General features: G+C 41.5%; 2 protein-coding genes and 1 long non-coding RNA gene across 15 annotated transcripts; 1 reads left to right on the forward strand and 2 right to left on the reverse strand.

Moving 5' to 3' along the window:
- Positions 1–38303: 38303 nt before the first annotated feature.
- SLC40A1 (solute carrier family 40 member 1) lies at positions 38304–58091 on the reverse strand. Of its 2 annotated transcripts, XM_038421322.2 has the most exons (8): positions 57552–58091; positions 55785–55852; positions 49785–49944; positions 48774–48889; positions 48211–48337; positions 44847–45092; positions 42063–42722; positions 38304–40780 (listed from the first exon to the last, which is right to left on the reverse strand). In XM_038421322.2, exons 1-8 carry the CDS (start codon positions 57592–57594, stop codon positions 40461–40463), a joined length of 1740 nt encoding a protein of 579 aa, XP_038277250.1. In that variant the 5' UTR covers positions 57595–58091; the 3' UTR covers positions 38304–40460. The 2 variants fall into 2 exon arrangements, with proteins under 2 accessions (XP_038277250.1, XP_043361399.1); XM_043505464.1 differs by lacking the exons at positions 48774–48889; positions 57552–58091.
- A 93-nt stretch (positions 58092–58184) lies between these two features.
- LOC119863854 lies at positions 58185–111670 on the forward strand. Of its 12 annotated transcripts, XR_006278046.1 has the most exons (7): positions 58185–58582; positions 87589–87749; positions 91408–91467; positions 97094–97198; positions 98556–98630; positions 108360–108627; positions 109063–111670. It is a non-coding gene; the product is annotated as an uncharacterized LOC119863854 (long non-coding RNA). The 12 variants fall into 12 exon arrangements; XR_006278053.1 differs by lacking the exon at positions 91408–91467 and having other exon boundaries at positions 108411–108627; XR_006278045.1 differs by lacking the exon at positions 91408–91467 and having other exon boundaries at positions 58186–58582.
- LOC119863519 (40S ribosomal protein S10-like) lies at positions 94712–95360 on the reverse strand. Its single transcript, XM_038422069.2, is given in 2 exon segments — positions 94712–95073; positions 95076–95360. Coding segments are annotated over 2 exon segments (570 nt in total). The 5' UTR covers positions 95346–95360; the 3' UTR covers positions 94712–94773.
- Positions 111671–124961: the final 13291 nt, after the last annotated feature.

A 124961-nucleotide genomic window follows, 5' to 3' on the forward strand; every position in this document is an offset into this window, starting at 1 on the left:
TTTATGGCTGACTTAGAACAACGCGTCCTCATCTCTCGTCCCCTAATGCCCCTACTCTACTTGCGCAACATTGATGACATCTTCATCATCTGAACCCATGGAAAAGAAGCCCTTGAGGAATTCCACCATGATTTCAACAATTTCCAGCCCACCATCAACCTCAGCCTGGACCAGTCCACACAAGAAATCCACTTCCTGGACACTACAGTGCTATAAGCGATGGTCACATAAACACCACCCTATACCAGAAACCTACTGACCACTATACTTACCTACATGCCTCAAGCTTTCATCCAGACCACACCACACAATCCATTGTCTACAGCCAAGCTCTACGATACAACCGCATTTGCTCCAACCCCTCAGACAGAGACCAACACCTACAAGATCTCTGTCAAATGTTCTTACAACTGCAATACCCAGCTGCTGAAGTGAAGAAACCGATTGACTGAGTCAGAAGAGTACCCAGAAGTCACCTACTACATGACAGGCCCAACAAAGAAAGTAACAGAACGCCACTAGCCGTCACCTTCAGCTATCAACTAAAATCTCTCCAGTGCATCATCAAGGATCTACAACCTATCCTGAGGGACGATCCCTCACTCTCACAGATCTTGGGTGACAGGCCAGTCCTTGCTTACAGACAGCCCCGCAACTTGAAGCAAATACTCACCAGCAACCACACAAAAAAAACACTAACCCAGGAACCTATCCTTACAACAAAGCCCGTTGCCAACTCTGTCCACATTTATTCAAGCAACACCATCATAGGACCTAATCACATCAACCACGCTATTGGAGGCTCGTTCACCTGCGCATCTACCAATGTGATATATGCCAGCAATGCCTCTGCCATGTACATTGGCCAAACCAGACAGTTTACGCAAAAGAATAAATGGACACAAATCAGACATCAAGAATTATAACATTCAAAAACCAGTCAGAGAACATTTCAACCTCCCTGGACACTCAATTACAGACCTAAAAGTTGCAATTATTCAACAAAAAAACTTCAAAAACAGACTCCAATGAGAAACTGCAGAACTGGAATTAATTTGCAAACTGGACACCATTAAATTAGGCTTGAATAAAGACTGGGAGTGGATGAGTCATGACACAAACTAAAACTATTTCCTCATGCTAATTTTCCCCCTACTGTTACTCACACTTCTTGTCAACTGTTTGAAATGGGCCATCCTGATTATCACTACAAAAGTTTTTTTTTTTCTCCTGCTGATAATAGCCCACCTTAATCGGTTAATCTCGTTAGAGTTGGTATGGTAACCCCAATTTTTTTCATGTTCTCTCTGTGTGTGTTTATCATTCCTACTGTATTTTCGACTGCATGCATCTGATGAAGTGAGCTTTAGTCCACAAAAGCTTATGCTCAAATAAATTTGTTAGTCTCTAAGGTGCCACAAGTATTCCTCAGTCTTTCAACATTTTATCAGTGAGGAATACAGGCTGAGTAGCTGTTCAAGGGTAGGGTTGCCAGGTGTCCAATTGAAAAGGACACCTGACAGTGTCTAGTCAAACACTGGACACCAAAAGTCCAATTGCCACCTACAAGAGCTGGGGGGGAATGTGGGGGCAAGTGCCCCTCACCCTCCCCGCCCCCCCAGATTCACCTGCTGGGCAGGGAGAGGGGACAATGTATACCTTCAAATCAGCAGCACTGCTATAGGTACCCACATGGCCCCACAGTATGCCAACATTTTTATGGCTGACTTAGAACAATGCTTTCTCAGCTCTTGTCCCCTAATGCCCGTACTCTGCTTGCGCTACATTGATGACATCTTCATCTGGACCCATGGAAAAGAAGCCCTTGAGGAATTCCACCATGATTTCAACAATTTCCATCCCACCATCAACCTCAGCCTGGACCAGTCCACACAAGAAATCCACTTCCTGGACACGACGGTGCTAATAAGCGATGGTCACATAAACACCACCCTATACCGGAAACCTACTGACCGCTATTCCTACCTACATGCCTCCAGCTTTCATCCAGACCACACCACACGATCCATTGTCTACAGCCAAGCTCTAAGATACAATCGCATTTGCTCCAACCCCTCAGACAGAGACAAACGCCTACAAGATCTCTATTAAGCATTCTTATAATTACAATACCCACCTGCTGAAATGAAGAAACAGATTGAAAGAGCCAGAAGAGTACCCAGAAGTCACCTTCTACAGGACAGGCCCAACAAAGAAAATAACAGAACGCCTTCAGCCCCCAACTAAAACCTCTCCAATGCATCGTCAAGGATCTACAACCCATCCTGAAGGACGACCATCACTTTCACAGATCTTGGGAGATAGGCCAGTCCTTGCTTACAGACAGCCACCCAACCTGAAGCAAATACTCACCAGCAACCACACAACAGAACCACTAACCCAGGAACCTATTCTTGCAACAAAGCCCGTTTCCAACTGTGTCAACAAATCTATTCAGGGGACACCATCATAGGGATATTAGGAATGCATCCGATGAAGTGAGCTGTAGCTCACGAAAGCTTATGCTCAAATTCGTTAGTTTCTAAGGTGCCACAAGTACTCATTTTCTTATGGTCTTGTGAGTTTGTCAGTGGGATTGGAGTTTTAGTCCAGTGATGGCAGATATATCAGAATATCAGGGTTGGACAGGACCTCAGGAGGTCATTTAGTCCAACCCCCTGCTCAAAGCAGGACCAATCCCCAACTAAATTTTATGATTTATGATTTTTTTCAAACTTCAGTACAGTGTGTGTAGACCTGCATTACTATTTGCACACACACAAATTGCTTCACTTACTGAAATGTAGTCATTTCTGGGATGGAACACAGTGGTTGTTTAGCTGTCTTCAGCAATACTGCATATCAGAAGGAAAAAAAGATGTAGAGTATTGTACCTAGTTGAAATTGTAGAGGGGATTTAGGTAGGCAGATTGTAATTATGTACATTGGAATTTAGCCAAGACACTAGAGTTACTCACCTCTAGTTCTTGCAAAAGGCATTTAAGTCACATTTCTGCATAGCTCAGAGCTTTAACCAATGTATTAACAGAGAAAGAGAAAGTAGCTTCCCACAAAAGCAGGATATCTTTGAACCATCTGATTAACATTTCTCAGTGTACAGCACTGATTAATTTTGCGTTACTGTTAAGATTTCAGTGTGAAATCTTGGCCCTATTAAATTCAATGACAAAACTCCCATTTACTTCAATAGTGTTAACAACATCTCACATTCATACTTTAATCACAAAGAAGTTAATTTTCTATTTGTTGTATGGATGTGTACCAAAGTCTAAAAACAAACCTGAAAACAGTTTTCTGTCTGGTATAACTGGCTTGGCAAAATTTGCTACTGTATATATTGGTTGCCTTAAGATTGTTTTTCTTAATATTTTGGATCCATTCACTAAACTTATTCTTTTTGTTACATGACAATATTCACTGCACAGCATGTAGTCCAAGGAGAGGCCCTCGCAGTTCTGGGAATGTGTGCATTATCAGTCTCTCTTCCACTGCAACAATAATGGAAATGTTTTTAAAGCCCTTTTTATGCTCAGGAGAAAATCATCTTTTTAATATAATAAATAAGGATTCCCCTTACTGTGTTGCAATGTAAAATATATTGGGTCTAATACAGCAACTCCTAATTGCCCTGATACCAAAGGGCTAAATAGTTAAAAATAAGTCTTAGTTAATACAATGGAAAATATTAATAGAAAATACTTCTTGTTTGAATGATACATAACTTCTCTCATGTCACAGTGGTTAATAGTGGGGTAACCTTTTGACCTTTTCTCAAATTCTTAAACGAAACCCATCCAAGAATTAAGGATTGTTTTATAAAAAGTATTGCCAGTGGAGCTGTGACCTCCATTTTCTGTTGACCTTTATACATATAGTGTGTTGCCAGGAATTAGACTTATCTAGCAGGAACAGACATTGTAGCCATAAAATTTGTCTAATTTTTAGGGGAGGGGAGAATAGTTCCTGGGCAGAAGAGAGATGGTCCAGGAAAAAAAAGTAAATAAGTTCTATTTTTATGACTTTCTCATATTTCCTTTAGCTTTTACTTTATTTCGAAAGAGCAGTAAATCTTTAATTACTTTAGGTCAAATATATATCATAAAATGGACTATCAATTTCTAACATTTTATGCAGCATCTTAAATTGCAATGCAAACAAATGTCTGAAGATTTTATTTTATATTCCTGATTGCATACATGAGACTGCAGATTTGGATTGTGATTTTAAAAAGCTCCTCTGAAGACCACAAGAGTTTTCATTTTTCCCCCAATCTGAACAATAAATTGCACAATTGGAAACTTGGCTTTCCTGCCACTTGACTAGCTTCTTAATAAATACAAAGGATTGAGTAATTTAGCTAAGAGATTTTTACATTTTCAAATTGGCATGCTTGTAAAGCTGGTCATTTGAAAATTTTTGAAATAGATATTTTGTTTAGGTTATAACAGTGACATAGTTTTTGTAAAGTGCCCTTTTCATGTTACCTGAGCAGCTAGAATTTCAGAGGGCCCATAATCCCTCCTTGTGCTTAGCTTTCACCTTGAGCAGAGGAAGTACAAAGTTCTGAGCTCTCTATGGGTTTTTTCTAGTCCTCATTAGTGCTTTTTGGTTTTTGTTTTCTTAATATGAAAACGAAGCTATAGGTGATTTTGTGAACTTTTTAATAACTCTTTTGACAGACATGACAATTTGGTTTACTGCTAATTGATGGAAAATGAAACCTGCCTAAACTTTTATTCACAACTATGTATTTAACCAGTATTTCCTGTTCCTTGCTTTTAATAGCTTTTCCTGTTCCTCCTGACAGATTTACTAATTACAGTTTGTCCCCAAAATATTTATGACCATGTTTTGTCTTTACATTTGTGCACAAGTCATTAGAATCTGCTGCTAGAAACCCCAAAAGGACTAACAGAACTGTGATGATGTCAGCAAAGTGACAGCCAAGTGCTTCCTGTTTATTCTCTGTTAATGGCTTTCTTAGCAAATCTGAGCAGTATCTATTGCTCTCTGAAAATTAAAGCTGTGTTCTGTCTGCCTGCTATATCGCTGCCAGCAATAGATTTTTGGAATTGGAACTCAGCTGGCAGTTTGGTTAACAGTGCATGAAACAGTCAAAATACAGCTTTCTCCTCCCCTGTTTGTGTTGGCTATGTGAAAGAGTTGACCACAACAAGTAATTAATATAGTAAGAAAACTTGGTTTTGGTAGTCAGCTTTTCAGATGTGAGCAAGAGGACATGCACAGTAAGAAGCAGCTGAAGGAAGCAACAAGGATCCATTTTTAAAAAAAATTTCTGACTGTAGTTGTAATATTAATGCTTTGTTGTAGAGAACAGTTCTGGATTAGCAGGGGGAGGGACTAGATATCCTTACTGATTTTTTCCATACTAACTTGGAAATCTCTTCCATTACCTTGGTGCAGGCTGGCTGCCCAGGCCCCAGACTCAGGTTAATGCATTTATTAAGAGCACCAGTGGGACTAGAAGGGCATTTCTTAATCCCCAAACTGCTAAATGGCTGCAGACCTCCAGTTCCATTGAGGACATTTCCTATGGAGGGTAGAACATCCTCCCCAGCTCCACCCCAGGAGGATTGAGGGAGGAGCCATCAGGTGAAGAGGGAGTGCAGGCCACCTGCCCCAACAAAAAACTGAAGGTAAGTGGGACTTGTGGAGGAGGGGGAAACAATCCTGATTCAGCCTGAATCTTCTCCAAGATTTGCGTGCGTATCACTCAGCCTGCCAAGGACCCAATACAGGATGCAGCATATGACAAACCTCAGGAATGAGGGTCAAAAATAATTATTTGCAGGAAATTTAAAATGCTGTAGGAGTAAATTCTTTAGTAAATTCTTAAAGAACACTTTCTACAACCTCAGTTTCATGTTTCTTTATTTGTCATGTAAATCATTTTGCCACTAAAAATGAGAGAATACAAAATTTTCGTGTAAAGCCAGTAGCTTTGGGAGTAGGATGAGGAATGTTTGAGTGAAAAGTTTACGTTGAGAGGTATGTTTGTGTGAATTTCAGAGGCGCTTCCCTTTGAAATTCAAAGGCAGGAGAAAAAGAAAAGGAGTAGACTAACACGACTGCTACTCTGAAAGGCAGGAAAGTTTCTCCTGGTTTTTTATTTTTTTTTCGATTTTGAATTTTTCACAGTCCTAGTTTTAAAACTAAATGCCATCAGTAGCTTAATTTTATTTGGGAATTAAAGAACCCGGTTAAGGAATGGGTTGGTCTTCTCCTGCAGTATATGTTGTACCAGGCTTTGAGCCAAAGTAATTGCTGTGATCAAAATTGCCAAGATAAAAAAATGTCCCAATTTTTGCTGGTTTCTTTTCTCTCTCTTTCCATTTAAAATAGTAGAGATTGAAAAGCTTCTCTGTTTCCCACAACTCACTTCAAAATCATAGAATGCAGTGGGGTATAGGCTTGTAAAATCTACAAGCAAACGCAAGAAAAGCACACAATGTTGGTACCAAAAAGCTTTTTAAGAAATGGAATTGCCCATTTTAAAAGAGCCCTTTCCCATTCAGCATTGTGGAAAAAGAAGGATGGGGTTGGGGTAACTATCCTGTGCACTGTGAATGGAAATTTTGTACAGCACTCCCTCCCTGATTTGCTACAGTATGTTGTTTCTGGACTGTAGAGCCTGTTGGCAGCCTTGGATCTTATGCTTGCTGGGCTACATGTCTATGCCAGTGGTTGTTAATCTTTCTTTTCCTGTGTGGAATCTACTAGGTAGCTTGAAAAGTGAAGGGGAAAGAAGTCCACATGGCTTGCAGAAAATAATCAAATGGTTCAGGTGCAGCTAGTAGGCCACACTGGTTAAATCACCGGTCTTCAAAATGACATAAAACAGACTCCCAGTGAATCAGTTTGGTGTAAGTTCAGGACTGATTGGGCTCTGAATAATGCATTCATACTAAAACGATTTATTACTGAATTGGGAAGGGCTGGAGGAAGTCTTTTCTGCTATTTGTATATCTCAGGTCCGTTTAGAATTTTGTTGTAAAGTATCAAGTGCCCTAAACAAAACTTTGCTATAGCAACAGCAAAACATACATGAATCCAAAGTAAAATAAATCCATTGTAACTAGTTTATTGTGCAAAAACAGATCTCATTCACAAGAACCACTTGCTTCTGAGACCAGATCAGAAAGTGGAGGCAAGGTCCTCAGAGGAACAGTTTTAAAATCTGTGGCCCTCTTGTGTGCAATAAGTTTGAGGCCCTAAAGCAAAAAGTGCTTTTGAGACCAACTATAGCTGCAATTTTTTCAAAACTGTAGGAATGTCACTGAACCAGGAAGAGAAGGGAAATATATTTTGAACATAGGGTAGAGCTGAACTGTTGATTTAATAAAGAATTACTCTGCATATGCTTACTAATAGCTTACTCCTCCAGGGTGCATGCAAAATGTCTCAGTGGATGGCTGTTTCAGAGATAGAGGAAATGGTTAAGGGGCATTTGCAAAAAAAACGAAAGAGAAAACAGCAGAACCAGAAAACTTTAAAATGAAAAGCAAGAAAAACAATTTTCTGATCCCTGGAATGTAGCAGAGAATGAGCCTGATTCTCCATTGCCCTGCACCTTTTGCACTCTTTTACATCAATGCACAGTGAGTGTAAAATGGTGCCAAATCAGAATGGTAATGATATGTACCTACTCTGCATTCACCATGCACTGGTGTAAATGGCTAAGAAGCCACAGAGCAATGGAAAAATATTATTTATATTATCATAATACCTAGCAGCCCTAGTCATGGACCAGGACAGCAGTGAGTGAGGTGCTATCCAAATAAGATAAAAAGGTGATCCCTGCCCCAAAGAGCGCACAATCTAAGTCTAGCCCACAGTTCCTACCTGTATATACTATATACAGGTAGGGATCACTTCTTCCACAATGGATGGTGTACAGCAACATTATACAATTTATGACAAACTGGATAATGTTACGCACTTTCTAAGAGAATTTAGTCAGGCAGAATATAAAGGGATAGGTGAATTAGGAATGAATTCTGAAGAAGGCAATTTAGAAAACAAGATATCAACAGCCTGGAAATCTAATCAGATAGGAGTGTAGGCAGATATGACGAGAGAAATGACCGCACCTTAAGTGGGGGTGTGGGACATATTGTCTGGCTTGCCAGGGGAAGGGGTATAGTGCTTTACGGATGGGAAGTGAGAGAGAGGAACAGAAGCTGCTGCAAATGTCGAGTTAGTCAGTATGGCGATGCTGACTCATCTCTCAGGGACCAGAAGAGCTGGGGAGTTGATAAGGGGAAAGCCTAGCAGGAGAAGCCCCTTTTCCCCAGACCAGGCAGATCAGCATCCACCCTCCTTGGAAGTGGCACAATACCAGACCTGGTCAGGACCTGCAGTGGTCATCATGCTAGCCGCTTCTTAGTAGGGGGACTGGGAAGGAATTTTTCGCTCACCACCAGATTGGCCAAGGTTAGGGTGACCAGACAGGAAGTGTGAAAAATTGGGACGGGGTGGGGGGTAATAGGCACCTATATAAAACACAGCCCCAAATATTGGGAGACTCTCTATAAAATTGGGACATCTGGTCACCCTAGCCAAGGTGGAGTATGGGGCGGGGGCAGGAGGGGGTTGCCTTCCCCATAGGAGGCTTTGTTATGGTGAGTAGGGAAGGCAGTTAGGTGATGTCACAACTCATTAGGGAAGTGTGGGGCAGATGTCCAGTGCAAGTACTCCATAGGGAAGGGACACAGTGACCAGATAAATGGCTTGGTAAAAGACTTCAAGGAGGTGTTTCTTAGAGAAGCGGAATGTGGGGCAGGCGGGCAGTTTGGACTTGTATGACTGGCACAGCAGGGAGCCAACCCCCCTCTTTCTTATAGCCCTCCTTAACCCTCATTTGAGGGGGGGATGGTAAGGTCCCAGGAATGGGTTGGCTGGGCACCAGAATGGAAAAGAGAAGGTGGGGGTGGCAGAAGCCCCTGGGTAGATATTGAAATGATCATGAAGTTACCAGCACTGTACACTTTTATTTGCTGGGTAGTCCCAGACATGTAATAATAAAGCTGTGGCCTCATTAAATCATATCCAGTGTTTCCTGTCCTTTCACTGTAGCCAGAAAACAGCACTTAACAGGAAGAGATCTATAATTCTTAAGTAAATTTTCTGGAAACAAATACCAGGCCTAAAACTCTTTAACTGATAATCCTAGAAATGACATATGTAATAACCCTAAGGAAATGAAAAAGTTTTTGAGAGAAGTAAAATGACTCTGGAGTCAAATATAGGCAATATCTGAGAAGTATTATTTAAATTTTCCTCACATAATTGTTCTATGGCCAGAACTTAGAAGTAATATGATATGTCTGTATTGATGAATACTCATGGTAAACAACACCCCCCCAGCCCAAATCATGATCGGAATGGTAAGGTTTTGTTGTTTTTTTTATAAGTGTTTGTGCATTTCCTATTTACATAGGCTTGTTGTTAGGGAAATAAAATGGCTTCAGCTACCCCCTACCTTGGGGAATTTTGGCGGGAAGGGAACAACAGGGTAACTGGTATACACAGATGAATTTTCTTAACACTTCATTAAAAGAATCATTTTAATTGACATTTTCTTTTAACTTGGTAAAATTTGTAAGCTGAAAAGCCATCTAGAAGACCTACAGAATTTAGCTGGGGTGAAACCAACGGAATTCTATAGAAATTATTCTAAAAACCTTTAGAAATTAATCTTTTCATAAAGTTGGGGGGTTGTTTGTTTTTGAAAAATAATATAGAATTTTATAGCAAGACATAATTTTCTATTAAATTCTATAGGATGTCATAAAGCTGTGTAAAAAAGTAGCATTTTTGTTAAATTCAGAAGGATTTAAATAATTATTTTAAAAAATAGAAGTAGAAAGATGCATTTAATTTTTCCTCAATCTATTTCAAAACTGAATTTGACTACAAACATGTTAATTAGTAATATCATCCTGAACAGAAAGTAGTTACTCTGTAAATCAACCCAGTCTGCCACTGTTTTTGTAAGAGCTTGGTTAAACCTGAATTGCCTAGCTGTTCATATGAACTATCAAAGGAATTAGAAATCCAATGCATGTTATAAATATACACCATAAAATTTAACACAGCATTAAAGCAAGTATCTAAAAAAGAAAAAGTAGGATATTGCAAAACAGTGAGGAAACTCTCAAAAATAAGCTAGGAATTTTAAAAAGGCATGGATGTGTTATCAGGAGAACATTGCATGAAAAAGAAATATGTATTCCCATTGATATATTACACAGAAACATAAGACTTAGGGCCATATTATTCCCTCTATTTTTTGGCTCAGATTAATTTGAAAGGGATGGCAAACGTACTCTATTGGCCAAAATTCTGTCAGATGGAAAGATTGGGTTGAGCCAACAAAGTATTTTCATCTTACCACATCAGAGCTCTTCCTCATGAAATTTGTGTGTTTATGGCTCCACAGTTTTAGGTGGGGGTGCTTGGACAGGGAGTGGGAATGAGAAACATCCACTTCTCTGGAGTTCTTGGAGGCCTGCTATTACCTCATCCTGCTGCAGCAGAAGTTCCAATGAATATATTGTCTTCTACATCCATAGGGGGCTGATGGGGTAGAAATTGGGGCTTTTAAACAGACCTAGTAAATGGAATGCAGTTTGGCTCTACTAGTATTTATGGCTTCAAAAGTAAACAAATTACAAACCAGAAGCAGGTAACAAAACAAGAAGGTCGACAGTGTTTACATAGAAAAAAATATTTTTGATTTGCAGTTATAGGCTGTGAAGGCATGATCGTTTTTATCCATGTTATTTACCACCTCTATTTCAAAAGGTATTTAATGGAAACTCTAGTACATGAGTCTTTTAAACCTAGACTGCACAACATACTCTCAAATAAATTGTAGATAATAAACCTCCACTGGCAGGGGTATAGACAAGATGACTTAACAAAGTTTGTCTGTTTCTGGGGCTAAATTAAGCAGGTTTCCTGGCTCCCTGAAGTCACAAAGCAACAAATTGCCTAAGCAACAGCTTAAGAGGGATATAAAACCTGTCAAATATTTCTAGGCTGGTAATATTTGTCAGTTTGATCTATGTCAAACCATCTGGTCCATTTTTCAGAGTAGCAGTCTGTATTCTGAGTAGTAGCAGTCTGTGTTAGTCGGTATTCACAAAAAAGAAAAGGAGTACTTGTGGCACCTTAGAGACTAACAAATTTATTTGAGCATAAGCTTTCGTGAGCTACAGCTCACTTCATCTGGTCCATGTAATCTTTTACTACAATAGAATTTGAGTGCCCAGGAAGGAAAAAAAGAATTTAGTGCAGTACAACTTACACAGCTAGGAATAATGGAATTAAAATAAGAAAGGGAAAATTTAGCTTGACTATTAGGAAAAACTTTCTTGAGAGCAAGATGTATTAGGCTGTGGAAAATTGAATGCCCCCTCCCTTAGAACTTTTAAAATTAGACTGGACAAAACATGAGATGTACTGTGGGGAACAAGGCCATCACAGGGAGGGAGATGGATAAAATGATGTAAATAGATCATTTTCATCTCTAACTTCTATGAATCTAGTGATATGTACAATGAAGGTGTGAGTATATTTTATTAACAATGGTATTGTATATGCACTTTAGAGGTACATGACAAGTCCAAAACAATAACATATGTAATAGGTTTGTGGGCACAATGTGGAGGTAGTAGAGTACTTGGGGAGAAAATACAGCATCTATTATTGATGATGGTATTGGGATCCTGGGGGATTATGTATAATGACACGAAATCATATTATTTAAAAAGGAATAGAAACACCCACAGGCCATAGACTAGTTCAGTAGCAAATTTTTAAAAGAAAAAAATACTTTCATATTTGACACATTTGTTAAATAACTAAAGCCATTAACCCAATTTTAAAAATCAAATGGTATATTCTGTAGTACAAAGCAAGTACTTCTTACCATATCCTTCCCTGATGGTTCATTTAGTGGTATTACACTGGTCAGTCTGGGAAGGTCTAATATCACTGAATAAGCAGATTTTGCTGAACTTCCAGTTTGTCAAGCTGTGTCAACAGTACATACTGCCACACTGAGTAGGATCACTCATTTAAAATAGAAAACATGTTCTGGGTGGGCTATTCAAGATTTTAAGTCAGCCATTTTAAAAAATCTTACTACAGTAGAATTACTGGGAGATTCTTATATTTACCTTAACTTTCATACACACATTCTCATTACAGCCAAAACATTTAAAGTAAATTAGCCATTATTTGTGAGTTACTTCTACTGAGATTGCAGTTCATACAGTGAATTGAGATCCTTAAAAAACTTCTTAAATATGATGGTCACCACTTCATAGCAAAGAATTTATTTCCCTTAACTATTTTCTTGGCTATAATTTGAACAATTCAGATTTATAGCTACATGAAAGAAATGGAATCAGTAAATGGAATGCAGATTTGAATGTGCAAAAATCTAAGGAAACCAACCTACAGTAACTAGTAAACGGGATTAGATGTTAGTTTACACATAGTTTGTTATCAATGCTGTATTTCTGGAACTCGGCTCCACCAGCTGGTCACTGCTAAGGGGCCGTATTTTCAAAAGATCTTAGCTCAGCTCCCATTTAGGAAACAAAATAAATGTCCTGAGTGCTAAACACTTAGCATGCAAGATAAATAATGATATGTGGAGAATGTCTGATTTTTGTTGATTGTACTTTCTAAAACGCTACGTGTATACTCATTTATATTTAATAATTTAAAAATTGGTCTGTCTTAGGGACAGATAAATCCCATGAATGAAGATTCACAGCAGGATCCACAATTACTGACAGCTACTTAATTTGCTGACTTCACTGGCACCATAACATTAATGAATGCACAAAGCCTGGAAGCAGAAGACCTAATTAAAATAATTACTTTACATTTTTTGGTTCCTTGAACATTATTTTTGTTTCATGTTATATTTTGCCATGTAAACTATTTTGTAAAAACTGCACCTGAAAAACCTAATGAACTTCTGCTCTTATCCTATGAGCATGTGCTCAAAACCAAAATCATATGCCTGACGTGCCATTTTTTTCTCCTTAAATGTTATCTCCGAATCAACATGCCCGATCATTCAACTAGTCACAAGTCCCAGTGTTTTTCCCCTCTAAGTTGCTAATAGAGCATACACAGAGGAAAGAGCTGACAGACCAAATATACTGCAGCTTGAATCAGTTATGTAATGGGATCTGGCATGCTTAGCAATCTTCATAGTCTTCCCAGTGAACACACATTCTTACTAACCACAAAAATAGAACAGGCATTGAGTAACAAACTGCCTTTGTTGTAGTAATGTGATCATTTCTAATTTTAAAAAATGTTTAACTTTTCTATTATCCTTTTGTGCTATCTTTTTATGAAAAAAAAATCCTGTAAACGAGTGAATCATCCAGTAGATAAAATGTGGGGGAGAATAGCTTTTGCTACAGTCTTTGCAATGTTGACTGGAATATACTCCCCAAAAGACTTTTGCTGCTGCAGAAAGATCCCAGAGTGGGAAAACCAAATAGAGAAAAAATTACATAAAGCAGCTCCTGCAACTGAAACACCATGTCCTGCCACCAACTTGATCACATTTAGCAGTAGCATTTCTTGGCTATCTCAAAGTGTGCTTTCAGTCTAGATGGCTTTTACTTTAGAGAAAGGAAAACAAGGAAAGGATAAAAAAATATAAATCTCCTGGACCAAAAAAGCAAGGAATGTGTGGCGCATTCTGTAAGATCCTCTGTCTTGAATTTCCTTAATTCCCTGTCCCACTCTCATTGACAAATATTAGCTAAAACAATATTAGATTTGTCAATTTAGACAGAAGGACTTGATGGGAAAGATGTGACCAGATTCCTTTAAAGTGGATCCATGGGAATTTGAAATGTGTTTTGGATTCCATTTAAAAAAGAGCATTCAGTGATTAGCGACACAGACAACTGTTTTCTGGGTATTGGAGAGCAGAGAGAGGGTTGGTATCTTAACAGTAGTGCAGGAATCTCCAGCACTAGCATACACAGGAATAGGATTTCCTTCCCACCCCCAACTTGGCTGATTTAGCAGAAAGACTTCCTTCCATTTAAAAATGTATTTCATACAAGTGGGAAGGAAAGCACAACTCCTGCAACCCAATAAATCACATAGCCATCTTGACAGAAAAGACATATGTGTTTTCGGAGACAGAAGGTCAAATCCAGGGCTATAATATGCAAGTTTAGCTTCTCATGATCCCTTGTTCTCAATTAGATTCTCTTATGCTCCTTTAGGATGGAGGCTACTTTTACTTACATCTCTTCCTGGTTCCTCAGGGTATAAATTATACCAATTTAGAATCCTTCATATATTGGTACAGTGGGTGTACACAGCTGCATGGGACTCTGAGGTGCAAGGCAGTCTGATTTGCAGAGAGTATATTAATGCAAGGGAGTGTAACTGACATATTCACCCTACATTTGGCTCTTCAACTTCAGGGGAATCTAAACAAATAAAAAATGTAAAGTTTAGAGGGAATCTAAGTTAGTGTGATTGAGGAGACTTGAAGAAAGTATAATTTACACCAGTTTGACTCCCTCTAGACTTTCTTGAATTTCCCTGACTCAACTTTGAAATTGGCCCAGAGTCTGTCAAAAAACCTTTGCTGAAGCAATCAACCAATGATATGTAAAGCTGAAGGAATATAAACGTTTACACTTGGATGTGACATAAATATTAGAACCAATATCCATTAATCTTTAATGACTCTATGTAACAAGTAGCTATAGACAAATAAAATAGATTGTTAATCTGTTACATCCTTCCTTGGAGTCCTTTTGAATCAATGGAGACCAATGGATGGAGACCTTTTGAATCAGTAATTTACTATTCTTAAAAGTTAACACTCAGTCCTGAAGATAATTCCATTGATTTTCAATATAGCTGGGCTATTTTCCTTATTGTTACCAGAGCTACTTGGAGCATCCCCTGACTCCAATGTTCTTATTACTAGGCACATGCAAAGTGTGAGAAAAGATAGCTTTTGTCTTAAATGGTATTTAGTTACTTTTGCTATTGCACCTGTTTGGGAGTTTCCTCTTCTCCCCCTCTCTAAACCCAAATGTTTAGACAATCTGAAGATCTTGTAATGAAGGGCTGGAGAGTAACTGAGTAACCTGAAATAACTTGCAATAAGTACATCAGTATTGAAATGGGTAGCTATAAGTTTTCTTAGACAACTATAAGGGTAATAAGTATAATTCTTCTTGGAGTGATTGCACATGTGCATTCCACTCTTGGTGTGCATGAGTCCTATGCACAGTCTCTGGAATTTTTTTCTCTCTGTTAGCTATCAGGGTGGCTTGTGCACCCTCTGTTGCCGCATGCTGTTGGCATTGGTATAAAGGGCCCAGCTGACCCCGAGTCCCTTCAGTTCCTTCTCACCACCCATGATGGTTGCACATATCCATTCCACGATCTGCCCTCCTATCCTTCTGCACCAGAGTTTCCGGAAAGAAAGAACTAACACCAACTGACACGGCAGCAGAGGGCGCTTGAGCTGCCCTGACAATACCACATCAAGAGTGGAACTGACGTGTGCAACACACCTTGAAGAACTTGAATAACCTTTTTTTTTCAGTGGGTAGTTATACATTATTTGGTGAACGTTACCCTTTCTTTCTTTTAAGGAAACGGAAACAATACACATGATTTATGCACGTAACCAACACAGTGTGAATTTTTAAAGGAAAATATTCACAATCTGAAATTCCACATGACTGCCAGAACCAGAATTTTTCATTGAAGGAATCAGAGCCTTTAATGCTTTGTTATTCAATCAGTACAGCAGTAGTAAAATAAGATTGCTTAATATTTTATTAATTATCATTTAATTATTCCTTTATGTTGAGATAAAAGGAATTGCTCAATTTTTGTAACTTAAATATTTTATTCTAAATTTGACAATATACTAGAAATATTAAACACACATATAAATTCATATTGGTGTTATTAATATTCCAATATGTGTCTTTTTAAACTCAGCTATTTAAATCAAGAATTACACATGAAGTATGTTCTGTAGAAGAAATGAATTTAAACATACTTTTACAGCTGGCAATATAGTACAAGTGCAAAGGATAGCAAGCCTGTGTTTTCACTGTTGTTTATAAGAAATAATAAAGGCATGGCTACTGATGATTAAAGTATAAATGTAAAGAAGATAAGTGTAATTTAGAAATAAATGACAAAGGAAAATGTCACTCAGCTGTTTAAAACTGAACTAGTAAGGAATATACTATAGGGAAAAACCCGGCACAGGCTGAATGTGGATAGTTCTTTTCCATATAAAATCTCTGAATCCATGAAAGATTTAATTGATAGCTGTGTTGCATCTAAAGATTGTAAAATACTTTTGTTTTTTATTGTCAAAAGTTTAAAATAATTGATGTTTGTAAAGCGTATTGAGATCCTCAAATGGAAGGCACTCTGGAAATGTATTATTATATATTACCAAACATGTATCACACTGACCTACATTATTTTTTAAACTATATTTCAGCCTTTTTATACTCCTTGAATCCTAAGTTGTATTTAAAAGCACATGTGACTTTCATATGAAGTAGACAATAGTCTTGTCTGAAGCACAAGCTGTTTTGATGCTTTAAAGATGGAACTGTCTTGTCTGTAGAGGGAGTGAAGTCACAAATTTCTGAATCCCCATCACCCATATAGCTGCATAGAAATCTACTCCTATATCTATTAAACAAAGGTTTACAGCCTTTCAAACTGTAATTGTAGGTATTATTTCCTGCATTTGTGCATGTTGGTGTACAATTATAATTATTGCCTTCAGTGACAAACCACATTGTATAGCTATTATTCCAGTAGCAAATCCCTAAAGTCAGAAATGATCTTTTGAAATACAATAACCAGAGCTAATCCTTTAAAGAAATTTTCCCTCTAACGTCTCCATCTTAGCATGCGTATGGTACAGTATTATAATGTACTAAAAAAAACTGGTGTAACTAACACAAGCTCTGCTTATATGAGGGCAGGATCAAGCCAAGAACAGTATTAGTCAACAAAACCATATTAATTTAAAAGGGTGAGACAGAGTCATGGGAGGCCAAAAATCAGGTGATCAGTTTTCTGATCAAATGGTATGAATTGCCACTGAATAAACATTCAAAAGAATAACAGATTATACATTTTACCAGCTGAAAAGAAGTAAAAAAGCTGCTTGATGACTCAACCCTTTTCATTTGTAGAAGCCAAAGTATTTTAAAAAATGTAAGGAATTTGCACTTCCACTGTACTGAATAACCATAATAAATAGTAAAAATGATCCACCAATAAGAGGGGACAAGATCTGTGCAAAGCTCTCCAGGTGATAGGTAAAAAAAGATGCACTTAATCACAGCTTTGCAGATAAACAGGCTAACCCATTCCTTCCATATATATAAAATATTGCTTAAATCAGCCTTCGTAACAGATGATTGAAGGGTACCTAATGTAATACCAATTTTTAAAAAGGCTCCAGAGGCAAGCCTGGCAATTGCAGGCTAATAAGTCTAACTTCGTTACCAGGAGAATTGGTTGTAATGATAGTAAAGAACAGAATTATCTGACACACCGAAGAACACGATTTGTTGAGAAAAAAATCAACACAGTTTTTGTAAAAGGAAATCATGTCTCACCAATCTATTAGAATTCTTTGAGGGAGATAACAAGCATGTGGACAAGGATGATCCAATGGATTTAGTGTAGTTGGACTTTCAGAAAGCCTTTTTCAAGGCCCCTCACCAAAGGCTCTTAAGCAAACTAAGGTGTCATGGGACAATAGGGAAGGTCCTCTCATGAACCAGTAATTGGTTAAAAGATAAGAAATAAAGGGTAAAAATAAATGGTCAGTTTTCCCAATGGAGAGAGGTAAATAGCAGGGTCCCCCAAGGATCTGTACTGGGGCTTGTTCTGTTCAATATATTCATAAATGATCTGGTGAACAGTCAGGTGGCAAAATTTGAAGATGATACAAAATTATTCAAAATAGTTAAGTTCAAATCTGATTGCAATGAGTTACAAAGGGATCTCACTAAACTGGCTGACTGGTCAACAAAATGGCAGATGAAATTCAATGTTGATAAGTGCGAACTAATGCACATTGGGAAAAAAATCCCAACTATACATGCAATATGATGGGGTCTAAATTAGCTGTTACCACTCAAGAAAGAGACCTTGGTGTCATTGTGGTTAGTTCTCTGAAAACATCTCCTCAATATGCAGCAGCAGTCAAAAAAGTTAACAGTGTTAGGAACCATTAGAAAAGGGATAGATATCATAATGCCACTATATAAATACATGGTACACCTATACTTTGAATACTGCATGCAGTTCTGGTCACCCCATCTCAAAAAAAGATGTATTAGAATTGGGAAAAGTACAGAGAAGGACACCAAAATGATTAGGATTATGCAATACCTTCCATACAAAGAGATATTATAAAAACTGGGACTGTTGATTTTAGAAAAAAGATGGCTAAGTGGGATACGATAGAGATCTATAAAATCATGAAATATTTGGAGAAAGTGAATAGTGAAGTGTTATTTACCCCTTCATATAGCACGAGAACTAGGGGTCAGCCAATGAAAGCAAAAGGGAGAAGATTTAAAACAAACAAAAGGAAGTACTTCTTCACACCGTGTACATTCAACCAGTGGAACTTATTGCCATGGGTGTTGTAAAGACCACAAGTATAACTGGGTTCAAAAAAGAATTAGCCATTCATGGATCTATCCTCCATGAAACTTATCTATTAGCCAATTTGGTCAGGGACGCAACCCCATGCTCTGAGTGTCCTTTAACCTCTAAATGCCAGACACTGGGACTGGACGACACGGATGGATCACTCGAAATTGCTCTGCTCTGTACATTCCCTCTGAAGCATCCAGTACTGGCCACTGTTAGAAGACAGAATACTGGGCTAGATGGACCATTGGTTTACTCCAGTCTGACCATTCTTATGTTCTTCTTTCAATGCTCTAATGGTTCTATCACATTCTACTTGCGTTTTTCATTCTGTGCTCATCACCAAGGTGTCTGATCCCCTTTGGATGTCTTACATTTCCCTGTCTTCAAAAAAGGCCAGATTTCTCAGCTACTGCAACCCCTGCAACCTCAAAGACATGAGCTTTTTGGTCAAATAGAAAGAAAGGATTTCCCCCTCCTTCAGGGAAAAAATGATGCAGGACAAAGAGGAGGGAAGCATCAGTTGATTTAGAACCTGGCGAAAGGGCTCAGGTAAGCCATTGACTGTCTGCACTATTTGCCAAAAGTTACTTATCTCTCTCTGAGTTTTAACCTACCAAAGTTAAATCCAGGCCATAGAAAAGACAAGGGAAGTGAATGACGTGTTTTCAAGTCAAAAATAAAGATCATGTGAAGAATGTGCCCACTGTTCATAAGTAACCTATGGAAGCCAGCCTCTGACGTTCAACTTCTCAGTTGCATTTCTGCTTTTTCAAGCATAGAAGAAACAAGGAATAACTTCAAGGAAATGAAACTACATGTTTGCAAGTATCTGTGTGATTATAGTTATTATATCTGATCCAAGAAACATGAGTTTTTATTTAAAAACTGAAATTCTCAAAGAGACACTTCAGGTAATTACAAGCTAGAATGTGAATAGCTTCTACATGAGATGTGGGTAGAAGGTTTAAAAAAACTCCACACCACCATCTTTGTGCTCTTGAGCAAGGCCTAGTTATAACTTCAACTTCCCAAATGAAAGGATTATGAACCTGATCCACTCCCCCCCCCGAAGTCAATGAAAAAACTCACATTGACTTCAGCTGGTTTTGTATCAGACTTTGTGGCGCCCAATTCAGTAAAGTACTTAAGGAGAAGCATAACTTTAAGTACTTAAGTTCTCCCATTGACTCTGACTTTGGATTCGAAAAGAAGACTATTCATGTTCTTACACACAAGTTTTAGTGCTTCATTGGATTAGGGTTTCAGTTTGGCTAGTACTGACAGTAGTGGTAGTCAGTTTAAAGAAGGGTCTGTGAGGGCAGGCCTTGACTGTGTCTCCCACTACGCTGTCTGGCTGATCTTGGACAGTATGGAGGAGAGTCCATGCTGCACCTTTTAAAAGAATGCAGCAAGAAATGTTTTAGCTAGCATCCCCAATGGTATTTTGCCTTGATCACTGAATCTTTACACCCCCTTTAACATGGGCCCCAGTTTATATTCCACAGTCTTGTCCCAGTGTATATGTTGTTGGAAAATTTCAAATTAATCTTGGTGGAATGTCTAGAATCTTCACAATTTTCTTTTGTGCTTCATATATTAATACATTTCCTTAATAAAATAATAGAGTATTTTTCTACAAGAGAAATGTTGATTACAACAAACTCGTTTCACATATGTAAGTAGAAGAGACAAGAGGAGTGGCTAATGAATACAGAAAATATTGTGTTTTATTGTGATATATCTTTGCCTGGTTTAACATAATAATCGGCCACTTCAGCCAGCTTGACATGCATATAGAAGAAATGCTATGCACTGTAGCCATGCTGCAAACCAGATTAATATGTTCACTCAGTTGATGACTATCAATGTTCTGTTATACTAAGAGCTCACTGCTATTCCTATTGAAGCCAGTGGAAGTTTTGCCATTGACTATCGTTGGAGCAATATTCAACTCTAAAATGTTCTTTTGAGGTGGATTGGATGACTTGTCAGATTAATAAATTGATACAGAGCAATTTACCTCTAGGTCATTGTTTGAGTCTCTTCTAATTTAATGATTCCTTGGTTTTATAGACTTCTGTTGTCAGCTACACTGCACATTGTGGCTGTATAGTTAGAACTCAAGACCTTCTGTCCACCCTTTAAGGCCTTAAAACATGTGCAAAGCAAGAGTATTATTAGAGCTTATATTCATTGTGTATCAGTGACTCAAGAATGGCATGATCACACAGAGAGCTCAGCAGATCTGAAATTCCATCCCTATAGGACACTAGCTGGTCTATTATGACATGTCAGTATTAAACAAAAGTCATTATCATCTGATGGCAGTTGTGGCCTGTGTGCAGTGGTGCTGGGACAATTTGTATAGTGAGGGTGCAGAGAGCCATTGAACCAAACTGTAAACCCAATATATGATGGGTTTACAAAAACCACTTCAAGCCAGGGGGTGCAACAGCACCCCCGGGATTCCTGGTTCCAGCGCCTATATCTATGTAAGATGGGTTGATGATTTCAGATAGGTGGGATGGTATGGGGAAGCTTACATTACTATTAACCTTGCAGTGCCTGCTCCTAAGTGTCATTGACAGTCTATGGGACAGAGGGTCCTAAGGCCCAGATCTTCAAATGTAGGGACCCAACTCTCAGTAAAGTTTATGGGAGTTAAGCATTTTTGGGGATCTGGCCATAGCTCACTTGAATTTTCAAAAATCCCTTGCTCTATACACATTTACAAATTTCTCACCTTTTAAAAATTAATGGAGGCAACTAAACAGTTCTTTCAGATTCTATTTAAATAATCAAGGAGTTGGGGGGAAAAAATAATAATCTAATGTAATAATCAAAGGGTGAAATAACTCAGTGTGTTTGAGCATAATTAAGCATGTGAAGCTGTGAATTATTTCACTGATTCATACATGTTAAAACCTTTTACTTAGACTGATATTTATTAATAATAAGGGCTGGTGATGGTGCTTGTTAGCAATAGGTTTGAAGATGTGGCAACATGTCCCACAACTAGGATATGTGAAACATCACCCCTCAACACTTTTGTGGATAGTTACATTATATGAGTGGCTTCATAATAAACTATTTGGGGTTGATCAATAGTCCAGGGAAACTAAATAAGCAACCTGGAGAACTGAAAAGCTGTTTATATCTGCTGTATATTTGAGAAATTGTGTACATTAGCATCCACTTGTAAAAATAGTTTAAAAAGTCTAGACTTTGGTTTAGTATTGTTTGAGCTGAAAGTGGTAAATCCTCAGATATTACATAAGGTTATGTGATTGTTTTATGTAGCAACTTTGTGAAATTTGCAATAAAAACTAAGGGTTGTGGCTGAATATGATTTTAAAAACTAATATGTAGTCATGAACCTGCACTAACAATGGACTAAATACATCCCTTGACCTGAGAACAGAACTCCCATTGGCAGCAGTAAGGATCAAGAGCATAGGGCCTTAAAAATGGAATGTTAAAAATGCAGTATTTCTACAATGAATTGTATTTGTGATTATGAAAACTCTTACTCATAAAGTAACAGTTTATTTGCTGGTTTTTTTTCATTAATAAGACAGCGCTAAATCTGTTTCTGAATTATCTGAGATGTTTGCAACTAATTTTAAAAGTTTGAAATGGAAATTGACATCAAGTTAATGGAGAATAACTAAATCCCTGGGTATGATCAGAACCTTGCAGGTTTGGGCCCAGAACAGATAACGCTAGTCTCATAAGTGTTGCACGATCCAGTCTTTATACTATGTTTATGTCACTCTCCTTTTATTAACAGCCATTTTCATAGCTTGAGAAAGAAAACATTAGGTGAAGGAAAAATTGTTTTATCTTTTGAACTTATGGAAAGGTGGAGATCACATGCAGATTGCTCTCAATGAATGTTTCAACTTAAACAATGTTATTCAGGTTAAGTGATTTCAGGGCCTGATTTCGCAAGATATTTTATGTTTTGCCAGATACAAAGAGCAGACTGCACACACTGGCTGATGAATATTTTATTTTATATTAAGGGGAATGAAGAATGAAAGTAAACTCTCCACGAGAAAGCACAGTGTGTGTCCATAATAGACTCTATGTGAACTTGGGGAGGGGGAAAAGAGGGCAGAGACAGCAAACTCCTAGAAATTTCTAGTGAAGTACTCAGTAACAAAATCACAACATTTACACAGGCATCCAGAGGTGGATGCATTTCAGTAGAGAATATGTGATCCCAATCTATATAAAGGGACAAATCCTCGGTGCTCAATGATGCTGGGCTGATTTATACCAGCTGAAGATCTGACCCCAAGTCAGCTAAAAGGTAATAAGAGTAAGAGCAAGATATTGTTATACTCTTTTAATTGTCTCTCATTTCCTTGACAATACTCTGGATTGTCACTGATTTCTGTTTAAAGAATTGCACAACATACTGAAGCACTCAACTCTTATTAGAGACCTCAGTTTCATGTATTGTTTGGTACTTTGACTAATTTCAATATTTTTAGTATTTGAAATAGACTGCTTGGCAAAATTCCATTTGTGGTGGGATGATAACCTCATGGTACCTATCAAGAGTGTGTGGAAGAGAGAGAAACATGGAGCTAAACTTTGCCTTACACTGTTGCTCAGGAGTCTCGATATCTGTAATGCTTTCATTCAGGCCTTACTTACTGAAAATGTAAAATCTCAGGGAGCCTAGAGAAAAGCTTTACTTTTAAGATACAGGTTAATATTTTTCAAACCAGTGGCTGCAGCCGGATTTTTGCCTGTAACATGAAGCTGGTCTTAGTACAGCTTTTTTCAAAATCCCTTCTCTTTTTAAACACTTTTTTTCTGCATGCTGGCTAGCAGAATCAGCCCCCTATTGCCAGAAGCAATGGAGGGGAAAGTTAGGATGTGAGATGTCTCACCCTCCAGTCCTGTTGCCTAATGGAGGGACCAATAGCCTATGAGTTGCTGAGTCAGCTTAGGAGCACCAAAAAATTCAGAGGCCCTTGCTGGTTAGATTACTTGTGCCAAAGAATGACCCTGCTGATTTAAGTAGTTAAATTGTATGAAATTCTTTGGATGTGACTTCTCTGCTCACCTCAAACTTACCACCTCTATCTGACACAACACCGATATCATCATCTCACTGTTGTACACTGCACAGATTCAGGAATGGTGACTCACCAATAGGTTATTTATTTAGCAGGCAATGTTATTAGAACAGTATTGTATAATCTAATACTCCTACTGTTATTTATTAATGAATGACACACTAATTGATGAATTTACCATATGCTCAGAGGTAAGGATAAGTTTGGATTACTTGCTAACTAGAAAACTGCTGAGTCATGTACTTAGGCTCATAATGAAAACCGTGTTTGACCTGGCAAAGTGCAAAAAAGCTATTCACTTTAATTACTAATAGCTGGAAACTGAATGCTATTTAAAGACTGCTGATTAAAAATGATTTCCTTCTCCTGCCTTTACCCCTCTCCTCCCCCCAAACTTTACTACTTTCAAGATGGAAAGTGGACAATATGGAGAGCTGGCAGGGTTAGATTTATTCCCTTTTATGTGATCTTGTTGTTTTTTAATTGTAAAAGTAAGAAAATACTCAGAATATTTTCAGTACTTGATTTAAAGGCAAATCCTGCTTGCCTTTTCATATGTGCAGACCCAATGACTGCAGTACATGGCTCCATGTCTGTGGTAACTTTGGCCCAAACTCATCCCTGGTGTAATGTCATTGTTCTCTATGCACATTGTGATATTTCTAAGTCCTGAAAAATATGGGTATTATTTGGGTGAGATGGATGGGAAAGCAGTCTCCTTAGGTCTTGACAATAGGTCTGCCTGATGCCATGCAGAAGGGGGAAAGATTTTAAAAAGTTGAGCTAACACATTCAAAACTAGAATTAAACAGTTTTCAATTTGGAAACATTCCCAACTATTCTGAGATCCAAAAGGCTGGAGAAGAGAGACCAGAACTGTTACCTGGGATTCTTGGGTTACTCTTGGCACCTGATTAGCTCCTCCTGTATTCTTCTTCCACCCTCCACACCTTTGTGTTCTACTGAGGCTGTAGATGGAAGTTCTGCATTTATCAGTAGAGCAGATGAAAGCTTGGCAAAGTCCATAAAAAGTAGATAGGGCACTCCTGTTCAGGTACAACATGTTCCATTCTGTACACTCTCTCTGCTACATGCTCATCTTGTTTTCTAAGCTAATTCTGCAGTCCCTCTGCCAGCAAAGCTCTCATTGACTTTCCATTGCACAGAAGGGCTGAAATGTACATTAAAAACGTGCTCTCTGGGGATATACACCATTGCCTTGATCCTGCACATTGCGGCACCATTACTGCTAGTGTTGTGTCCTAAAAAGAGACAGAAAAACACAGGGAGGAAAAACTGGTGGGGTGAGAATGGCTGATGCTGGGCCCTCTACTTGACCAAGGAGGGAATATTACTTTGGACTCAACTACCTCCCTACCCCCTCAGCACTGGTCAAACACTACTGAGGGAATATGGGCATACTGTCTTTAGGGATTAAGAAGCTTAGAGGGGAGTAGTATGATGGAAAGGAGTTCCCTGGGGAAGCCTGTAAAGCTCCAGAGGCCTTTGAAAAGGTCAGTGAACCCTAAAAGGTCTGGGAAAACCTATAAAGCCGGAGAGACCTAGCAGAGGGGACAACAAGCCATCTAGATGATAAGAGATGGTGATCTCTTTCTGGATCCAGAACCAGGGTCCTGAAGTGAGGACCTTACCAACTGTTTGTTGTAATTGCACCTTTCCTGAAATCTTATTAAAGGGGACATGCTATTTGGTCAGTTTATGTTGACTTCTCCTTGGCTGGATCTGTTAAAGTGATATTATTGTGCCCAGTCAGGGAAAAGTAAGGTAGGGCTCACCTGAAATACCACACCTGGCCACAAGTGGGTGGGCAGAGATGACCCACACCTTTACAACTTTCTTAAGCACTTTACATTACTTGGGGGTAGGAAGGGTACCTGCAGTGAGAACCATTTGTAGGTGTCTGGCATCACTGTTGTTTGAATTATACACATAGTTTCACATACAATCAGTATCACTTTTCTTCCAGGTAAAATCTATTTTTGAAAGTTAGATTCATCAAAGCACAAGTTGAAAAGTGTGGCCAGCCTGGCTCCTTCTGCCCCAGAGGATGGGGACTCATTCTGTGGAAGAGCAGAGAGTAATACTAGTAAACTTTTCCACCAGTGAAGGGCAGCTTGAAATTATAATTAGACTCTGATGTGGAATTTGCTTAAGCGATGTGCTGAATCAGCATATTCCCCAGCTTTATTGGCCTCTTACCCAGCCAGTGTTGTCCACTGTTTGGGTAGCACTTGCCTCCTGTAGGCCTTCAAGGTAGAGGAGGTTGCAGCTGCTTTGTACCACTCCAAATCCCCATCTCCATCCTTTTTCCATTGTGGAATTGCACTTACTAGAGTTCTGCACTTGGGTTTACCCCCAGATCTTTGACCCCATTCAGGTGAACACTTTAGCACTTCTTCCCACAACCTGGCTTTTATATACTCCCCAGGTTCAGTATTTAGCTCTTTGTCCCACTCCTTAGTGGATTTTTCCTCTTAGCCCTCTTCTTTCAGGTTATTCCCCAACTTCTCCCATTACTGATTCCTGGATTCCTTGATCTTGCTGTCCAACCCCAGACAGACTCTTGGTTTCTCAGTGCCTCACTGCTGTATTAGATGACCTCAGACCACGAAGCCCAGATCACATGATTCTGGCTTTTAATTCACCCCTAAGGAATGCCACTTGTACACTACCATAGTTCAGCTTGGCACTGCATCATTACACAAGTTTCTATGCATTCCTCATTCTACTGTGAGCCCAGATGTGTCCTCCCATGTCATTTCTTCATACTCGTCCAGTGACAGAGGACACATCAGGTTACAGAGGTGTTCACTATAGATAAGACACAACCTGGAGTTCTGTTTACTTGAATAGATATTCCTTTAAAATTCTTGCCAAGACACAAGCACAGACTTCATAGATTGAGAAGTTAAAGGAAGCTATCCAAACAGTTACCATGCATGTAGCTTTTTAGTTGTCAGCTTATTTATTTAGCTGATTTACAGAGATGAAGTGCAGGATAAGAACCTGAACAGAATATATATGTGCTGTAGCCTGAATATAAACTTTCATTTAGGGAGTATTTACTGTGACTGTAGCTACCAGGCAGTTTGCTTTTCAGCTTCATAATCTTATCATCAGCTTTTTAAAAATGCACATTTTTTTATAAATGACAGGCTTGCCATCTGTGTTCATCTTCCTCATACCATTTTTGTGGTGATAAACAACACCGGCTCTACCTTTTTGGCCGCCCCAAGCAGTGAAGCAAAAAAAAAAAAAAAAAAGCCAAAGAAGAAAAAGTAAACCAAAGTGGTACCGCCGAAGGGCCGCCAAGGGAGGAGTGCCGCCCCAAGAACGGTCGAAGTGCCGCCCCTTCTGATTTGCCACCCCAGGCACCAACTTCCTCAGTTGGTGCCTAGAGCCAGCCCTGATAACCAAGCTTGTTGTAATAATCAGTTAGCTGGATTTTGTAAAATGAGAATTGCCAAGTCACTTCTAGCTACAGCCAATAATACATTATATCACTTCCTGACTTGCATAACCACTTTTTCCTCTTTTAACAATGTCCTTCAAACACTTAAGCAAAGCTGGTTATGTGCAAGTCTATTGTGGAAACCAAAGCCAGTACTATAATACAGTGTAGCCAAATGCATTGTTCACATCTGTTTTATTATTTAAAAGTACATGACATTCAAACTTTTCTTTGTATTCTTGTGCATTCTTGGCAACATTTAAAAAAATTAAATATATACTCAGCCATTATTAGAGCAACCAGGATAACATAGGATTGTCCTTTTTTAAACTGTTTTACCAAGAGGATTAGAAATGTAAAAGCTGTTTAATGAATTTATGTCTCACACGGAAGACAAAAGACCAAAAAGGTCACCAAGAAATCTGTTTCTTTAGTGTATATAGCATCTACATCAATAATTTCTAAAAATAGTTGCTTTTCACACTTTTCAAAGTTCATTGTATTAGAATTTTTATAATGAAAGGGATGCACACAGGGTCAATAATCCCCTCCACAATAAAGCCACATACACACAACTCCAGGAAACTGAAAGTTTCAGCTCATGCAGTTGACATGGGATCATCTTGTTGGGGTGGGTAGGTGGAGGAAATAGTTAACGTTTGCACCCTAAGGATTAGTCCACCAAACCCACTGATGTCATCCATAAAGGGCTAGTGAATTTCCATGGGGGAGCAATGCCTCCCCCCAACTCCCTGGGGCCATGGCAACAATGCTCCTTCTAGACCCTTCTCCCCACAAGCAGCTGCCCCCCATTCCCACATTTTGGAGAACACAATGGGAATCACCATAAAATAAAGCTGACAAAGCATTAAAATGGATAATGAATAAAAATCTCACACATGTTAGGAGATGTTTAGGAAACTTACAAATAAGCAGCAATTTTTGTCAGAGGTTGGAGTGGCTAATCCTTAATGACATCATCCATCCTGACTGCATAGAAGCTACCTCCATGACTTTGGGGCTCTGTTGGCCTGGAGGATTCTGGCTGGGAGAAAGCTGGTATCTATTGCAATATCTTCCCTCAGACCTAGTGGATTTACAATTAGCATAATCTTCTACTGCTTCCCCCCTCTGTGGCTGTGAAACACAACCTCTGTGGTTGAATGGGGAAACATCAACTGGACATTAGACACCATGAGAGAAAGGAATGCAGAATCAGTGTAAAGTACAGAATACATATGTTTTTATTGACCACCCAGATGTTGGCCTTTGTCTCTTTTGCCTACTCCTTCTTGTTCTATTTGTCCTCTCTGGAGTGGCCACTGCCTGACAGATACAGCCTGGACAATTAGGGACCCTTCCATTTGTTTCTACAATTAAACTCCATCTTCTTGTTTGGGCTGGCTGCTCTTTCTTGTAAATCCAAAGGGCAGACATCACTGGCCAAATTCTTCCACTGATTTCACAAAACTTATATCCAGGATGACTATAGCCCCACAAGCTTACATCACATCCAAGGAAAGAAATCCAGCACAAGAACAATATCCCTTTCTTTTCTTTTGGCTGGACCTGAGCCTGGTAACACTGAGTCGAAAGACAGAACTAAAGGTTATCAAATGTTTAATCTGGAGCTATTCTGTAGAAATATAGAGAACTTCAGGGTCCAGTGCTGTGAGGTTGGTGCTATTCACCAGTGTACTCTCACTAATACAAACATTTGAGGTTTTGGAAAAGAAAAAGGAAAAACCTTTACCACCGCATAAATAGACATATGATTCTGTTGTCAGGCTCCTACCCCAAGCCCCTTGGGCATGTGAATTTCAAGTCTGCCTTTGTTCTCCTTTCAAGTGTCAGTACTGTAGCTACAATCAGATATAAGACCGATTCAGCATCACTTTGCCTTTGCCTTAACAAAAGGGGTTTCTTGGAAATACATGGGACTTTCACTTGTACTTACAGTAATATATAAACTGTAAAGCTAAATTCATATTTCATATTTGTCAGCTATGCCTTAATAAAATGGCCAGTTCTTCTTGTGAACAGACACTTTACCTCTAATACTTAAGCATGGTCATGTGTGAGCATTTTTTTCAACAAAGGGCAAGAGGGGGGTAAATGACAACTGTGGCATTCCCCAGGGTACAATCTGAAGAACAGCTATGTCCCCTCATTTCTTACCCGAGGGGCCTTTTACACTGCTTCACTGTGAGAGTAACCACTCCTCCGCCAGCTTACACACAGCCTCTAGCATGTAAATCATTCCCAACTATATGCATGAGTGCTCTAGCCAGCCACTCATGAGTTACATTGCAGGGTAATACTAGCAGACTCCCAGTCCCTGACTTTCCCCCCAGAAATGTCTGTCTTGTACTGCCCAGTACCCTCCTGGACAACAAGATCTTATATGAAGTCTATCATTTCATTAATAGAAAATGATATGCATAAACCTTATCTCAAATGGAGTTTCCCAAACACTTCAATCCAAACACACACTGGTTTAGAAAAAACAATAAAACAAGTTGATTAAGAGAAAGATAGATTTTAAGTGATTACAAGTAATGAGGTATAAAAATCAGAATTGGTTACAAAGAAATAAAAGGTAAAACACAAACTAACACCTAACTTAACAAGCTAAGTTATTTCAAAGCAAAAGTTTGTCTTACCTCATGCTCTGTAATCCTTTCAGCCAGCATCTCTTCCCAGTCCATTATGCCTTTTTTGTCCTTCAAGTGTTGTCAGTGTCGTGAGTAGAGATGAAGGGAAAGATGATTTGGGGCCTCTGTTCCTCATTTTGATCCTTTTCCTATTCTTTGAGAATCCTTTCCAGCTGGGGTTCAGGAGACAGAAAGTCTTGGGAGACGGGAACCTCCAGCTGATTTTTGCCAAGAAGTAAATTTCTCGCTCACTTCCTTTTTCCTATCAAAGAATGGCTGCTTAACCAGAAGATAGTCCATTTGATTTTGTTGATACTTGGCAGAGGCATGAGTTTGCCTTTTGTCTCATGAGTTTGCCTTTTGACTAAGGAACTAGTTTGTGCCTGCTTTTTTTTTAAACTTTGAACATGTGTCAGTAATGTTATACAGTAAAATCTTATAACTTTGCATACAATGTTGCCACACATATTTTACCAGGACAATAATTATCAGCAAATTATGAGTTTTCAAAGGATCCCTCACAAGGCATGCTTGCATACAAAATCCATTATAGTTTTTCAGAAAAGGTGATCTTAAGCATACAGACTGTCACAGCAACTCATCCTGGGTTTTGTGCATGTGGTTAAGGGGATACTTTACGTTCTTTGGGGTAGGAGTTGTCTCTTATTATGTGTATAAATAGCACTTAATATAATATGGTTCTCATTTCAGTTGGGGCTTCCAGGTATTACTGGAAATAATTAATAATAAAAATGCTATAACTAGTCCAGCACAGATTTCCATAAACTCTGTATGTACAAAATAACTGCTGTTTTTGCACCAGGTCATTTATACCTTATAAATTATCATATTTATGCCTTTCATGGAGTGAAGAGAAAAGTTATGGTTTAAAAAAATAGCTTCATGACACAGATGCATTTGTTAGATATTTCAAATGGGCAAGGAAGCTTGTTGCAAAACTTCTAGAGGTTCTATGTACAAAAGAACTACATATCTTTTCCCCTGAAAGGAGCCCTTAGGCATTACGGGGTACATGTCACCTCAGGACAGGATGCAGAGATAAAGTTTCTAGACACCTTAAATGACTGCTTCTTGGAACAGCTGGTACTGGAAACCACCAGAGGCGAGGCTATTCTTGATTTAGTCCTAAGTGGAGCACAGGATCTGGTCCAAGAGGTGAATATAGCTGGACAGCTTGGTAATAGTTACCATAATATAATTAAATTTCATATCCCTGTGGCAGGAAAAACACCACAGCAACCCAACATTGTAGCATTTAATTTCAGAAAGGAGAACTACATAAAAATGAGGAGGTTAGTTAAACAGAAATTAAAGGGTACAGTGCCAAAAGCGAAATCTCTGCAAGCTGTGTGGAAACTTTTTAAGACACCATGATAGAGGCTCAACTTAGATGTATATCCCAAATTAAAAAACATAGTAAGAGAACCAAAAAGGAGCCACTGTGGCTAAACAACAAAGTAAAAGAAGCAGTAAGAGGCAAAAAGGCATCCTTTAAAAAGTGGAAGTTAAATCCTAGTGAGGAAAAAAGTAAGGAGCATAAACACTGGCAAATGAAATGTAAAAATACAATTAGGAAGAACAAAAAATAATTTGAGGAACAGTTAGCCAAAGAATCAAAAGTAATAGCATTTTTAAGTACCTCTGAAGCAGGAAGCCTGCTAAACAACCAGTGGGGCCACTAGATGATCCAGGTGCTAAAGGAGCACTCAAGGACGATAAGGCCATTGCAGAGAAACTAAATGAATTCTTTGCATCGGTCTTCAAGGCTAAGGATGTGAGGGAGAATTCATTCTTTTTAGGTGACAGATCTGAGGAACTGTCCCAGATTGAGGTATCATTAGAGGAGGTACTGACTTCAGTACTGGGAAAACTGGTTGAAACTATAATAAAGAACAATATGGTCAGAGATGTAGATGAACATAATTTGTTGAGGAAGAGTCAACATGATTTTAGTAAAGGGAAATCATGCCTCACCAATCTACTAGAATTCTTTGAGGGGGTCAACAAGCATATGGACCAAGGGATCCAGTGGATATAGTGTACTTAGATTTTCAGAAAGCCTTTGACAAGTCCCTCACCAAAGGCTCTTATGCAAAGTAAGCTTCCACGGGATAAGAGGGAAGATGCTCTCATGGACTGGTAACTGGTTAAAAGATAGGAAACAAAAGGTAGGTATAAATGATCAGTTTTCAGAATGGAGAGAGGTAAATAGTGGTGTCCCCCAGGGGTCTGTTCTGGGACCAGTCCTGTTCAACATATTCATAAATGATCTGGAAAAAGGGGTAAACAGTGAGGTGGCAAAATTTTCAGATGATACAAAATTACTAAAGATAGTTAAGACCCAGGCAGACTGTGAAGAGCTACAAAAGGATCTCTCAAAACTTGGTGACTGGGCAACAAAATGGCAGATGAAAATTAATGTTGATAAATGCAAAGTAATGCACATTGGAAAGCATAATCCCAACTATACATATAAAATGATGGGGTCTAAATTAGCTGTTACCACTCAAGAAAGAGATCTTGGAGTCATTGTAGATAGTTCTCTGAAAACATCCACTCAATGTACAGCGGCAGTCAAAAAAGCGAACAGAATGCTGGGAATAATTAAGAAAGGGATAGATAATAGGACAGAAAATATCATGTTGCCTCTATATAAATTCATGGTACGCCCACATCGTGAATAGTATGTGCTGATGTGGTCACCCCATCTCAAAAAAGATATATTGGAATTGGAAAAGGTTCAGAAAAGGGAAACAAAAATGATTAGGGGTATGGAACGGCTTCTGTATGGGGAGAGATTAATAAGACTGGGACTTTTCAGCTTGGAAAAGAGACAGCTAAAGGGAGATATGATTGAGGTCTATAAAATCATGACTGGTGTAGAGAAAGTAGATAAGGAAGTGTTGTTTACTACTTTTCATAACACAAGAACTAGGGCTTCAAATGAAATTAATAGGCAGCAGGTTTAAAACAAATAAAAGGAAGTATTTCTTCACACAACGCACAGTCAACTTGTGGAACTCCTTGCTGGAGGATGTTGTGAAGGCCAAGACTGTAACAGGGTTCAAAAAAGAACTGGATACATTCATGGAGGATAGGTCTGTCAATGGCTATTCGCCAGGATGGGAAGGAATGGTGTCCGTAGCCTCTATTTGCCAGAAGCTGGGAATGGGTGACAGGGGATGGATTACTTGATGATTACCTGTTCTGTTCATTCCCCCTGGGGCACCTGGCACTGGCCACTGTCAGAAGACAGGGTACTGGGCTAGATGGACTTTTGGTCTGACCCAGTAGGGCCATTCTTATGTTCTTATTTATGTCTAAGTTCGAGTGCTAGGCATATGCTACTCCAAGCTTGATTTTTTTTATGGGTTTCCACTCAGAGATCCTCCTGGTTGTCCTAATAATGAAGATGGGATGTTTCCAACTCCTCACAGAACTAGCATTTGGTTCCATCCTCTCAACCAACTGACGCCCAGATTTGTGGTGCATCCTAAGATTTCCACAGGGCTTCTGCCAAGCTCCATTAATTTAGCTCCCTCCCCAAATCAACCTGAAATCAGGTGCCATGTGGACCATGTTACTAGCTCCTCCAACACTCTAGCAGTGGTGGTTTGCATCTGGTAATGTAGAGTTACTGCTGAATTGACCCCTATTTTTTTTGGTCACTATATATATATATATATATATATATAAAACAAAACATGCATACACAGTGAATTAAAAACAATTTTCTCAGTATGGATTTGTTCAGTATTCTCCCTTTGAATCTTTAGTCAAAGTTATACCATAACAATGATTTCTGTATTCTAGTGTTTTGTTTTTTCCCCACATTACCCCTCAGTGGATAACTGGAGTGCAGGGCATTTTGTACTATAATCAGTAACTTTGACTGGCCTCACTCCAGGAACAGCTGAACAAATATTTCTAACATTGGCAAATTGCCCCCTTCCTGCTTCTGTCTGCCTTTTTCAGTCACTGCTTATGTCTAGCATGGTCAGCTTCAGGAAATGAACTGCCAGTAATAAGAGGGTGAAAATCTAAGTATTATTTTTGTATGTTAAAGGGACACTTATAATCTCTTTAAGACCAAAGATGTACCTTGCCTGAAGCATCTCGAGAGGATACCTTAAAATATTGTGTATGTAGACATATAACATACATAGTCTAAGGTCCTCTGCAATGATATTATGCCACTTAAAAGCAAATCATATTGTGAAATACTTTCTGAAGGTCAGTCAATAGATGTAGGACAATGATGTTTGTGTCTCTGCTAACAAAGGTATGCCCTCATGCTAAGCAATAATGAGGCAGATCCCATTTATTTAGAGAATGTTTACAGGTTTCCCATGAAAAGTATACATAAGGACATTAGTCAGAAGGCATCATTCTGATTCCTTGGGCTCAAGATAAAATCTCTGAAGTGGCTTGACCTATATTAAAGGTCCTATATGTGAGGACCTTTATATCATGCATTATTTTCTAACCTCAGCTCACTTGCACAGTGAGGCAGTGACTATTACCTGGTGTTTTAGAACAAGGGTCTGCTGCATCCCTGCTGTGGGAAATTCGGCCAAGGCACACTGCAATGGGGAGGTGGCTTTGATTAAGGATATCAAGGCAAACCTCAACTCTTATAAAGAGTTTCCTAAATCTTTAATGTCCATGCAGAACAGCCTGTAATAGCAAGTTTCACAGAATGACTATAGACTGCCAGCTAAACTCAGGATCTTAAATGGAAACAAAAGCTACATTTATTGGAGCTATGAAAAGGGCAAGCCATCTATTAGACAGAACCCTGGAAAGTAATTGACTGTTGGTTACCAAGTGTCAAAAGTCAATACCTGAATTGGCCCACAGGCTGTACAGTGGTTGTGGAGGAAAAAATTGGGTTAAACAAACTATGGAAGTATGCTACACTTTGCAGTTTTAGCAATAGACTATAGGCTTTTTATAGATCTATTATATATACCAAATTTTCTTCAGACTCTGTGACATAGTATATGTTGGCTAGATGGTAGCAATATTCTATAATCCATCTTTCCCTCTTAGAAATAATAGACACTGGCTGCACCTATATTACTAGCTGCATATACTGAAACATTTCATTTATGGTTCCATAGACTTCTCATCATTGGCTATTTGTTAATTCTATTGAGTATGTCTTTTTTTCTTTTATGTTGCAGATAGACTGAGCAATGTTTGGTGCCGCATAGTGATCAATAAACCTCGAATAGCAATGTTTGTTACATTTTCACTCATCCCCTTGACTGCTGTGGGATCAGAAAAAGGCCCTTTAAGTATAAACATAGAGAAAGATACTTGCCTTGTAACAGAGTTAGAACCCTATGCTTGCACGTGTGACATCCACTTTATTACATGTATTTGGAATAGGATTGCTCTCTGCACTTTGTTGTGTACTTTTCTTCTGCCAAAATGCAATAAAGGAAAAGTTTAACTACAATGAAATGTTGATTCACACTAGGACAGGTTGAAGTATTTGTATAAAGCATTACAGAACAGCATGCACTTTGTCCTCACAGTTTGCATGTCTTTAAGTAAACATACTTGTTCAGTTTTCTGTCCTCCACACTTTAAACATTAAGTCTACCTAATTTAAGGTAGAAACACGGAGGGTCCAATCATGCTACCATTTGAAGTCACTGTCAAAACTCCCATTGATTTAAAGGGAACAGGAACAGATCCAGAATGATCCACCCATAGCGAAGTCAGGGGACAGATTACAGAGAAGTTGGTTGTGCTAGTTTGACTTTTCTCTACCAGAAACTTAGCTTCAAGTAAGCAAAGGATAAAATAAACCTCACTTGCTTGTAGCTGTGAAGCCCTGTTTCAGGGCTGTGCAGGATCTAGTCTTCCTGGCAGCTACCAGTCAATGATGTTCATCAATCTTTCAGTTTTAAAAGCATTGAAATTCACTAATTGTTTGAACTACCAGAGAGGAAAAAGCAACACTCAAGTTGCCTATTTCCATTACTCTGTTACTTGCTTGGTGTGACTGATAGCTGAAGATGAAGAGAGCAGCAGGGTCTGTGAATGCTCCTTAGTACTTGGAGCACACTCTGCCCCCAGTGTGGTGGAAGGGCTTCACGCTGGTCCAACAATGGCTAAGTGTTGGTCTCAAAGGAGTTCTCTCCAGTCTTCCACATGGTGAATACTGTGACTGGGGATGATAAGGGCTTAGAGGGGGGAGAATGCAGAAGGCACTGATGGGGATGTGGCCAAAATAATACTGAAACAAGTGCTTTTTGGAAATGAGGGAATTACACTGTACATTCTATAGAACAAAAAGCTGCAGTTACAGGATGTTAAGTGAGCTTGTACCCAGCAGCTTTATTTACTCTTAAATTTCTGAATAGTAATAGACATTTTCCTTGAACCACAGGCAAAGAGTAGATGGAGTGGAAGGGAACAAGTTTGCTATGTCCTTTGCTTTTTACCACAGTTCAGTTTTAAAACCCACATTAGAATGATCCCATGTAGAAAACACTCATTTTTAAGTTTTGAAAAGAAAATGTATCAAACAGTTCCCATGCTCAAAATCATCAACTATGGAATTTGGCATTATTATTGAAGAAGAGTTTATTGCTTAGGGGCTGCTTAGCTTTATCAGGATAAGTATATATTTTGATCCCACTTAAGAGGATCTACAGCGATATGGTGTATTGAATTCCAAGGGATTTTAGGGAACTCAGAAACTCTCAAGCTTAGGCCTCATGATCATCACTTAGGTGAAGAAAAAAAAATCTGCATATAAATCATTTTACATTGTATACATTATGTGTACTCTGCACAGGTGAAGCACAGCATATTTAGTATTCCAATATTTTCTAAGAGATGAGATTATCTTCACCACCACCACTGAATTGAAGTAACTAAATGTAATTTGACTTTGTAATATAAATTTACTTCCTAAATAAGAGTCCGTTAGATTGTTCTTTATGGTATAGATGTTGATTTCTTCTAGTCATATCTTAATTGTGCAACAACACTACTTTAGATTTATAGTATTCCAATTCTCATGTGGCATAATTGACTTATAGACCATAACATGACATAACTTAGGAAGACCTGCCATTGGCTATTTTTCTAAAATATATGCTCTAGCTCAAATAGGAATTAATCCAGAAAAGCCCTACGACATGTGTTATATCAGCAGTCAGACTTGAGCACAGTAATCCTTTCCGGCCTTCTATTTTTTAAAATGAATATAACATTTAATAAAAGAGAAAAGGCCTTGCATAAAACATTCATGCTCTGTATTAAATTTGTGTAGTTTTCAGAATAAGTGTTCCAAAGCAACACCACACACTAAATAAAATATCTGAAGTCTGGAGATGTTTTCTGTCTCCATGCAGGGATGAATTTTTTGGCCCCACTGAGGTAGAGAGTTTTGCCATTGACTTCAATGGGACCATGATGTCACTCCACCACACATACCGTGGTACCTTTTGTTACCTGTTTTACCCCATTTGTTTGTACTTCCTGATAGTATCTATCAAGCTTTAAATTGAGGAACAGGCCAAAGTATTCTGATTATAAAACTTAGTCTAAAATGTGGCAGACTCTGATCCATCAAATACACCCACCTATATACAAAATAAAACCAAATAGAACTAAAGCTGCTCATCCAGATTTATTCACAAGCTTTATTAATGAGAAACTACTATATCCTACATAAAAGTGTAACATAGAAATAGTAATATTGGTTTTATTATGCACATTAAGAGGTTCCCCCCTCCCACCTAATTTGGACGTTTTAATTAAAAGAAAAGAAAGATGATAACAGGCTTCTTCCTAAAGTGCTTACTCAGCAAAACTCCCATAAAGTAAGACTACTTCAGAGCCTACGGTGCTTCAAAGCACAAATGGCACACATACACATGTACTTAAACAGTACATGTGTTTCCTGATATGTTTAGGCTAGGTCCAAAGCATTCTAGTCTTATGAAATAAATGGGAGTAAGAAGGGTTATTCTTTAGGATTATCTCTTGGCACCCAGTTGCACCCATTGCTTGTATACTCTAAACTCTCATTCAAATCAGTGGGCATTTAGTGTGTGCGAAATATGAAATATCAGGCTCCCTAATGATACAAAGTAAAGTTAAGTTCTTAACAAAATGTATGGAGTAGCATTTTATGCCACAAGTAGTCCCATTGACTTTAGTGAGCCCACTAGTAGAGCGAGTAATCTTTATTCACATTCAGTATTAGAATGTGGCCTCAACTGAGATTACACATAATCAGAAATAAAGTGACACATTTAGCAATTCAGAGATCTAAGTTTTATTGTTTAGTTCACTGCCCCAAGTGGACATTAGTCTTTAGTATAACTCCATGGTCTTCAATGTCTAACATTATAGGTATCCATTCTATAAAACATGATTGGACAGTTCACACAAACAAAACCTGATTTACGGTCTTTCCTGACTTAAAGTTCTGTTGATGGCAAAACTCAAAATTTCCTTCAGGAGTTATGCCCCAGGACTGAGCCACTAATTTTGTTTAAAAAATTTGTTTATACACATGACATTATTACAGTGCAAAACCAGAGATTCTTCGTTGGAAAGCAGAAACAATTATAAATCTAACGAAAGAGTCCCTGAGTGCCATTTGGTAAACAAGCAATGATTAAGGTTGATCCTTTAGAGGAAAAAAAGGGATTGTTACAAGCACTTACTGAATTTTGAGGGCTACTACTTCATTTAAAGTTTAGATTTGATATGGGATCCTTATGCGTTCACTTCAGATTTTTTCCCCACAAATGTTGGTCAGAAACAAATACTAAATTTTTTTACATTCTATTTAAAATAGAAATACAATACAAGTTATCACAGTTGAGGAAAGTGACCCAGATTCAGCCATGGTGTAAATACCAATAGTTTCAATGGAGCTGTGCCTGCTGGCACCAAGGTTGAAGTTGGCTAACACAAGGCTGTTTGAAAGATAGTACAAAAAAGTCAAAGTGAAAAAAAATGATATTTTTGCAAACATTTTACAAAGACTTCCTAACATTGTTTAAAAAGTTCTACCATAGGAAACTCAATACTAAAGCAACATTACTGCAGTTTCCATAAAAGTGCATAAATGGTTAATGTAAAAAAGCTCTGTCCATACCTGCACATTGAAAAATGACCTTCTCCTTTAAAAAAAAAAAAAAAAAAGTCACTGTCCACAAAATTGCTTTAAAAGGGTCATACGGTCACAGGCTTGTTTTTGTTTTACAGATGTTTAAAAATACATGTTTCTAGTCATTTAAAAAGTGTACGCTGTTTTACAAGAGAATTTAAAAAGATGTATCAATGTTTATAAAATATTTTAAGTTTTCCTTTACATTTAGTTTATCCTGGATTAGTAATAATTTTCTAATACACCAGGCTGATGTTGGGGTTTCTTAAAGCAATGGCATTAGATTAAAATGAAACTGAAGCTGCTCATATTCTGATAATTTTCAGAAAGGTGACCAGAAGATTTAGCCCTTAGCCTATCTTTGTATATCCAAACTCATGACCCTTTGAACTATCTGCTCTGTCAAACCTTCTTTAGCACATTTGGTGTGCTTTAAACAGAAAAGCTTTGCTTTACAATGCTACATTACATGTATAGCTTCGGCTTACTTGGTTATACTGTACTTAATTTTATGAAGTGCTACATACATGTAATACAATATTTTGTACTTATTTATTCATGAACTAGAATAGTATAAGCTAAAACTGCAAAGGTGTTTCTCTGAAGTTCATCAAAAACAGACAAAGGCAAAGATATTTTAGGCAAATGTCAGATTTTAGACAAACATCAGAACTTAAAAAATACATAGTACACACAACTTGTTTAACATTTCACATGTTAACAGCATAACGTTTCAGACATTTTAGAAAAAGAATCCAGTTCTCTTAACTGGAGCAGCATACAGGCAGAAACCACAACATTTATGTAAAGGGGAAAAACCCAACAAAATAAAAACATAAGACAAGTTTTACTCAAGCTAACAAACATGAACTATATTACTCAATGGGCAAATAACTGCTCTGAATTCAAGTGAAGACTACATATGTACATCAGCTAAAGAGTATGTATTTATGCCAGTGAGGCCATAGTCTTCATCATGGTTAAAAGGGAAGAAATTCAAAATTAAAATGATAAAATATTGTTGCATTCCTATAATACATATTTTGGTGATTCAGCTTAAACCCTAAACTTAGAGTAATTTCCTTTTAACCCAAACTTGAAACATGGATGAATTTGGCCAAGTTTCTTAGCTGGTTTGGAGGGCTCCCTTGAAGTGAGTGTGTTACTTGAAGTGAGTATGAAGTGACTGTGTTAGACTGTAGAGAAACACCTCACTTTACCCTTGATGGCTACTTTGAAGCATCTAACTGCATACTTGTCTTATAATTAAACAGGGGGCGGCAATAGTTTGAGACCCCCTAAACAGTGGATGTATTACAAGGTGGTGAATCATTAGAGACAGTTTTGGATTTAAGACCACAGCAAGCAAAGAGCTGATTCCCCAAGGTTTTTTGGGCAAATCGGAAGTACATTATGTGGCCCATTGCAACAAAGGACACAGAAATAAGCACCAGTAAGCCGAAAGCTTCAGGGTTGGGGGCCAGGATGACCATGATGAAATGCAGCAGATCAAGAAGGTAATTCATGGAGTTCTGGACACCGTTTATAATGCCTCTTTCAGACTCCATCACGTTTTCTTGGAGCAACTGTGTGACAGTCAAATCAAAGGACCAGAGGCCTATTGGGAAAAACCAAAGAGGAAAAACCTTAATTATCTAGATGGAAAGGTTAGATTTCCAAAGGAGTCTCATTCTACAGTTATTTCTTTACCAACCCAATCTTCATTATGATGAGCATTGATTTGAAGTCAAACATCTGGGTCAAGCTGTGCTCTCATCTGACTTGAACAGATTTCCCACCAGTGTAACTAAGGGCAGAATTTGGCCCTTTGCTGCTATTTCTTATGGAGAGAGAACTGGTGCAACACTGAACCAAGTATGCCTTTCAAACAATGCTTTGGACAACAATCCTTTCCTTATTAATGAGAGAATGGAAATACTCTAGGATTGTGAAAAAAAAAATCTGGATTATCTGACACTCATACTAAAACTAAGTAAGGTAAATATTGTAATAAACATTAAATTCCTTTAACTAGTTTAAATTCTCCATGTGCAAAAGAGAAAGCGTACATATACAGTAAAATTAACTTTTTTCCAAAGTAAAATTAAAGAAATTTAGAGCACATCATGTAGACTATAACCAAAGTCTACTTATTGTTTAAAGAATTTTTCATTCCAGTTGTCATCTCCATTTAAGGTTTGTGACTGTAATAAATAATAGTTCTGTCCTGTGGAGAGATTAATGTGTTGGGGGGGTGGGGGAGTGCATGTTTTCAACTGTAAACACTGCAGGAAAGTTTGATTTCAAGGAGAAACTCACTGTAGTAGTTCCTATGCCCGATTAATCTATTTAATTAGGATTTAAAATTTTCTTTGCAAGTAACCCTAAATGCATGCAAGCCAAGTGCTTCCTCCTCCCAAAACAAAATTATAGAGAAGTCATAAGAGTAAGAGCAGTACTACAAAATGATAGTTGTACATTGTTTCATTCACGCAATTAAATTGTTATGCTCTTTGATTCTGTTGAGGAGTTAATACTAGGCTATCTAGCAAATCCTCAAAGCTTTAATTAAATGTCAAATATATACCAATTTTAATTAAACATCTGCAAATACTTAACTCCATCTCACGAGAGAGAATATACTACGCATGTTTACACACAGTACTGAGTAAAGAAGGCATTGTGCAATATTATACACAAGAAACTAGGGCTACAGTAACTACATAGGCCAGACTACTGCAAGATCAAATACCACAAGTTTTAGACTTGTTAGGAGTAAGAGTAATGCAGTCAATTATGGGTTCTTTATTAAAATACGAGTTTAACAAAAAGGATCTACAACTCTAATAGAATTAAAAATAATCACAGATTAGAGATTTTAATAGACAGACATTACTTACCAACTCTAGCAGCAATAACTCCTGCAAACAGAAGACTAACAGAGATTAAAGGCACAGAGTCATAACTCATCTCTAGGTCACTGTTAACAGAGCTAGACCTGTTTAACCAGTTGTGCATTCCAGTTGTAAAGGATATTTCAGACGTATCAGCTGGAAGTGCAGTAGGCAATGGTTGTCCTTCCAATAACCTGGTACGGATATCAGCAAATGGGGAAACAGTCAAATCCAAAGGACTTCCAGGCATGAACACAGAAATCACACATAAGACCAAGCAGGTTAACTGGGCTATTCCAGAGATGAAGCCTGTGCGAACTAGGCCACATTTGCGACGGAGCCAGGTAAAGGCTACTGTTCCCATGATTCCTGTTATGGCTGAGGCCCCCATCAGAAGGCTTAGCACAGAACCACTCAAACCCTGAGTGTATGCATAACCTGTAGTAATGCAATCAAAGCCCAGAACTGTCATATAGAGGAATGCAAGACCCAGGCCTGCAAGAAACACAGGTTGGTTGTAGTATGCAACCCATCCATCACGAAGTGTGTTGAAAGGTTCAGCAATCCGGGCACTACAGCCGATTTCCTTCTCCTGCTGGGGCTCAAAGACTATTACATCTTTCTCACCAATTAACTGGACTCCTTCAGTGGGCTTCAATTCGCTATCTGTAAAACAGAAACATAACTATTAAGTGCTTTCCTGCAAAAGAACTATGGAGTATAACTCATTATACTGTATGTATTTAATAAAGGTGCTTTCTTTCTAGGGAGGTTTGTCATTTTAAATATATTCTGGTTAATTAGGTTACAAAAACAGCTTTGTTAAAAATAATTATATTTCACATTCTACCCGTGCCCTTAAATCCAGAAAGGAATAGGGGAACCAAAAATAAAACTAATTTTCATTGATTTAAAAAGCAGCTTGTTGTGTTACATTGGTGAAGATAGAGTTCTTCTCACATTAGGTTTCTTGTGAGATGTGAACACTAAGCAAATTTTGCACAAGCCATTGCTTAATGACAACGCTAGACACTTATATAGAACTTTTAGTATTCAAAGCACTGTATAAACATTAATTAAAAATGTTCTCAACGCCCCATGGGGTAGGTAAGCAAATAGTCCCCATGTTATTGGTGGGTAAACCAACACAGAGAAATAAAGTGACTTGCTGAAGGCCACTTAGGGAGTCTGTGAGAGAGCTGGGATTCTAATACAGTCATTCTTGATTTCCAATCCTAGACACCCCCCAACACACACACCATGCCAGGTTCTAATTTTTTTGCAAACCTAAAGCCAGGAGAGAGTTGGCAAAGATTGAAAAGGCCTTTCAGCTAGAGTGGAAGCCATAGCTGAAATTTAGTGTGTGTTCTGGAGTTTATTTGAACATGAAGCTTTGCACAAATCCCAGCAAACTGGAAGGCCTGTGGGAGGCATATTTACAGCCCTAACAAGTCTAGTTTTAAACAAAGTCAAAATAATAGTGGTAATGAGGCAGGTTTTCTAAACATTGCCAGTTACTTATTTTGTCTTTAGTCTTAAGGAGCTTGAAGAAGCCCCATTCAGACCTCCAAGGAGCTGTACTCACCTTTTAACCTCTTCACATCAACCCATGTTATCACCTCTCCTATGCCAAGAGATTGGTGACAATGCCTCTTTCTGGAGCACATCATCACTAGTATTAACCCTAGGGTTAACTGCAGGGCACTCTCCCCCATAGAGGCTAAATGTGTTCTCAGGAGTCCATGCGCTGCTGGTTGGGGAGAAAAGCACTCAGGGAACGTTACTAACTAGGATCTCCTAAACTGTAATGCATGGTACTAACAGTAGACTGCTAAAATGGCCTCATCCTTCACCATCTTTTTACTCTAACAGACTATTATAAATCATCCTAGAATTTACAAAGAGTGTATTTCATCTTACAATGGCCCCTGCCATACATCCCCCAGGAACTACTCTGGTCCCTCCTTAAGAACCCTAATCAAACCCTAAGTATTCAAAAGGGCAGTCCTCTTTTAGTGGTACCTCATGTTTAGAGTATCTTTTTCCAGCTACCGCAACAAATTCCATATCCTTGGTGGGGATGTTTCAAAGCTGTGTTTCCTAGGTGCATTGAGTGGTATTTCCCTGCTAGACATCTCCCTTTTTCAAAGGGAAAAATATTCTTTAGACTTCATATTCCAACATGTGCCACATTTTGGCTACATTCTATAAGTAGGACTGGCTAGTTTCTGGAAGGATTCTAACTTGTGAGCTTAAGAGACCAATGTTCCTCAGATGTTCTTGTTAACTGCTGGAAATAGCCTACCTTGCTTGTCACCATAAAAGGTTTTCCTCCTTCCCCCCCCCCCCGCTGCTGGTGATGGCTCATCTTAAGTGATCACTCTCCTTACAGCAAATTCAATTTCCACCAAATGCATCCGATGAAGTGAGCTGTAGCTCACGAAAGCTTATGCTCAAATAAATGTGCTAGTCTCTAAGGTGCCACAAGTACTCCTTTTCAATTCAAGGAGAGAGAGTACCAAAAATGTCCATTCTTTGGCTGCTGTTTATGGGTTATTTCAGACATCTGCAACCTCAAATACTGTTACTCAAAACTAAGTTCATTGGTAACACCACCCAACACTAAAACAAGTTGCTCTAACAGTAAAAAGTAAAATTCTGAAAAGTAAAGTATTGTTAAGCAAAAAAACCAAAATGGTCTATAGGAGAATAAAATGGAAAGTGAATAGTTTCCAGTTTTGGTATGATTGATGTAGTGTATATAATCAATTTTTAAGATATCACTGATACCTTTCTGTACATTCAGTTGTTTCAGCTCTGACTCCTCAATTTTTGAAGTAGCTTTGAGAGCCAGAGCAGGGGTTTTCTGGTAGACTTTCCAGAGCAGCAGATATTCCAGACACATAGACAACAGGTTCCAGCCAGAAATGAAGCCACAGCCAATCACTGGTGAGCCAAAGGTCATTATTTGGCCAACTGCCACTGGGGCCAAGATATTGGTCAGCTGATCAATTATTCGTATTGTAGCATTCATAGCTATAATATACAATTTGATAAGGAAAATATTAATGAAAACTTGCAGAAGATTTATTCATTATCTTCTATTATATTACATATACATGAGCCAAATCCCAGTCCCTAAAAAAAAAACAAAAAACAATAGCAAAACTTCTCTTGACTTCACTGGGACCAGGATTTAGCCCTTACGTAGAATACTTCTGTGTCTGATGAAAATTAGTTTAATTGTATTGAGCTAATCAAACTCAGCTCCCATTGTGGTCACAGAGTTTTGTCTGAGTGAGATGTTCATGACTGAGCATACTGGGATTAAAGTAAGAGGGATGAAAAATTATCGAAGGTCTTCAGAATAATACTCAAATGATTCCCCTTTCATCAAAGATCACTATGCACTCCTGGCCCAATTCTGAAGCAACTCTCTTGAAATTAGTGTGAGCACCAAATACAGAATGGATCATGCCCTATGAAAAAAATATTTCTGTAATGGATGACAGACATTTCTTAAACTATCTGTAAAATACTGAAATATTTATTTATTGGCTTCCTCAGTTCACCTCTAATTACAAATGACCATATGATGGGATGTTAGATGGGGTGGGATCTGAGTTACTACAGAGAATTCTTTCCTGGGTATCTGGCTGGTGAATCTTGCCCACATGGTCAGAGTTCAGCTGATTGCCATATTTGGGGTTGGGAAGGAATTTTCCTCCAGGGCAGATTGGAAGAGGCCCTCAGGACTTTTCGCCTTCCTCTGCAGCATGGGGCATGGGTCACTTGCTGGAGGATTCTCTGCCCCTTGAAGTCTTTAAACCATGATTTGAGGACTTTAGTAGCTCAGACGTAGGTGAGAGGTTTATTGCAGAAGCGGGTGGGTGAGATTCTGTGGCCTGCATTGTGCAGGAAGTCAGACTAGATGATCATAATGGTCCCTTTTGACCTTAATATCTATGATAACAGACCTCTGATATGACTAAATTGCCTTACTGGGGCATACAGTGGTCATCAATCATTCTGCAATTTCAGAGAGCAAAGTTCTCTCTCTCCCTTCTGTTCCACTCACACACATTTAGGTGCGGTCCCCTTGGGTTCTGACATTAATATATAGCTCATAGTTCCAGTCTAATAATGGGAAGAGTCCTCCCTCTTCCTTCCCCAACCCCATAAACTTTTGCCTTACTTTTCCCACCAAGTTGCTGTGCATATAGCAGTGACTAATCTTTATTTGCAATGAACTGGTGCCATTAGGAATAACTTTATAACTAAAAGCTCTGGAAGAGGCTTCCATCTTTAACTAAAAAGGGAGGTAGTAGAATCCCCATAACTGGAGGCTTTTAAGAACAGGTTGGACAAACTTGTCAGGGATGGTCTCGATTGAACTTGGTCCTGCCTCAGTGAAGGGAGCTAGACTTGATGACCTCTCGAGGTCCCTTTCAGCCCTACATTTCTGACTGTTCTGTGGCCAACAGAAGTCATTGCATGCTCAGCTCTCCCCCGCTCCCCCCAACAGGCCACACATGTAGGTGCTTAAATACAGATATAGGAGCCTAATTTTAGAGTCCTATTTTAGAAAAATCTTGGCCTAAGCTTTCTGTAAAAAGGGTAAACCAATATACTGGTATTTTCCCGAGTCTGCAGACAGCCTGAAATTGCTTATTCCTTTCAAGGAATTAACTCTGAAATCTAAAGATAAATTAATTTCAGTATTAATAGCCAATTCACTACTGATCAAAGCACACAAGACAGAGTTATGAAGACCTGCATGATCTACTGAGAGAGAACCTTTGAGGTTTAAGGTCAGGCTTGACAAAGCCCTCGCTGGGATGATTTACTTGGGGATTGGTCCTGCTTTGAGCAGAGCGTTGGACTAAATGACCTCTTGAGGTCCCTTCCAACCTTGATATTCTATGATTCTAGGAGGCTGGGAGAATAGCATTACTCCCCCACCATAAGTTAGAAGGGAATCCATATGGGAATCAAGGTAGATGGAGAGAACCATCTGGGATAAGTAAAGAGAGAACACAGTAGCTTTTATCTGCCTGTTCTGCTAAATTACATAGCAGTGTGCCTTCTTTGTGAAAAAGAGCATGAAGAGAAATAGGTTCTTTTGGCCTCTGGTCATGCTGCATATTTCACAATCAAGGTAAATATTTTACAGATATTCTTCACACTATAATCCTCATTTTGTTTTAGATACTGTTATAATAAAAAACCACACCACCACCACATCAGACACAAAAATCTCCTTGGGAGAAGTCTATGAAATGGAACAGGTTTTCAGTGTGAGGTATTTCCCAGGCAATCATACAGAACACAAATGGTCATATGATGCTGCATTAATCTGTCAGAATTGAGGAAGAATAAAAAAAGGCAATATTGTCTCTATTACATTATATGTATTACATGATAGCTCTCCCCCGGGGTGACTTGCACCTCTTGTTTGAAGCAGAGAAGGAATGTGATTTGCTAAATACAAACAAGATAGATTAATGAGAACCATTAACATTAAGGCTCTGCAAGGGAACTTCCATCAACAACTGGTGTGCGTTTGAAGAAAATTAAAACACTACTGCTCTGCAGAAGTTAATTGCTAAGAAACTACTGCAAGGTCAAAATAGGGGACTAAGAGGGAGTTTGTAATTTGATAAAAATTAAAAAAAAAAACAGTCAGAAAAGGTTACAAGTTGTGCACTTTACCTACTAAGAGGGTTAATCTCTCTAATGTTCTCTGAATATGGGATTCCCTTGATGGTAATAAGTGTTGATAAATCTTAATCATATCCTGTTAGCATTTACTATTGAGTATTAAACACAGGTGATTTGATGAAATTCTATATTTTATTTGCAGAAATAAAACTGATCTCCCTTGACAGTGTTAGAGTTGGATTAAAACAAGAACTGGATAGTTTTATGGCTAGGTAACTATGCTGTGATCAGAGTTTTACAACACAGTCATTTCTAATCTCTGTAAATATAGTGAGGAATATGGTAGGAGGAAAGCTGCCCTTTTAAACTGTTGTTCTATGTTCCAGGAGCTGAGAGAGAAGAATGTGCTGACTTCAGGGTAAAACTGCAGTCTGTTAAAAATCAAGCCCGCATGTTATCCACACTTTTAGATAGTGGAAATAATGTATTTCACCTGCCAATTTGCTTCTGTCTTCACCTGCAACCACAACAATCCAGTCTCTCTGAATTGTGATTGTTGTGGCAGTGCTGGCCAAATTTGCAATATTTGCTATTGTGATAACCAGGATATAGCACATGGTCTGGAGGAAAGGAAAGGAAAGAAGAAGTGTTAAACATGAGTAAAATGATGGACCAAGTTAACGACTAAAAATACACAGACTTTCTTGGACAACCAAAATTATAGTTCTGTATTTTAAACCATTTCATACAAATGTTACTTTTCAGACAGTACAATGATAATATGAACATTTAAAAACAATTATTTTATTTATTAACAAAGAGGTATGTTCCCCTGTGCCCTTTTGCAACAAAGCTAAAAACAGTAAATAGGATTTAATGGCCTGATCCTGCATCATTGAAGCCAATGGCAAAGCCTCCATTGATGTCCAGGAAGAGTGAGTGCAGGAAGAGACTCACTGGGGCAGATCCTCAGTTGTAGGAGCTTAATTGATGTCAAATTAACAAGTTACTTTCCCTTACTGTGACATGTAAGAAGTCTTAAATTTGAGTACTTACAAGAAGCCATCCAGAGTATAAGGTCAAAAGTTGGGTCTTAAACAAGAAGACAATCATCAGGATGATACCACACAGGATGACAGATGCATTCTGTACAACCAAGGAAGTCTGAGCCACTATTTCAGGTTAAAAAAAAAATTATAGAATCTGTGGATATTCCCCATCTTAATGTTTGGAATTTTTTTAATATTTTTTTTTCTATACAAGCTATACTCTTCAAGTCCTCCCCCCGCCCCATTTTTTCTTTTTTAAAAATTAAGTTTATTTATAAGGTAAACTGTTTTTATAGTGTGAAGAGATCTCATTTTAACTTTGACTCAACCACCATTTTACAGTCCATACACAGAATCAAATTCATTCTTAGTGTAGTTCCACTGACCTAATAGTATAATACAATGAGAAAAATAGGCATTTTCCTCCGTTCACAGTACTTCCAAACACAGTTTTTAAAAAAAGCAAGTGCTATTGTGTAAATGCTTTAAAATTAATTTTCATTTTACAGAACAGGGTTTTCAATTAATGTAACTACATAAGTGGTGACTGAAGAGTACATATTAACATACAAGAGCAACAGATTACAAAGGCAGTTCTAATATACAGTGTGGAATATTTCTAGACAGAAGGAAGTCAGCAAGGAAGTGTTAAATTATGTTGTCAGATTACTGGATTCTAGGAAACTGATTCTGCAATCCTTATTCAGGCAAAATTCACATGGATTTCACCTTCTCTCTCTAGCTCTTAAAAAATTAAGAGTTTTGCATGAATAAGGAATAGATCAGAGCCTAAAATTGGTGTTCTCTTATCTTTGAGATACATACAGAATTTAGTCCATTATTATTCTGAATAGTTTCATATTTATAGATGGTTAGTAAATTAAGCCTGGTTTTCATATTTAACCAGAGGATCTTTCGAGCATGCCATTATGCGGACAGCTGCTTCAGATGGCTTCCTCTTCCAACTCTGATTTGAGTCACCCCATAATAAGTAATAGCCTCCACTAAGGTTGCGAACCTTTAAGCCTCGAGTTCTTGTCCACCCAATCTCCGATAATGGCTCCCAAAAGGAGAACTGATCCTGCCACAACCAGTCCATAGACGGCAGTCAAGAGTAGGCTGTTTCCATAAAGTTCAACCAGAAAGAGAGACACTGCAAAGTGCCACATCCGATCTCCCTTAAATTAGAAAAAAAAGTTGGTATCATCAATATTTGCATTTTGCTAGATGGTAGCCGATTTCCATGTTTTAATAGCTCCACAAAGAATACCTATGTGAACATTGCATTTAAGAACTTAGTTACTCCCTCCCTGTCCATCCCTCCCGCTCCAAACATAAGCCCTATCTGCCATTCTGTGCATGGTGCACCCTTCAATGTCAGTGGGAGGTTAAGTCCAAATCAATAATATTATTGGCCCCAATTAATGTTGGTTATCCCCAATACATCATAGTACCAAAGGCTTTCTATGGTAGTATTAGGAGCCAAAATTCTGTCCTCAGTTACAACCAAGAAGCCAGAGAAAGTCTAATTTTTATGAAGATTCTTCATCACAGATCCCTCCAACAGCTACAAATGTATTTTTTAAGCTTACCATCATCAGTGCTCTTTTAGAAAATGTAACTTTGTCCATGTGAAACTAAAGTTTCAAAGGATGGAACTAAGCAACTCTGTCATCTATTCTAGCTGTAAAAGTTTAAAATGACACTACCAACTTTAATCAGCACTTCTGTCTGAATACATTTCACCTAAAAAATACCTTCTAAGACAGAGGTGGGCAAACTACTGCATGCGGGCTATGTCCGGCCCACGGGACCCTCCTGCCCGGTCCCTGAGCTGCTGGCCCAGGAGGCTGTCCCCTAGCGCCTCTCCTGCTGTTCCCCCTCCCCCACAGCTTCACCTCACCACGCTGCTGGCGCAATGCTCAGGGTGGCGAGCTCCTGGGGCAGCACAGTTGCAGAGCCTGGCCTGACCAGGTGCTCTGAGCTGCGCTGTGTGTGGCTGGCTCCAGCCACCGGTGTTCCAGGCAGCGTGGTAAGGGGGCAGGGAGCGGGGGGTTAGATAGAGGGCAGAGGAGTTCGGGGGGGCGTGGACAGAGGTCAGGGTGGTTGAATGGGGGTATGGGTCCCACAGGGGCTGTCAGGGGACAGGGAAGGGGGGGTTGAATGGAGGCAGGGGTCCTGGGGGGGCAAATCAGGAAGGAAAGGAGGGGTTGGATGGGGTGACAGGGGGCAGTCAGGGGACAGGGGGTGGTGGTGGTGGTGGAGGATAGGGCAGGGGTCGCAGGAGGCAAGAAGCGGGGGGTGGAAGAGAGATCCGGTGCGGGGGCTGGGCCATGCCTGGCTGTTTGGGGTGGCACAGCCTCCCCTAACCGGCCCTCATTACAATTTCCAGAGCCTGATGTGGCCCTCAGGCCAAAAAGTTTGCCTGCCCCTGTTGTAAGACAACTGAAAGAGAGCAGAGAATAAGCTAAATTTCCTAGGTAGTCAGTTTTACCATTTCTGATGTATTGTTTCCACTGTGGAGAGTCAGATTCCTTTGGCATTTGTATGGAGCTTCTACTTAGGAAAAGGTGACTGGAAAACCACAAATTAATAGGGAGACAGAGGGCAGATGTTGAATATGAAACCAGATTTTAATTCAGTTTTTGAAATTGACTAGATTTCAAATTAAGCATCCTTAAGTTTCCAACAGAAGAGTGGTATTTAGAAATAATTTATCCTTCCTGTATTGTAGTACCACCAAGGTGATGCAAAACTTATGATAGCAATTGCAATAGTTTAAAAACCACCAAGTGTTAAAGATATTCAAGGATCTAGTGTAAAGGCAGCCATACTTAATTTTATTTTAAAAAGTTTCCATTATTATGATTTACTAACAATGCTGTGCAACACATGTCCACAGCTGGTCATTGAATATTTTATGTTTCCTTTATTTATTTAGGCCACATAATTTAGGTCATTAGCCCAATTTACTTTAGAAATATATTGCAACAAATGCATTGCAGAAGTTGTAGTGTACTATGGCAGACAGTTTGGTTAAGGAGAGTCACTAATGTTAATCTATTATAGAATATATATTCTTCAGTTATCTGCCTCTTGAAAGGCTCAGTAATCATTTTCTGTGTGGTACAAAGGACTTTGAAATGTAGAGTGGTCCAAGTTTGTTTAAAACATTTTTTTTTTGTTGCAAGACCAGAAACTGAGTAATCTGTAACAAGTTGAACAAGACGACAATAAAGGAAAAGGCCTTCAAAGTGTCACTCTGTTTGGGACCAAATTCATTGTTGCTGAAAGTCCAGCGGAGTCGCAGCGGTATACCCCAGTGATGAATTCGGCTTTTGGGATTCGTTAGAATACACACACTGAGGCTCTTCTGGAGATGGGTTGCTCCAAACGCTTACAAATTTAAAAGCTATCATTTATGCAAGTGCCCGTGATAGCTGTCAGAAGCAGGGCCACACATTTTTGGGGATCAAGACAAAATCTGAAACTGAGGCCCCTGTGGACGGAGGGTTGGAGAGCAAGTCTACCCCACCTTCACATTGTAACGGTAGATGTTGTCCTGGAGACCTGGGCCCACTCACTCCTGGCATTGCCACCTTTTGCACAGAATCACACCACCACTCAAGTTTGGTCTGGCCACCCGCACCCTAATGGAGACACAGCTGGGACAAACATAAGCAATGCTGTGACTATATGCACCAGGTCACAACACCATTCACTCAAATTCCACAGGCTTGGGACCACGCAGACAGGCAGACCCCCAAAAATTGACTTGACTTCTCCATGTGCAAGGACAAAAAATTTCCCTCTGTAACATGCTATGCTTACATTCCTTATTTGGGGAGGGGTGTAAAAGTATACATAATTTAATTTTCATAAATGGAACTTAAGTGTCTTTCTGAATCAAGAGAATTCAGTATGATTCATGCTACTTAATCAACTTTCACTTACAAACATATGTAGGTGGTCACTGAACCCTAAATTCTGGCTAATCTATTTTATTGTTCATTCAAGTTAATTCAGGAGAAAGCACTACGTTCATAATGATGTAGGCCTGATATACTTCTACTCCTGCATTAAAGTTTTAGTTGTTGAAATTGATTAAATAAGAAAGGAGCTTTATGGAACCCCTGCCCGCATACACCTTTTTAAATATTGGAAAATGATGCACCGTGACAGCTATTACTCTCAAGGTAAAATCCTGGCCTCACTGAAGTCAATGGCAAATTCCAATTGATTTAAATGCACTCAAGATTTCTCCCTCAGTATCTGCAGGAAGATCTTGCTACTGGAGACCAAGAACCCAAATACATATTAAGTGTAGCCTTCTCTTGGTTCCCTCTGCCTGTACTACATTGTATGAACATGGACATTACTCTTTAGCTTTTATTAATGCAAAAAATTTAAAAAAGCAGTTTTGTCTTGTTTAGACTGATACTGTCAAAGCTACTGCTACAGAATCAGTTTAGGAGTTCATTAACTGAACAATTTCATCCATTGTATTCACCTACAGTACTTTCATACTACTCCACATCGCCTCAACTTCTCCAAAGCTAGTTGTTTTCAACAGGGGAAGCACACTGTTTGTTTTGGGGTTGTATTTTTGACATCAACTTTAAAAAAAAAAAGTCAGATCATCAATTAATGGCACAGAACAACAATGAATTAAAAAGCAAGCAGCACAAACAGAAAGAAACCCAGTTATGCATTTATAATGGAAACCACTGCAAGTCAGGGAGTGCTGCAGCACACCCCCACACTTTAGTTCCAGGACCTATGCCTTAATGAAAAGGCAGAACTACATAACATGCTTAATCCTGCTATTCTTGAGACCTTTCTAATCATTCATAACATAATATTAAACCGTATTTCTGTATGAATGACAGCTATTATCCTAACCATTCCTCTTAACAGCAGTTTGATGATTTTAGCACTATTATAATACTGTATATAGTTGATAGAATAAGGTTTAAGATCTAGATCCCCAGAGGTATTTAGGCTCTTAACTTCCACCGATTTCAAGGTATCTGTGGAACTGGGCCTAAGGCACCAGCTCAGTAGAGCATGTAGCTTGTCCTTGGCTTCTGCAGTACTTAAGCACACACTTAAGTGCTTTGCTGAACTGGGGCTTAATAGTCTTATTCAGGGCCTCCTTCAGGTCTCTGACCGACTGTAGAGATAAGAGGCAAGTATGTTTAATCCATTACAGTTTCTTCCTGTATTTAAGAGCAGGTGCTTAACATGGAAGTTGATTAGGTTTTCCCAACTCTAGCAAAAGAGATTTATCTATATAAAATTATGTATTTTGAATACAGATCATAGTGATATTTCAGAATGAAAACTATACAAAAGCCATTTCAGAGGTCTGGGTTGACGCGTTTCCATCTTGAGGGGCAGAGAAAAAAAAACAGAAAACCAAAAATAACCTCTCCCCCCCCCCCCCATTGAAGGTCTTATTTTAGGCTCCAAAGAGAAATTATTGAGGGTTAAAGAACTTTCTAGACAAGTGCAGGACAGAGCCTTAAAAGTTAGACTAAACCTCTGTTGCTGAAATAGGAGTTTTCCTGATTAAGGACAGCGGATTCAGACCCTCAATTGGGTTTTTGAAGTCAATAAAGGTGTATAGTGTTTAATATTTCTAAAAACTGACGTTTTTGTTAAATAAACATCTTTTTCACTCAACTGTTTGCAGTAGTCCAGATTATTATCCTAAATTCTGATTCAGACACCCTTATTCATGTTGAATGATACCTTACCTTAATCTGCAAGTAGTGCCATTGATGGATTTCAGTGGGACCATTCACATAAGGTGCCACTCAATGTTAGTAGAAATAGCAGAATCAGGCTTAATGTGCTGCTAGTTAAGATGTGCATTTTGTTGACTGAACATACTACTTCTCATAGCAGCAGCAGCACCAATGAAGTCATTGGACTAAAATAATTCATTGCTATATTCCACCTGCTTAAACCAAAAGTTTGCTTTCTCTCCAGGCCTTCTTTGGAGGAACACAATTGCGATCCTTTATATTAATGAAAGTGAGGCATACAACCTTATAGTCCTAGAACAGTGTGTTCAGTGCTGTACAAAGTACATACCAAGCCAGTCCCTGCCTCAGAGATTTTACAAATTAGAACACAGACAAGAATGAGTTAATTTTTTTTTAAAGTATCTATGTTCTTGTTTTTCCTCAGTGCTGGAAAATCCAGATCAAGGACCAAAGAATTCAGGCCATCCAACTGTACTTCTCTTTAAAAAAAAAAAAAGAAGAGCTTTTACTCATCTTAATTAATACTTGTCATTCACTTGAAAGATACTGGATTAAGATATTAAACAATGTAGCATTTCTCAGGCTAGATTTTGCCACTTCATAGATTTTAATGAACTGGGAGATCATTTCATCCAAATCAATTTCTAGATCTACTTTGTTCACTTTGAAGCACTGTAAATTGTTAATGAAGGTTGGTTTAGATACAGGTGAAAGTGTTTCAGTAAATAGGCACTTTGTTACCAGTAAGGATGTTACTGTTTCAGAAAAACAGAGGTTTGTTAATAAATACTGATGACAAGAAAATCCACTGTCCAACATTCAGAAATTTACATTGCTGGACAGGTATACAAACCCTTCAAATTATAAAAATCAAGGATTGATGGGCTCAATTTTATTGTTATCCTCCACCCACTTTGAGTAGTATTTACTGTTTAACAAGCCTTACTGGTTTCAATGACGTTCCTCAAGGAGTAAGGTATTACTCAATGTGCGTGAGGGTAGTGAATCAAGCCCTTACACAATTGTGAGCACTGCACTTTTATTTATTAGAATATTAGCAAATATACTGTACCATATTGTGTGAAGATTATGAAGACTTAGTGAGAGCTCACCACAGCACTTTTGCCATTAAGTCTTTGACAAAGACCACCTTCTCTACATGAATTATAGTATACAGTGCAGACCAGTCAAAAGCAGATTAAGGAGGTTCCACTGTGTGATGTATCTAAATATTTTTTTCCACTTACCCAAGTGGACAGTGAATGTCCAAGATAAAGAAGAAACTTTGCGGATGTAAAATAACTGACACAGGATCCTAAAAATAAAATGAGAGATAAATGCAAAAGAGGATTCAGATGCATTTTGCCTATTTGGCATCTTCCTTGGTTGCTACTAAGTTTTATTCATTTTAAAGTCAGCAATCTCTACACTGCAAAAATCTTTTATTGCAAAAATAAGCTAAGATGTTTGCTATACATGTTTTAATTCCACACACTGGAATAGCCACAGCACAGCAACTGTGCAAGAGAAAAAGCCATTATACTAAAATGAAGAAACACTGAATATATTTCAACAAGTCTTACTAGCTAAATACACACAAAGTTTGGAGCATACGTACATTGTGCCACCTGATTGCACTCCATCCAACATGCAAAACCAGTGTTTCTCAAAGACCAGTCTGCGGACCAGCACCAATCCCTGAGATCTCTCTGACAGAGTTTAGGAAAAAGAACAGGAGTACTTGTGGCACCTTAGAGACTAACAAATTTACTGAGCATAAGCTTGTGTTGGCTACAGCCCACTTCATTGGATGCATGAAGTGGAAAATACAGTAGGATGATTTTATATACATATAGAGAACATGAAACAATGGGTGTTACCATACATTGCAAATAGTTCGAGTTTCAGTTTCATCAGGGGAAATTTGAGTCCCAAGACCGAGGTCTTCAGCTCCAATCTGGATCACCCTGATACTAGACATTGGATTGTAATCTATGGAACTAATTCTGGAAGAACTATTTGAAACGTATGGTAACACCCATTGTTTCATGTTCTCTGTGTATATAAAATCGTCCTACTGTATTTTCCACTCCATGCATCCGATGAAGTGGGCTGTAGCCCACGAAAGCTTATGCTCAAGTAAATTCGTTAGTCTCTAAGGTGCCACAAGTACTCCTGTTCTTTTTGCGGATGCAGACTAACACGGCTGCTACTCTGAAACCTAATAATGCAAGGCACAGCGTTTAGGAAGGCAGCAAGCCGGTCCCCGGTAGCAAAAAGGTTGAGAAACACTGCACTACACCACCTATTTGTGCACCCTTTCTACACTGCACTCGATACACAGCACACATACATGTTAGGCTGTAGTTCAACCTCAAGTCACTAGACTGGATGTAAGAATTACAGAATGTAATTCTATGGCCTGTGTTACAGAATCACAGAAAAGTAGGGCAGGAGCTCACACTACATCATGGGTTCTCAAACCTCATTGCACCGCAACCCCCTTTAGGCAATAAAAATTACTATGCAACCGCAGGAGGGAGGGACTGAAACCTGAGCCTGCCCAAGCCCCCAGTGGGTAGGGGGGCCAAAGCCAAAGGGCTTCAGTCTCAGGCAGGGGGCCTGTAACCTGATTCCCAATGCCCAGGTCTGAAGCCACTGGGCTCTGGTCACAGGCCCCAACAAGTCTAAGCCAGCCCTGGCAACCCCATTCAAGAGGGGTCCTGACTCACTTTGGGGTCCCAACCCACAGTTTGAGAACCGCTGCACTACATGATCAATAGGAACCTTTCCGGCCTTAAAATCTCTGTATTACCCACTGCAGCTGAACCACACAATGCCATGCCCCCTTCCCCTGTAACCCCCACACGTGAGCGGCATGGGGTGACGTGCCTACAAGTGCCACCCCCGTACCCACTCGCACTCCTTCCCAAGCAGCGCACCCCACAAAACGTGCTGCGTCCCTTCTCCAGCAGCCCCACCGCACAGCCTGTTCCTCCCCGCACGATACTGACCCCAGCAGCCTCCGCCGCCTGTCTGCTCCACTGCCCGAGCCATGTCAGCTTGCGCCCCGACTCCCGCTCGCTCTTCTGCGCTGCCAGTCCCGTACCCCAACCGCGGGCACAGCGGGGGAGGCGTACGGGGCGAGGAGGGGGCACGGTTTCTCTGAATGTCTGTCTTCCCCAACTTAGCTATCACTGTAGCTGAAGTTGGGAAGCGATAGCCTTATGCGCAGCGGCTGGAGGGGCTGCGCTCCACCGACGAACGGGACCCGCCAGAGCGCCCAGCTCCCGCGGCCGCGGCTACGACTGCCTAGGCGCTCGCCGCCCTTTATAGCCTGGCTGGGCCGAAGGCGGGGGATGAGGTCCCAGGAGCGGCCTATCAGCGTCCGGCTGATCTGCATAGCTCCACCCGGCAGGTGTAGTACAGCTCACGGCTCCCTCTAGGAACGCGCGACATGTGGTGTACGGAGCATGCGCACACGAACCGAGCATGCGCAGGAACAGCTGCTGAAGCCACTGCCCTTCACCCTGCCCGTATGAGCGGAAGATTCTGCTGCCGGCTTTTTTTAGAGGGGTTAAACCGGCGGAGGGGGAGGGGCGAAAAAAAGCCTCACCAAGCCTCGCCCTGCTTGCGGAGGGATAAAGGAGCGGCGCGGCGCGGCCGGGAGTTGAGCCGGCTGAGGGGGGCGCGCAGGATGGAAGAGGAGGGGCTGGAGGGAGGGGCAGGCCGACCGACCGACCAGGTGTAGGGAGCGGGTGGCGCGCCCCGTAGGCTCCTGGATCGGTGTCCCCGCCCGAGGGGCAAAACTTCGCGTCTTAAAACGTTGTAACCCTGCTTCGCCGCTGCAGAGTAAGTCAAACCCCGTCCTGAGCCTGAAGCGTGTGAATGAAGTCGGTGACACCGGTGTCTCACAGCAGGTCAGGCTGAACTTCCCTGTCCCTCGCCTGGACTCCTGAAGGGTGTAAGCAGGCAGTACTTTAACAACCTGTTTCATGTATTGATTGCTGGATTCCCCCCGCTTGAAAACCTACTGGCGTTTGAGGTTAGGAAGCCTTCGCTGTAACTCACATTTATTAAGGGGGACTCTAATATTACGGAATAAGGGAAAGGAAGAGAAAAAGGGAAAAGTTCTGCTAGCACACTGGTGGGTGTGTTTCAGAGCAGCAGCCGTGTTAGTCTGTATTCGCAAAAAGAAAAGGGAGGACTTGTGGCACCTTAGAGACCAACAAATTTATTAGAGCATAAGCTTTCGTGAGCTACAGTGAGCTGTAGCTCACGAAAGCTTATGCTCTAATAAATTTGTTGGTCTCTAAGGTGCCACAAGGACTCCTTTTCTTTTTGGCGTGTGTGTATATCTGTATCTGTCTATCTATATGACATCTTATGATCCACTAGGACAAGAAGAAAATAGAAACATATTAAGTCAAATCTCATGAGTCCAGTATTGCCAACCCCAAACAATCATGAGATTGGTTTACAAAAATCATTGATTAAAACAAATAAATGTGGGGTTCTTCCTATTTTCCTTTGGGGTTTTAAGCCTTTAGGGTTCTCAAGCTTTTCTGAACCTTGAGGTCTAGAAATTTACTTTAAAAATCAAGCTGAGATTCTCACCTAATCAAATGACTCAAGAAATTGAGTCTTCAGAGAAAACACCATGTGTAAGACCCATGCTAAAATCACAAGGGTTGGCAGTAGTGTGAGTCCTAGCTTTCAAAGTGCATATATAGTCAAAGCTCCTTTGGAGTATGAAGCAAGGGACCACAAAAAATTGGTTGCTTAACAAAGTTGCCATAGTTGTCTAATGACTACTCAGAACGTTCACAGGGCAGTGGTTTTCAAACTTTTTTTTTTTTGGGGACCCAGTTGAAGAAAGTTGTTGTTGCCCGTGACCCAACGGAGCTGAGGATGAAGGGTTTCGGGTGTGGGAGGGACTCAGAGCTGGGACAGAGGATTGGGGTACAGGGGTGAGGGCTATGGGTGGGGCTGGGAATGAGGGTTTCAGGATGTGGGAGGGGGCTTTTGGCTGTGACGGGATTGGGGTGCAGGAGGGGGTCACAGATCTGGGCTGGGGGTGCAGGCTCTGGGGTAGGGCCAGGGATGAGGGGTTTGGAGTGCAGGAGGGGCTCCAGGTTTGGGGGGGCTCAGGGCTGTGGCAGGAGATTGGGGTGGATGAGGGGGTCAGGGCTCTGGGCTGGGGATGCAGGCTCTGGGGTGGGGCCAGGGATGAGGGGTTTGGAGTGCAGGAGGGGCTCTGGGTTTGGGGGGGCTCAGGGCTGTGGCAGAGGGGTGGGGTGGAGGAGGGGGTCAGGGCTCTGGGCTGGGGGTGCAGGCTCTGGGGTGGGGTCAGAGATGAGGGGTTTGGGGTGCAGGAAGCGGTTCCGGGTTTGCGGGGGCTCAGGGCTGCGGCAGGAAATTGGGGTGCAGATTTACCTCCAGTGGCTCCTGGTCAGTGGCACAGCTGGGGTGCAGAGGCAGGCTTCCAACTTGTCTTGGCACTGCAGCCCGTGCTGCGCCTGAAGCGGCCAACAGCAGGTCCAGCTCCTAGGTGGAGGATGTCCTCATTGTTTCTTCTGCATCTTTACTGCACAAATGACCCCCTCAGCCCAATTTTGTGGTGGTTAGAATATGAAATTTGGATTCCGAAAGACTAGTTTCTGTTCCGGGTTTTGCCACTGATTTTAGGGTCTTTGCCAAGACGCTTATTAACCACTCTGTGCCTCAGTTTCCTCATCTGTAAAATGGGATAACAATATTTTCCTTAGAGGATTGTTGTGAGTCCTAATAAATTAGTTTAAGTGCTTTAAGATCTTTGTATAAAAGGTACTATATAAATTCAAATAATTAACATTAAGGTATCCAATACAGCCAATGAATAATTTTAAACTGGATTGCACTGCTAAGACATCATGAATATTTCTAAGGATGGAGTCTCATTCTGGGACATTAGTTCATTGGAATCTTTACATCACAATATTTACAAGTTTTAATTGGAGCTTGGGAAGAGCTTAATGGCTGGAAGTTGTATGAGAGGAGATCCTTGTTTGACTTGATTTAGACCAGGCTATGCAATCTTGCAGTAATAACTTACACAATTTTGGGGATGCCACAGCAGTAGAGTCAGCTTAAAGGTATATCTTTGAATCTGAGCCTGGGACCCTAAAACCTGCACCTTCATTGAGAAAGAGGGAGATTTTAAAGGCCCTCTTGGATCAAAGGACCCATCTTTTGACTGTGTCTGGGTGCTTAAAGTTAGGCTTCTAAACCTGTATTTAGACTGCTAAATAATAGTAGCTGGGATTTTCAAAGCTATTAAATAGACTTCAATAGAATTTGTGGACACCCTCCATAATGAAGGCAAACAGTGGCTGCAGGAACCCTGGATCATGTGTATGTGTTCACCTGGGGCCCAGAGCCAGTGCAGAGATATGGGGCGTCCTTGCAGATGGCCTTGTCCTCCCACGGATCACCTGGGATATGTATATTTATGGGCAAACTCCACCCTCCAAGATAATAATCCAGATATTTCCTCCCCTTTACTCCATCATGTGTGTTTTCACATAGGAAGGGTTGATCAAGGCCTTTCTTTTTAATTAAACCAAAACTGATACCATCAAGTAGATATTTCTTCACATAAAAAAAAAATCCTTTGGCGTCTCGGCTTAATACCCACATGTAGACTATGCAGGGGAAAAATTAAAATGCTGTCCTTTGTTTTGCAAGCTCTCTTAATTCTACAAAGCTATCTCTTAACAGGCACAGGAATAAACACAAATAAACTGTAGATACATTATAATCTTCCTAGAAAATTTGTTTATTGGATCAACAGTTCTAAAAGCTCTCAGGCTTTATTTAACAAACAGATAAAGTTGTTTGCTTTAGTTGAAGTTGTTTTCAGTTATAGCCTAAGTGAAGAAATACAACTATTGAAGTGGTTTTGGATTTTTAAATTACAGATTAATAACTAAAACGATTTGCAGTTCACACAAGACAGAAAGGACTTCTTTAATGAGACAAACCAGAAAGAGCAGATGATAGGAAAACAGGAAAAATGTGTCATATCCAAACTGTCTCTGACTAACAGTGTGTTGTAACAATAACATTGCAAAGGTGCAACAGCAGAAAGTGTTTTAATTATTAGTATGTGTGTAATTGTGACATACACTGGATTAAAGGGATATTGAAATATATTTCCAGAAAAAATACTGACATAAAAAGTATTTGGAGATAGTATGTGCCTTTAAGCCATTTCCCACATCAGTGGCAGTATCTAGAGGCACTGAGGCTGTAGCAGAGATGCTGCAATCAGAGCCCTATCTATGCTAGGAAATTTTACAAAATAATTCCCACCAGTTCTACCACTGATTCAGAAGAAGTGCTGGTGTCAGCATGAGACTTCATGTAGAATAAGATCCTCTATCCAGATTACGTAAAGATTTTAGTAAGTTTAATTAACATGATGGTAAAAAGCACCAGAGGCTGCTGGAGCCTTTTCTGTATTAGGGCTCTGATTCTAATGTGAGTTTTTCTGTGAAATACATGAGTGTAGACAGAGTTTAGTAGTGCTGTAGTACTAGTAGTACTAGTTTAGTAGACAGAGCAATCAAACTCTTTACTGTGCTGTGGAGGCAGTAGTGCTATAGCTCTGTCCTTGTGAAACTTTTTGGATTTTAGCTATCAGCTCTAAGTCTCCTAGTCCACTGACACCTGGAACACGAGGACCAAGAATATGTCTAGTCCCTGTACAGGGGAACAAGAGGGGTGGAAAAGTTCCTCATGCTCACCAAGCCTCCTGCCCAATGTGCTTATTGAGGGTTAGGCACATTCTTCTTATAAACTGTTGCTCTCTAGAACATAATCTGCACACCTCTCTGTTCTTACCTCTTTTCATGTCTCACATCCCTCCATCTACCTTCTTCATATCCTTCTCCCCATCTTACCAATGAGTTTTATTCCATTCAGCCCTTATCCCTGGAGCCCCATCTCTGACTGAGGTCACTATGTCTCTCTTTTCCTCCTTGAAACACACTTCCGCCAAACACCTTAGGACCCTCCTCAAAGAAGTGTTAACAATAGAGGTAACAGGGGTTGAGTGAAAAACAAAGAAACAAAACTCTGAACAAAAAATCATGGAACTAGCAAGATGCATGATAAGTTCACAGCTGACTCGCTCTCTCTTCCATCAGTTTCCCCCCAAAATTTGCTTGTGTTATCAAGACTCTGACCCTGCAGCTGACGGCATGGGTAGAGCCCTAAACCTGTGCAAATCTCCAGTGAAATCAATGGGGCTCTGTGCAGGTACATACTCACATGGATTCAGTTGCAGAATTAAATTAGAATCCAGCAATAGGATTAGTAGAGGTAACGCTTGTACCATCAGCTGAGTGTATATTCCAGTGGTCAAACTGTGGCTTGTGAGCCATATGTGGTTCTTTTACAGTTAAAGTGTGGCTTGCTGAGCCCCCCACATCCGGCCCCGTTCCCTTGCAGCAGGCGGGGATAGGGGCTTTTGCCCAGCAGGGACAGGGGCTCTCAGGGCTTCATCCCCACCAGGTGTGTCTGCCACAGCTTGGGGCTTCATCAGGAGTGGGACAGAAGAAGCCCCGAACCCCAGCAAGTGCCTCCCCTGGGGCAGAAGCCCCGAGCCCTGGCAGGTGTGCCCAGGCCCTCGAACTTCTGAAGATTGTCATTTGCTGCTCGGAGGGTCAATAAGTTTGGCCACCCATGGTATATTCCCACCTTTTTCTACAATTAGTCAAAACTGTGTGTTCTTACTGGATCTTTTGTTCCTCCTGGATTCTTAGATGGCAGTGATTACCCATAGGACCTTTCATTTATAGTTAGATGGTAGGCTGCAATCATTCCAGTCTAAAACAGACCTTATAATGGGCATATTCAAGTTTGTCACCACCAAGATAGATTTCTGTGATACACTCAATAGGAAGACCATTCAGAAGCTTCAACCAGTGCAAAATACAGTGGTTTGCCTGAATTGAGTAGACCTCTCCAGGCACCTATTAACCCTTTACCCATGTGTCTGCACTGGCTTCCTGTTTGCTTCTGTGTGCAGTTCAAGGTGTTGGTGGGTGAAAAGTGTTTAATACTCAGATTAGCGTGAAATTTGATTCTCTGAGACTGTCTCTAAGACCTATACTCTTTGTGGCTGTTCATATCAGCTAGAAGGCTCTTGCTGTCAGCTCCGGATACCGTACCTTCCAGCTTCTCCAGCAGGCCTTTCTCAGTTAAAAATCTTTGACTTTGGAATTCACTACCTTTGGTAGTCTGCCAGAGCACAGTACTAGCAGTCTTTAGAATATCAGGCAAGTTGCAGTTATCTGGTATAGCTTTGGGTTGATTTTCCTTTCCATTAAAATATGGTTGCTACTATTCTGACTGTTGAAGCAGTGGTTTATATGAATGCTACCACAATGAGTAGCTTTAGTTAATGTGTTTGAAAATGTTGTAAATAAGTGACTAGTTGTGCTGGCAACAGGCTCTAGAAACCATGAAAAGAAATAAATAACAGAAGGGACAGAAGTAGCAGATGGTACAAAAAAATAGGAGGTACAGAATATTCTAGAATGATATAAAGCATATAAGATACTGCTAATTAATTTAAAAATACACATTGTGAATAAAAAGGACACACTAGTGTGAACGGTATAATGTAATGAACAAGGTTTTTCTTTGAAATTTCACAAAATTAAAAAATGGAATATACAAATGGTGGCATCAGTGACATAAATCTGTGTCCATGACAGTGTGTGACAATGGAGGATGCTTCTCTGAGGATAAAATTATTGCAGGAAAAAGGATTTGGTTGCAATTTGACTACTGACCATATATTCAGTCATTAAAAAAAGAAGGCACTGTGCATTAAACAGGTGCAATTTAAGACTCTTGTACCAAGTGTAAACAAATTATTAAAAAGAAAGTAAAATGTCACATTTTGTTAACAATAATGAGTGGACATGCCATACACAAACAACAACAATGATATGTCTGCAAACAGCTCTACATCACACTGTAAACATTTACTCTCCAGAGTCTGAAACAGATTGTTTGAATTGGAACACTATATCTGGAAGAAGCAACTAAAATCTCTCGAGCATTTGATGACATACTAGCTGTAATTCAAGCTCATTTTTTAAAGTTTCCTTCATTATAGCTTACAGCAATTTGTCCCCCTCCAGGGCATCACTGTTCTCTATGACTAAGCAATGCAAAATGTTTAATGATCAGGATTTTATTGGCTGGCTATATTTTGATCTGCAAAAAGAAAATATTGGGATTTATCACTCATTTTCTCCCCACAACTTTCCCCTCCCTTCCCCCCCGCCTCCAAAAATAATTTTTTCTACATTTGTGTCTTAAACAGTTCTTTGGGAGTTTTACTGCACATGATAACATCAAGTACAATTACAAACCAGACAAGGTTTTTATTGCTTTTTGGAAAATGCCTTTCTTGCAAATAATGCATTCTACATGCTTGAAGATCACTCAGAAGTTTAAACTGGTGCAGATCATGGCTACCTGCTTACTCAGCTAGATTCTGATGTTCCCACTTAACCTCCAGTATTACCTTATTCTTATCTTGATTCAGGAAAACACTAAAGGATGTTCTTAACTTTAGGCTCATGATAAATCCCACTGACTTCATTGAGGCTTATGCACATGCCTGAAGTTAAGCACGTGCTAAAGGGTTTTTCTGAATAGAGATGGACTGCTGATTTGGGGCCTCTGTACTTAGCCCCATTGGGTTTGAATGGAACTTCTTGTAGTGTAAGGGACTACTCGACAGGAACAATGGAGTAAAATCTAGCCTTTAGAGGTGCTCCTGTTTGGGGCATAATTCAGCTGTGGTCTTTAGACTGCACTGGCTATCAGTTTGTTTCTGGTTCTAATTCAAGGCATGGTTTTTTATCTATAAGGTTGATTTAGGGACTAAAAGTCCAATAAATTTAAATTAAATAAAATTTTAAAGGAATTTCTCAGAAGACTGTCTCGCTACATTTAAAAGCAGAGGCAGATTTACAGTAAAACACAGGCTCCCCTGGCGTGGGGCCTCCCAACAACAGGGGGCCCCAGGGCCGGGCAGCTGCGGCGGTAGAAGCTTGGTCCTGCCAGCCCCGGGGCTCCTGCTGCAAGCTCCACACCCACCCTCCCAGCACTTCCCCCGCCTCCAAACAGCTGTTTGCCAGCGCTCAGGGTGCTCCAGGAGGGAGGGGGAGGAGCATGGCCGCAGCATGCTCGAGGGAGAAGGCGGAGAACCGGCAGGGGTGGGGCCTTGGGGAAGGGGGTGGAATCGGGGAAAGGTGGAGCAAAGGCAGGGCCCCCACACTCCCTCCCTGAGCCACTCAGAGTAGGGGGCTGGGGTGGGACAGGGGGTTGGGAGCACCCTCATCACCCCAGCCCACACCCCCAATCCCCTGCCCCGACTTCTGCACCCCCCACACACACTTCCAGCCCTCCCTGGCTCCTGCACCCCCACACACACATCCTCATCCCCACCCTGAGCACCAAATGGGAGCTCCTGCATCCCCCCCCCACATCTCCATCTCACTCTAGATGGGAGCTGCCCCAGGTAAGCACTTCACACCCCAACCTCCTGCCCCAACCCTGAGCCCCCTCTGGCACCCTAAGTCCTGGCCAGACCCTGCACCCCAAAGTGTTTTTACATTTTTTTAATAAAGCGCTCCTATCCAAAGCGCTTTACAATATTTAGGTAACGGTACAAACGATATTTGGAAAGATCATTAAGTGGTCTGCCAAAACCCTCAGCGATTTTCAAGTGGTCGATGAAAAAATAAGTTAGACTACAAAAACAATCAAGGTACCTCACTTTATTTATTTACTTCCTATTACTTATAGGAGGAGGATGAAGAAAAAAAAGAATGAAAAACAGGGGTGGGGTGAAATAAGAGTGTTTTTTTTCTTGGCTGGGTGCCAAGGAGGGGTCCCCAAAATGAAGCTGAACACAGGGCCCCACTAACTCTAAATCTGCTACTGTTTAAAGCCCATTTGTACTCGTGCACTTTTATGAAAAAGAATTTGATTTCACAAATGCTGTTTGTAAACCAAGTTCCTTTTTCTTAGTACTCGCTAAATAGTGAGAGACAACACATAACCCATCATTAATGTTTGATTGAACAGCAGCTCCATACCCTGCATTCCATGATAACCAGTCACATTCCTTTTTATAGATTTAATCAGGAGCAGTAAAAAATTTCACCAATGATTCAAGCACAGCATAAAGCAGCGGAGAAGTAAATAAACTTGTATAGATTTACTAAAGGAAACAATGATATGCCAGCAAATATTCATCTTAATTTAAATTAAGCAATCACTTTCTGTGCCTGTGAAGGTAACAATGTTAACCTCATTTTGCTGGCAGGATTCTCTCACAGGAATCAGACAACAGCAGCTTCAGTGCTGGTACCATTTGCACTGATTTTGCAAGCTGCTCAGTGAGGATGAACCCTTGTGTTCATGCAGAGCCCCACTGAAGGTGATGGGGCTCCCCAGAAGTGCAGCTTGCAAGATCAAGGCCTCAGGTCTTCATAGCATACAACTTCAGCAAGGCAGGTTCTGGAGCTGCTTGATGTTATGTTAGTTTATATGTGTGAGTGTGTCAGAAATAGTCTCTTTCTAGTCTCTGACTTTGTAGGAGACCAGACCATGTTCTTTATTCAATGGTGACTGGTGATCATCTGTGCTGTACAGCTTCTCATCTTCCTCTGGACTGGGCTGTGGCTGTCAGTCTTGCTTCAGGTCTGCTCAGTCATGTTATCTCTGCTTGCTTTTTTCTAGGGTCTAGTCAGTCATGTCATCTCAAGAATTAACAAACCCCCTCCCCACTCTCCACTCCTTCCTTCACTTGGGGCATCATTATTTGTTATCCTTTAGAGACAGGTATGGTTCCACTTATATAGTCAATCTACTCATTAGCTCTTTCCCTATATTACTGAGTTCTCAGTTCTCATACTTAGCTGCCTGAATCTTCAAAGAGCACTTTGCAGTTTTGCACATCAGTATCTGCCTGCCACTCTTCCTGCTCTGACTGTGGCTGACTTCATTAAAACTAGCCGACAGTAAATGACTATTTATTGTTTCAGTCTTTATCTCTCTGACTTTGAATTTCTCACTCTTAAAAATAAAAAATACCATGGAAATTATCAATACTGCTGCTATCAAATATGTTGTCTGTCTTTAGGCTATTTTCATTAGATTTAGGAAGATAACTAATAGGTTGTATATTTAGGAAGGAGCTTTTGTTTATAAGCTTCTTCTACAAAAGAATGCAAGTTAATATTTTTGTGTTACTATTGCAATTAATCTAAAAAAATAATAATAAAATCACTGTAAAGAGGGAAGCTATGGCCATTCCTTTCCCATTCTAATTATTTGTCAGTTAGTGCCATGAAGACAGTCCATATTAAAAGGCAGTGCATAGCAGAGGCATCCTGGGGAGTTGGCTGGAGTGTCCCTGTGTGCTGGTGATCTCCAGCTGCCAGAATGGCCTCAGAGTCTTTTGGCAGCTGGCATAATTTAGACCCGCCTCTGAGCCACTCCATTCTGTACCAGGAGACCAGCCTTGCTGGCTAAAAATCAGGGAGCCACAAAGGTGGCCAAGCACAGTTCTGCAAAATAGAGAATGTGGCTTATAGTTTTCAGTGATTCAATGTATTATGTACAAACCTACTCACTAGCTATAGTCTAAAAATCCACAAATATGACTAATGGCTTCCTGCTTCCTTGCCATAATACTTATCCACCCTGTCATTAGGGTAAAGGCAAATAGGAGGCCTGAGCTGTGATCCTAACCTGCATAGCTAAACAAGGTAAAACTTTTGATGGAATAATTAATGTATGTGATGCTGTTTAATCATTCATTTAGAAAGACTTCATTTAAGCACAAGTACCCACCAAGGATTCCAAAAGAAGAGGTGACAGTGAAAGCTTTGTAATTTATAGCACTGGATCTTTCTTAATCTGTGGTCTATGGACCAGCCCTTCCTGGTGAGCTGCAAAATGAATCGTTTTGAGAGCCACTCAGTAAAGAATTGGGGTGCTTGAAGAGGAAATGGTCTATGATAGTTATCTTTCTTTCATGAAGAGGGCCATACAATGAAAAAGCACCTGTTTGCAGTGTTTTATGATTATAGACTAAATAGTCTTGCAAAAGAAAATCTAGCAAATTATCTAGTACATCTTCAAAGTCTCTAGATCAGGAAAAGGCTGATTTAATATCATAGATTATCATAGAATATTCAGAGTTGGAATATTTCCTGGACCATCCTTTAAAAATGGCCTGGCCACTTTCACCCCTCAGTGAGCTGGATTTTTGAATTGGCACATGGCCCAAGGATTAAAATAGCTAGTTTTGTCAATCAGAATACCTGAATTCTTTTCTTTGGTCCTGGATTTTTATGAAACTTCCCAAGCTAGTACGACAATGTGTCCTGAGAGACTTAGCATTTAATGAGATGGGTACATGACTTTCAATCAGACTTAGGCCATTCTGAAGACCTTTTGAAAATGGGATTTAGCCATCTAAATTACATAAACATTGCAATGCTGAGCAAAGTAACACATAAATACTTTTAAAAATCTGGGCAAAAGTCCAGATACAGATGACAAGTTACATTTGTTTGTTTGTTTGTTTATTTCTGGAGAATCTTATGTTGTCGGTGTGAGGAAATATCAGCAACATTTTTACTTGTAACTTCTTGCCTGGTATGATATAGGAGGAAAATCATATGATCTAAAATTCTAAGGGTTCTGTGTCACACACAAGTTGGAATGAGTAGCTCTGTATTAGCAACATTTTTACAGAATGCATCCATGGTTCTACCCTGGTGTAAGATCAGAATCAGGTCAATGGACTTTACATTGAGACCCAGTCCTGCTCCTATTAAAATCAATGGTTGGTTTGCTACTGACTTTAATTGGGGCTGAAGCAGGACCTTGCTTTGCTGTAAGTAATGTATTTCCATTGCTTTTTTTGGATGAGTTTTTAAAATAAAGACTCCTCTACATCTATGGGCTGTTTACTAATTATGGTTCCAATCCTGCAAACATTTTTGCACATGCATAATTTTACATTGGGAATAGTCTTGTGTTGAAAGTATGTGTGTGTGCCCAAGTGTTTGCAGGCTCAGAGTCTATGCCTATGCTAAATAGATGTGGGAAAACCAAAAAATGTGACATTATATAGGATAAACAAGTAGAGAATGTTTATCGGATGAAATCGCGACCAGATATGTCAAACAGGTCACAGGCATTGTTGTGAGGTATTTAACCTCAAGCAAACTAAAGGTTCAAAGCAACATATAATTATAAAGGAAAATATTTACACAACTGATTCTCTTAAATTTAATTCCTATTTAAAGACTACTAAAACCCACTGTCAGGAATGAAGCTTTATTATTCATCAATTCCCACTTTCTCTTCCAGTTCCATCAGGTCTATTACCATCAGAGATAGATTCTGTACTTGCTGTCTTGAAAGAAATATTTAGTTTCCTCGACTACCTATCACTGATTTCAAAATGATGTTTTCAATATGTTGCTTAGTGGCTGCAAATCATACAGAGTCTGCTAAAGAAATATCTCCTGTATTTTACAGATATTAAAGTTGATATATGTCACTACATATTTAGTAATATAATCAGTTGTGCTTCTATAGTACCATTACCCAAGAACCTCAGAGCACTTTGCAAACATTAGTATTCTAAGCTTCACAACACACTTTTGAGCTAGGCATTATACCTATGCTGCAGGTGGGGAAATTGAGGTTCAGAGGAATTAAGTGACTTGCCCAAGAGCATATGAGGCTGTGCAAACCATTCTAAGTCTGGGTTGAAAGGGATTCAATTGTTTCACAATTGGTTTGCTTGGTGTAACACTCTGAATCTCAAAAAGGAAAGTGTTTTGAGTGTTTCACTCATTTAATTCATGTTGTTGAATTCAGTCTTCTGTGTGTTTGGTCAAGAACTTCAGTTTAATTAGTAAATCATTTAATTATACTCTGATATAGCAACATAAACAATACATTATGCATTACAGTTGATTTATTACTAATACTGAAATACGCTGGCCAAGGACAGAACCATGGGGAGCAGAAACCTGAAAGAGGAGAAGGAAGGAAATGCTTAAGGAGTGATCAGCAAAGTTAGAGTCACAGAACCCTCCAGGAACATACAGTCTCAATGAGAAATGATAATGTTTATGGTTGCAAAGGCAGTAGAAAAACAGAGAACGAACATGGAGACAAGACCTTTACATCTGGGAAGGAAGATACAATTAGAGTTTTTGTCAGGGCGATTTCAGTGGAGTGGAGTAGGCAGAAATTGAACTGGAAGGAAATGAGGAGGGAGTTGGAGAAGAGGAAGTTAAGACACTTGTAGTAGCCAGGCAAGGTACTAACAAACTTCAACAGGACTATTTTTTAAAGTGGAAACCTCTTTTCCAAGCTGCTGCTTCACCCTCAGTAGCTCTCCCTCAGCCTCTTCAACTCCTCCCCCATCCTTCCTGTTTCCTATCCTTTCAGACACCCAACAGCCAATGTTCCCAATTCTAATAATTACAAGCAACATCTAAACACCACAACACTTCTGAGAAAGAGGTGTGGTTTAGTGACTTAGCAGAGAGCTGGGAGTCAGGCAGTCTTGAATTCTAAGGCTAGATCTGTCAGTGATTCACTGTGTAGCCTTAAGCAAATCATTTAATCTCTCTCCCTCAGTTTCTCAATCTCATAGGGTGTTGTAAATATTAATTAATATTTGTTAAGAGCTTTGAAGATGGACTAATTTCATGATAATGTCTAGGCAGGTAACAAGTTGATTTGCTTATTTCTGTCCATCAAACAAATAATAAATGCTGTATACTTATAAAATGTGCACACAACTAATCTATGTCAAAACATGGTCCTATTACTATTATCCCTTTTCTCCATTGCCTTGTTTCACCTTCCTGTCTTGTCTCTAACTAAGCCCCAATCCTGCTCATACTTACGTATATAAGACTATTTATATGCTTAAAGTTAATCACATGCATAACTGTCTGTATGATCAGACCTAAGATGGTAAACTATGGAGAAGGTATAATTGTTTACTGTATGTCTGTACAGAGCTTAAAACAATGGAACCTCCTCTTGGTTGGAGCTTCTACACATTAATACAAATAATAATGAGGAGTGATTGAGTGAATGAATGAGTAAGAAAGTGCTATATAAATGTATTTTGTTGTAAACTCTTTGGGACATGGACCATCTTTTTGTTCTGTGTTTGCATGGCGCCTAGCAAAGTGAGGTCCTGCTCAATGACTGGGACTTTTGTCTGGTACTGCAGTATTATTATTACTATTTAATGTATATGTTTTTATACTTATGCATTTATTATTTTAGATCATATCAGAAGCCTTGTGCATTGTCGCACAGTATGGCAGTGTTGTTTACTTGCTTAGAATTAGGCCAGAGTTGAGCTAATATGGAATTACTTATCTTCCCTTGTGATGCTTCAATTCTAGGCTGAGGTAATTCAGGAAAGCAAAATAGTGTAGTTAGCTACACCATCTGTGTCCTATAGATAGCTAGACCACGTCAGCCTTGGGTTACACCCAGTTTAACAAGACCACTATTTGTAAGAGCATATTCTCATCTTGATATGTCAGGATTTACCCATATAACTGAGCAATCATACAACTTGATAGCGAGTCCATAATTCTGAATAGCTGAATAAATACAGTACTCACTGCAAGTAGTTCACAGTTGTCTGTAGGCTGAAATTTGTTCACAATCCCCTTGGCAAAAAACTCTGAATAGCAAACAAGTTTGTAAAAGCTATGACCTGTTTGTAGACTAAGAGAAAAAAAAGGCTAATAATTTCACAAGCTCTGATAGTCAATAAAATATGCTTGTTTACATAAAATCACAGAATCTTAGAGTTTAAGTCCAGATGGGGCAACAAGATCACCTCCTGCACATTACAGGACACTAAACCCCACACAGTTATCCTTGTACTGAGCCCAGTAACCCAGATTAGATGAAAATATTACAGGCCTCAGGAGACTAAACAATTGTGTGCCACAAGCAGAGAATAGAAGCAACTGAGGTGCACCAGTGCCAGCATAGCCTTTGAAATGGCAGGGAATTGATCTGGTGAGCTATACTCAGATGAACCTATGAATTTATTAATAATCCAACATGCTACAGTAGTCTGCAAAGAATTAGCCTAATTTCTGCTTCTTTTAGCCTCTCCATCTAATTAATTTTCATTTCAAAGGAAAACAAACAACACTACCTTATGAATCATAGCATCAAGAATGGCCATAATTAAAGACCAAAAATATTAGCGAATACAAAGAACCAAGATTTGTTTTGTTCTGAAAGAAAACAGCTTGCCCGTCTCTACAAGCTGAGAGACCTGTGGTGAGCATTATTAAATACGGCCAAGAGTCTGACCAATCGGAAAGCATACCTGTGTTTATTGAGCCCATTTCCAAGCCAGGAAGTAAACAACTGAGCGATTTTTTTCTTCACACACAATATACACAGTTCTTACAAAAGGATGGCATATTGCAAATTATTTTAATTTTCAGAACTTATTTTCTTAAACAAAAACCCTTCTCTGTTTATGCACTGCTGTTTTATTTTTATATATTTGACAAAATAAAATAACATTTTGCTGGTTTTCATGGTTTGAATTTTGAATTGTGGCTGCTGATAATTCTCTCTTTCTTTCTGCATCATGGATGCCAAAAGGGAGGGTGATTTAGAGTTTAGTAGTTTGGTACGTAAGAGTCCTGGACTCTGCCCTTGGTTCTGCCACTGACACACCTATGTTACTTTACCCTCTGTGTTTCATAAGCACCTTTGATTCACTGGATCATGCTGGACTGGAAATCTGGATACCTGAAGTCAATTTTTGGCTCTGCCACACATTTTTGTGTGATCTTGACTAAGTCACTGAACCTGTGTGCCTCAGTTTTTCTCTCTGTAACAGGCAGATATTGACTTTTTATGCCTTTTAAAATCTGCAAGTGAAAAGTGTCATGTAAAGTGTGTTCACAGTATTATTGTTGTTTTATAGTCATTAGTATTATTTATATGTAACCCTTCTGCCCGTCAGAGTTGGCAGCAACAAGGGCCAGGTTCAGTATCTAGGGGTTCCATTCCAATAACACACTGTAAAGCCAGCTCAAGCCCCCACTCAGTGACTTGGGATAAATATATACCACCCCCGCTGGGCGCCTCCAAGAGGCAATACTTCCCCTCTCGCAAGTACAGAGTCCAAGTGTAGCAAAGCCTTTTAATAACAGAGAGAAACAATGTGGCATTATGTTGGGGAAACACCACCAACAGGATTCCTAACACAACCCATGAGCAAAAAACCCATCCCAAGCAAATTGGGGCGTGTCTTTTCCCTTTGGTTCTTGAGTCCAGCAACCCAAAATCACCCAAAGTCCCAAAAGTCCAACACCCCATAAGTCTCTGTCCCTGGTCAGTGCAGCCCCAGAGTTCAAAAGTTTATCTGCAGAGTTTTACCTCCCAACCTGGATGGAGATGGGCGGGGGGGGCACCTTACATGGTCCAAAGCCGATTGCCCCACCTCTCCATGGGGTTCCGCTCTGCTCCACCAACCGTCCCATGAATCGCTCCGCTCTGCCAGCCGCCCCCATGAGCTGCTCCAGATATCCCACAAACTGCTCTGCTCCACCAGCCACTCTACTCTGCCAGCCATCCTGCAAACTATCTTCAGGCTCCCCCGCTACTTAACACAACACTCAGTGATATCAGCTCTTAGTAAGTTAGGCTCTTTCGTGATTTCAACCTATAATAGAGGAGCCTCAGTACTGGTACACTATTGACCCAAAGTGAATTGAGCTCAGCAACTGTAACTAGATTCCTAATAAAATCAAAATTAGCTCTAATATTCCACAGTGGAGAGACAATGAAGTGCAATTAGCACGTAAGGCCCTCACCATGGGGCCCATACCACTAAACTCTACCCACAACCTCTCTCCCTTCACTGGGTTTTGGAACCCATGACCCTTGCCTAGCGAGTGCTGCTTAGTTGATGGTGAGTCCCTCCATCATAACAAAAGGCCAAGTACAGTTCCATTGTCCTTGATTCACATAATCAGGGTAATAACAGTTTATTCCTGCCCCAGTAACAGAGAAACTGGGGCTTCTACAGCAGCCAAAGTGACCATCTAGGCAGGGTGGGTGTGCCTATGCAAATGAGATCAGCCCCTGAAGTTCTTTTCCACAACCCACCATGACTCGTCACCAGATGTCAGGGTAGAGCTCATCCTGACTCTGCTTACATATATTTATTTCATTGTCCTCATCTGTAAAATGTGAATAATAATTACTTGTGAGTAACTACAGGGCTTTTCAGAGGTTAGATTAATTAATGTCTGTAAAGTGCTTTGAGACCCTGGAAAGGCAGGCACTATAAGTATGCAAAGAATGATTTATGATTAATTTTATCACATGCATGTCACATAAAGCTCATTTGTAAAGGGTGGCCACAAAGCAGAAGGAAAAAGGAAGATAGTGATGTTATTGTATCTGTGAGTGATGTTAGAACAACAGCATCATAACCAGGCACAAGTGTAATAACCAAATAGATCAACAGTTGAAACTCTGCATCATAGAATACTGTGTAAACGGTGACTATAAACCAGGGATGTTAAAATGAGGTTAGATTCTGAGCTAGTTCAAATGTTTACTTTCGTCATAAACTCCGAGATATACAGTCACTTGGTACCCTTTCCTAACTAAAAGGCAGATTGTGCCATTAGGTCGTTAAAGTTGTTGTCTCTTTGTTTGCCTGTGTTTGTTTGAGAATTCCCGATCCAGGTCAATGGGCAGTTCTGCTTAAAAATGGAGCGTGCTAAGCCTGGGAATTTTGAAATGCTCAATGTTGGACAGGGATGGTGTCCCTAGCTTCTGTTTGCCAGAAACTGGGAATGGGCAATGGGATGGATCACTTGATGATTACCTGTTCTGTTCATTCCCTCTCGGGCACCTGGCATTGGCCACTATCGGAAGAAAGGCTACTGGGCTAGATGGACCTTTGGTCTGACCCAGTATGGCCGTTCTTGTGTTCAATGTTGGCTTAGCTTTGTCCCCATTTATGTCAAAAGGAGTTTTACCGTTGATTTCAATAGGAGCAGAGTCAGGCAAAGGCTGAGCTCTTTTTAAAGTCCCCATCTAAACTGGTGCACACTCTCATGTTTTGTCTCTTATAGAGAAGAGCTACTAACATTGCTGTTTACACACTGCCCATAGAATACGGAGCTATACTATGCACAAAGTATCTAGGTTGGGTGTGGAATATCTGGCCCTCTATATTTAGCCTAAGCTATTCAGAAATATTTATTAATATTGGATATTTAAGTACCAACATTTCTAATGGCTATTTATTATTTTTCAGCACCAGAGAGCTCACAGTATAAATGAGTCATGGTGTGTTCTTCAAGGAGCTTGCTGCAATCTAATTTCATACATGACACAAGATAGGGAATTACAAAACTGAAAGGAAGAGTTGCAAGAGGAAGGACAGAGTGAAAACAATAAGATTACATGGTTACTCAGCAAAGATTAGTGCGCATCACCAGGAAGCAAAAAGTTTGTGTGTGGAGGGGGGGAGGATTAGCATGAATAAAGATTGAAACGTTGTCGCTGACTCATTTCTTAGAGACAAATGTGAGCAATAAGGAAAGGTTTGAATTTAAAAGGTCCAGGCAGACCAACTTAGAGAGAGCAATCCAGAGGGGAAAGCATGGACAAAAGCACGGCCATGGCTGTGGGAGAATTGGACAAACGAGGTTTCATGGCATAGTTATCAGACTGGAGTGGGCAGGAATGATGTGATAGGAGGCTAGATTCAATAATGAGCAACACACAAGAACACTAAGAGTAAAACGTAATGGACACACGTAAAAAAACCCCCTACATTTAACTTTGTACAGATCCTTGGGTAATTTGAAAAAGTAAAGACATATCCTGCGGGTGGAATGTGATTCGTACAGTATTCAGATCAGAGTGGGAGGTAGAGCAGAGATTCCACAGGGCATTGTGGGGATTGAGCAGTCCTGCAGGAGGCAGGGGTAATGCAGGGACCCCATAGAGCTATGTTTCAGGTGAATCAGCCAGGTGAAGTTCTGGGCCAGATCCTAGCAGGTTCTGAGCATCTCCTGTGAGGTGCAGGGTACACTCAAATCCCATTTAATCTTGCAGAATGAAGCCTTCCAATTAGGCAATATGCTTATATCCTGTGAGCTGACCCATCTAACAACCCCCATCACCTCCATTTGCCAACCAAAAAACAAAAGTATAATGGTCTCAATTGTGTTAATATTTGATGTGTGTGAGTTTCCCTACACTAAATTTCCAGAAAGGTCACAGTCAAGAGCAGCGCTGAGCAGTATTAGTCATGCTGTTTCTTCATCTGTCTCACCTGCAAGTAAGTGTGTGTTCTTCCTCAAGTATTTGCTCATATCCATACCAATTAGGTGTGTGCGTGCCTCGTGCACAGTTGTCGGAAAGTTTTCCCTTAGCAGCACCCATCGGGTCGGCTGTGGAGCCCCCTGGAGTGGCACCTCCATGGTGGTGAATATAGTCCCTGCTGACCTGCCGCCTCCTCAATTCCTTCTTACCACCAGTGGCGGTCGTTGGAACTGCAGTCGCTTGCTTTACAAGTAGAAAAGGAGTACTTGTGGCACCTTAGAGACTAACAAATTTATTAGAGCATAAGCTTTCGTGAGCTACAGCTCACTTCATCGGATGCATTTGGTGGAAAAAACAGAGTAGAGATTTATATACACACACACAGAGAACATGAAACAATGGGTTTATCATACACACTGTAAGGAGAGTGATCACTTAAGATAAGCCATCACCAACAGCAGGGGGGGGAAGGAGGAAAACCTTTCATGGTGACAAGCAGGTAGGCTAATTCCAGCAGTTAACAAGAATATCAGAGGAACAGTGGGGGGTGGGGTGGGAGGGAGAAATACCATGGGGAAATAGTTTTACTTTGTGTAATGACTCATCCATTCCCAGTCTCTATTCAAGCCTAAGTTAATTGTATCCAGTTTGCAAATTAATTCCAATTCAGCAGTCTCTCGTTGGAGTCTGTTTTTGAAGCTTTTTTGTTGAAGTATAGCCACTCTTAGGTCTGTGATCGAGTGACCAGAGAGATTGAAGTGTTCTCCAACTGGTTTTTGAATGTTATAATTCTTGACGTCTGATTTGTGTCCATTCATTCTTTTACGTAGAGACTGTCCAGTTTGGCCAATGTACATGGCAGAGGGGCATTGCTGGCACATGATGGCATATATCACATTGGTAGATGCGCAGGTGAAGGAGCCTCTGATAGTGTGGCTGATGTGATTAGGCCCTATGATGGTATCCCCTGAATAGATATGTGGACAGAGTTGGCAACGGGCTTTGTTGCAAGGATAGGTTCCTGGGTTAGTGGTTCTGTTGTGTGGTGTGTGGTTGCTGGTGAGTATTTGCTTCAGATTGGGGGGCTGTCTGTAAGCAAGGACTGGTCTATCTCCCAAGATCTGAGAGAGCGATGGCTCGTCCTTCAGGATAGGTTGTAGATCCTTGATGATGCGTTGGAGGGGTTTTAGTTGGGGGCTGAAGGTGATGGCTAGTGGCGTTCTGTTGTTTTCTTTGTTGGGCCTGTCCTGTAGTAGGTGACTTCTGGGTACTCTTCTGGCTCTGTCAATCTGTTTCTTCACTTCAGCAGGTGGGTACTGTAGTTGTAGGAATGCATGATAGAGATCTTGTAGGTGTTTGTCTCTGTCTGAGGGGTTGGAGCAAATGCGGTTATATCGTAGCGCTTGGCTGTAGACAATGGATCGAGTGGTATGATCTGGATGAAAGCTAGAGGCATGTAGGTAGGAATAGCGGTCAGTAGGTTTCCGATATAGGGTGGTGTTTATGTGACCATCGCTTATTAGCACCGTAGTGTCCAGGAAGTGGATTTACAAGTGCTTTACAAGTGCTTTACAAGTGCTTCCCTTAGCTTGTTACTTGTTATAGCTCATAGTTCTTAGTTTATAGTTGTTAAGTAGTTAGTTAAGTTAGTTAGTGATAGGAATAGTTGGAGTGTTGTGTTCTCCCCACCCCATACCCTTCCCCTGGGCTCCGGGGCATGCCTCAGTCCCACAGGTTTAAGTCCTGCGGAATCTGCCAAAAGCCCATGCCAACAGGTGACCCCCACAACTCTTGCCTTAAGTGTCTGGGGGAGGCGCAGCAGACAGAGAGGTGCAAAGTTTGCAGGACATTCCACCCAAGGACGAAGAAAGAGCAAGACTTCAGGCTCAAGCAGAACCTGATGGAGGCAGCTCTTCATCCTCAGATGGCCCCAGGGCAACAGCCTCCGGCCCTGGGCACATCCATGCGGAATGCTCCGGCCTTCATGTGTAACACAGTGCCAAGGAAGGCCTATGGCCAAAGAGACCCTCAACACCACTGCTCCCCAACATCAAAGTCCATGGAGGCAACTTGGCACTGCTCCCACTCCCCAGTGCTGCACAAGCGGCACAGGAAGACGGACAGGGGCTGCTCCCCTGTGCCAAAGACAGCAGTGCCAGCTGGCATGACCGGAGTGCGTCCAATGCAGGAGCACCTGGTGCCAGAGTTACAGGAGATGGCACCGTGGACTTTGGTCCCTCAAAGTAGTCCGGTGCCCAAAATCTCCTGACTGGGAGTGCCAGGTGGAGGAATTGGAGCTCCCCTCCACCCCAGATATTTCTGAGGCCATGAGGGATCTGATTGCCATGACTGGCAGAGACAGGCCTCCAGTGCCGCAGTGAGTGGCACCATCTAGAAGAAAACTTGCCATGATGAGGCAGTGACTTTCACCAACATGGCACCACCCCCCATGGCACTGCTGTTTGACACCGTTCTCCGGCACCGGTTTCCAGATGGGGTTCCTCAGTTCTGTTTAGGCATTGCTCCCCATCACTGGCACCGAGACACTGGTTCCCAGCACAGATGGAGTGGCACTGGTCTCTGGCTCCGGCTGAGCGGCACCGGTCCCCGGCACCGGCCGAACAGCACTCATCCCCGGCATCTTCTAAGAGGATCGGCACCGAGAGCCACGGTGCCAAAGAGGATGATACCAGAGAGCTGGAATGACAGGAGGGCCCGGCGCCACCTCTGGCTTCATCGGCTTTGTCGCCAGATGAAGCGCTGGCAAGGGCTTCAGCCTTGGGGCCCCCCATTGATAGCAGGGCCCATCAGGACCTGCTATGCAGGATTGCCCGCAACTTGGGGTTGGAGGCAGGGGAGGTGGTTGAGTCTGAGGACCCCATGGTCAACATTTTGACACCAGAACGGCTATCTAGGGTTGCTCTGCCCATCATAAAAACAATCAAAAATAACATTAAAACTCTGTGGCAAACCCCTGCATCCATTCCCCCGACAGTCAAGGGGGTGGGGAGGAAATACTTTTGTACCCTCAAAGGGGTACGAGTACCTCTTCTCGCACCAGCAGGCCTGCTCGTTAGTTGTGTCTGCGGTGAACGAGAAGGAGAGACAGGGGAAACATAGACTGACTCCAAAGTCTAAGGAGTTGAAAAAGATGGACCTTTTTGGCCAAAAGGTCCATTCAATTGGGAGGCCGCAGCTGAGTATAGCTAACCAGTAAGCTATCCTCAGCAGGTACAACTTCAATTCATGGACCTCCATGTTGAAGTTTAAAGAATTGGCGTCACCGGACTCGAGAGCAGAGTTTGTGGCAATAGTGGAAGAGGGCAAGGCAGTGGCACGTACCTCTTCACAGGCCTCACTGAGTCTGCGCGAACCCTGTCCTCAGGCATCACTATGAGAAGAAGCTCATGGCTTCAGGCATCTGGGCTTCCCCCGGCAGTGCAGCAGACACTATGGAACCTGCTGTTTGACGGTGCAGGCCTTTTCGTGGAGCAAATGGACTCCAGACTGCACAGCCTTACAGACTCCCGGGCTATTATGAAGTCGTTGGGCATGCACACACTGGCAACCCAATGTAAACATTTTAAGCCCTAGCTGCAACAGTGCTCCTATCCCCCCTCAGCTGAGGCAGAAAGCAGGGAAGGAATGGCAGGCGCAAGCTTGACTGGCTGCTCAGGGGGCGTTCCAAAGAACAGGTGGAGTCTTAGCTATGCTTCGTCAGATCCATCTTCAAGAGGTTGGGTCTCCTTCTCAATGTGAACAAATCAATCCAGCTACTGACCCAAAGAATAGAGTTTATCAGTGCGGTGTTGGACTTGATCTGGGCTGGGGCATTCCTGCCAGAGGCTCGCTTCCAGCGATGACTGACATCATACAAGGCCTCAGACAATACCCTACCACTACAACAAGGGGGTACCTGAGTCTTCTCGGCTACATGGCAGCATGCATGTACATGGTACAGCATGCCGGACTGAGGCTCAGACCTCTCCAAGCTTGTCTTACATTGATCTACCATCCAAGGTGCAACAGCCTAGACTCTGTGGTCACCATTCTGGTGCAAGTCCTCAAGTTCCTCCAATGGTGGCTCGACCCTCAAAAGGTGTACCAGGGAGTCCCCTTCAACAGACCCCCAGCCCTCTTTGTCCCTGGTCATAGACGCATCAGTGCTGGGATGGGGCGCGCACCTGGGAGACATTCAGATATAGGCCTCTCGTCTCAGGACAGGCCCTCACTTCATATCAACATCAAATTGTTGAGGGCGGTCCGACTAGTGTGCCCAACCTTCCAGGCCCAGCTTCAAGGCCAGTGTGTGGCAGTTATGATGGACACTACAACTGCAGTGTTTTACATCAACAAGCAGGGTGGTGCCCGTTCCTCTCCCCTATGCTAGGAAGCCCTCCTGTTGTGGGAGTTCTGCATAGCCCACTCCATTCACCTGGAAGTATCCTACCTCCCAGATGCCCAGAATGAGCTAGCAGATTACCTCAGCAGATTCTTCCACAACCATGAATTTTCTATCTGCCCGGACGTCATACATAATGTTTTCCAGAGGTGGGGAGCTCCCCAGGCCAATCTGTTCACCACACGAGGCAACAGAAAGTGCCTGTAATTCTGCTCCTTTCAGAAGCACAACACTTGCTCGTTTGTGGACACATTCCTCCTCCCCTGGATGGGATGTCTTCTGTATGCGTTCCCACCATTCCCACTCAAACACACGGTCCTGCTCAAGATTTGCAGAGACAAGGCAGCCGCTATATTGGTGGTACCAGTGTGGCCTTGCCAACACTGGTACACCGTGCTCCTAGAGCTGTCAGTGGATGCCCCGATCACATTGCCACTGTTCCCGGACTTGATCACCCAAGACCATGGTCGCCTTCACCATCCCAACCTCCAGTTCTTCCATCTCACAGCCTGGAAACTTCATGGCTAAACCCCATAGAGCTCATGTGCTCGGAGCCAGTGAGGGAGGTCTTACTTTGTAGCAGAAAACCCTTCAGTAGGGCTACCTACCTGGCTAAGTGGAAGAGATTTACATTCTGATGTACTCGGGCCGCACACCCCCAATACAGATGCCCATACTGCTCATCCTGGAGCACCTGAAATAGCAGGGTCTAGCACCGTCATCCATCAACATATACCTGGCAGCCATTTTAGCCTTCCACCCAGGAGCAGCCGGGCATTCCTTCGCCAACCCCATGGTCGGCTATCTCCTTAAGGGTCTGGAACGTGTGTACCCGCAAGTTAGACAACCGGTTCCAGCATGGGACCTTAACCTGGTCCTCTCCAGGCTAATGGGGCCCCCATTTGAACCTGTGGCAACTTGTTTGCTCCTCTACTTATCATGCAAGGTAGATTTCCTGGTTGCCATTACCTCAGCAAGGAAGGTGTCTGAGCTAAAGGCCCTCACCTCTGATGCCGCCCACATGGTTTTCTTTAAGGACAAGGTGCAATTCAGGCCTTTCTTCCAAAGGTGGTGTCCCAATTACACACCACACAGGACATTTTTCTACCAGTATTCTATCCTAAGCCTCACAACAGTAGCCTAGAACAGAGACTCCACACATGGGATGTTCGTTGAGCGCTGGCTTTTTACATCAAGCACACGAAACCGTTTCGGAAGTCAAATCAGCTGTTCGTAGCAGTGGCAGACTGGATGAAAGGACTCCCAGTCTCATCAGGACGACACCAGAGAGCTGGAAGGACAGGAGGGCCTGGATCCAGACATGTTACGAGTTAGCCCAGGTTCCAGTCCCGGCACTAACGGCGCATTCCACAAGGGTGCAGGCCTCATTGGCAGCATTCCTTGCCCAGGTCCCTATTCAAGAGATCTGAAGGACAGCAACGTGGTCCTTGGTTCATTCATTCACCTCTCATTACACCATCACCCAGCATGCCAGAGATGATACAGCATTCGGCAGAGCGGTGCTTCAGTCAGTGATTCCATAACTCCGACACCACCTCCAGGGTAGGGCTTGGGAGTCACCTAATTGAAATCGATATGAGCAAACACTCAAAGAAGAAAAAATGGTTACTCACCTTCTTGTAACTGCTGTTCTTCGAGATGTCACTCATATCTATTCCAAACCCACCCACCTTCCCCTCTGCCGGCAAGAAGGAACTGGGGGAGGCAGCGGGTTGACAGATACCTATATTCAGTGCCATGGAGGCGCCACTCCAGGGGACTCCACAGCTGACCTGACGGGTGCTGCTAAGGGAAAAACATTCTGATGACTGTGCATGCGTCACACACACACACCTAATTGGAATAGATATGAACAACACATCTCGAAGAACAACAGTTATGAGAAGGTGAGTAACCATTTTTTTAACTGGGAAGCCAGTGCCAATGTCTGCTCCTCCACCCACTCACAGTCATGTTAGTAGCCTGTGCTTGCTTTTCTGTCCTGTGAGTGGGCTATAATTGGCTGAGATTGGCTGAGTGTTCAAATTCTGCATGTGATACATGGTATGGGATATAGCAATGTGGCACACAATAAGAACAAAATGAAAATATGAAGCAGCAACACTTTAAAGTGACTTTGAAAAACTTTTGTTCTTGAAATTGTAAAGCAATAGCATATGACACTGCTGTCCCACAAAGCTAAACCATTTCTGCAGGTCTCTTGGCTACCAGTCACCTGGGTGGTGATTGAGCTCATCACCCTCAGCTCCCCCTAACTCCACTTAGTAGGAATCAAAAGTATTCTGATCCTCTTGAAGAATCAGTACTTTGGTCTCCAGGGTCATTTGATGGAAGAAGGAGAAGCAGTTGTGGGGGCATTCCTGCCAGAATAATAAGCATTAACAGGAACTCTGGAATAAGAGGTCATGTAAAGTAACGCACATTGGAAAACATAATCTCAACTACATATATAAAGTGGTGGGGTCTAAATTAACTGTTACCACTCAAGAAAGAGATCTAGGGGTCATTGTGGATAGTTCTCGGAAAACATCCACTCAGTGTGCAGTGGCAGTCAAAAAAGTGAACAGAATGTTGGGGATCATTAAGAAAGGGAATACGAGAGCAAATATCATATTGCCTCTCTATAAATCCATGGTATGCCCACATCTTGAATACTGCATGCAGACCTGGTCGCCCCATCTCAAGAAAGATATATTGGAATTGGAAAGGGTACAGAAAAGGGCAACAAAAATGATTGGGGTATGGAGCAGCTTCCATATGAGGAGAGCTTAATAAGACTGGGACTTTTCAGCTTGGAAAAGAGACGACTAAGGGGGAATTGACAGAGGTCTATAGAATTATGACTTGTGTGGAGAAAGTAAATAGGAAGTGTTATTATTCCTCATAACACAAGAACTAGGGGTCACCAAATGAAATTAATAGGCAGCAGGTTTAAAATAAACCAGAGGAAGTACTTCTTCACACAGTTAAGCTCTGGAACTCTTTGCCAGGGGATGTTGTGAAGGCCAAGGCTATTACAGGGTTCAAAAACAACTAGATAAGTTCATGGAGGATAGGTCCATCATTGGCTATTAGCCAGGAAGGCAGGGATGCAAAACCATGCTCTGAAGTGTCCTTAGCCTCTGTTTGCCAGAAGCTGGGAATGTGCAACAGGGGATGGATCACTTGATTATCTGTTATGTTTATTCACTCTGAAGCACCTGGCACTGGCCACTGTTGGAAGACAGGATACTGGGCTAGATGGACCATTGGTCTGACCTAGTATGGCCATTCTTAGGTTTTTATGTCATTGTAATGAGGCAGTCTGATTCCCTGCTGCCCCAGAGAGTGACGAGCCTCTCTGGATGCCAAAGTGGGTGGAGCCAGCGAACCCTGCACCTGCCCCTCAGAGGTCAAGGCACAGGACCAGAAGTATAAAAGCCCGACCCCAGAGTTCAGTTGAAACACAGCTACTGGAGAGGCCAGATGCATGTGGTGGAGCTCCCAGATGGAAGACTACGGCAATCAGTGGCCGACCCGAGGACTGGCTAGACCAGCCAATGCCTGGTGCTAGCCTGAGCCCAGAGATGCTGCCAAGCTTGCCATTCGCCAGTTACCCCGAGGAGCCGCCAAGCCAACCGAGCGCCAGTTACCCCGAGGAGCCCATGGTGTGTAACCCCTTGGAGGACGCCAGCCGGACCCAGGTACCTATAGAAGGGGAAGTAGGAAATAGCGCAGGAGCAGCTGACCTTAGTCAGGCTGCAGCCCTGCCAGAGCCAATGTCAGTGTGTTGCAGCCAGGAACTCCACTGACACGGCAGCTGGTCTTCTGCCGCTGCTAGGGCCCCGGGCTGGGATGCAGTGGAGTGGGTGGGCCTGTGTCTGCCCTGCCACCAATTCGCGGGTGGCAGTCTCCCCCTCTCCCAGGCCGCTCGGAATAAGGAGCCTGGGTTTGCTATTGAAGTCTTTGCTCAGCCCCTTCCTGAGGGCCCTGAGCTACTGACTGTTTGTTGCCCCACCTTGACCCAGGGCCTGGGCTTTGCTATTGAACTTTGTTCAGCCCCTGCCTGAGGGCCCTGAGCTACTGACTGTTTGTTGTCCCGCCCTGACCCAGGGCCTGGGCCTTGCTATTGAACTCTTTGCTCAGGCAGGCTAATTCCCCAACATACCTGACAAAAGCAGTGAGGCAGTCTGGTTCCCTGCCGCCCTGGAGAGTGACGATCCCTGGCCGAATACGCTTACAGTCATGCATTTTGCTTTCTGAGCACAAGAGAAACTGAATAAAACAGGAACAGCAGCTGGGGAAGGAGTTGGGGAAATATATAAGGACTATAAGGCACTATACCATGTGTATTTTAATTAAATGTAGACAAACTTTTCCCCATAGTAAAATTTACATATCCTTTAATGAAATAACTCAAATGCTTAAAGTTAAAAACTGCCCAAGTATTTTCTCGATTGTGGCCAGAATGCTCAGCACTGTGTAGAATCAAAAACTTTGTCATTTGTTTTCTAGAAAGACTAGTAATGGCAGATGCTGTTCTTATACAGCGAGAGGGAAATCCTGCCCAGCTAATATCCTTGCCCAGATGTACAAGGTTTAAAATACAGTATAGACACAGCAGTTCTGCTGTGTTGGAAAATATGACAGGCCATGGAAAAGCCTCACAGGGGGACTCTACACCCCTGCATGCAAAGAAATGGTGCTCTGTGTTGGTTCTTTTCACAGCAGCACATATAAAAGACCCAGTGCAGGAAACAAAGGAGTGCCATAATGGGTCAGACTTGAGTACCATCTAGTCTTTTTGAGTTATTAACCTCCATAATCTTATGTATCCGTGAGTTGCACATTGCATTAAAATATTTATTTTTATCAATTTCAAATTTGTGACCTTTCAACTAACTGAGGGTCTGTTTGTTTGCAGGTAATGCAACAGGGTGAACACAAAGACCGAGCAACTTACTTAGTGGTGACCTTAACACTAATATGTTCCTCCTAAATCTCTCCATCTTCCCTTTTGTGGAAACATTTAGTACAGCCACCATTGCTCAATGTGTTGGGGTGTACACCCAACACAAGCCCTGAAGGGGTTAAGGTGGCTAGCTGAGCCAATTAACTCCTCAGGGTGCACATGGAGGAGGAGCCAGGGAGCAGGGATAAATTAAATGAGGCTCAGATGGACAGGATTCGGAAGGGGGGCCTATATAAAGCCCGGTAGCTGAAAGCAGCTGGAAGAAAGGCTGCAGTCACTCCCTGCGAGAAGGGAGGTGTGGCTGGGGCTACAGAAACAAATAGCTTAGGGCAGCGGCTCTCAACCTTTTCAGGAGTCTGATTTGTCTTGCATACCCCCAAGTTTCACCTCCCTTAAAAACTACTTGCTTACAAAATCAGACATAAAAATACAAAAGCGTCACAGCGCACTATTACTGAAAAATTGCTTTCTTTCTCAATTTTACCATATAATTATAAAATAAATCAATTGGAATAAAAATATTGTACTTACATTTCAGTGTATAGAATATAGAGCAGTATAAACAAATCATTGCATGAAATTTTAGTTTGTACTGACTTTGCTAATGCTTTTTATGTAGCTTGTTGTAAAGCAAGGCTAATATCTAGATGAACTGATGTACCCCCCTGGAAGACCTCTGCATATCCCCAGGGGTATATGTACCACTGGTTGAGAACCACCAGCTTACAGTTATTCCCTGGGAAGAGGGAGTTGTGAGGCTGGCAAACCCAGAGGTAGGGGGAGAGCTAGAAGGTAAGGAAAGGCCCCAGGGAAAGGTAGAAAGAAAAGGAGTACTTGTGGCACCTTAGAGACTAACAAATTTATTAGAGCATAAGCTTTCGTGAGCTACAGCTCACTTCATCGAATGCATCCGATGAAGTGAGCTGTAGCTCACGAAAGCTTATGCTCTAATAAATTTGTTAGTCTCTAAGGTGCCACAAGTACTCCTTTTCTTTTTGCGAATACGGACTAACACGGCTGCTACTCTGAAACCAGGGAAAGGTAGTAAAGTCAAGGAGGGAACAGATGTTGGCTGCTGATGAAAGGGTCCCTGAGCTGAAACCTGGAGTAGAGGGTGGGCCTAGGTTCCCTTGCAAACCACTGAGGGAGTGGCATGGGGGCAGTAAATGGGAAGATGGCCAGAGACTGATAGTGAGGAAAGACTTTGATACTCCAGATGGAGGAAGCATGTAAAATGACCTGGCTGGACGGCCAAGGCACGACGATGGAGTTGCTGTGAGAGAGAGCGGCAATAGAGCATACAGCAAGAAGCAGAAGGGGGTGTTGGAACTTAAGAGAGCTGATTCCCAGACCGACCAGGAGGAGGTGCCACCTGCGGTGAGTGGACCCCATGACACTCACTTTTACTGCTTTTTCCAGGATTTCAAGCTCTTGGGCAGGACATATTGGAAGTGGTATATACTATCTTGGTGCAATGCTGTGGTACCATTTTATAATGTAAGATTAGCTGTAAGAGAATGATAATCATATCATACCATTGTATTATACAGCATTACTAGATCTGAGGATGACTGATTTTAGAGGAGCTCTCGAAGTTTCAGAGTATGTCCTGTTCAAAAAAAGGCAGATTCATGCTGTCCCCCTCTTCTGCCAATGGTTTAAATAGTATGAAGGTAGATGGACTCAGCAAAGAGAGCCATCAAGGTGTGTTCTCCTTCAGAGAATAGAAAAGAGTATTGAAGGCAGACAGTCCACATCCTTCTTTCTTGCCGTCACATCTATCTTGAGGTGAAAGCCACCACAAGGAAGTTGTGCTCAGGAAAAGACCACCAAATCGTGTTTAAATTCAGTAGGTACCCTCATTTGTTCAACCAGAGGGGACAACAGAAAACAAGGAGCCTTTCCTGTAGTGAGCCTGGCCACTGAAAGGAAGACTCTGACAACACACACTATGATAGAAATGTTGTTTGTTTTTCATTTTTAAGAAATTACCGTGCTCTAATTCCAACTCCATCAAAAGAGACAGGAAAGAGGATGATCCTGTTTTACCAACACTTAATGATGCTGATCTCAGGGCATGGAAGTCAATCTTAAGGACTTTGGTTGGCTCCTTCAAGAATTTTTATTACTTAGGGCTTAAAAGTATGTACAGTACATTGTGTTACAGCTAATACTGATTGCCATGTGACCACGTTTACTAAGAAAAATCTTTCAATCTAAGTTATTCTTGGCAATAATTTCACAGCTAATAGGATACTAAAGAGAACATAATACCATAGGTAAAAGAACTAATAGAATTAATAAATATGTACTATATGCTATTTTTCATATGCACCTGTCTACAATATTATATATTATATCCAAAACCACTGTGCTAAACAAACATTATTAAGATTGCAAAATCAAGCACTCAAAAGTTAGGAAAAGTCAGAATTCAGGTTGCCAGTGCAACCATAATTCAGTCCCTTTCTTCATATGCATTATGATAGTTTTTAATTATATGACCACAGGACCACTGCCTTATGCAGGTTTGGAGATTAAAAAGACTTTGTGTTGAAAAATTTTAACCAGCTATATGACCAACCTCATTAAGCCAAACATTCCTGGAATGACTTACTTCTGCTATCCTCTTATTCTATTAACTCAAGGCATATGCATATTGAAGTTACACAGAAGCACTAGCTCAAGAAAACTGCAGCTTTATGTAAATGGAAATCAATAAAAAATATGTGACTAAATATTTTGAATCCTCAGAATCACCATAGAAAGACTGACTCATAACAGAGCCATTGATAGAAGATCATAAATCTTATAATAAAAATTTCTAATGACGAACTTGTCCCTGGGTATGTCCTCCCATATATGAGTAGCGATACCACATGGGGGGAGTCCTGCACTTCATTGAGCATAATGCTGTGAGTGGTACAGCCTGAAATAAACATATCCTACTTCTCTGAATACGGGTGGAGTATCATCTTACTAAGCAGAAATTTGATTACTCTTATACCACAAGATCAATTAATTGTTGCTTAATTTCATGATTTACACTTAGAAGAGAAAAAAGAATGAGGAGTACTTGTGGCACCTTAGAGACTAACAAATTTATTTGAGCGTAAGCTTGTAAGAGAAAGCATCTTCTAGCATGTTTTGCCTATGGAAATTAAAAATACTTGACACAGTCTCCAACAAACTCCATGCAGTTGGAACAGACCAGAGTAATCCCAGGAAATTAGATCATGCTTTACAACCAGAATGCCAAGAAAAGTGCAATATTATGCCAACTGGTGATAGACTTTTCTTCTTTGCCTACTCTCTTGCATTAGGCAGTCTGGCTCTTCACCAGGCCCATATTGGTAGTAGTGCCATTTGATTCTGTGAAACGGTTTTGTACAGCAACAGCTCTTTAGATTTTAGCAAATGATCTAAATCTAGCTTTGTGAACCAGGATATTTCCTCAACTGAATCATCAGAGCTGTTTGGAGTTAGGCTTCTTTGGGCACCTTTTGTAGAGATATGTGATTGGATGGGTATAGAATCTTAGCCCTGGTCTACACTATGAGTTTAGGTCAAACTTAGCAGTGTTAGATTGATTTAACCCTGCACCCGTCCACATGATGAAGCCATTTTTGTCGACTTAAAGGGCTCTTAAAATCGATGCAATTCGACGGTATTGGCCTCCAGGAGCTATCCCAGAGTGCTCCATTGTGACCGCTCTAGACAGCACTTTCAACTCAGATACTCTAGCCAGGTACACAGGAAAGCACTGGGAACTTTTGAATTTCATTTCCTGTTTGGCCAGTGTGGTGAGGTCATCAGCAGAGGTGACCATGCAGTGCGCATCAGCACAGGTGACCATGCAGTCCCAGAATCGCAAAAGAGCTCCAGCATGGACCGAATGGGAGGTACTGGATCTGATCGCTGTATGGGGAGATGAATCCGTGCTATCAGAACTCCGTTCCAAAAGATGAAATGCCAAAATATTTGAAAAAATCTCCCAGGACATGAAGGACAGAGGCTATAACAGGGACCCACAGCAGTGCCATGTGAAACTTAAGGAGCTCAGGCAAGCCTTCCAAAAATCCAAAGAGGCAAACAGCTGCTCCGGGTCAGACCCCCAGACATGCCACTTCTATGATGAGCTGCATGCAGTTCTAGGTGGTGCATCTACCACTACCCCACCCCTATACATGGGGAGGAGTCTCACGCAACAGGGATGAGGATTTTGGGGATGAGGAAGATGAGGAGGAGGAGGAGGAGGAGGATGAAACCGTTCTCCCTGACAGCCAGGAACTGTTTATCACCCTGGAGCCAATACCTTCCCAACCCTCCCAAGGTGGGCTCCCGGACCTTGAAGGTAGAGAAGGCACCTCTGGTGAGTATACCTTTGTAAATATAATACATGGTTTAAAAACAAGCTTGTTTAATGATTAATTTGCCCTGAAGACTTGGGATGCATTCACAGCCAGTACAGTACTGGAAAAGTCTGTTAACGTGTCTGGGGTTAGAATGGAAATCCTCAAGGGACATCTCAATTAAGCTCTCCTGGAGGTACTCCAAAAGGTTTCTGGGGAGAGCAGCCTTATTCCATCCTCCATGGTAGGACACTTTACCATGCCAGGCCAGTGGCACATAGTCTGGAATCATTGCATAACAAAGCATGGCAGCGTATGGTCCCAGTGTTTGCTGGCTTTCAAGCAACATCCATTTTTTATCTCTCTGTGTTATCCTCAGGAGAGTGATATCATTCATGGTCATCTGGTTGAAATAGGGGAATTTTATTCAGGGGACATTCAGAGGTGGGCCATTCCTGCTGGGCTGTTTGCTTGTGGCTGAAAAGAAATCATCCCTGCTGTTAGCCACACGGTGGGGGGATGGGTGAAGCGATCATCCCAGAGAATTGGGAGGGCGGCAACCTTGTACCGAAAGCACATGTGCTATGTAATGTTAACAGCTTGGTTCACTGTGAAAGAGTCTACCCATTGTTCTCTAAAATGTGTCTTTTTAAATACTACTCTCCCTTTTTTTCCTCCCACAGCTGCAAATGTTTCAGCGCTCCCCTACCATCTCTGTTCCAGAGGCTAGCGCAGATAAGAAGGTGAAAAAAATGCACTTGTAATGAAATGTTCTCTGAGTTCATGCAGTCCTCCTGCATTGAAAGAGCTTAGCAGAATGCATGGAGGCAAGCAATGTCAGAATCCAGGAAAGCACAAAATGAACATGAGGAGAGGTGGCAGGAGCAAGAGGAGAGGTGGCAGGAGCAAGAGGAGAGGTGGCAGCAGCGTGATGAGAGGAGGCAGGATGCAATGTGGAGGCTACTGAAGGATCAAACTGATATGCTCCAGTGTATGGTTGTGCTACAGGAAAGGCAGCAGGAGCACAGACCGCCTCAACCTTCCACCCCGCCATAAACGTCTCCCCCTTACTCTCACAGATATTGTAGAGCACACTGCAAGCAGTAGTAACAATGTCAATATTGGTTTCGCTGAGGTTTAACCGAGTCAGTAAACTGCGCCAGCGTGCTTTTAAACGTCCAAATGCACATTCTACCACCATTCTGCACTTGCTCAGCCTATAGTTGAACAGCTCCTGACTACTGTCCAGGGTGCCTGTCTATGGCTTCATGAGCCATGGCATTAAGGGGTAGGCTGGGTCCCCAAAGATAACTATAGGCATTTCAACATCCCCAATGGTTATTTTCTGGTCTGGAAAGTAAGTCCTTTCCTGCAACTGTTCAAACAGACCAGAGTTCCTGAAGATGCGAGCATCATTTACCTTTTCCGGCCATCCCACACTGATGTTGGTGAAACGTCCCTTGTGATCCACCAGTGCTTGCAGCACCATTGAAAAGTACCCCTTTCGGTTTATGCACTCGCTGCCTTGGTGGTCCGATCCAAAGATAGGGATATGCATTCCGTCTATCTCCCCACCACAGTTAGGGAATCCAATTGCAGCAAAGCCATCCACTATGACCTGCACGTTTCCCAGAGTCACTACCTTTGATAGCAGCAGCTCAGTGATTGCATTGGCTACTTGGATCACAGCAGCCCCCACAGTAGATTTGCTCACTCCAAATTGATTCCCGACTATCTGTCATTGCAAGTTTCCAGAGGGCTATCGCCACTCACTTGTGAACTGTGAGGGCTGCTCTCACCTTGGTATTCCTGTGCTTCAGGGCAGGAGAAAGCAAGTCACAAAGTTCCATGAAAGTGCCATTATGCATGCGAAGGTTTCTCAGCCAGAGGGATTCATCCCAGACCTGCAACACTATGTGGTCACACCAGTCTGTGCTTGTTTCCCGGGCCCAGAATCGGCGTTCCACGGCATGAGTCTGCCCCATTGCTACCAGGATGTCCAAATTGTCGGGGCCCATACTTTGAGAGAAGTCTGTGTCCATGTCCTCATCACTCTTGTCACCACGCTGCCGTCGCCTTCTCACCTGCTTTTGCAGGTTCTGGTTCTGAACATACTGCAGGATAACGCACAAGGTGTTTACAATGCTCATAACTGCTGCGGTGATCTGAGCGGGCTCCATGCTTGCCGTGGTATGGCGTCTGCAGGAGAGCAGAGTTGCAGCGGAAGCAGTGGCTGACGACGGATGCCATGAGAATAGATATTTATAGAGAACACCGAGAGGACCTGCGAGGTGGATTCATGAGAGCAAAGTTGCAGCGGAAGTGGGAGCCTGTGACAGCCAACGTGGAGAAATTCGCTATCAAGACAAGAGCAGGAGAGCAAAGTTGCAGCAGAAGCGGTGGTTCAATCACAACGGTTAGCAATCCTACTGCACCGTCTGCTGAAAGCAGTATGGCATCCACATGGAAAAAAGGCATGAAATGATTGTTTGCTGTTGCTTTCACGGAGGGAGGGGCCACTGACGACATGTACCCAAAACCACCCGCAACAATGTTTTTGCCCCATCAGGCATTGGGAGTTTAACCCAGAATTCCAATGGGTGGCGGAGACTGCGGGAACTGTGGGATAGCTACCCACAGTGCAACGCTCTGAAAGTCGATGCTAGCCACGGTACTGTGGACACACTCCGCCGACTTAATGCACTTAGTGGGGACACACACAATCGACTGTATAAAATCGCTTTCTAAAAAATTGACATCTATAAATTCAACCGAATTTCGTAGTGTAGACATACCCATAGAAGATTAGGGTTAGAAGAAACCTCAGAAAGTTATCTAGTCCAACTCCCTGCTCAAAGCAGGACCAACCCCAATTAAATCATCCGAGCCAGGGCTTTGTCAAGCTGGGCCTTAAAAACCTCTAAGGATGGAGATTCCACCACTTCCCTAGATAACCCATTCCAGTGTTTCACCACTCTCCTAGTGAAATAGTTTTTCCTAATATCCAACCTAGACATCCCTCACTGCAACTTGAGACCATTGCTCCTTGTTCTGTCATCTGCCACCACTGAGAACAGCTGAGCTCCATCCTCTTTTGAACCTCCCCTTTAGGTAGTTGAAATCTACTATCAAATCCCCCCTCACTCTTCTCTTCTGCAGACTAAATAACCCCAGTTCCTTCAGGCTCTCCTCATAAGTCATGTGCCCCAGCCCCTAATCATTTTCGTTGCCCTCCGCTGGACTTTCTCCAGTTTGTCCACATCCTTTCTGTAGTGGGGGGCCCAAAACTGGACGCAATACTCCAGGTGTGGCCTCACCAGTCCCAAATACAGGGGAATAATCACTTCCCTCGATCTGCTGGCAATGCTCCTACTAATGCAGCCCAATATGCCATTAGCCTTCTTGGCAACAAGAGCACACTGTTGACTCATATCCAGCTTCTTGTCCACTGTAATCCCCAGGTCCTTTTCTGCAGAACTGCCACTTAACCAGTCGGTCCCCAGCTTGTAGCAGTGCATGGGATTCTTCCGTCCTAAGTACAGGTCTCTGCACTTGTCCTTGTTGAACCCCATCAGATTTCTTTTAGCCCAATCCTCCAATTTATCCAGGTCACTCTGGACCCTATCCCTATCCTTCAGCATATCTACCTGTCCCCCGCAGCTTAGTATCATCTGCGAACTTGCTGAGGGTGCAATCCATCCCATCATCCAGATCATTAATGAAGATGTTGAACAAAACCAGCCCCAGGACCAATCCTTGGGGCACTCTGCTTGATACCGGCTGCCAACTAGACATTAAGCCATTGATCACTACCCGTTGAGCCCGACAATCTAGCCAGCTTTCTATCCACTTTCTAGTCCATTCATCGAATCCATACTTTAACTTGCTGGCAAGAATACTGTGGGAGACCGTATCAAAAGCTTTGCTAAAGTCAAGATATAGCATGTCCACCACTTTCCCCATATCCACACAGCCAGTTATCTCATCTTTTTTTTTTTTTTTGAGATTTCCACCTATTTTATTATACACAAAAACATGACCAGAGAATTTTACTGAAGAGGCTGACCACGTCCACAACCGAATCCACCTCTAAACTGGAATTCAGTAGCTGCTCCAGCACCAGCCTCAGCCTTTTTGTCAGCACCAAGTAGAGCGGTACTGCGTCTGTAGGTATTTCTGTCAGCCTCTCCCCGAGTAAGACGAGCAGGGCGTTCACCTTCCAGACCTTTGGGCCGCCGTCTGCCAGTCTCAGGGTGGCTACGGCATAGGGTGGCAGGCACAATCTCAGGTAGATGAAGATAACCATGAAAATACTGGATACCCTCATTGGCCAGATACCAGTAAAAGTGCCCCTCCAAACAAACTGCTCCTTCACGTAGCCACGCGATTTCAGTGACTGCATGGCTTTCATGACATGGAGGTTGGGCACATTCTTGTCTGCCAGCTCTGGGTGTTTAGACATGTGAACATCTTTCTTGGCCACCATCACTCCCTCCTTATAGAAGGCAATCAGATTGGTCAGGCATGACTTGCCCTTGGTGAATCCATGTTGATTGTTCCTGATCACCTTCCTCTCCTTCAGGGCAGTGTACACCAGGACAGAATTTAGGTCTATCTGCATATAGGAATCACTTCATCCACAAGCAAAATGCAACCTTTCTGGGATGGAATGTACCAGCTGTTCAACAGTGCAGATCAATACTACGCAATAGTTTAGGACAGGAAATGAAGATTGCTACATAAGAGATGCAATGCTAGATTAAATTTTCCATTTAATTCTCTGAGGTGAGGTTTTATTTCACAATTTAATAATGTAGAGCAGTAACTCCAATATCAAAACATAAGAAGCCTGCTTAATATATGAAAAATATTTTTAAAAAATTACTGTCTGGATAAAAAATGTAAGAATTATAGAATAAAATATCAGTGAATCACTTTTCTTTCCAGATCACCTTTCCATGCATGAGATAAGGTAAATGCCATTTCAAGCCAGCTTTATAGCTATTCCAAACACCAGAAATTAAGTAGCAAACTGCACTGCATTGCTAATTGAACTGTTGTGTACAGTATGATAGAATCTTATTTCTGAATATGAATAAGTGAGGGAGTCATTAGAAATGTGAGTGATTAAAACTCCTGCAGGCTTCATTTTTAATATCTCTGTTGCTAAACAGTGCACATTAAATATTTCAGTAACAAAAAAGAAAAGAAACAAGGAAACTCTTTAACCTCAAAATGGGATTGCAAAAGAACACTGATTTGAATCCAGTTATTTTGTAATCGCTCAGTATAGTGCATTGACAACCTCAGAATTAACGATGAATTAAAAATAGTGTTGCCAACAAGTGCCAATCTTTTTATGTGAAAAGAAACAACTGTCATTAAAAAATGTCATTGTATTTACTTAAGAATTAGCTGTATGTAGGTCCAGCCCAAGTCCACAAGGCACAATATAGGATTGTTCACTTCTGTTTCCTTTGATTTGCCTTTTTAATAGAAACATTAGCTACTGGAGCATAGGATTTGTCATACTGGATCAAAACACATGTCCATAGAGTCTGGCATCCAGACTCCAGAACTGACCAATAACTGATGCTCCAGAAGCAGACGGAAACTTCTATTAGTGCCAACTGTGAAATTCAATATTTTTACATGCATGTATCTGTGCAGAGGGAGGCCTAGGGTACTAAAAAATTCCTTCTTGACCCCCACAGCTGATCAACTTATACTGTATCATGAAGCATTAGATTCTTTTACTCTTATTTTACTCTACAGTATGAAAAAATGTTGGTAATGCTTATAAAATTAATTAGCTTATATATTTTTAATCCATGCCTCACCATCTTCTCTGCTACTTATACCCATACTGGGAGGCAATTTGTGTATGCATGATATGCGCTGCCAAAAAAACCCCTACAGTGTAGATGCACCCATAGAATCATCTGCAGATTTTGCAACTTTTCTCCTTTAAATCATTATTAAAAATTTTATATACTATTGGTCCAAATACCAACCTCAGGCTTATTTCATAAATAACTTCTAGATTCTTCACTCTGAAGACCAGCTATTAACAACTCTGGTTTCTTATCATTAGGACCTGATCCTGCAAGGAGCATCACATAGACAGAGCCCCAATGACTTCAATGTACTGTACTGTTAATGCAAAAGTGTACACAGCCTTGCATTACTTCATGTTGTTTCAGTGTTGCAGGGGGAATGGGAAGAGAAACAAAGCTATCACATGGCATGGTTCCTCATATGTTTTGGGGTTGATAACATTGCTTAAAACATCTACCTTTTTGCAGTAATCTCTTTATCAAGCTATTAGCACAAAATACAGCATTGTTTAAAGATTTCCTTGAAATCCAGGAGTCAGAACTTCTCAATCCACCACTCCCAGGCGATGAAACAAGATTCTTTTAAAGTGCTCTTCTGTGCATCAGAAAACTTGTGGGTCTCATGGCAATATGGAAGGTAGGTTTTACAATGTAGCTAAATATAATTAGGAATCTCCATACTCAAGTAAAAATACCCTCATATCAAATACAGATTTAGTTAGGGTTTGAACCACAGCCCATTCAAATCAGAAGGTGTATTTCTATTGACTGCTCTGGATCAGGACCTAACTGAAAGTGCAAAAGGTTTGGAACAGGGTTGAGTTTGAAACAGAGATTCTAATCTGTTCTGATTTTTATCTGAGCAGATTTGTCCATCCATAATCTAAATATTACGTAAATAGTGTGACAGGGTCGGGCCAGATGGCTACAGGAGAAGGATAGAAGGCAGATAAATTAGTCCCAGGTTAAGTAGGTCCCTTTTTCCTGGGTAAGATAACAGGGAAGGTTCCAGAACAATCAGGAACTTTCTGGAAACAATTAAGGCAGACAGGCTGATTAGAACACCTGCAGCCAATCAAGAAGCTGCTAGAATCAATTAAGGCAGGCTAATCAGGGCACCTGGGTTTAAAAAGGAGCTCACTTCAGTTTGTGGTGTGCATGTGAGGAGCTGGGAGCAAGAGGCTTAAGAATCTGAGAGTGAGAAGGCATGCTACTGGAAGACTGAGAAGCATAAGCATTATCAGATATCAGGAGGAAGGTCCTGTTGTGAGAATAAAGAAGATGTTGGGAGGAGGCCATGGGGAAGTAGCCCAGGGAGTTGTAGCTGTCATGCAGCTATTACAGGAGCCACTGTAGACAGCTGCAATCCACAGGCCCCTGGGCTGGAACCCGGAGCAGAGGGCAGGCCCGGGTTCCCTCCATCCCGCCAACTGCCTACTTGATACTGGAGGAGTTGAACTAGACTGTGGGTTCCACCAGAGGGGAAGGTCTCTGGCCTGTTCCCTGATCCACTAGTTGGATCAGCAGAGACTGTGGGGATTGTTCTTCTTCCTTTCCCCATGCTGGCCAGTGATGAGGCTAACTGAGTGAACAGCAGATTCGAGCTACGAATGTGGCCAAACTGAGGGCTGTTGTGAACCTCTGAGGCGAAAAAATCTGCCAATAAGTGCAGGAACTACCAAGGCAGAGGAGGAACTTTGTCACAATAGAGATGTTGCCCTACAATCAAGCTCAGTATCTCTATCACATAATCAGCTATATTTTAGTTCCTAACGATTCTCCTGGGCTCTTCTTAATGTATAATTTTATTGCACCATTTACAACTCCCACATTATCTTCCATCACTTTAATGTCCAGTGTTCTGTGTTGTCCTTGCTGCTAGATGTTCATTAATGATTTCATTGGACAGAACACCCAAGTGATTTAAGGAAAATGAATGCATCTAAACCAGAGCTCAGCCCTAATTCATTCCTGTTTTTCTGCTTCCCTGTAAGGTTAAACAACAGTTGATGCCTTGTGAAAAAGATTGAAAAACAACCTATTGAGAAACAGTGCAGTCTACATATCTGGTATTTATCTGCCTTCCTTCCTTTCTCTTTACTAGTATGAGTGATATTAACCTGGAAATGGATCTTGTTTCTTTAGAGTTTAACTGTGGATTCCTCACCTGAATCTATCACAAACAAAACCCCCACTCCACTGTATTCCACAACAAAGATCCAAAATGCTACAGCTTCAAGTAGTATTACTGCAGGGTCTGGGACAAATACTGTAGAATACAGCACTATGTTCTAAAACAGGGATCCATAGTTGCCCTTATATTCTGTTGAAACTATCAGGAGTTCTGCCTGCATGAGGCTTGCAGGATAGGGCTCTCTATGATCCTTATGGAAATCATACATTAAAACCAAAAGTTAATTCAGAGCTAAATCTTAATCACTTTGTTCTTGTAAGCAGTAGTCACCAAAGACACTTCAATGGGATTACTGGCATGAGTAAGGATAGCAGAATTTGGACTCTGATGATTATTAATCATTAGCAAAGCAAATGGGACACTGATTTCCAGGGTCTCACTGAGCTCTTGTACTGTATTGCTAGCCTTGCAAATGACCTTAATTTACAAGAAGGCAGCAGCTTCCACTATGCTCAGAAATACCAAATGTGGTTTCAAATGATAAATGGTTTCAGAGTAGCAGCCGTGTTAGTCTGTATTTGCAAAAAAGAAAAGGAGTACTTGTGGCACCTTAGAGACTAACAAATTTATTTGAGCATAAGCTTTCGTGAGCTACAGCTCACTTCATCGGATGCAGTCGGTGGAAAATACAGTGGGGAGATTTATATACACACACAGAGAACATGAAACAAAAACTGATTTCTCAGTACATTCAGGGAAGTGTCTTAATTTTCACAATTTTGGTATGAGTAAAATAAGTGCAGTTGTTCATTAAAGTGTTTAGCTTTTATTAACTGTGAACTAATATACCAAAACTGTAGAGGGTCTGCTGCCAACTCCGAACTCAGCCAGCAAGTTTCTTATGAATCTGACAGATGTTTCTCTCCTGTTCTAAATCAGCCATTGAAACTAATTTTGTCCGCTCCCCTTCAGACCTTCCAAAGAACTTATGAACACAAACTGTGATTTAGATTCTCAGTTAGAGCATGATCCTGCAAACTCTGATTCATGTGAGTAGCCCTTACACAGGGCCAATTTTAGGAGTGGGTGAGCAGGGTAGTGGCCCTGGGTGCCCGCTTCCGTGGGGTGCCATATTGCTGCACTTCTCAGTTAGTTTGTTTGCACTGCTCTGATCAGGTGGCCATTTTTGCTCTGCTGTTTGGCCAGCCTTCCCCCACTCCAGTTGCTCATGGGGGCGGGAGCATGAAAACCTTTTTCTGCCCTTGCAGGCAAAACAGCAAAGACAGCTGCTGTCCTTGTTTATACATATAGACCCGCTGAAGTCAATGGGACTACTCAGATGAGTAAGGGTTCTCAAAATCTGGCCCATAGTTAACACCAAGAAAAATCTCATCGGAAAATGGAATACTGGTTCCTTCGGCATAAACTGAAGTTTCAAGATGTCTGAAAGGTTAATTCTTAGATTTGAATTGTTTTATAATAATATATTGTAGTTTATGTCAATTGCTCTCTGAAGCTAAATAATCCAGACCAATTTCATTTCCAAGGGTTTTTTTCTGAATACAGATAGTGAAGATTTGCAAAAGTGCCTACTAATTTTGGGTACCTCATTTTTGGGTGTCCAATTTGAGACCCCTTAAAGGGGGCTCATTTTTTTCAGAAAGAACTGAGCATCCACCCATTGAGAATCAAACCACTTTAAGGGGTATCAACTCGGACACCCAAAAATGAGGCACCCAAAATTACTAGACACTTTTGAAAAGCATACCTTACCTAGGCCTTACTTTTTAATTCCAGTTTCTGAAATGGATTATCATTACTCCAGTGTTAAGCTATCATACATGTATGTAGTGTCTTTCTCTTAAATTCATGTTCATTTGCCTAGCAGTCCTTACCTCCTATACATCACGATTAGACACCTCCAAAGTTTTTGTATATTTGAATGCAGGATAAGCACTTGCCTGTGTGAAAGCTGCCACTCCATATTTCCCTTCTTTCTATAAATCACAATGATAAGTTCCTAACGACAAAAAATCCTCTCAGAGAAGTGCTGAAATCATTCTAATATCACTTACAATACGTTATTGTGGTAATTGGATTTCGGGGGTGGATAAGACATAAAATCGAACTCCTTTTCAGTTGTAGTTAATAAAGTTTCCATGACTCTTTGTGCAAGTGTAGGAGTGTTAACCCTGGTATTCTGGCCAAATACCAATTCAGGAGATTACGTTCTGCCTTCCTAAATTCCCCCAAGTATGTTATGTTTTTTCCATATACAAAGAGCAACCATACACAGATACACTTTTTATATTACCTTTTCTTTTATAGTAAAAGAACAAAAGTAAGACCTCCAAGAGAGAATACACAGTGTGTGAGTTTCTTGTCTAGCAGACTATATTTACACACACTAAATGACTCTGCAGCAAGGCAGGGGATTTCACTCCATTTAAAGGTATCCTACACAACACAAGTCAATAGGTATAGAACAAATTGGATATAGTATTCTTCTTCACTTCTTATCCTAAACTATGTTTAATATTACTGGCTATTGTTAAATAGCTGTTGCATTCCACCACAGAAGTGGATGCATTTTGGTAGTGGATGATCCACATATAAATATATGCTTATGGAATATTGTGATGCTTAAAGTACTTTGGAGATCAATGAATTGAGTTGCAATAAAAGTCCACTTGATAATGATCATCACCACTTGAAGTTTGAAAGGATCATTAAGCTCTCTGTTTAAGATATTTTCTTCTAAAATCATACTCTTCTATGCAATTTCTGCAGTAGTTGTTCACTAATAGCTGTGTTAACAATAGCTATGGGGTTTTTTGTTCTTTCTGTTTGTTTCAAACACAAGACATATCATGAGGTATTTGTTTGTCAGACTGTTATTTTTTCCATTAATCCTATTGTATGCTCTTCAGTTTCTTCAAGAAGGAGCATGACACATTTTTACTGTAATTCTGTTCACTAATAAACCCCTGAGTCAGTGACTGTGCTCTTTTGCGGTTTGGGTGTGTTTGTTTTTGTCTGGGACAAATAGCTAGAGAATCCTCAGAGGCTGAAGCTGATATTTGGAACATCACTGGACATTTCAGATAGTGAGCCTGAAGTTCACTGAAGTTCAGGATCAATATGTCAACTTCACCTTACCCTTCATTTGCCCTCACACCACTTCCAGCGATTGTTTGAAATGTATGGTTGCCACCTGGCTGGCAACTATCAAGAAGGGTTATTTGTCCTGGATTACAACCCACAGCGCCCAAAGTTTGAGCAGGGAATATAGCATTCTTGAAGGGGAAGCAGCATTGTCTTGTGGACTGATCATTAGATTTGGAGTTAGAAACTGCCAATATCCAATCCTGGCTCTAGCATTAACAATATGCAAATCAGTTAATCACTCTCTGCCTGTGTTTAAGCATCTATAAAATGGGGACAGTACTAAATTACATGCCTCTCAGGGGTGTTCTGATAGTTAATTAGTTAAAGTTTATTCCATGCTCTGAAGATATAATGTGCTATACATATTATTATTATTAGTGGTGAACTTCCTCCAAAAAAAACCTTTTTTACAGAGCATAACTGAACACTTAAGGGAAGTATTGAGTGGAAAGTGTGGCTTCTTTTCTGGCATGTTTTGGGGTTACAGAATTGCAGCAATACTAAATTAATGATAATAAGAAGGGCCAAATTAAAATTAAACACTAGCATTTCTTGTTCAGGAGTACCTGGATAAAACTAAAGCAACAGTTATTCCTGAGAAAAAACCTCTCCTGTGCATCTGGTCTGCTTGTAACAATCATGAAACAAGTTCCAAAGGCAGATTCCAAACCACACTTGCACTCTCACTCTGAAAAAAAGTACACACCCACCTCCTTCTTTATCAGCAACTGGAAAACAGTAGCAGACATGATGAACAGTAGCAGAACTAAACAAACAAAAAACGCTCTAGCTTGTTAAAGAAACCAATGGGATTTCAAAGTTAAAAAACATGTTCATATTTAGACATGTTGGTAAATATCTGAGCATTTAAAAACACAAAATATTTTGCTTATTCTTCTTGTTTGCTATTACAGGGACACTTATTTCTGTTCTTCATGTGAAGTGTACTAGAGTCGAGGAATTTTATTGTATGGTAATTCAGTTATAAATTTAACTGAGATAGTTTTATGATAGAGATAACACCATTAGGGATTGCTTTTTGTTGCAAGTGTAAGGAGGCTCTAGGACTACTACAATGTGACCTACACTAGAAAATCCTGCCACATTTGACAAATAAAAACCTCTCCCAGCTTCCCGAATAAGTGTTGAAAGTAACTCCCATTTACATCAGTGGTTGTCAAAATGAAATAACTCCAATAATTTCAGTGATGTTACTCCAGACTTATACCAGTGTAAATAAAAGCAAACTTTCACCCAGTAATGACCAAGCATGTAGGACTAAGCTATGGACTGTGACCTTCCGGTGGTAAAACACAGAACAGCTGTTGTAGAGAGTTGAGAAATTCATGATGGAATTTGCTGAGAGATATTGATATAGAGGTGCGGAAACACAGCTGCCATATATGGCAAGCACTTTTAATACAAACACAGCCTTCTTTTGAGAGACCTTGGTGCTCCTTTGAAATGGAATAATGCTAGGGATTTCTGCTCACCCATCACAGTTTGTTTCCCATATCTGTTCTCTGGGCTGGTACAGCAAAGAGCAAATTCCATCACATGTTTCTCAACTCCCTACAATAGTTGTTCTATGTTTTACCAGCAGGTCACAATCTGTAGCTTAGTTCTACATGTTGGGTCAGTACTTGGATAAATTCTTCTTTCATTGACACTGGTGTAAATTGGGAGAGTAACACCATTGAAATAATTGGCATTATTTCATTTTTACAGCACTGTGAACAGAATGTGGCATAGTCAGATTGATTCTTCTTCTACTTAACACAGCTTTATGCCAGTTTTCAGAGTAGCAGCCGTGTTAGTCTGTATTCGCAAAAAGAAAAGGAGTACTTGTGGCACCTTAGAGACTAACAAATTTATTAGAGCATAAGCTTTCGTGAGCTACAGCTCACTTCATCGGTATCTGTTTGCATTTGGAGAGGAAGATGATGTCTGTCTGTATCTGTATGAGTTTTTTCATGACGTTGACAGATTTCCACTCTATACGGCTAAATTCAGTGCCTTGCATAATGACAGGTTTCAGAGTAGCAGCCGTGTTAGTCTGTATTCGCAAAAGAAAAGGAGTACTTGTGGCACCTTAGAGACTAACAAATTTTTTCATGAAGTTGACAGATTTCCACTCTATACGGCTAAATTCAGTGCCTTGCATAATGACAGGTTTCAGAGTAGCAGCCGTGTTAGTCTGTAGTCGCAAAAAGAAAAGGAGTACTTGTGGCACCTTAGCGACTAACAAATTTATTTGAGCATAAGCTTTCGTGAGTTACAGCTCACTTCATCGGATGCAGTGAGCTGTAGCTCACGAAAGCTTATGCTCAAATAAATTTGTTAGTCTCTAAGGTGCCACAAGTACTCCTTTTCTTAATATGTACAAGGTCAGATTTTAAGCATATAGGAGCCTAACTTTAGGCATCTTTGTTATTTAGGCACCTAAATAAGTGGCCTGACTTTCAAAGGTGCTGAGCACACAGGGGCTCTCATTAAAGTAATGAATATATATGTACAAGTGGTTTGTTGTTCCGTCTAATTTTGAATGTTGCAAAGTGGTGAGGCCTCTATCACTCACATAGCATATGGAATAATCTTCTGAAGGACCTCACTGTCAAGAATCACAGCATCATAGAATCATAGGACTGGAAGGGACCTCGAGAGGTCATCTAGTCCAGTTCCCTGTACTCAAGGCAGGACCATGTCCCTGACAGGTGTCTGTCCAACCTGCTCTTAAAAATCTCCAATGATGGAGATTCCACAACCTCCCTAGGCAATTTATTCCAATGCTTAACTACTCTGACACTTAGGAAATTTTTCCTAATGTCCAACCTACACCTCCCTTGCTGCAATTTAAGCCCATTGCTTCTAGTCCTATCCTCAGCAGTTAAGAAGAACAATTTTTCTCCCTCCTCCTTGTAACAACCTCTTATGTATTTGAAAACTATTATCATGTCCCTTCTCAGTCTTCTCTTTTCCAGATTAAACAAACCCAATTTTTTCAATCTTCCCTCAGAGGTCATGTTTTCTAGACCTTTAATCATTTTTTGTTGCTCTTCTCTGAATTTTTTCCAATTTGTCCACATCTTTCCTGAAATGTGACGCCCAGAACTGGATACAATACTCCAGTTGAGGCCTAATCAGCACGGAGTAGAGCAGAAGAATTCCGTCTCATGTCTTGCTTACAATGCTAATACATCCCAGAATGATGTTCGCTTTTTTTGCAACAGTGTTACACTGTTGGCTCATATTTAGCTTGTGGTCTACTATGACCCCCAGATCCCTTTCCGCAGTACTCCTTCCTAGGCAGTCATTTCCCATTTTGTATGTGTGCCACTGATCGTTACTTCCTAAGTGGAATACTTTGCATTTGTCCTTATTGAATTTCATCCTATTTACTTCAGACCATTTCTCCAGTTTGTTGAGATCATTTTGAATTATAATCCTATCCTCCAAAGTACTTGCAATGCCTCCCAGCTCAGTATTGTCCGCAAACTTTATAAGTGTACTCTCTATGCCATTATCTAAATCACTGATGAAGATATTGAACAGAACCAGACCCAGAACTGATCCCTGCAGGATCCCACTCGTTATGCCCTTCCAGCTTGACAGTGAACCACTGTTAACAACTCTCCGGCATGGTGGATGAACTCCTTCCTTGGGGAGGGTAACCCGCCGGCCCTTTCTGCCTGAGCCCTGAAGCTCCCCCCTCCCCTGCGGATGGAGGAGCCCCGGCCCACCCACCCTAGCCACTCTAAGCTGCCAGTTGGCCCACTCCAGCCAGCCCCAGCACCAGGCCTGTCCAAGACTCTGGCCCAAACCCCAGGACAGCTGGAGCACCTCACCGGGCCTCCCTGAGCTCCCAGGCAACCAGCTGGAGCTGAGCCTCCACTGGCTTCAGGGAAGGAGACTCCTGGGGGTGGAACATGGGTAAGGCCACAGTCCGGGTCAGGGGAGGCTTAGCCTGCCCTGGCCTTTGATATCCGCCACCCATGCTCTCTAGGAATGGTTTTCCAACCAGTTATGCACCCACCTAATTCCATCTAGGTTGCATTTCCCTAGTTTGTTTATGAGGTCATGCGAGACAGTATCAAAAGCTTTACTAAAGTCAAGTTATACCACGTCTACCGCTTTCCTGCTATCCACAAAGCTTGTGACCCTGTCAAAGATAGCTATCAAGTGGGTTTGACATGATTTGTTCTTGACAAATCCATACTGACTGTTACTTATGACCTTATTATCTTCTAGATGTTTGCAAATTGATTGCTAAATTATTTGCTCCATTATCTTTCCGGGTACAAAAGTTAAGATAACTGGTCTGTAATTCCCCGGGTTGTCTTTATTTCCCTTTTTATAGATTGGCACTATATTTGCTCTTTTCCAGTCTCCCTTCTATTCAGATTAAGTTTTCTATTTCCTAATTTCATCCTTTCTGTCTCAGAGATCTTAGCTGTTTTGCTAAATAACTCTGTACTAAATTACATGATAGAAATTATATAATAAACCATTTCTCTTCCTTCTGGGTGTGTGTTGTGTCTTTGCTCTTTACACAATATTAAGAATATGTGGAAAGTATGTGACACAATTAGATTCCAAATAACCATGTTTGCTATCTATATAAAACATAGAAAACACAGCTACCTCTATACACTGCTGCTGTGTTAGGTTCTAGTGGCTTTTGCTATAGAAGAGGTCACGTAGAGGCTCATTAGAGGGCTCCCAAATTATTTAAAGGGATACTACCCAAATCATATACAATGCTTATAGCCTTTCATTATTTCTACTAGTATGTTCCTCCTTGGCTGTCACTCTAAATCAGTGTAGTTGGCTCCAAAAGTTGTAGTAAAAGTTGGCCAAGTATGATTAGAACTTCAAGCCATACTGACAATGTGTCACAAGAGGACAGCACTGGAAATCAGTGAAGACTTTCTGAATATGTTTAAAACAAGAAGATAATACTAGTAGTGAATGGAGAAAAATGTAATGAATTTTGCCATTTTTCTGGGTTGGTGACAGGGCAAAAAATACCAGATTTTTTATCCTGTGTCAGCCCAACTCTCAGTGCACACTCTGTGTGGTCTCTTGTACTCAGCATCTTATTTGCTATGGAACCCTTGCTGTCCTCCCTCAAGTGCTTACTCTGAATATTTTCTTTACTGCTGCTGGAACCATCATCACGGGTCATAGGACTTGATTACTTACAGGGCACTGATAGCCATAATACTGAACTAATATTTCTTACATATCAAATTTTTTTAGAGAAGATTCATGAGCTAAGTGAGGGAGGAGATAAGAATGTGGGGAAAAACAGGCAGACTCTTCAGTGCTGACTGGACATTTAAAAAGATTGGGAGTGAAAACTAAAATTAGATAAAGCATTGGTTGGGCAACAGCTTATTTTGCTGTTCCTGTTCCGTGAAGGGAACTTGTTCAGGCTCAGTAGTTTCCTAATGCTGGTCATAAATGAATAAAGCAAAAATAATTCTCATCCATTAAAGTCAGTGTGGACTAGTGAATGGGGCATGGGCAGGGAGCCAGAAGACTTGGGTTCTGTTCTCAGTTCAGCTATGAATGCCTGTGGGATCTTAGCCAAGTCACTTGACCACTCTGTGGCTCAGTTTTCCCTTATTTAAAATGAAGATAATATTATTTACTCATCTGCAACCCAGGGAGTCACTCAGCACCAACTGGCAGAGGGCACATCATACTATAACTCACTTCAGGCCGGACCCACTCATTGTCCCAGTACACTGTTGCCATCATCTGTATCTAAAAGGTGCTAGGTAAGGTATCATCTGCTAGCCAGTAACACACTGGTCAGTAATATTATTGTATGCTGTATATAAAGATGATGTATAAACAGTTTTAGATGTGTTGCTGGAACTATGTTCTCAAAAGGTGTTTTGCAAGCAATGCACAATCCCAGCCTGTCTTAGACAAAGGAATGTTGTTTCACCTGTTTTTCTGTGTCTCTAGTGTAAACTGAGCCAGGTAACACCTCAGGACAATGAAAAGTACATCTACATACAAGGGAAACAAAGCCACCAAGCTAAATGAGCGGGGCTGAGGGTGGGGGGAAGACCATTTAACTATCATGACAGGGGATGGAGTCTGCACTTCCCAGGAAGTCTTCCTGGCTTTTGAAACAGAGACAATAGACTTTGGGAAATATAAGCAGAAAGCAATGCATCACTAGGGAATAAAAGGAGAGCAACACCCTTTGAGTTCATGAAAAACGAATCCTCCTAGCCTGAAAACCGAGCAGCTGGAACTGACTGTAAGTGAGAAAATTGCTTAGATAAAGATTGTAACTTGCTGAAGTTAAGTTTTAGTCACTAGAAAGTGTAATTGTTTTTTGTTTTACTTGTAGCCATATCTATGTTTTCTATTCTTTTTTATTATCTCTTATACTCTGTTCTTTGTTAATAAACTTATTCTTGTTTGACTGCAAAACCATCTCAGTGCTGTTACTCTTGGGGAATTCTGCACAATGCAGAATTTGCACAGAAATTAATGTTCTGTGCAGAATTTCCTTTTCCCCCCACAGAAATGGGCTGCTGAGCTGCTGGCAGCCACTAGATTTGGCAGAGCCCAGCTCCAAAATAGAGGATACTGTGAAGAGAACGGGGACAGAGCTGGAGGATTCTGGGCAGTTGCAACTCCTGGCATGCCCTGAAGGAAGGAGATGGCAAGCAGAAAATTCCACACAAGCTCAGGACCCAGCATCAGGCTGTTTGTCCCTCTGGATCCCTGGGCTCTAGCAGGTAGGGGGTGTGGGTGTTTGGCAGCTGGGCTCTGGGAGGTAGGGGTGTCTGGGCTGGGGAGCGCCATGCAGTTGGGCTCTGGGGGAGGGGGTGTGGTTGTCTGGCTCCACAGCTGGGCTCTGGTGGGGAGAGGGCAGAGAAACAGGAACTGGGTTGTCACAGGGGTTTCTTTAACTCTCTACACCTGGGGGAATTTTTTGTGTGTCTGCATTGTTACAGATATAGTTGCTGACAGATATTTTGAAATAAATTACCAAACTAATTAAAACTGACGTGAATCTATAGTGTTATTTTGACAAATAAAATATGCAGAATTTTGCAGAATTTTTAATTTTTTGGCTCAGAATTCCCCCAGGAGTAGTGCTGTGTATTAAACGGAAGGGTGAAGTGTTCAGCTAAACTAACAGGCTGGTGTATGCTCTGTCTCTTTGTCAGCAAAAAACTTGATAACTTCTGTGAGTGTCCTGTGAGAGGAACTGGAAACTGCAGAGGGAGATGGTTTTGGGGAGATTCAGGACTGGAAGAGTTGTTGGTGTCATCCTGCAAGGAGTAACAAGGCTAGGAGAACCTAGGATGAAGCCATTATGCTGGTGAAGGCTACTTGCATCAGGGCTCTGAGCCAAAGCTGCACAGCATAGAAGCACTCTGTTACAGGGCAGGCAGTGGTGAACTCCCAAAGCATCACATTGGCATAGTCAAACAGGATTTACTGTTTTCTGCTTGCTATTTGGCTCACACTCAAACCACAGTTGCCAACTTTCACGTGGTAAATAAGCACCCCGACTTTCACAATAAGCCAAAAATTAAGCTAATACCATTTCAAAACAAGGCCAAAGCAAGCCAGTCCCTAAGAACCCCAGCACTCTATATGACTAGATCCCCCCTAGGTGGGCAGTCTGGGACTGTGGTGGGCCTGCTGTGCACCCCTGAATCTCTCCCCCTCTTGCCCCTTGTCTCTGCTTGCTTGGAGCCGATCAAAACAAAGAAGTAACAAGCTGCAACAAGACAAAAACTAGCCAACAAGAAACTCACAAGCCAATTAAACTAAAAACAAGCCCAATTTCTACAATTTTTTTCATGGGTTTGGCATGTCTGACTCAAACCACTGATTTACTAGATTTTTAAGAGATTTTTCAAGTGAGAAGGCTGAGTGGAGTCAAAGAAAGTTTACAGATTTATTGTTTTTTGTTTGCTTATTTTGGGCAAGGACCTAGAACAAAAGGCATTTTAAAATGAACAGCAGCGAAATAACCACAACGTTAGAACTAGACAGATTGGAGGCTGATCAGAAAGAGAAAGAATGCAAAGCTGCAAAAGCAGCTCATGATCACCAGAAATGGGAAGCCAAACAGCAAGATAAAACCAAATAAGAGAAGCAGACCAGAGAGCCAAAAAAGTGGACCTGAGAGACGAGGAGAGGGAGGCAGAAAAGCAACAACAGGAGGAAGGTTTCAGAGTAGCAGCCGTGTTAGTCTGTATTCGCAAAAAGAAAAGGAGGAAGCACACCAGTGAACAATGGAACTAAAAAGAGAAAGAAGCCCAAGAAAGGGGGGGGGGAGAGAGAGAGAGACTGTATAACCTGGATATGATGGATAAATATGGACACAACCCACAGGTACTCTCTATTTCTCAGGAATAGTCTGATGGGACAAGCTATGCCCTGCATACAAAAAATCAGATTGCATTGAGGAATATCTTACTACTTTTGAAAGATTCTGTGTGTTGCATAAGGTCCCAGAAGACAAGAAATTCCCCACGCTGGTGAAAAGGCTTTTGGATAAAGCAGTAAATGTATTTAATGAAATGCCAATTGAATAGGTTTGAAATACAATGAATTTGAAAAGGCTGTATTGCAAAGGTTTCAAATCACCCCTGAAGTGTACAGGTTGAGATTTAGAAACTCAAAAAGGATGTTAATATGAGTTGTAGAGAATATATGTATGATTTGATGAGGAAATGGGCAGAAGGAAAAGGGGCAGAGAATTACGACCAGTTACTTGAACTTTTTGCACAAGAGCATTTTCTAAGTGTATGTATGCTCTGATGAAATCAGAGCTGTTCTTTGGGATAAATCTCTAATGTCTGTGCAAGAGGCTGCTGACACAAGACAGTTTCCAGTGAGCACAAGCCTCCAAGGGAAGGGCAGAGGGAGGAAAGTGGGAGGGTTGAGCCCAGGCACTTATCTCCTCAGAACCGATGCCCTCCTGGAAATCACATTTGCAGACCTATGTCATCGGAGAACGGACCCAGAAAGTATTTCACATGTAATTCCACCAAGCACCTGAGGGACAATTGCCCTAACCAAAGGGAATCTAAGCCTACAACCATCCAGCCACAACCCAGAGTAATGCCGCTGTTGTAAACACAGGATCCACAGAGGTGCCTGAAACATTCCTGATAATCTTTGTAAGGTCCGGCCCTTTGGAGGTTGCTGCTGAGTTTATTAAATCATCACAGAGAATGGCAAAGAATGCCTAGAGTGGAGAGACATTGGTGCCCAGATCTCTCTGATTAGCAAGAGCATGGTCAGGAAGACTGACAGGCTGCAGGGAGAAAGTGTAGAGCTCCTGGCATTGGGAAGCTGTAAAACCAGTGTGCCTTTAGCTAAAGTGCATTTGGAGTGGGAAGGCGTGGAAGCCATTTTAAATGTTGGTGTGTTGGATTGAATTCCAGCAGAAATACTCATAGGAAATGATGTATTCACTATGTCTAAAGTTGTTTAATACAAACCTGCTCTTTTCTGAATGTTGGCAGAATGAAAGGCTGTCTTAGAAACACCTGAAACTGGGCTGCTTGATAAAAAGGAGTAATAAGAAGATAAAACTTCTGATGCTAGGAGTAGTCACAGATTTGATCCTGTGTGAAATTTTAGCCATTTTTCACCAGTGGCTCAACAGACTTTGACAAGAAAATGATGAAATTCTGCCCTGTTGGAAAAAATCAAGAGTTGTGTACATTTGACCTTGGCAGAAAAGTCACTGTTTTACAAAGAAAACATTTTGTTGATGTTGTTTGTCAAAATTACAGTTCTCTGCTTGTGTAATTTGTCTTTGTGTTTCATTTTTCTTTTACATTTGAAGTGAGATTGAAAAATGTTTATCTTTTTCATTAACCCATATAAATGTGGATTTTATTTTTAATTATCAGGCATGGGAGTGAAGTAGAAGAGTTGGTATGTGTGCAATTTTTCACCAACCTTGAAGCCAAGAAAACAAATAGAAGCCTATATTTACATAGCTTAGATATTCAGGGCCAGAGTGTCAACTGGTGTAAATTGATAGATCTCCTTTGAAATCTCAATCATCCAGTCAGATTAATAAAGGGAAGTATATGGAGATAAATCAATTTACTCCTGCTGAGGAACTGGCCCCCAGCTGTTACTGAGCTGGTGTGAATAATTAAATTGTTTAAAATATGAAATGAAGAAACAGGTAGATGAATGTAGGGGCTGTATTTCTATTTCCAGGTTTACTCTTCTGGCTTTTGATTTCACAAGAACCCCCAATAAATTATAACTCCTGGGTTGGAGAGTAAAATGTTCCATTTTTTAAATAATACATAAATGCAAATGCCTAATTTAACTTTTGTGGTCCTTTCCCCTACCAACCTTCCCTTCTGCAGTCTCCCCAGATAGCTCCAGCTGCTGTAACCCCCAGGCTTCATTGTGACTTTGACCGTCACTGGAACACTGAGTAGCCAGCCATGGGGCTGTTCTCTAGCGGCCATCGCTTGAGCAGCAGTTGGCTTGATGTTGAAATCCAGTTCCATTAACCTGATGGAGGGTTTGGTTTAAACCTACAACGTTTGGACCACACACTCCTTGAAATAGTAAAGAGCCAGTCTGTCACAAGTAATGTGCTTGGTCTTGGGGGAAAAGGTAGCATCCTCTAGTTTATCATCTGATGGAGTGGTAATGTCAGAAGCATCCAGTGAGGACTCAGACAAGATCTCGAGGTGGGGTGGGGGGAATGGTGGCTCTAGAATCATGTTATGCATTCTGCCTATCCCCAGTGCTCTGGGAGGCTTCTCCCAATAAATATCTGAGGAAGATAGTTTATGGGAAAGCCACTTCCCACTTATGAAGCTGCATAGCATATTCACAACTGAAAATTAAGTGGACCACAATTTTTCAGTACACAAATGAAAAACCGTGATGCTTCAGAATCTGAATTCTGACAACAGAAATGTACCGATCATTCATTATTTTAAAATATTCAGTATGATTAAAAACTGGACATTTATACACAGTACTGGAATTTACTGTAGTGTTTGTGGTATTTCCTATTCTAAGCACTGTGGGAGAGGTTCATATTATGTAGTAAGCATACACTTTTAATGGTGCTTACAGCATATGTAAACTAAACAGAATGCATGCTTTAGAGGCTCTAGACAGTATACAGAGCCTTAACAAAAATTCCAGTGTAATTCAAAGTGAATTAAAATGCGTCTCAGAGGCACAATTAGAAAGTGAATGGTGGGGAGAGGGGACAGGCTTTTTTCATTATTCCTGTATTTCATTTCTTTTGTGAACAGATCAGATATTCGCAAAAAGAAAAGGAGGACTTGTGGCACCTTAGAGACTAACAAATGTATTTGAGCATAAGCTTTCATGAGCTACAGCTCACTTCATCAGATGCATTCAGTAGAAAATACAGTGGGGAGATTTATATACACAGAGAACATGGTAACCAGAGTGATCACTTAAGGTGAGCTATTACCAGCAGGAGAGCGGGGGTGGGTGGGAGGAGGACGACCTTTTGTAGTGATAATCAAGGTGGGCCATTTCCAGCAGTAGACAAGAACGTCTGAGGAACAGCTGGGGAGGGGGGGATAAACATGGGGTAATAGTTTTACTTTGTGTAATGACCCATCCACTCCCAGTCTCTATTCAAGCCTAAGTTAATTTTATCCAGTTTGCAAATTAATTCCAATTCAGCGGTCTCTCCTTGGAGTCTGTTTTTGAAGCTTTTTTGTTGAAGTACTGCCACTTTTAGGTCTGTAATTGAGTGACCAGAGAGATTGAAGTGTTCTCCAATTGGTTTTTGAATGTTATAATTCTTGACATGTGATGTGTCCATTTATTCTTTTATGTAGACTGTCCAGTTTGACCAATGTACATGGCAGAGGGGCATTGCTGGCACATGACGGCATATATCACAGTGGTAGATGTGCAGGTGAACGAGCCTCTGATGGTGTGGCTGATGTGATTAGGCCCTATGATGGCGTCCCCTGAATAGATATGTGGACGGAGTTGGCAACAGGCTTTGTTGCAAGGATAGGTTCCTGGGTTAGTGGTTCTGGTGTGTGGTTGCTGGTGAGTATTTGCTTCAGGTTGGGGGGCTGTCTGTAAGCAAGGACGGGCCTGTCTCCCAAGATCTGTGAGAGTGATGGGTCGTCCTTCAGGATAGGTTGTAGATCCTTGATGATGCGTTGGAGAGGTTTTAGTTGGGGGCAGAAGGTGATGGCTAGTGGCATTCTGTTATTTTCTTTGTTGGGCCTGTCCTGTAGTAGGTGACTTCTGGGTACTCTTCTGGCTCTGTCGATCTTCACTTCAGCAGGTGGGTATTGTAGTTGTAAGTATGCTTGATAGAGATCTTGCAGGTGTTTGTCTCTGTCTGAGGGGTTGGAGCAAATGTGATTGTATCGTAGAGCTTGGCTGTAGACAATGGATCGTGTGGTGTGGTCTGGATGAAAGCTGGAGGCATATAGGTAGGAATAGCGGTCAGTAGGTTTCCGGTATAGGGTGGTGTTTATGTGACCATCGCTTATTAGCACCGTAGTGTCCAGGAAGTGGATCTCTTGTGTGGACTGGTCCAGGCTGAGGTTGATGGTGGGATGGAAATTCCATGGTGGAATTCCTCAAGGGCTTCTTTTCCATGGGTCCATATAATGAAGATGTCTTCAATGTAGTGCAAGTAGAGTAAGGGCATTAGGGGACGAGAGCTGAGGAAGCGTTGTTCTAAGTCAGCCATAAAAATGTTGGCATACTGTGGGGCCATGCGGGTACCCATAGTAGTGCCGCTGATTTGAAGGTATACATTGTCCCCAAATGTGAAATAGTTATGGTGAGGACAAAGTCACAAAATTCAGCCACCAGGTTTGCCGTGACATTATCGGGGATACCATTCCTGACAGCTTGTTGTCCATCTTTGTGTGGAATGTTGGCATAGAGGGCTTCTACATCCATAGTGGCCAGGATGGTGTTTTCAGGAAGATCACCGATGGATTGTAGTTTCCTCAGGAAGTCAGTGATGTCTCGAAGATAGCTGGGAGTGCTGGTAGCATAGGTCCCGAGGAGGGAGTCTACAAAGCCAGATATTGTCATTAAGTCCAACTTTCTTTTCAAAACAACATCAAAGACAAGTGATTGCAGGAAACTGTGAAATGCATATCCTTTCCCAATCCAGGTTTCTACTAGCCTTCTGTATGGATGCCATTCCCCCCCCTCAGATATGTACATCATTGCCTTGTTTATAAACCCAAACTTCCTCACTACAGCTAGGCACCTGTGTCTCTGATACACCTAAGTCTCTTTGGCTCTTCCAGCAAAATTCCAATGTTTACATTGCCTTGTACTTATCTTTGGTGCATGCAAACATACCCAACCAGTTTCCTATTTCCTTAAATTGCCTCAGTCAGCTGCAGATGGACTCTGTCCTCCCTAGCAATCACCACCCCTTCTGTCTTGATGCTATCTGCAGACTTGTCCCACTTTCTAAACACATTCAGTTTCTGACAAGATTGGTCCCCATGTTGAGCCTTGGGATACTTGGATTTCATCTTTCTATCCAGGTACATTTGCTAGTGTTGATTCTTGCCCTGAGGACTTTGCTTACCAGCTTCCTGCACTAGTGTATTATTAAACACCTGGCAACTTATATTCCGTCACATCAGCTAAGATCAGGTGGTATGCCCTTGGCATCAGTTCCTACAAGCAAACTCCCCAGGACAGGTAGCAGAGCTTTTCCAGTGGAGGGCCCTAATCTGCAGGGGCGGTGAGTTATAGGGGGCCGTGGTGCCCAGGCTCCAGGAATTTCAGGGTCCGGGGGCCTGGTTCCACCAATGTTTGGAGCCGGGTCTTTCCCCCAGCCCTGCCGGGAGTGTCCCCCAGCCCCTGGCTGCTGCCCCTTCCCACACCCCTCCCCTGGGCCCTGGAGGGTCCCTGCCTGATTGAAAGTGGGTGGCTCTGGCTGCCCTGCCGCTCTGTTCTGCTCTCCCTGGCCTGCATCGCCAGCCGCTGCTGCCTAAGGCTAGGCTACAGCACAAGAGCAGCGCTGGCAGCAGGCAGAGGCGACTGGTTGCTGCTGCATCTGAGGAGGGGACGAGGTGCACACATGATTGGCATCCCTCCCCTCCCCCGGCACCCACTGGGAGGTGACACGGAGGGGGCTTCCAACTGGGAGACCTCTGGACCTTACTCACCTGAGCAGCTGCTGGGGCTTTGGTGAGAGTGTCTAACCCTGTGATCCATGCCCCGCGCCCCCACACTGCCCCCATCCACAGCCACCACTCCTGCTCCACAGTGGGCAAGGGGCAGCCCCATCCCCCATGAGGCTACAGTGAGGGGCAGCAGGCTGCAGCAGAGGAGGAGGCCACATGTGATGACAGCCTCCTCCCCCCCAGCACCCAGCCACCACAGGGGAGGCAAGGGGGCTTCCTGGACCTGAGCAGCTGGGGCTTGGGTGAGTGTAATGGATAAGACTACTGATTTGTCAAGAAAAGAACAAGCAAGTTTTCCTTTAAGGTTCTTTTCTAGTGAGGACTGGGAGATTTATGAAGAGTTTATTGTGTTTTAACAAACTGATGCAATGGATGCTGCTTCTCTTTTCAAAACTGTGGAAGATACGCTTCTCAGGTGTGATTTGCCCTTTTCTGATTGCTGGGGGCAGTGTTATGACAGAGCCAGTAATGTGTCCAGCAAATTTACTGGGGTCCAAGCCAGAGTGAAGGATCAAGAGCCAAGAGAGGAATCTGTGCAATGTGCTGCACATTCCCTTAACCTTGCCACGAAGGATGCCCTGCATAATATTCAAGAATGTCGTGATATATTTTCAATGGTAAAAGATCTCAAAGCCTTCAGAGACTTACCAAAGCAAATGGCAGCATTCTCAGAGTTTCAGAGTGAAGGGGAGCCTTCTTTACAACCATTGTGCCCAACGAGATGGACACTAAGGATCAGTAGCATTAAATCACTGCTCCACTACTACGAGGCTATGATGAACTGGCTAGATGAATTTAGTTATTCTTCCAATGAATTTGGCTCAAAACGTAGTGGATTCGAGAAGCAGCTTCAATCTTTTTCAACGTACTTTACACTGACAGGTCTTGTGAAAGCCCTGGGTCCTGTAGAAGTTAATGCAACAATTCAAAGCTCAAGACGTGTCACTGGCAAGTGTTATGAAGAAAGTTGGCCTGTTGCAAGAGGTGTTGAGTGGGATGCACACCAACTCATCATACAGTCACTTCTGGGAAACAACAGTAGAGAAGGCAAGAAATATTTAGATGATCCTACACTCCTGAGAAAATGCAAGCCACCGAGTTGGCTCAACCATGGAAGCTTTCCTTACACCTTCAGTGACCCCAAAGAGTATTTTCATCAATTATATGACAGGATCATTGATGCTTGCAAAGTTGCCATTGAAAACAGAGGTTTTCAACAGAAAGCTTTACATTTGCAGTGAAATTGGAGAAGCATATAACTATGGCTCAAAGCAGGACATTGTCCCAATAAGTGAAGCTTTCCATGGTGACATTAACACGGAGAAGCTATCTCTTCATTTAGAAACATTCAGTGATATTTGCAGATCGAGAAATTGCCTGCTTAATTTGGTGAGTGAAGTGAAGCAATTTCTGAAACAAAATGAAGGTTTGTTTATAGTGACATTGTCGAAGTTACAGTTCTCCTGAAATTATTCTACACAATTCCGACTACAGCTTGCTCCGCATAGCGATCATTCTGTTGCCTGCGCAAACTGAAAAATTATTTGCAAACAATGGGCCAAGGACATCTAAATCTGTACATTCATAAGAACTCTACCTCTGAATTGGACATTGCAAGTCTCCTGGATGGCTTCATTTCAGGAACCAAACAATGACGAAGAACATCGCAAAAGAAGGGGCTATATCTGTTTTAATTTTAGAAAGTATTTGCTTTTGAGGGTTATTGATCCAAGAGTGTTTGGTTGTTTCCATATTCAAAAGAGTATTAATAAAGTTGATATTCTTAGTTAAATATTTTTTCTTATAACAATATTGTTCAATAAAGGCAAACTGTTAAATGCTTACTGTTTCCAGTCCATTTTTACATTATTTAAAAATATATAATCGGCTTACAAGGCAGAGGGAAGGGTGGGACTTACACCCATTCTGGGCACCATCAAAAATTATACAAACCTGCTGCCCCTGCTAATCTGTGCAATTTGCTCCCTATGGATTTGGTGATCTTGAGCATGCTTATGTAGACAGGTGTTTTGCTAACTGTTATTGTCTGCTTGTGATCATGAAGGTAATTTGTCTGCAAATCTTTTCTTGCAGCAGTGACTGCTGTTTATAAGCTACCTATGTTGGGTAATTTGTGTTTGATTTTGTATCTTCTTACATTTTTTTTTTAAAGACCCCAGATGCTGAAGAGAAGGGCACTTTACAAGATCCTTAAATATTATCACTCAATGCTGAATTTAACAAGTGTCCTAGTCATTATTTTTCATTGAAATCAATGGCTAGGTAAGGGAATTAACTTAGTTTTTTATTTTTAAATTATAATAAATTAAGCATCCTTAATCTTGTTTTCAAAAGCCCAGTGACATAACATAGTAATCTACATTCAGTCAGGAACCTCATTTGTGCAACAAACTAGGACCTCTTTAGGTAGCATCCCCAAATTATAAATGTTTCATACACTGTCAGGAAGTCATTTAGGACTAAGTTGTACCTAGAATGTAATTTTAAACTGTATTATAATGTTTAGCCACTAGGTGGCACTGTGAGTAACATACCTGTCCCAGGACTTCTCCTGGTGTAGAGCAGTTATATGTCACCTCTCACTCAGTGTCAGGGCTGAGCCTCCAGGAAGAATCTAGCCCTCAGTGAGACTTTGGAATACACAATACAACTCTTTTCATTTGTTAAGTTTAAAAATTAACAGTTACAGACAGCAAACATGCTCTTACCTTGGATGTGAAGGTGGGGTGATCTGTTAGATTTAATCATGCATTAGGAATGCATTTACTTTAAGACGACTTGTCAATTGCACATTCAATTCTCAGAGTTAATGGATATGTCAGTAATTTCTAGTAGGACAGAAGTTGAAAACACCCACTCTTCAGGGCCAGGAACCTTTATTAGCACTCTCACAGGCTAATCAATGAAACACTAAAACACAGGGATATTGTGAGGAATTAGTCATTAATAAAACTTTAATTGTGTTTGTAACTGAACATGAAAAGGATAATTAGTGGGGACCTTATACTTTGACTACTCAGTTACTCAATTGTCAACCTTTGTTGTTTGTACATATCAATAGCAAATAAATCACTGACGCAGTAGAGAGTTCACAAGCATTCAGATTAAACCACTTACATTGCGGAGCAAACAAGTAGTGATCTATAGCAAGAGCATCAAAGAATGAAGGTGAGTGTATAAATTATTGTCCAGAATTTAAGTATATTGTCTAAAAGAATTCAGGCACATGCCAGGACATGTAAATGTCTTAGTTGGATTCCAGTATGCTTCTCAAATTGCTGTTTGTTGAAAAGCATTCTGCATGGAAGCATACAAATGAACAGTAACACTTAGCGTCAGACTCAACATTAGTATTTCAACTATTCAAATAATTTAATTCCAAATGTCCTTAAAAATTAAAGCAAAAAAGTGATGTCATAGAATATCAGGGTTGGAAGGGACCTCAGGAGGTCATCTAGTCCAACCCCCTGCTCAAAGCAGGATCAATCCCCAACTAAATCATCCCAGCCAGGGCTTTGGCAAGCCTGACCTTAAAAACTTCTAAGGAAGGAGATTCCACCACCTCCCTAGGTAACGCGTTCCAGTGTTTCACCACCCTCCTAGTGAAAAAGTTTTTCCTAATATCCAACCTAAAACCTCCCCCACTGCACTTGAGACCATTATTCCTCATTCTGTCATCTGCTACCACTGAGAACAGTCTAGATCCATCCTCTTTGGAACCCCCTTTCAGGTAGTTGAAAGCAGCTATCAAATCCCCCTCATTCTTCTCTTCCGCAGACTAAACAATCCCAGTTCCCTAAGCCTCTCCTCATAAGTCATGTGTTCCAGTCCCCTCATCATTTTTGTTGCCCTCCGCTGGATGTTTTCCAATTTTTCCACATCCTTCTTGCGGTGTGGGGCCCAAAACTGGACACAGTACTCCAGATGAGGCCTCACTAATGTCAAATAGAGGGGAATGATCACGTCCCTCGATCTGCTGGCAATGCCCCTACTTATATATCCCAAAATACCATTGGCCTCGGCAACAACGGCCCACTGTTGATTCATATCCAGCTTCTCATCCACTGTCACCCCTAGGTCCTTTTCTGAAAAACTGCTGCCTAGCCATTCGGTCCCTAGTCTGTAGCAGTGCATGGGATTCTTCTGTCCTAAGTGCAGGACTCTGCACTTGTCCTTGTTGAACCTCATCAGATTTCTTTTGGCCCAATCCTCTAATTTGTCTAGGTCCCTCTGTATCCTATCCCTACCCTCCAGCGTATCTATCTCTCCTCCCAGTTTAGTGTCATCTGCAAACTTGCTAAGGGTGCAATTTACACCATCCTCCAGATCATTAATGAAGATATTGAACAAACCCGGCCCGAGGACCGATCCTTGGGGCACTCCACTTGATAACGGCTGCCAACTAGACAGAGCCATTGATCACTACCCATTAAGCCCGACGATCTAGCCAGCTTTCTATCCACCTTATAGTCCATTCATCCAGCCCATACTTTAACTTGCTGGCAAGAATACTGTGGGAGACCGTGTAAAAAGCTTTGCTAAAGTCAAGGAACAACACACCCACTGCTTTCCCCTCATCCACAGAGCCAGTTATCTCGTCATAGAAGGCAATTAGATTAGTCAGGCATGACTTGCCCTTGGTGAATCCATGCTGACCGTTCCTGATCACCTTCCTCTCCTCCAAGTGCTTCAGAATTGATTCCTTGAGGACCTGTTCCATGATTTTTCCAGAGACTGAGGTGAGGCTGACTGGCCTGTTGTTCCCCAGATCCTCCTCCTTCTTTCTTAAAGATGGGCACTACATTAGCCTTTTTCCAGTCATCCGGGACTTCCCCCGATCACCATGAGTTTTAAAATATAACGGCCAATGGCTCTGCAATTACATCCGCCAACTCCTTTAGCACTCTCGGATGCACGCATCCGGCCCCATGGACTTGTGCTTGTCCAGCTTTTCTAAGTAGTCCCGAACCACTTCTTTCTCCACAGAGGGCTGGTCACCTCCTCCCCATGCTGTACTGCCCAGTGCAGTAGTCTGGGAGCTGACCTTGTTCGTGAAGACAGAGGCAAAAAAAGCATTGAGTACATTAGCTTTTTCCACATCCTCTGTCACTAGGTTGCCTCCCTCATTCAGTAAGGGGCCCACACTTTTCTTAACTGTCTTCTTGTTGCTAACATACCTGAAGAAACCCTTCTTGTTACTCTTAACATCTCTTGCTAGTGCAACTTCAGGTGTGATTTGGCCTTCCTGATTTCACTCCTGCATGCCCGAGCAATATTTTTATACTCTTCCCTGGTCATTTCTCCAATCTTTCACTTCTTGTAAGCTTCTTTTTTGTGTTCAAGATCAGCAAGGATTTCACTGTTAAGCCAAGCTGGTCGCCTGCCATATTTACTATTCTTTCTACACATCGGGATGGTTTGTCCCTGTAACCTCAATAAGGATTCTTTAAAATACAGCCAGCCCTCCTGGACTCCTATCCCCCTCATGTTATTCTCCTAGGGGATCCTGCCAATCAGTTCCCTGAGGTTGTCAAAGTCTGCTTTTCTGAAGTCCAGGACTTCCATATTCTGGATATGAATATTCCATATTCTTCCAAAACTCCATATTCTGCTGCTCTCCTTTCTTCCTTGTGTCAGGATCCTGAACTTGACATCTCATGGTCACTGCCTCCCAGCTTCCCATCCACTTTTGCTTCCCCTACTAATTCTTCCCGGTTTGTGAGCAGCAGGTTGAGAAGAGCTCTGCCCCTAGTTGGTTCCTCCAGCACTTGCACCAGGAAATTGTCCCCTACACTTTCCAAAAACGTCCTGGATTGTCTGTGCACCGTTGTATTGCTCTCCCAGCAGCTATCAGGTGATTGAAGTCTCCCATGAGAACCAGAGCCTGCAATCTAGTAACTTCTGTTAGTTGTCGGAAGAAAACCTCGTCCACCTCATCCCGCTGGTCCAGTGGTCTATAGCAGACTCCCACCATGACATCACCCGTGTTGCTCACACTTCTAAACTTAATCCAGAGACTCTTAGGTTTTCCTGCAGTTTCATACCGGAGCTCTGAGGAGTCATACTGCTCTCTTACATATAATGCAACTCCCCCATCTTTTCTAACCTGCCTGTCCTTCCTGAACAGTTTATATCCATCCATGACAGTACTCCAGTCATGTGAGTTATCCCACCAAGTCTCTGTTATTCCAATCACATCATAATTCCTTGACTGTGCCAGGACTTCCAATTCTTCCTGCTTGTTTCCCATGCTTCTTGCATTTGTGTATAGGCACTTGAGATACCTTGCTGTTTGTCCTGCTTTCTTAGTATGAGGCAGGAGCCCTCCCCTCTCGTGCTCTCCTGCTTGGGCTTCCTCCCGGTATCCCACGTCCCCACTTACCTCAGGGCTTTGGTCTCCTTCCCCCGGTGAACCTAGTTTAAAGTCCTCCTCACTAGGTTAGCCAGCCTGCTTGTGAAGATGCTCTTCCCTCTCTTCATTAGGTGGAGCCCATCTCTGCCTAGCACTCCTTCTTGCAACACCATGCCATGGTCAAAGAATCCAAAGCCTTCTCTCCGACACCACGTAGCCATTCATTGATTTCCACGATTTGACGGTCTCTACCCAGGCCTTTTCCTTCCATGGGGAGGATGGACAAGAACACCACTTGCACCTCAAACTCCTTTATCCTTCTTCCCAGAGCCACGTAGTTTGCAGTGATCCACTCAAAGTCATTCTTGGCAATATCATTGGTGCCCACGTGGAGAAGCAGGAAGGGGTAGCGATCCGAGGGCTTAATGAGTCTCAGCAGTCTCTCCGTCACATCGTGAATCCTAGCTCCTGGTAAGCAGCAGACTTCTCAGTTTTCCCAGTTGGGGCGGCAGATAGATGACTCAGTCCCCCTGAGGGGAGAGTCCCCGACCACTACCACTCTTGGGAGCGGTGGTCGTGGAACCCCCATCCCTAGGACAGTGCATCTCATGCCTTCCAATTGGCGGAGTCTCCTTCTGTACCCTTCCCTCAGATGCATCATCTAGTCCACTCTCTGCATTAGTACCTGTGGAGAGAACATGAAAATGGTTGCTTATCTGTATCTGCGTTGCTGGTGCATAGACGCTCCCCTTTCTTCTTCTGGAGGTCACATGCTGCCAAATTTCTTCACCATCCTTCTGTCCCCGCTGTGCGGCCTGCTCTGAATCTTCAGAACATTGTATCCATAGAAGCAGATCCTGACGTCTGTCCAGGAAATCTTCAGTTTCTCTTATGCAACGCAGGGACAATACTTGTTTCTCCAGACCTTGAACCTTCTCTTTCAATATGGAGACCAGCTTGCACTTTGTACAGACAAAGTCGCTTCTGTCCTGTGGAAGAAAGACAAACATGGCACATCCAGTGCAGGTCACAACAGCTGAACATTCCCCATCCATATTACCTTCCTTCTACGAGCTTCCTCAGGAGTTGTAGTAACTACCAGAGAAGCCGGCAAGATGTAAGCCTCAGTGGGCTCTCCACAGGCGAACTCCCTCTGTTAGCTTCTCTGCTGTTCACCGGTCAGCTGGTTCGCAGCTGACTGGCTTTTTATAACAGGCAGGCCCACTCAAGGCTCACCTGGAACAAAGCACTCCCAATTCACACTTTTCAAACAACCAATCAAGCACACGGTCAAACTGTCCCCACAACAGACACTCAGATGCTCATCAACACAGCCTCCTAATGTAGCCCTTAGAATACCTCCTCTCAGACAGATCCCAGGCAAACTCCCTCTGTTAGCCTCTCTGCTGTTCATTGCTCAGCTGGTACACAGCTGACTGGCTTTTTATAACAGGAAGGCCCACTCAAGGCTCACCTGAAACAAAGCACTCCCAATTCACACTTTTCAAACAACCATGTCTGCAATGTAGTCAGCTAGAAATTGTGGGTTTTCTGCTGTGACACTTGTGCGTTTTGATGGGGTTTATATAAATTTGGCCTAGCTGTAGCAGTTCATGTTAATTTTGGAATGACGCTCCTTGGGTCTTACAATGCTATCTATTGTTAAAATAGAGAGAAAGGACAAGATGAGACAAAAAGTAAAGGGGACATCCTCACAGTGATCTCACTGACTTTGGCTAAAAGCCCTGACAAAATCCCACAGATTTGGTGGAAAATTCTGTGCAAATGTTGCCAAAATTTCCCTCTGATTTCTGTTGATCCTCCTTGTTGGTAAAAATATGATCCAGTACCTATGAAAGTCAACGGACTTTCAATCAGTTTCAATTGGCATTGGATTAACCCCACTGAGTGTTGTGCATTATTTGCCTGATCCAAAACCCATTTGCTTTGCTGGCTTTTGGATTATAACCTATTAGTTAATGTCCATTGTCTTCAGTGGGAGCTATGGATGCTCTGAAATTAGGCGATAAGCCTTACCCAAAGTCACACAGGTCCTGATCCACAATGGTATTTAGAGACCTATTCCAGTAGGCAGCCTCTGAGCACACCTACTTGATTGGACCCCACAAGAGTCAAGTACAGTACAGGATTTTGCCTTCTATGTCTGTCTTCTAATGATTGGCAACCAAGGGCACAAGCAGCTTACACACAGTATTGGATGGGTATATCAGGCCTCTGCAATGCTTAATGGGGGAACAAAAAGGTGCATGAACTCTGATAATGATTTCTTGCTTTTTCATTTTTACATTTTTCCCATTAAACTTGCTTTTCAATGTTTCTTTCCTAGCCTCATTTTCTTCGTTTAAGTGAATTAGCAGAGAAAAGAACAAAGCACCTGGGCAATCCTGTGTAAGCATTGAGCCTTGGTATTGTGGGAAGGGAAATCCTGTTTTTCCTGACTATTCATAACAGACAATTCCATTTTTGTTTCTGTGACCCAGCTCTAATAATAGCAGCGATG

This window comes from Dermochelys coriacea, chromosome 11 (assembly GCF_009764565.3).
Source record: "Dermochelys coriacea isolate rDerCor1 chromosome 11, rDerCor1.pri.v4, whole genome shotgun sequence".
In the NCBI taxonomy this organism is placed as follows: domain Eukaryota; kingdom Metazoa; phylum Chordata; order Testudines; family Dermochelyidae; genus Dermochelys; species Dermochelys coriacea.

Bases quoted from the DNA above. Each gene is read 5' to 3' on its own strand.
- SLC40A1 (XM_038421322.2), bottom strand. From the start codon at position 57,594: ATGGCTCGGGCAGTGGAGCAGACAGGCGGCGGAGGCTGCTGGG. The intron at 48,338-48,773 runs GTAAGTACTCAA...CCTTTCCTCCAG, and splicing joins TATACTCTGGATGGCTTCTT to ACCATGTGCTATATCCTGGT. The intron at 45,093-48,210 runs GTGAAATACATT...TGTATATTATAG, and splicing joins AGACAGAAGCAAATTGGCAG to CTATGAATGCTACAATACGA.